Source organism: Oncorhynchus kisutch, linkage group LG11 (genome assembly GCF_002021735.2).
Source record: "Oncorhynchus kisutch isolate 150728-3 linkage group LG11, Okis_V2, whole genome shotgun sequence".
Taxonomy (NCBI): Eukaryota; Metazoa; Chordata; class Actinopteri; order Salmoniformes; family Salmonidae; genus Oncorhynchus; species Oncorhynchus kisutch.
The window spans coordinates 58,464,841-58,586,312 of record NC_034184.2 but is presented as its reverse complement, the minus strand read 5'-3'; the positions used below and the strand labels follow the sequence as shown (position 1 = coordinate 58,586,312).

At 41.6% G+C, this 121,472-nt stretch overlaps 3 protein-coding genes, 1 long non-coding RNA gene and 1 other non-coding gene across 11 annotated transcripts; 3 read left to right on the top strand and 2 right to left on the bottom strand.

Annotated features, from left to right (window-relative positions):
• Window positions 1-6,224: 6,224 nt before the first annotated feature.
• en2a (engrailed homeobox 2a) lies at window positions 6,225-10,281 on the top strand. The gene is made up of 2 exons (XM_020494101.2): window positions 6,225-7,075; window positions 8,868-10,281. Exons 1-2 carry the CDS (start codon window positions 6,592-6,594, stop codon window positions 9,182-9,184), a joined length of 801 nt encoding a protein of 266 aa, XP_020349690.1. The 5' UTR covers window positions 6,225-6,591; the 3' UTR covers window positions 9,185-10,281.
• Window positions 10,282-11,739: 1,458 nt separating this feature from the next.
• LOC109899050 (uncharacterized) lies at window positions 11,740-35,207 on the bottom strand. The gene is made up of 5 exons (XR_002256417.2): window positions 34,988-35,207; window positions 34,144-34,230; window positions 31,541-31,614; window positions 16,981-17,167; window positions 11,740-12,675 (listed from the first exon to the last, which is right to left on the bottom strand). It is a non-coding gene; the product is annotated as an uncharacterized LOC109899050 (long non-coding RNA).
• LOC116376375 (U1 spliceosomal RNA) lies at window positions 21,425-21,586 on the top strand. Its single transcript, XR_004211788.1, has one exon. It is a non-coding gene; the product is annotated as a U1 spliceosomal RNA (small nuclear RNA).
• Window positions 35,208-43,397: 8,190 nt separating the features above from the next.
• Window positions 43,398-96,930, top strand: LOC109899516 (RNA-binding protein 33). Of its 7 annotated transcripts, none has more exons than XM_020494828.2 (19): window positions 43,398-43,591; window positions 44,184-44,259; window positions 49,730-49,778; window positions 50,358-50,428; window positions 50,559-50,805; window positions 52,466-52,573; window positions 61,629-61,809; window positions 62,019-62,239; window positions 73,134-73,374; window positions 77,579-77,640; window positions 81,171-81,306; window positions 82,396-82,775; window positions 83,477-83,767; window positions 84,000-84,311; window positions 85,857-86,519; window positions 88,549-88,716; window positions 90,814-91,014; window positions 91,408-91,496; window positions 91,692-96,930. In XM_020494828.2, the coding sequence occupies exons 1-19, from the start codon at window positions 43,573-43,575 to the stop codon at window positions 91,738-91,740; spliced, it is 3,564 nt and encodes a 1,187-aa protein (XP_020350417.1). In that variant the 5' UTR covers window positions 43,398-43,572; the 3' UTR covers window positions 91,741-96,930. The 7 variants fall into 7 exon arrangements, with proteins under 7 accessions (XP_020350417.1, XP_020350419.1, XP_020350415.1 ...); XM_020494830.2 differs by having other exon boundaries at window positions 73,083-73,374; window positions 82,396-82,763; window positions 83,543-83,767; XM_020494826.2 differs by having other exon boundaries at window positions 73,083-73,374; window positions 82,396-82,763.
• A 6,742-nt stretch (window positions 96,931-103,672) lies between these two features.
• Window positions 103,673-112,332, bottom strand: LOC109899051 (sonic hedgehog protein A-like). The gene is made up of 3 exons (XM_020494102.2): window positions 111,717-112,332; window positions 107,310-107,571; window positions 103,673-105,310 (listed from the first exon to the last, which is right to left on the bottom strand). Exons 1-3 carry the CDS (start codon window positions 112,023-112,025, stop codon window positions 104,616-104,618), a joined length of 1,266 nt encoding a protein of 421 aa, XP_020349691.1. The 5' UTR covers window positions 112,026-112,332; the 3' UTR covers window positions 103,673-104,615.
• Window positions 112,333-121,472: the final 9,140 nt, after the last annotated feature.

The following is a 121,472-nucleotide window of genomic DNA, read 5'->3' as shown; positions in this document are numbered from 1 at the left end:
TATTAAATCTACAAATGATCTCCACCCAAAACCTTCAAGTGGCCATTCGCTAGGCAAGACCTCGACGGTGACACGGTCAGATTAGCTTGAAGAAACATTTATCCTAAAACAAAGGATGGGGATTGGACACCATTAAATCGTAATTACATAGGGTGGAGAATCGAAACTAGATTTTTGGGGAAGCTTCAACTAGGCTATAACCTCGGGTCCCATCACATACACTCAAACTTTGATGAACTTTAAGTTAAAGGTCCAATGCATACGTTTGTATCTCAATATCAAATCATTTCTGGGTAACAATAAAGTACCTGTGATTGTTTTCAATGAAAATGGTTTTAAAAACGAGCTTCTTATAGCAAAGAGCAATTTCTCAAGCAAGAATGTTGCTAGGACTGTCTGTGAGTGGTCTGAGTGGGGAGAGGAAAACTGAAAACTAGCTGTTATTGGTAGAGGCAGGCCAAAACTCCATCCAACCAAATCAGGCTGACATTTAAGGCAGTCTTTTCAAACAGCTCTAACACTAACAGCTCTAACACTACTAACAGAATTTTCACAATTTCACAGTATTTTTCCAACCTCATAGTGTGGAAATATAAAACACAGGGAAATCACGTTTTTGACTCCACTGGGCCTTTAGGAATAGGGAACAATAAAGACAGGGAAGGTTTTGGGCTAGGTTTGATGATGTGTGGATTTGATCTGTACATTGACTGTGATATGACTGTTCTGTTCGTGAGTGACCCATGATGACAAAAAGCAGCTCTCACCGAGACAAAACCACAGAAATTATACAAAATCGTCAAAATGGGGGAGATGTGCTTTCACGTATTGAAAGGGCACATGCAGGAAGCTGGCGGATTTGGGCCGACCCCTGGAGACAGAGCTGATATCTTAGCGACCCCATTCGAAGGGAGGGGCGGTGGCCGGGGTGGGAGAGGGGGGATGCGAATAAGGCACATCTGCAACGGTCTCAGAGCCCTATGATCTGTGAGCTGGCACAGACTGTGCACGGTGTCCATTCACAAATCCTTCCCTGCGCGTCACCTTTTGCAGTGGGGGTTCTCAATCCATGGCAGTGAGTTCTTATGACGTCTCAGAAAAGCCAAAAGAAAAACACAGGACAAATAGGGTTAGGGACTCGAGGACGGTTTGCAGTAGGCCTATACGCATACGCACACGTAGGCCTAGGCTAACCAATGTCTATTTCAAAGGTATCAGTGGGGAAAACGCTTGTACGCGTGTTTGCACAATTGGGTAGGCATATAGCTCATATGAAATGTATCAACACTGAATTTGGATCAAATCAAAGATATTGATAATTTGCAATCATTGATCATTTGGAATCAAAAAGGTTTACGAAAAATCTATCGAACGAACAAAGGGGGCTTATGGTGCAGGGATGAGTACCCTGCCCTGAATTTAGTCAGTGTCACTGGCCGGCTACCACACGGTCACTCATCCCTGCACCTTAGAGGCTGCTGCCCTATGTACATAGACATGGAACACTGGTCACTTTAATAATGGAACACTGGTCACTTTACATATGTATATGTGATGGGATGCATAAACATTATGGACAGTATGTGGATAATATGTTAACATTCTTAAAGTGACCAGTGTTCCATTATTAAACACCGAACTCCGACATTGCTCGTCCAAATATGTCTATATTCTTTAATTCCATTACTTTACTTTTAGATGTGTGTGTATTGTTAGGTATTACTGCACTGTTGGAGCTCGGAACATATGCATTTCGCTACACCAGCAATAACATTTGCTAAACATGTGTATGCGACCAATACAATTTCATTTATATAGAGGGGTGTGCCATAATTGTATGTGACGTAATTGTATGTCACAGGATCTTCCAAAGTGGACAGTCTTGAACAGTCTTGGACTGAAATAAACTAACTGTTACTTCCCTGTTCATGTATAGGCTAGTCTACATTAAACATTTGCTTAACATTTATTAGTCATTTAGCAGGCACACTGCAGGTTTGTATATCGACTGGTTTCGAGGAACATTTGACAGGTTTGGGTTGTATGCATGCATGGCCTTAAGGATGATCAATATTTCCACCTCCCCTGAAGGTGCACATAATTTATAAACGAAAACATACATTTTACATAACCATAACTGAGTTATTGGTTAAAACATTAATAGAAGCAGCATTTCTGTCCAATTTTAACTGAATTGGTTAGGATACGAAATGTGAACGTTCATAATAAACTACGGATGGCATTTTATTTATCGTGTTAATAACCTCTTTAATCAGACTCAATTGATTTTTAACGTGGCTATACTTACAATCATAGGGGAAAGTGGCGTAGAATTATCAGGTTACCATACGCATGAGGGCCTATACCCATAAACTACATAACTGATATTACCATCGTTCTTTGCCAACTATCGCAAGAGGTGTTTTGAAGAGTAAATCCCTAGGAATTCGTTGAAAATGTAGGCCTACTGGCTTTGGGTAAATATCTGATTTCCTTCGTCGCGCCAGTGTCCAGGGAAAAGTAGACCTATAGGGTTGCTGTCAGGGCGAGATGTTTTTTTCTTGGGGATTAGACAGACTGGTGCAGAAGTGCGAATACCCAATACATGTTTAGTAAATCATATAAGGGTATAACGACCGTTGAGGCATTGACCACCAGCTGAATGATACACAATGTGCACAACAACAACAACACATGATAAACAGAATGATGTCACATTCAGGCAGAATAAAAATGTCAATGTAGCACAACCCTTTACGCATCCCACTACGTTTTAAAGGGGGCGTTATTGCCAAACTGACGCAATGGTAAAGCATACATCTAATATAGGCATACCATAGGCTACGAGAGATGAGTTACCATATCCATCGTAAAACTAAATGATATGCACAATGCATAAATGCATAACGAGGGCATATTGCAGTCAGAGATATCGGTAAAGACTGTCCTCAGAAGGTTGTGAATAAATGCAAGTTTATTATCTTGTATTAATAGGCCTATAATGTATGTAAATGTATAATTTATTCACGCATTTAACACAGCAATAAGAGAATATAGGCTATGGATCCACACCAAATTAGTCAAATTCGTTACAAGAATAAACTATAGGCTACAATTGCAAGAAATACAGGCCTACAGCGAAAACAGATTATGGGTCACGAAAAGTTGGAAATTATACAACAATAAGGCATCAAATGTATGTGTATTTGTTCCTTTTAAATTCATCCAAATTTGAGTTCGTTTAACCTAACCTTTAGGTAACATAAACCAAATAACAGGATATCGAGACAACGCGGCCTTCTTAAAACATGAAATTGTGCAGCATAGCCTACAAGGTGCACGCACAGTGGAAGAAAACGTAAGGTATGTTGGCCTCTATGTTAATATTTCAAGAAAAGTCTCTTAACCGGGTGCATGTGACACCACAATAGAAGACGCCTACCAATGAATGGATATACTATGCCATATTGTCCAATATAATCAATAAAAAACAACGTAGCCCTTCAATAGCATATTGACACGTATATGCCATTGCGGTCTATAGGAGCCGGCAAAACTAGAACTCGATTTCCTCAATCTTCTGCAACAAGAAACCCAACATAGAGGCCCATTGAAGCATCCTGTTTATTATTGGCTGTGGTTTGATCTGTATGACTCTTGACTCGAAATCGTGTGATTTCCTCCACGCCAGCCCTTTTTTGCCGTGTCTGGCAACGAGAGACGCGAGAAGCGGGGAGGGGGGGTTAGAGGCCATGCCTCCGTGGTAACGGGTCTGTCTGGCCGCCATTGTTTCCTGCTCATTTATTTGTGCTCTGGATAATCTGGACATCCCTCACAAGTGAGAAACAATCACAGCTTGAGAGTGGCCTATCTAATTACATCCTTTACTCAGAACTTTCACTATCAGCAGGAGATATAAGACGGTCACTGCATGGTGCATGATGGTTGTGCATGGTGCAGGGAGCGCCGCCGCTTTCAACCATGTGGCACTGCTAGAAAAAGAATGACGTATGGAGATCGCTCTATGGTGGAAATGTAGGAATTTATTAACCGCTTTCAAAACCACCAGAGTTAGGCTATTTGTCAAAATGACATAAAAGGAATGTAGCCTATCAGCGGGCTCGGGTGGGGTTGGGGTGATAGGCCTACACAATGTGGAAGAAAACGTTTGTATGCCTGTTCTAAGTTTATTCTCTGTTGAGCTGACAAACATTAATTTTAAACGTACACAAAGTGAAAACAAATAGTAATGCAATAGGTCACACACGAAATAGGGCACAGTCTGCCATATGACTTGGAAAAGCTATTTACCGCAGGACAATACCTAAAAAGATGCAGCCTAATTATAGGGTCTTAGTACACCACAGAGGAACTGTCATTCTAAAAACGCACTATTGCAGAGTTATTCCACCGTTCCCCAGCACTCTTTTGGGGAATGAATAGTCTATAAATGTTCGGATGCACCATTGATAATGACCTACACAAAGTTGATATAGGCAATGCACCCTTTACGTTTTGGGGAAACTGAGTTGAAATTATAGACCAACTTTGTCCTCTTAATTTTGTAATGTCAAACTTTTAACATTTCTATGGCACCTATAGACCTACAAAGAATTCGAAATTAGACACTTCACGATTACCTTGATAAGAATTTACATCGTATATTGCCCACTTGCCCAGGAGAGGTTGAAAAAACAATTCCATAGTTCACAGTTTTTTTTTAACCTAAATTTGACAAATGCTATGTCCTCCTTCACTCGCGCGCTCCAGTCTTTCAGTGATGCCCTTTTACGCAGTGCGTAGCCTACATTACATTTCAGATCAAATAGCAATTTAACTTTGGCGACTATTGCAAGGCACGCCCTGAATCCTGATTTAAGAGAAAATAGTAAAGGAGTTGGTCAGTAAAGTTACTCCCAATTTTTGTCTTTGGCGCGACTATATGTCATGTGCACCGTGAATACAACAGTTTGTTTGCATCACTGATTTATTTTAAAGGGCTACGGACCCATTTTTGCTTCGAACCTCTCGTTTCTAGACATCAGACTATCGAGCGCAACTAACCAAGGACTCAACACTATCTGCACTTTAAATAATTATGGAGGGAACACGAGGAGATGAGAATGAGTTGGAGATTGCATGACTGGCTATGATTGCATGACTAGCTATGAGATTGCATGAATTGTCTATTTACTATGGCGCTTTAGAAACTGGGACGGTCAATGCCCTGTCATTGACATGATGCATGCTAGACGAGTCAGCAATAGCCACATTAAATATCACTCCTCAAAATTAAGAGCTCTATAAAGTAAAAAAGGTACACAACGTCCCAAATAGAAAACGCGCGAGTTAAAAAATAACTTAAAAACCCCAAACATAGTAGCCCACTAGTTCGAATCTGCTTCGATGCGAGCTATAAACTACAGACTCCGGTATCCCCCACCCAATTCTGGTTGCAGAGACTATTCTTAGTAGCCTAGTTGGTTATGAAACAGCTTCGACAACTACTAGGCTATTCATCTGTCTGAAACAAAATAGTTGTATAATGTAGACTCCGGTACCACCCACCCAATTCTGGTTGCAGAGACTATTCTTAGTAGCCTAGTTGGTTAGGACACAGCTTCGACAACTACTAGGCTATTCATCTGTCTGAAACAAAATAGTTGTATAATGTAGACTCCGGTACCACCCACCCAATTCTGGTTGCAGAGACTATTCTTAGTAGCCTAGTTGGTTAGGACACAGCTTCTACAACTACTAGGCTATTCATCTGACTGAAACAAAATAGTTGTATAATGCAAACTTCACACCGCAGGCTATTAACCGACTCTCCATATTTTACCCAATCTTACAATAACATTTCTAGAATGAGTATATGTCAATATCATTCTTCTTAAGAAATGGCGCTTGACCGTTTCCAGATTCTGCATGCATTACGCATGCAATACTCGTGAATTGAAAACAGTAACCTTCAACTACAACACAAAGTCACCAATATAATAGTCAAATCAAACATAAGAGATATTTAGGGTAGGTATTTCGTTTTTATTTCAGAACGCTTTTCCTTTAAAAAGGCGAGGCTGAACGTTTGTCGATTCGCTCACTAGTCACTGTCATGTGGTAAAATATCTCCCAGTCTATTGGTCCAAGGCACGTGTCTAGGATAACTGCTGCAACGTCACTTGGGGGCTCGTATTGAAAATAAGAGCAAAACTCAAGAGTGAATGTGTTTCAGGATCAGTTAGAAGCCTCTTTATTTACCCTTAGTTTAGTCATTGAAGCACTTTTATTGGATAGACTGAAAACGGATAGTACCAAGTTGGATGGCCAAATGACAAATGGTGTCTATCCAGTGCAACAATATAGGATAGCCAAGTTTGGGAATATATGACCAAAACGATGTTTTTGTCTGTGGGCACTATCGCAAAGGGTTGCATGGTGTCCTGCACACTCAACAAGATTTGAGTTTATTTTTTAAACCTTTATTCAAACATTTAAAAAGCTACGCGTGACATAGAAGTGGATTGCGCTCATTTCGGTGCGGGAGAGCAATAAAGGGGTTAAAGAAAGAACATTGGAAAGTGTATCAGTATGGAAGAAAATGATCATAGCAACAGAGATGAGGAACGTCAAGTGTCGGCGGAAGAGTCAAACAGAGCGATACTTCCCCTATTACAAGCGCCGGGAAACATTCAGCAGATCCCGCATCGAGTCACCAATTTCTTCATCGATAATATCTTACGGCCGGACTTTGGGCGGAAAAAAGAAGGCAACACAGAGCAAGAAGAAAATAGTCACGTTACCAGAGAGAACCATAGCCCGGCTGTTCCAAGAACGGAGCAAGTGGGGAGTACTGTGCCAACGGAAGGAACTTCCACTCCTCATCCAGGCGGCGTGGCCAATAAGGCTGAAATAGTGACCGAAGAGCCCCTGAAACCCCGCGGAGAGAATGGAGATCAGTGCCTAAGCTCGGACTCGGATAGTTCTCAAGCCAGCTCAAATGTACCATCCAAACAGCCTATGCTCTGGCCAGCTTGGGTGTACTGCACCAGATACTCAGACAGGCCATCATCAGGTAGGCTACGATTCTTTTCCACTGTCTTTGTATCCTGAAATGCCCCAACCCGTTGTAACACTGACCTCAAACGCCTCGACCGAGTTCTATAAGGAAAGGAGGGCAAACAGTGTTCGCCTCTTTTACGACATGAAAATGGAAAATAGAAGGTTTAACCTTGCAAAATATTCTAAATATGTCCGTGCAAACATAAAAATAACAATAAAAACATTACATACGATATCATTATCCACGGAAGCTATATAGGGAACAATTTCAAAACGAATTAATGCGCTAAAAATAGCATCTTGCACTGGTTTAAAGCTGAAATGTTTAAACGCAGGGGTATTGGAAGTCTACACATTAATGTAGCCTAAGTGTGCGGGATAAATAGCCTAGTAACATGAATGGATGAATGAATCGAATTGTAAATAAATATATATTTCAAAATAGGCTATCAGCCAACAACCTTGTTGAAGTCATTTTGGAATAGCCTCCCACGAATTGTATTTTATTTAAGTGTTTAGATTATAACCCCATAATAAGAATATGCTAGCTTTGGGCTAGATCATAGCCAATTAACTACTAGGTTACTACTACTAGTTTATAGGTTACTATAAACATCTGCGCGCATATAACCAAAGCAATAATCGTCCTCCATAGAATTATTGAATGTCCCAAAAAATATGTTTAACGACTTAATAGCATACTTTTCCTCGATAATTCTGTCGTGCAAATCCGTTGTTTTTGTTTATGCATGAGATTTCGCAATGGAGCTGCCTTGGTCTCTAAATATTTAGCCTATTTAGCACAGAAAACATGAACGTTTCCATCACTATTCTATATAGTACTTATACCAAAAATCGTATTGTACAAAATGTTCTCATGCATTACGTAACGTTCGTTGCATGGAGTGCACTATTATTCGATGGCATCCCCATTGGCTGCCTATCTTAAAACGTTTTACATCGTTTTATCATCTCCAGCGAGCTCCAAATGTATTAAATAGTATTTATTTGATTTGTCGACCAGGCCTACTTACCCAAACAGATGTTACCACTTTTTCATCAAATCGTTTGGGCTGACGATCTTGTAGGCCTAGGACTCAAAACAATTAAGCCCAAATAAAACCATCAATGCTGAGGTCAATGTTTATTTTTACTAAACAAATATTCAAATACAACCAATCGTGCTTACCCACCAAAAGTGTAAACTTGGAATAGTATTTTGCAACAGCCAAAGACCGAATTCAGAAACCTGCTACGATGTATTCCACTAGACATCATCAACAAGCCTATAGGCTATTGCCTCTACTGTATATGAAAGTAGAAAGGCGGTCTTAGAAATCAATTATTTACGAAAAATGTATTTCAGACGGGCATTCCAGTTGTGTTGATATATTTCAGGCCTTCTCAGCAATTCCTCCAATGACCATAACAAACTCCGACATACTCCATCAGTAGCCTATTAGCTCTCTATATCTCTTCCAATGCATGGTTGTAGTCTAAGTAGCCTATAGAAGTGCGGAACTACGGTTTCATTTCTAACTATTTTGACAATTATTGTGTAATATGGATTAGTGTGCGTTGAAATTACCAAATGACACTCAAATTCATATTTTGCATTACGTAGCAAATGGGTTATTTATTGGCCTACCTACAGTGCAATAATTAATACATAAGTAGGGCCTAAATTAACGAATTCATTACTACAGTCGTAGTAACTGGGACACTTACAGCCTAGGCTACACTAAGCTTTCACATTTCATATTATGATTGGTTTTGGCTAATAATATATATATTTTTAAACACAGGACCGAGATCTCGAAAACCAAAGAAGAAAACCGCCAGCAAAGAGGACAAGCGACCAAGGACGGCCTTCACAGCTGAACAGCTTCAAAGACTAAAAACCGAGTTTCAAACGAACCGGTATTTGACCGAACAGAGGAGACAGGCCTTGGCCCAAGAACTCGGTCTTAACGAATCTCAAATCAAAATCTGGTTCCAGAACAAAAGGGCAAAAATCAAGAAGGCCACGGGCGCAAAAAACACCCTAGCCCTGCACCTGATGGCACAGGGACTGTACAATCATGCTACGACGTCAAAAGATGACAAATCAGACAGCGATTGATTTCGAGATACAGATAACAATGCAATAATTTCACAGAATAAAGGGCCAGTGTATAGAATATACCAGCATAAATTGATCAATATATATAGATATTTCTGCAATATCATGTCTATGAAAATATGTTGTAAAAAAATGTATGTTTTCAATCTCTTGTAACGTGTGTCGTTTTTCTTCCAGGAAAAGTACAAATGCTTATTATACGCTTCATTTTATATTGCTATTCATTTTCGATTTTTACATTATAGCGCTTTAAACTGGCACTTGACGTTGAGATCTGTCAGTGAAGTGAAAAACAACCTGCTTAAGTCCAAAGAATATTTTCTGCTGCATCCAGGCAACTGTGAATCTTAATAAATTTGCTGACAAGATATTTTATTTCCATGGTTGTTATGGTTTTATTGGGGTTGAGTTTAGTGTAAAAAGGACATAGCAAGGGTTTTTGAGTGTCAGTGCTGTGCAGACTTAATTGAAAAGTAGATGGATTTTGATACTATTTTTTCGAAAATTCGTATTATCACAGAAGTGATTGGTTAGCAATGTTTTGGTTAGCAGACAGAACACCTAAATTGCTAATACGTAGGATAGCCTAAAGCAAGTTCATTTCCATAAACAATTAGCGTGTTCTGTGTTATATCAATGCACCCGAGGCCTCTATACATAGTTTTTGAAGAGCAATATAAATCATATTTTGTAGCAAAATGTTTTGAATTATTATAATGCTGCCTATAACGCGAGAGACAACTCTGTAGCATAATGACAATGATGACAAAACGTTTCGTGCACTCTTGGCTGAAAGTATTATAGGTCTATTTGATCAAAAGTAGACACAAGGTATCGGAACATATGGTCTATATACATCCCATGGAACTCTTACTCTATATACATTTTTATTTCATATACATATCCATATATATCATTAAACAGGCGAAATCGTTAGTGACTGTATAACAATTGTTGAAAATCTCTTTTATTGTTGTTGAAAAGACTTCATATGTGTATTTATATAGATTATATTGAGAGAAGAAAAAAATCTATCCAATGACCGGTGTTGCTTTAGAGTAGACTTCTGAGGTTTTTACACGGCTTCTTTATCTTGCAATAACTTCTTTTCGTGAATGAAATTGGTTTATGGGGCCTTTGCATGAAAGCTGCAATTTGTTATACTTGGGCAAATAACTGTGTTTATAAACTTTTTTTTTTTTTTGTCGACGAGAGTATGATCGAGCTAAGTTTTAGACTGTATCCATACCAAATTGTGGACTTTTGCCTTTTAATTGTTTTGTTGTGTATCTGGGAAAAGTGTGTGTGAATTAAAACCCACCAAACTGAACACACTTTGCCTTAAAGTTCAAGTGAGAACTTTTTATGAAACAGAACTGTGCCGAATCAGAGAAGCAGTAGCCTATCACTTCAAAATGCAGACTATTGATTCAAGATTATTGCCTTTATGAAAAACTGCTGGTATGACATACAGAATATATTCATCAGCGAATATCTATTATATAGGCCTAGGCTAATATGTTTAAATGAAATTACAACACGGAGTTGTATTATTATACAATGTTATTTTTTATTATTTTATGTTCAAAGTATTCTTTGGTATAATGTACATCATTTGTATCATGTATGTATTCATTGTGTAATTAACTTCCTCCTGAAAAACTGGAAAAGAAAAGTAAATAAACCTCGAAGATAATACACTTAAAACTTCTCTGGCATCATCATTTTTTCTATAATCCAGAGTCCAGGATATCTTAACCATGGAAACAGAATGAATTCATTCTATTTATATGAACGCCTGTGAGACATGGCCATCTCTATGCAAACACAGAAAAATCGGAAAGAAAACGTTGACCCTCCACTGACAAATGGTTAGTGCTATCCGGGATCCTTGTGATGGCCCTACCCTAAACCCTAACCCTAGCCACTATCCTTACATCAAACATTGCCCATAACCTGAACCTATTCCTCACCTGAACCTTAACCCTTACCTAACTGTTCTACATTTCAACTTCAATGGGGTGAGGTCAGAGTTGTTCCAAGGAGTCCATTTGGATGGCGTCATTGTTTTGGCAACACCACTGGGAAAATCACCAATATCATTTGTAGTAACCTTTCGACCAAAAAGGTCAATGACAAAATGCACCAAAAAGCTCAAATCTAAAATATTTACATGATTTGGATTTTGCCACCATTTGTTGCAACTATTACTACCCCGGAGAGGTTAGGTCCAGCCCAGAAGGGTGCATTAGTTTAAGTGGTGAGTACTCCCCTTCCCCAGACCATTGACATTACAGTTATCTTATCAATAAGACTAGATAAATAAAAAGGAGTAATGACACCCCCAAAACAATTAATTTACAATGGCCAACAATAAAATAGCATTATCACAACAAAGCTGGTATAAGGTTGGCTTAAGTTCCAAGTAGGCCTTATAACTGTGATGTTTGCTCATGAAAAATCGTAAAGTGAATTTCCATCCAATAGCTTTACGTTCCCAGGTTTGTGTTGTCATCACACAGGTCAGGTTAGTCCATAAAAAGGTGACAAAAATACAACTTTAAAAACACAGACATCACATTTGAGTATGTCTTCATTTTTATTATGAGAAGGACAATCACAACATTACACAAAATGGCAAATAATATTTTTCTCATCACTTTGACAAAACATTTTTTACAAAATAAAGATGGATCAAATGTATTGGATATAATTTGAGATAAATGTTTCTATGTTTCCATATTCTTCCTCATACTACTCCCAGCCTACGACTGGTTCAACTTGTTCAATCATCACAATAACCAAAACCGCCATTGGACTACTCCTCCATTTGGACTGTTGGGGGATACCTGATTAAGACAATAGATATACTGTGGATATATTTTTTTAAATATATAAAAAAAAAAACATGTTGTACATACTTACAGAGCTTCTATGACTTACCCAAATAACATATAGCCAGCCTGCAACACGTAATACTAAACAGGCTTGCTTAATACTGTTTTGATTTTTTCCCCGTAAACGATACATGGCAGTTGTATGTTTCCATATCTAACAAACTATGTAGAATGTTTATCTGAAGGATTACATTCGGGCATATAATCAGCAAACTGTGATAGGTCATTGTTAACGACATCTTCAATTCAAAGAAACAATAATATGTTATTTACATTGAGGGCTCTCATAATCTGCGTGTGTAGATGGATACCTCCGCTCTACAGATCCGTCAACAACTGAAAATGTTGGCAAAACTTTCAAAACAAAATGCACCAGGCAGTGGTACAAGTGGTGGACGGTGACCATTTCCAGGCATTTAAACCTTTTTTCCCCTCTTTCATTTGTTACAATGATTTATCTGCATTTCCATACTTGTGGCACTAGTTTTTGAACAAAACGCAGAGAGCAGTCAGTGACTGGCATGATGGAAGAAAGGCCAGTGTCTCGCTTGCAGACTGGTCAGTCCTCACTGCTTCTGAAAGGAGTCTGTGGTTCTGTGGCCAGGCGGGAAAGGAGAATGAAGAAAGTGAGACAGAAAGAGGAGGGAGAAGGAAAGAGAGACCAATGAAGGTCGAATCCTCTGTCATGGCTGCAGGTGGCTCATTCCCACCCCACAGTAACCCATTCTCAATAGACAGTACTTTCTCACCCACAAACTCAAACTCACTCCCCCATTTCTTTCTCCCTCTCTCTGTTCCCTCCCTCCCTCCCTCCCTCCCTCCCTCCCTCCCTCCCTCCCTCCCTCCCTCCCTCCCTCCCTCCCTCCCTCCCTCCCTCCCTCCCTCCCTCCCTCCCTCCCTCCATTCTTCTCCTCCCTCCCTCCATTCTTCCTCTCCCTCCATTCTTCTCCTCCCTCCCTCCCTCCGTTATTTCCCTCCCTCCCTCCCTCTCGTCCACACACACACCCACACACTTCTGCAGCTTTTCGATGGGAACCTCCGTCAATTTCCAAAGTTTCAAACCCAACATCAAAACCCCATCACACTTCAAAAACAAAATATCTGCTAAGCCCCAAAACCATTGCTTGTCGTGTGAAGGTTAAATGTAAGCATAGAAAATGTTTTAGAAACCATAACTTTACTGTGTTTGAGAGCTACCTATCCAAATAAAACATTGGTTCCCATTGAGATGAATGGTTAGCTAACTGAGGGAGCACATTACCTTAAGAAACAACTGTATGAACATGCATGTGTGCATTAAAATGCGTACTTCAAAAACAACAATTTTAAAGGAGAGTAAAAGTTCTCCACCAACAGGTAGTTAGGTGGCAGAGAGAGAGAGGCCAAGAAAGAGGAAGCGGGAGATAACAGAAAATAACAGAAAAGTATTACTGTCCCTTGCCTACCTAGGATCCCATCCTGCTATGCCCTCACCCTCCCCTACTGTGTCATTTTACCATAGTTTCTAAATGCTTCCTATAGCTCGAGTGGAATCTGCTTCAAGGTGCCCAGGCTTTGTAGCGGAAACATAATTAAAGTGGTGAAAGATGTAAAAGGTGGAGAATGGGGATGACATCGGGCCAATTTCACACTTGGCACTCGAATGGCCAGGCCCAAGCCAGGACCCTTGCCATGCAACACAGATCAAAGCCCAGTGTCACTGCACCACCGCAAAAAAAAAGAAGGCAAAAGGGCACCTAACTATGCTAATCCCCAGGACAAATATATTTTAATCTGGTTAGAATACAAGTTAATGCCAGAGCTCAGTGACTGGACATTGTGGAGAGAACCCGAGTGGACAGATGCCCCTTGTACCTTTCCAAATGAGGTACTTTTGTCTGGCACTGCTTGACCATAGTCAGGTCCAACTTTCCTTGGGTAACCACCTCAATGCATTATCAAGCTACACATACACACACACACACTGCACAGAGCTGAGGACCGTTTACAAACAGCAACTCCAGCAGTTGTGTCATTGACCCTGTCTGAATCCCCAACAGGGCGCACCTAACATGCAAAGGAAATTAGTATTTTGTGGTCCAGTTTGTCCTCTTTCACATTGAGCCCTTCTCTCTCTCAATAGCACCTTGGTAACCCTTGATCTCTTATGTATGGGACTCAGGGCACTGGGGCCTGTAGAAGTTGACTGGGCAGACAATGAGAAGCGGACGCCTTCTAAGAAGTCGCACAGAAGGCAACTCTCATTTCACACACTGTGTTTGAGTGACCCCTTGGCAAAAGAGACACAGGATTGTTTTCATCGGAATGCTAGAAGTTTTTAGGGAACTTTCCATTTGGCTGTTTTTCTCATGTAGGATATCGAATGACCCTTCCTGGTGTAGGCCACCCTACCCATTCTCTCACTTAGGAAGCATTTTCATCAAAAAAGTTTTTTTTAAATAAAAAAAGAGAAGAAAGATATCCCATGGAATTTAAGAGTCAAGAAACTTGTTAAAACCACTTCCTGGACTAAACTAACCAATGAAATAAGGTTGCTTATTGATTGATTGATGCATACCAGACAATTAATTTCAATTGCTGAACGATTCGATTCACTTGCAAAAGTAAAAACATGCTACGATATTGTTGAGGGACTGGCAGTAGGGCTCAGAGAAAATAGTCAAAAATGAACGTCAATAAAGCATTCGCTCCAATTCCCCACAATTCTTTAATTTTCATGCCCAAACTACTTTTTCCTCCAATGCTGAAAGTACATTCTGAGTCCACATGTGACATAACAACCCAGATAAAATATTTATGTTCAATGTTTATAAATGCTGCAGTGAAATACAATAGCAGTGTAGGTGGTTTTTGATTTATTTCATGCCATGGTTTCTGGTTCCTATTCACATTTCACTTACAGATTATGAAAGGAGGAGTATAGACAGACGAGTATGAAAGGATGTTCATTGCACTGTATGATTTTTCATTACACCTCAGTCAGTTCTACACCTAGTCTATAATTTGGAGTTGACCAATAAACTTTTTTAAGCACAGACTCTTGACACCCCGCGTGTCATGGGCTTCGTTTGGACAGGGAGTCCAATTCAGATCTTTTATTTTTTACTAATTGGTCTTTTGACAAATAAGATCAGCTCTGAAAAAGATCAGATGTGATTGGCCAAAAGACCAAATAGTGGGAAAAAGATCAGAATGGGGCTGCCTGTGTAAACGCAGCCATGATGTAGTTTTCATCACAGAAGCCATCTGAGACCTCCCGATGAACTAAATGCTGAACTCGGCAATAATAGAACAGTGGTTCCCAAACTTTGTTGCTGTGATTTTTAGACATTCAATCTTTTTTAAAGACCCAACAAACAACGTTCCCGAGTAGAAATTGTCCACAGTATGGGGCTGGGTTTGACCCACCATTTTGGGAGCCCTGACAAACATGCCGCAGATCATGAACATAGGAAATGGAGTCAGCACATAATTTGTTCCATACTGAACTGTCATGATCAATCTCTCATGGTGCCAAACCGTGGGATACACAGCGAGAGAAGGTAGGTTTCTCATAGTCAATATTCCGTACCATATTCAAATCCTTAATTTTTAACACCGAACATTGTAATTTTTCTTCTTTATTTATATCCTCAAAACAGATGTATTCTCTTTTGCGTCCCTCAGTGTGTGCGATGTTTGGTGTGGAGTTCTTTTTAAATGCCACTTTAAACGTGTACATGATACTGCAACAAAACAATAAAGTCAGTAATTATAAGTAAGTAGATCTCCGATATAGAATTGTGATGAGGCATACATCTGGGGAAGGGTATACAACAACTTCTAGAGTGTTGAAAGTTTCCAAGAGTACAGTCGCCTCCGTCATTGGGAAATGGAAAAAAATATAGAACTACCCAGACTCTGCCTAGAGCTGTCCGTCCGACTAAATTGAGGAAGTAGGACCTTGGTCAGAGAGGTGACCAAGAACCCAATGAAATCTCTGACAGAACTACAGAGTTCCTTGGCTGAGATGGGAGAACCTGCCAGAAGGACAACAATCTCTACAATACTTCACCAATCTGGGTTTTATGGAAGAGTGGCCAGACGGAAGCCACTCCTGAGAAAAAGGCACATGACAGCACGCCTGGAGTTTGCAAATAGGCACGTGAGACTCTGAATGCATAAGGCAAAAATATTTTGTGTTCTCATGAGACAAAAATGTATACAAAGCACTACGTCTGGAGAAAAACAAAAACACAGCTCATCACCCATCTAACACCATCCCTACCTTGAAGCATGGTGGTGGCAGCATCATCATGCTATTGGGATGCTTTTCAGTGGCAGGGTGTGGGAGACTGGTAACGATAGAGGGCACAATTAATGGAGCCAAATACAGGCAAATCCTTGATGAGAACCTGCTTCAGAGTGCAAACGACCTTAGATCAGGACAATGACCCCAAGCATACAGACAAAGCAATGTTGGAATGGCTTCGGAACAAGAATGCGAAAGTCCTTGAGTGGACCAGCCAAAGCTTAGACTTGAATCTCATTGAAATTCTGTGGAAAGGCTTGAAGATTGCTGTTCACCGCCGCTCCCCATCTAACTTAACAGAGCTTGAGAAAATCTGCATGGAAGAATGGTAGAAAATCCCCAAACCCAGTTGTGCATACCCAAGACGACACAAAGCTGTAATCGCTGCCAAAGGTCCTTCTACAAAGTATTGACTCAGAGAAATGAGCTATTTCTGTATTTCAATACATTTGCAAACAATTGGCATTATGGGGGTATTGTGTGCAGATGTGTGAGAATGTTTTATTTATTGAAGCCATTTTGAATTTCTGAAGGCTCTGTATGTGTCTGTGTTGCTGCGAGAAACAAAGGTAGCCAGACAGGCAGGGCCAAGGGCACATCCTACTCACCTCAGGCCCCCTATGCTGTGTGGGGACCAGGCTGTCACTCACTCTCTATGGTTATGCATCATGGCCAACAGAGACACAGTGAGAGAGCCACCGCTACAGTACATCACACCAACAACATCAGTGCAGAAACCCATCCTCAGCATGACATCTTCTTCGTGGTGCAGAGCACAGCCATCCTCCTCACACGCTGTGAGGGGGGAAAAAACAAAGAAACAAATACATTGTGAACCAATGAGAATGTCATATTTACCAGGGGTGCCTAAAAATAGAACTTTGATTTATATGATCCAACCTAATTTTAACACTATTGCATGACCCAACCTATTTTTTCCTATCTATTGCGTGTAGATTGGATGGCAATGCGCTGTATACTCCATCACACAATTAATTTCCCAGGCAAAATTCAGGTTCGTCAATATATTGTAAAGAACAATCCCAGAATCAGGCTACATCTAAAGTTGCTGGTGCACATGAGCAACAAAATAACATACATGTAATGCGTATAGTGACTTAGAAGCAAACAGATAAGAGTATCGCAAATGGGGTTTGTTATCGTATTCCGTAAAACAGTCATTAGGCATCAATGGGGTATAATCACCACAATGAACCGAAGGTCAAATATATTCACCCATTCGAAGGTTTACCATGTTTCAGACCACTCAATGCCCTCCCTACACCGCAAAAACCCATTCTACTTCTGAGATACAGCACAATTCTGGAATTCAAATGACACAGTGTTCTACGGTGACGCGAAGGATCATCGGAGACATGATACCGCAGAAAAATGGCGCGGCCGTGTTATGTAAGCGGAAAAAGATATGATCATATAACCAAATCTCTGTTTGCACACATCGATTTGGTAGATAACACATAAATCATCTGGAAGACATTTCAATGCTAAACAGAGGAGCTGGTGAAATTGTGCATAAAACCTCGCCTCCATCTCTAGTGCTGATAACAAAAACATATCCAATGGAAGAAGATAAGCCTCACCGCATGATGTACCGGTTACTGTATCCCAGTGAGCAAAACGTCTAAAAAGACATCCTTTTAACTACACAACTGGTTAAAAAGACGTCATTTTGGCTGTAAAACGGGTTAAAAAGACGTCATTTCAACAAGTGTCGTCACAGGGATGACTATCCCTAGTTGCTTCCTAGACAAACGCAAAAAAACAGCCGCCTTAAAAGTCATTTTTCCACAAATAACACTACTCGCTAATCCAGATCAATGTACTTCTGTGCGGTCTGCCACACATTACCATGGCGAGGCGACATCAATTCTATCATTGAGCCTCTGAACGGCCTGCACTGTCAACCATTTCCTGTGGTTACAGTCATTGAGAAAATGGTGGCGGGCTAGGCTACCCATCATCTGTATCAGTAGTATCTTCTACCTGAGCTGTTCTATGCAAACGATTCATTCCCTAAGCACTCACTCACACAATAACTCTCGCCTTTGTACACTACTGTGCTTTAACACAGTTTAAAAGCACCTTAAGACGTATAGAGCGCCCCTAAGCTCGGGTATGGTGAACGGGAAGGGTTATGGTTCAGTGGAGTGTGCCACAGCAGCCACATAGCAGTGGTGGGCGCATCACTCTCTAGTCTCGCTCACTCCATTTTACTGCTAGTCCTGAGTGGCAGGCGAGAGGGCGGGGTGGCAATGGCGGCCATGATGGAAGAATCACTACACCCACCGTTCCACAGGAACAACCACTGCTTCCTGCAGCTGGCTGTATTGCCGGTGAATAGGCGCCAGTCATCACAGACTATGAGAAAATAGTGGTACTACGTGGTAATAACGCTACGAGTGGGTTCTCCTTAAAAGATGTGCATTGTGAAGATTCATGTGTTGCAGAAGATTTTATTTGACGCAAGGCTTAGCAAAAGTCAGCAAACTACGTAGACACGTTTTGTGACCATTTATTAACAGTGACATTACATATTAAATCGAGAAACCATAGTGTAATAACTGAATTATTTGACAATATTTGATCAATTCTGTTCTCATATAGTCAAGTGGGTGGCTAAGCTGAGTCAAAACTGGCAACAGACCAAATGGATATCTCATGAAATGATACAGCAATTCGTGTCCCTCAACACAAAAACAGTAGTACTGTTTTTTAGTCAACTTGTAAGAAATCAATGCAATGCCTCTTTGAGTCTAATAAGATTTTTTTTTCCCCAAAACATTTAAAAAAAAACATTTACCTTCTTATTGCACTGTATTTGTACATAAAGTTACGGGGGGGAAAAAATCACAAATGACTGAATTGTAATAATAGAATACAAATACATTGGGTTACTTTACACATAACCAAAGTAATACATTTATTTATGTATACACACATACACATATATATATAAAAAAAAGATAACTTACTGAAAACTTTTTGAAATTAGATGTCAGAGGAAGTCCAACTGTAAAATACTGAACATCCTGAAAAAAAGCTCCCATGTAGATCATCTGCATGTCTTGGTCCCCAAGTGAGCAGATATAATCTGCCTACAAACCTATTAAATCTAAATGTTTGTTTGCTTCTCAGAACAGTTAGCTCCACATGTTCACGGAAAACGAAATAAATACAAATCAAATGAAACTTCAGAAAAACTTTTGCATTCATGCTAGTGATCCTTTCCAGAAGATTGTATATTATGTGGGTCACATCCACGCCCCCGCTCTTTTTCCCAACCCCTCAACCCCTCCAAATAAAAAACATCCTTTTGGATGACCAGAGTGACTCTTAACCAACTGCATTTAAGGTCAGAGTTCATCATTTCCCCTTGGCAACACCACAGCAACCTGCGACACTGTCTAGACAGGTCATGGTGGCCACCACCCCAGGCCAACCCCCCCTGGCTCTTTCCGGAAGGAGGTGTCAGCAGCAGCCAAGTACAGGGTAAAGAAGGCAGGTCGGATCGTCGCCATCCTCCCTCCACTGATCAAAGCTGACGCTACTCCGTGCCAGGGCCCTGGTCAAAGGGGGCAGGGCCTGGAGATGAACTCTGTGTTTCTCTAATCTGGACGTGTCCAGACCAAATTGTCTCCTTTCACAGCCCAGAATGGACCCTTCCGGTGCTACTGATTACATTAGGGAGGAGAGGCTCTTTTCACAGGGGCCGTCTGCACAAAAGGGGAGCTTCTGTGCCCCTCCGCCATCTGGTCTCCAAAATAAAAGAAAGGGTCCCAGGAAGAGAATAAGCCCAGCGAGCCACGCCTCCCTTTAATTAAAAGGGATGCTATTTGAATAGATGGGATGGCTGGACAGATAAGCAAACATACAGTAAAGCCTCACACATTCAACCCAGAGATTGGGAACCAATCTGCATTTGCAAATAAAGCCAGTGTGTACAGCTCTGTCAGATGGGCTCTAACCATTTTGGAGGATTTATGTAAATATGGATTTTTGCTGCAGAACAGCAGAAAACAACCAAAATCTAAATTCGGCTGTCGAGCACCACTCTCAAGCCATCTGTTAATAACCACACATTTGAATTCCTAATTAATCAAACATTTGAGAATGTATTTGAATTGACAAATAAATTGCTGTAGTGTAGAATGGAATGGGTTAATTATTTTGATGGCAAAATTATACCTGGTTGATCTGAAGGTGATAGTTACCAAAGCTTGTCCTTTCTCAACAATGACAGGCCGATGTCTCTTCTTGGCCAATATTAGGGATTTGAATGGTGTCTCTCTGGACATGGTACAGTATGAGAACAAGAGGATCCAACCGGCCAGTAGTCCTCAAAGAGAGGAGGCCCCTAAACACTTTATCCATTGTATCCCAATTGGAGGAATGGACGGCCATCTTCGAAAAGACACTGGACACAAACTGGTCTCTATGTGTCGTTTCAGAAGCTGAAAATCCTTGCAGATTGCAATTATCTCCAGAGAACTCAAAATCAAGTCTTTGTGGAACATTTTAGAGGATATTGCAATTACATAACTCTCATTATCAGGCATCATAATAAGATTAGGAGAGACCAGGGTTGGAGGTCTCACGGGTTGGTTGACACAGTGCTAATTACTCCCAATCTAAATGGCACTGTGTAAGAACTCATCCACCTGGTCAATTCATGTCATTGAATTCATGTCATGACAAAACATAGAGGTGAGGGGAATGTATATTTTTCATAGGTGAAAGTAAAAAAATGAATTATTGGTGTTTTCTTTGCAAATCTTTGAATTATGGGAGTATCCATGAACAATGTTGTTGAAAGGAGAAAATGGAGAGCTATATTTCAAACCTATTTTCGTCACCCTCGGCACGTCGCCCTGATTAGGATGCTAGTTACCATGTGGTAACTAGCATCTTAATGAGCACATGGAATGTAGGGTTGATTGTCACTATCAACATTGCCCCTGCCAGTACACAATACACCCCAAGCTCTTTTGCGCTTGTGACATTTTATTTAGTATTCATTAGGATCCCCATTAAATACTTACTGTACCTGGCAGACACCTTGATCACGAATGAGGTTCACCTAGGGCGAGTCTCAGCCATTGTACTCCGGCCATGCTGACCCCTGCGAATTCCCCAAATGTGGGAATCTCGACAGTAATTTGTGGTAGTGGGGGACTGCGTCCACGCTCTCCCATGATTGTATTGCTAGGTATTACTTCAAGTATTTCTAGGTATTACTGCACTGTTGGAGCCAGAAACACAACCATTTCGCGGCACCTGCGATAACATCTGAAAATGTGTGTCCTCGAACAATACACTTTGATTTGTTTTGGATTTGAGCTGCTGCCAAGCTACTCTTCCATTTATGAACATTTGAACATCTTGGCCATGTTCTGTTACAATCGCCATCCGGCACAGCCAAAAGAGGACTGGCCACCCCACATAGCCTGGTTGTCTCCTGACCCCTCCTGTCTCAGCCTCCAGTATTTATGCTGCAGTAGTTTATGTGTCAGGGGGCTAGGGTCAGTTTGTTATATCTGGAGTACTTCTCCTGTCCTATCCGGTGTCCTGTGTGAATTTAATAATGCTCTCTCTAATTCTCTCTTTCTTTCTCTCTCTCAGAGGACCTGAGCCCTAGGACCATGCCTCAGGACTACCTGACATGATGACTCCTTGCTGTCCCCAGTCCACCTGGCCGTGCTGCTGCTCCAGTTTCAACTGTTCTGCCTGTGATTATTATTATTTGACCATGCTGGTCTTTTATGAACATTTGAACATCTTGGCCATGTTCTGTTATAATCTCCACCCGGCACAGCCAGAAGAGGACTGGCCACCCCACATAGCCTGGTTCCTCTCTAGGTTTCTTCCTAGGTTTTGGCCTTTCTAGGGAGTTTTTCCTAGCCACCGTGCTTCTACACCTGCATTGTTTGCTGTTTGGGGTTTTAGGCTGGGTTTCTGTACAGCACTTTGAGATATCAGCTGATGTACGAAGGGCTATATAAATACATTTGATTTGATTTGATTCCTGGGGGCCCAAACAGAAATAAAACAATTACATCACAACACAACAACAGCCTACATCATAAGTAAAACAATTATACAATATATTATTACAAATTTACAATATAAAATGTACACTATTACAATGTGTGTATGTAGAGTGCGTGTGTTAGATTGTGTTTGCGTATATGTGTCTCTCTTCACAGTCCGCGTTGTGCCGTGAGGTGCTGTTTTATCCGTTTCTTTAATCTGATTTCACTGCTCGCTTGAGATATCTGATGTGGAAGAGAGTTCCATGTAGTCACGGCTCTATAGTACTGTGTGTTTCTTAGCCTCTGTTCTGGACCTGGGGGGGTGAAGAGACCCCTGGTGGCTTGACTTCTGGGGTATGTATGGGTGTTTGAGCCGTATGTTAGCTGTTGGAACAGACAGATCGGTGCTTTCAACACATCAATACCTCTCACAAAGACAAGTAGTGGTGCAGTCAATCTCTCCTCTACTTTGAGCCAGGAGAGATTGAAATGCATGGTAATGATATCAGCCCTTCATGTACAGTTAAGAGCCAGCCGTGCTGGTCTCCTCTGGGCCAACTGTAATTGCCTATCGGTGTGTCCTTCTTCGTGGCACTTGACCATATAACTGGGTAGTAGTCCATAAAACTGGGGCCTGTAGAACTTGTTTGGTTGATTGTAAGGTAAAAGAGATCCCTTTGTGGCCTTTCTCTCTCCAAAACATTTATTTTGTCACACACCGACAGACATGCACACAAAAAGTTACTCAAAATGTCAGATGTTATTCTAAAGACATAAAATGCTGCATTTTGTGAGGAATATCGTTCGATCAAAGAAAGTTGGCTATTTCTAAGACGTTGTTTGCTATATTGCTTCACTTCCTGTAACAAAATAAATAAGCTACTCGCAATCATAGCGACAACCAACTCCATACTGTGTGACAACCAACCCCACGATGGGGCAGGTGTGTGTTTGATGGCTTATAACTCCATGTTGGAATAAGATATGTGAATAAAATTGGGCCCCATTTCAAACCAAGACATTGGCCTTTCTCCTAATATTGAAAACGGTGATATACTGGTGCTGTCAATAAAAAGTACAGATGCGAGCAGAAAGTGTGACGACCAACCGTTCTCCCCTACACTCTGGATAAGAGCATCTGCTAAATGACCAAAATGTAAATGTCATACCGTAGCAATATTCCGAAGATTTCTTTACATTGTTCAATAATCCTCCAGGCACCAGTGAAACATTCTTAAGGGTGAACATTTTCTGAACAATAAGACTTTGAATCCATGATCGTCAGTTCATCCTGGACTGTAATCACTTTTAATGACTTGTTCCTCCGCAAATGACACTTTAAGGCTAAAGGGCATTGTGATATTGCTGTTGTGATTTCATCTCGATTGTGTGTGTGTGTGTGTGTCTGTCTGTCTGTCTGTCTGGGGGTTAAGGGTGAGGTCTACAGATGGATGTCTGAGACTGACTCAGTTCACTTCGACAGTTTTGGGATGACATGGGTGAGCGTGGCACGAAGAGGGTAGGTGTCTGCAGTCAAGTGGAGTATATGAGCACAGTCCCCATTGTAATTAGCGTTTGTTCCATACGAGTCTTTTCCGTGCAACAAATGACGTTATCGGGTCTTATGGTTCCCCATTACTTCTGGAAACAAACGAATTGAAAACAACTTCCAATCCTACAGAGACCAGCGAATGGCGTTCCAGGGAGGGACTCGAGTCACTGTGTGAAATGAACAAGAACAGACACGACACCTGGCATTTCCCAGCCAAAGTGTGTCGTTGTACACTGCTGAGCACACTGCTGGAACAGCCTGCTTAATTGTGCTAGTTGAAGAGTCTGGTGGAAATGGCAGTCTAACCTACTCCACTTTTGTTTACTCCAGCAACATTCTAAATAAAACCTGGGGCTTTATTGACGAAACGCTTCTGAAAACTGTTTTTCTTCTCGCTATGCACAATTCCTGCTAAAAGTAACCAACAAAAATAGAGACAAAAGCTTTCCAGTAGAAATAAAATGCTTAACGCCATTGCAGCCTGGTGCGATGCGAGCTGCCGATGCATAACGGCTATCCAAAAGACATAGCCTGTGGTTTCCTTGGCACCACTATTTGCCCACAGTCCTGAAGTTAATGAAAGTAAGCAAAGTCTTTAACAATGAGCGCCACGGAAAAACATGCAAAACGCTTAAAAGGGGGGAGAGTAAAGCTACTAGATGGCAAACCAGAGGATCAAATGTGATGTTTTATGAAAATGGGTCAAATAGAGGGAAAAAAGACAAACCCCACATTTGACTCATAAACTTGAGCATTCTACTGATATGCGGTTCCTTATTAATAAATTGGACTTCACCAGACTTTTTTTGTAATATGCACAAGACTTGACATGATCATAAACCCATCATTAATTATGCCCTAGTCACCCAAATATACTGCTCGGTCACAAATGCCATGAAACACTGCATTTTCACCACTAGACATTTGCATACAGCAACTGAGAGTTGACACAAAATATAATTCTGCTCGGAAGATCCCTTTAATATTGATCAACCTTGAATTTTTCATGAAAATTATGTTCACTTGGTGCTCGTATTTGAGCTTCTGTTTGCTTGATAAATAAGGGCTTATGTAACGGCCCCACAGGTGACCAATAGTACAGAGAATGGGATAATATTTTGCTCCTGCTTCTTCCATTTTCAAGTGATTCCTCCAAGTCCAGCCAACTCATTAAAACTTTGTTGAAGTGAGTAATTAGCAAACAGTTTACAGCCGTGCAACCATCCATAAGATGGTGTTGAAGATGAAAGAGGTCAGGTCAAAACAAACTTTACCATTGAGATCAATGAGGGATCCTAGAGGTCATGGCAGTAAGCCCTGCTAAGAGCCTCAGATGACACAAACTGAACACTGAGCACTTTGTAAGTGTCTATAAAAAAAAAGACTGCCACACAAACATGAAAAATATCAATTTCACATTTGGTTTAGCGCTTTACCACCTTCGTGTCACCGACACTCTGAGAGTTGGGCTGTGGAAGACAAAACACAGCTCCTGGATAAGGATTGTGTTATTGCCTATCAATTAGCATCAAAAGGGGATTAACCCACATGGCTGATGGGGTGAGGTGGTGCGGGGGCCCACGCACAGTCACTGAATACCAGGGGTTAAACCTCTGACTTCATTAGGCCTGACCTTTCCACACCATTGTGTGACAGGAGAAAGGACATGGTGCAGTCTGCATTTCCCTTGCTCATTTTGACTTCTGTGGAGTTAAATGTTTAAAACAAGCCAAAGGCATGCTAGCTCGCGCTCAGTGAGATATGAAATCCACCCTAAAGGTCTCCTGACTGATGTGGGTTTCCACGGTTTGCAGCAGGTGGGCATTTACCCTCCGACCCCCACCCTCCCTGTACAATAAAGAATTTCCTCCACCTTTGAGCGAGGTGAGATTGACTAATTAGTCATGGTGCGTCGTAGTCTAGTTATGAGGAACCGGCGGGGTAGACTGGTTCTAACTCTGCTCTGCCTGGCCGTCAATTTACGAAAGGTCACAGTGCTTTAGGAGAGAGAGCAGGTATTCCAGCTGAAGCTAATGAGAGAGACCCTAATTAAAGAAAATATATGAACACACCTGCAGGACGAAAAGTGCCACGCATACGAGGAAGCGCGTAGGAAGGAATACTCCAGGATGGCCGCTAACTTAACTATGCGGGTGATAGGCTATGTACTGTATTTTATTTCCTTTGAGATTTTTTTAATGTAATCTCCAAAAAACTCAGCTGACTCATGGTCAACCAAAAAGTACAAGTAGTACAACCAAATTTGTATAGAGAGAGAGAAACAGTCCATTTCATTCATCTGCAAAACCGACACCTCCAGATAGGAATACAACTCTCTCATCTCCCTGTTTTATTAAAACCTTCCCATTTGTAGTATAAACAAAACAATAATGACGGAATAGCATGAAAGCAACCCATGCCCATCTGTACCATTGGCCAATTTATCCCAAGAACACTAAAGTGTGTGTGTGTGTGGGGGGGTGGGGGGGGGGGTTACCATGGCAGCGACATGGCATAAGTGCGTTGTACTGTATCTTACGACGAAAGTGATGCACTTCGTGTTAAGAAAACAAAATGTGTTTAACATAAGACGCCACCCGAGGACAAAAGTTTCCAGCCAAAAGGTCTCTCTATTTCAATCTGGACAAGGCTAGGGGTCACAGTCACCCACCCCATACAGCTTTTTCTTTACTCTTATGGAGAGTTTTATAGATGAGTACACCCCATTTAAAAGGCAGTGGCTGAAGGATTTGCAGTCAAATGAAAACAGGGGAAATTGCTGGAGCTGTCAGTGTTACACAGCTGAGTGGGAAGGACATGCTGTGTGTGCACATCCTAAAACCAGCAACTGCATCTAGAACAGTGGAACATGGGAAAGCACTTAGCATTCACACAGAGCAGCGCAGTCAACATCTGAAACAAACCATTCACTTATTTACCATTCAAACTAAATAGCGCGTTCGCGACTGCACTTTTAAGCTGATGTTCACTCCATGTTTCCATTGGCAGATATTATTTGTCCCGCTCATCTTTTTCTGTCTAAAGAGACCCTCCCACCCAAATAAAAAGCCGACCCTTCAAATAGAGACCAGTCAAAAGAGGATCTTCGATGACTTCCAAGGCATTCTTGCTATTTCGGATAAACGCACAGCGTCATCATTGTCTTAACCTTGTCCTTTGACTTTTGAGCGACACGTCCATCCTATTGCAGATGACCTCCCAGTAACCAAAGATCTGCCTGTCCCAGACATATAGAGGGGTCATGCAGACAACTTTCAAGACGGCTTGATCAATTCTCTCATTTATTAGTGAGGCGAAAGCGGATCCTCATCAGGTAGGCTTTAATGTCTGGGAAGTTCGCCCAGGATCCTGGTAGACGCGTACCAGACTTGAACGCACGAGTAACGTGAAATGTGTACTATACTGTACAAACATGACACAGTATTATTTGTTATTATTACAACGTCTCCTTAAATGATTTTACATTTTCGCGAAGGCTCCGGCCTTGTAATATCAGAAGAAACATTGTGTGAGAAAGTGTCCTAAATATCAAGACCTTAAAAGTGGGATAGTTCACTCAAATTACAAAAATACATACATTGGTTTCCTTACCATGTAAGCAGTCTATGGACAAGACCACTATACATGCTTTGGTTTTGTTTACTTGACCAATGCTTACTCTTTAGCAATTTTGACAAATATCCCTGATGTGAGTATTTTTGGCATTTGATGTCATCTTAAAGCTAGAATCTTTATTTGAAATAATGTTTTGGTTGGGCCAGGAAAAATGTAACCACCCCAATTCATAAACAGAGCTATGGATGCACGGCTTGACCATCCATGATAGGGCCATTATAGTTTTAACCATGTTTTGAGGCTATACACAGTTTGTTTACATTTACTTTGTTTACAAACATTGGAGTATATTTGGGGTTCTGATGGAGGACAACATCTGAACTAAGCTCATGAGGCATTTACAAATTATATTCTTTAAGAATCAATGGGTATATATACATAAGTCCAGAAATGGATGTAGCAACTAAGGATTCTAGCTTTAAAGTAACTGTATTAATTAAGCTATGCAGTCCATTTGAGTGACTTTGTGATGATTTGGACATAAAACACAGAAAATACTAATATAAGGTCAGGGGACATGTGTCTTTTCTAAATGCATACCCATAGCCCTATAAATGGATAGCCCTTTAGTCAACGGTAAAAACGAAGTTAGTTTACTTATAAATACTGGATTACATTTTACATGTATAGTCATTTAGCAGATGCTCTTATCCAGTGCATACATTTTCATACCGGTCCCCTGTGGGGATTGAACTGACAACCCTGGCGTTGTGAGCGCCATGCTCTACCAAGTGAACTACAAGGGAGCAGAGCATAGGCTAAATGGTAGATTGTTACATTATGTTACGAAATACATTTCCTTATATTGAAACACATACTTTCAACTATCGCAGCTGCCTAGAAATGAATACACACATATTTTTTAACACAGGCAAGCCTGTCGTAACTTACTTCAAACCTCTGAGTATTCATACTAATAACACAGTTTAACACCAAATAAAGTTATAATATTCTTCGGCAGAATTTGCGTTGTTGTACTGTTTGTACAACATGTTACTAAAGCTCAGTCATGCAGTGCCTTGTTTCAAACTTTAGGACCTCTTTACATTTTTGGTTGTTGAGGAAATACTTCAGCCACAACCCCCAATATCAAATTATCTCTAATGCCTGTTATGTCAGCCCTTGTTTTCCAAACCCACATGTGCCCCAGAAATCTCACTGCACAAAACTCAGTGCACAAAACACAACAGTATTGGGCATTGCCTTGTCTCACCCCAAAGGTCAAGATGTTTGAGCGAACAGTGAAAAATCAAGGACTATAGTGCAGACAACCTGACATTAAGCCGAAGCTTGATTCTCCTACACCACCACCAACCCTCAATGCCCCCCACCCCCACCACCACCGCCCTCCACATCCTGACACGCACACAAACCAACAGTCCTCTTTCTACTGTCGTGGCGAGGGAGTAGCATGCCAGCTTAACGTGTCACTGGCAGCCATTCTTGTGTTAGGTGGTATAGAAACACAGGTTGACCTTCGTAAAACTTTTTTTTTTACAGGAAAAACCAAGGCCACCATTCAGAGCGTGAAAGTCAGAGGTACCAGAAACCTACACCCCACAATTAGAAAAAAGTTTGTAGCTACAGTTTTTACTATATGGGAACATGTTAAGTTTACATTATGAAATACTTTCAACCAGACTATTCAAAAGACAGAGAGAAATTTAAATGTAAGGAGATTTACAGGTTAAGGATTCATCTTTGGTATACCATTTTCTCTCACTTTTTGTTTTTTACTTTTAAAAGACCTGATCATGATTTGCTTGTTCAAAAGCATGTTGCCAAATAATATATAGAAAGGTAATTACAAGTAATTCAAAGATAATGCGGGCAACTATAAAACTGCAAACTCAAAGTCTTATAGCTTTAAAGGTTTAGTTGCAAATGTCCACTTCAGGGATTGAGTTCATTTGTTAATTCATTCCTCACGCAACATCCAGTCAGTTATAGTGCAACGATTGATTGAAACATTAAAGTTACCCTTATTGCAAAAGTACACTCATAATATCCGTTTGAGTTTTGCAGTAATGATAAGTCGCAGTAAATATTTCACTGTGTGACAACAAATCACTGCTAAAAGATACAATATTAAAGTACAAAAATTGATGGGTAACCTTTGTTTGAAAAGCAGTCAAATACGATGGGAAATTGCAACAAAAAAAAGAAGATATTGAATTATATGCCAAGTAACGTATCAAAGAATCATTCTATTGTATTTTACAATAATCTAATCAGTTAATATAATATATTGTGGTCTGTATATGTACATGTATATGTGTACATCTAATTTGATTGCAATTTTTCAAGTTCACAATAAATAATAATTTGGTTTGAAAATCTACTAAACACATTTTTTCTTAATATGTGTATTATAGAAACAGCATCTGATAATATTTGATACTAAAGATAACACGATTTGGTACGTTTTTTTAAATGAGGGAATATATAGGTCTGCATGTGTCCTCACTATCTGTATTTATTGGGGTTAAATGCTTATTTTAAGACATTGCAAAACAACGGGATATCCTGTTGTAAATAACCTGAAAACTGAAGAAAAAAAATATATATATATAGTGAAATCTTTTAATCTAATAGTTTTATATTTTAAATATGTTTCACTTAATTTTGAATCATATGATGTTGGATCGCGATCAAATGTAAAATCATATCATTTAACTGTGGAGAACTGTCAACCACAAAACGGACAAATTCATATGATAACATTTGATGCAGATTTTGACAAGAAACTTTTGGGGATAGCCAATTTAAAAAAGTGAATGGTTACCCGTCTCAATGCAATCATCTAAAATCGAACGACCTTGTACGAAGGAGGGGGAAAATAAATAAATAAATAAAGATAAAAAACATAAATCCATGTTCAGGGACCTCTAATATTAGTTCCCTCACTGACAATTTAACATTGTTCAGTTGCATATCGTTTTTTTTTTTTGTAGAAATTGTCCTGGTTCCTAATCATACGCCCTGCCCTGCATTTTCAATTCGCCTGATTCCAGTAGCTACATTACAGCGCAAACTCTTTCCCCTTCGGCTGCACCGTAAAATGGAGGATGCTGGCCTTGAATTTTCGACAGCTAAGACCAGCAAAGAGCACAGCTGTGCAAATAGTCATGATCTTGTGCAGCCATGGGGGAAGAGGTAAGTGGGCCCATATTCTGGCAGACTGCGAGGAGACCCTTTCGAATACAGCAAAGGCTTTGATTCAAAAAATATGCCACACCAATATCAAAGGAAACGCCCTGTTCCCAGAGTGCAGCGTCATTACGTAGTCAGGATAGGAAAAACAACCAGCCGTTTAGAAAGCAGCATTGGCTGGTGTCGCTGTTGTGCAGTGCACTGATAAAAGATTAAACAACCGAATTTAACCTACCGTAATATATTGTATGAGCACAGAGATCCCCCAAAAAGTGTTAAAATAAAATAGAAAAATGGCTTTAAGATGAACCACATTCTCTCTGGGCATTTCCATGATGCTAGAATGTAAATCGTGACTGCGGCCACTAGAGCGAGGAAAGCAAAAGGGAACCGATAACAGAGTAGTAAAACGATTCTGAGATATAAGTCAGTATTTTTTCCCAGCTAAAAGCCTCTGGTGAAAAGTTATCCGATTTCAGATCCACATTTTGTAATTATCTTGTGAAGATATCAACAATCTGAGTTTATTAGAAGTGGTTGCTGAAAATGAATGGACTGCAGAGCTGAATGCAAAGTGCCATTTCTCAGCAACAGATCTGACGATGAAAGCTGCTACTCATTTTCTGTTAATATTAGCCTGTGCAGCAGAGTCATGCTCCCCCAAGGCGATAACACTTGCTCTCTTTACCCAACACCTTATAGCATTCCTAGCGTTACTATTTTCTCCTTGTAACATGCCCAAATGTGCTTTAGCGAACAGGTCAACAATATTCTTACCATCAGCCATGGAACAGTGTCCTCACCACAGACATGGGGTTTATGTACAGGGTTCAAGATGTCATAAGGGCCTTCTGTAAACAAAGACAACAAACATCTTAATATGCTGCTAATGTGAAAAACAAAAAAATAACCCATGCTTGACATAGGATTAAAGACATGAAATTAAGGACAGAGTCCATTTTAAGTGTAACTGAAATGTTTCTAATCATTATAATTGCATAACAACCCATTGTACCCGTCTGCTTTCAGTAGTGTTAGTGAAAAATGTACTTTAATTTTAAAAAATTAAAAATGTATTTTAAATATATGTTGATGAGCATAGCAGGTTTCCCACAGGAAGCCAATTTTGTTACAATGTCATCGTGCACAAATTGTGTGTTTTTTTTAATTTAAACCAGGTCCATTGGACAGTCATGAACATGCTTACAGACAGACCATCACCATGAGCATGGCTTGCAATGTTTTTCTCCCTCTCTAATTGCAATTGGAATATTGTACATGTCAACCATTTCAGGTCAGGTTGGGGACAAACCCAACCTAGGGTTTGAAAACATAATCTTAAACCACTCAAAAACCATTAAAGTAACTGTCCTGTGAAAATCTCACTTTTAAAAGTTCATATTCTGTTAACTCATACCCAAATAACGTTATTGACTCATCCTATACTTGTATGTGGCCAAAGCATACATTGGAGGGGGAAAGAAACACTTCAAAAACGCCACCTCAAACTTGTATCTCAAACAGACAGTTTTAAAAATGCTTGTTATTTCCTCACAGAGGATAGTGAAATGAAATGGCCAATCAGCAGTCTACTCGCATTAATATATTTTATGACAGTATATGCCCACACTATTCTGTCGTTGGGGCACGCCCACGCCATTCAAACACAGAAAAACTGCTTTTTAATAGCCATTTTTTGGAAGGAAAACTTTTTCACTCATATTGTAATTATAGGTCATATTTCATAGAAATCTGGAAACTCGAGACAGTTACTTTAAGACTCAGTGAGGGTGAGGTTGGAAGGCAGATGCACAAATCAAGCGTCAACAGGTGATCATTAAGTGATCTGTCCAGGCCGGTCACTGATAAGACTCACAGATTAAACATCACAGAGCCAGCGATAACTTTTACAGTCAGACTGCACCCTGATGGATGTTTAACAGCACCCAAAGAGGCCTTGCGTCTATTACGATCTCTCTTTAGAGGTCTACTGTACATCATTAACTTGTCATTACAACTCCTTCTGATAATGTGTGGATTTCTACACTTTTTATTTTATTAAAATGTAGGCTAAGAGATCTTGTGTCCATTAACCACATTTGTTACATCAGAATCAGCATCAAAGACATCACTTGCATAAGTTATTATGTCAAACCATAAGGCCATGAGCCACTATGTGCCATGAGCAAAATGCTGATGGCTGTACCTGTAAGATCTCAATGTTCCAGGCTGCCCTGCTCATTTTCTGAACTCTGTCACTCCCCTCTACTGTGACGACGAGGGGCGTAAGACTGAATACTATGGATATTTTTGCTGAAATATAAACAAAACCAGACAGTGGGATAGTCCATATCATGCGTGCATATGAACAACAGGGTTGATGTGGGAAAAAGAGACTAACAGTGCCCAGATTTTTTAAATTATTATCAAAGAAACAAAAAGGGGGTTTAGGTGCAATGAATGCTCACTTTACATTCAGCAGTAACAAATAAATCTATGCTGTCACTGATCTATCACAGATAACCGCACCGTGTTCTACTATTCTGTCCAAGGTTTGTCTCATTACATTCATCAAATAGCCAAAGAATCAATAGGCGATAGAAAATAACAATGCTTTGAGATTTCAGCAGCCGCCATCTTGTCCTGTCAAACCAGAGGCGTGTGGGAGGGTAGCTTCCAAGTCATGTGACTACTGTTTGTTTAGACAGCTACAATGACGAAGCAAAGGTGTCTATTTCACAAACAAAGTAGAATCTCTGACAGAGGCAACAAAAACAAATGAGGATATTCCCACTGAAGAGCACCTTCTTATCTAAAATGTCAAATTCGTAGAAGCTTATTGTGCATGCAATGGAAAAATCTATGAACTATGTAAATGTTTCAGGCTACACAATTTCATTTTTTAAACACAGTCAATTCAAATGGCTTCTTCAATAAAAACTTAACAGTAATTCTAGTGTCCTATACCAAATTCAGTGAATGGCAAGAGATGACAGGAAACCACCTTAGACAGGTACAGAGGACTACAGCTAATACACATAGGCTAATAAACATACTGGCTGACACAAATCACATTTTGGTTAATCTTCAGGGCTATTTTGCCTTACCTGAAGTAACAATTTGTGGGCTATAGGCTATTACATTGATTGTGTAAATAAAGAAAACTGCTACCTGTTACTCGTGTTTTGACACAGTTCCAGCATCCAATTTTCATGACTAAGAGCTCTTTTGGCAATTGGTAGCTTAGAATGTACTTTTTGGGTTATGGGCCATCTCATGTGCTAACCTTGCCTTACCTTAACAGGTAGACGCCAATTTTACAACACCTCAGTAATTTACTTATCATTTACTTGTAATTTACTTTTTCAACCAGAACCAACCTTTCAAATAACTGCTCCATTGAAACGCTCCATTAGGCTTAAACTTCGGGCAAATAGGCTTTTTGTCAGGACGGAAGAAGATGATACCTGCGGGTTAAGAGCACACTAGAAAACTATTTTTTCCACATGCCAACAATGGCGTGGTATTTACCACACGCGCAGTGCGGCTACACTACATCAGTTCAATTTTCTCATGTAGCCTACAATGTTGCTGTAAAAAAATGTCGTAATCCATCAACAAATTACAAATATTTGGGAGTAACATGTATCCAGCGTTCAAGTGCTTGTCGGAACTTTGACATGTTCGACTTGCTAAATGGTTGTAGTCATACACGCGCCACGTTTAACCAGTTAGCATGTCGGACATTTCCGACTTTCCTAGTTCCAACTACCACATGAACTCGGCATAACACACGGTCACTCGTGTAACGTTTAAAAAAGGGCCATCATCCTCTGGCTCTGAAAATGCTGAACAAGTAAGCGGCACTCTCTTGTGAGGTGCTCAAATGGTTAATAGGTATTCACGTGAGCAAAGATGCGTCACCTGCGCAGCTTCACAAAGTAGGCAACAGGGCGAAGAATGAGGGATGCATATTTCCTCAAAAGCAACAATGCTGTTGTCTGTTTGGCAGTGCATAATTCACATCACATAAGGAATGCGTTATATACAGCAATGAAGTCAATTTAACAGCATGTGATGTCTGTTGATTATTTTTTTGTATAAAAACACATTTCCCCTTCTATATCATAACATATTAATTTTAACATCAATGAACGATAGCATTTATTTAGTAAGCTATAAAAAAGTAATCTGTCACGCTCTACAGACGGTTGGTTGTCTTACCTGTAAATAATGAATTGTCTGATGATAAACATTGAAAAAACTTTCAAAGCGTCAGCCTAAATATTGATTTATATTGCAAGGTAATTCAATCGCTAGCGTTGTTGAGTCATTGTAAATTCCCATATTGAATTCATTATTTCTTATCAATTTAGATGGAGACTTAAAACTCCATCTCCAATTTGTTCAGTTTCAGACAGACTCCAGACAGTCTCAAAACAGTTACGTGCCTGTCTGTGTTGCGCGTGCACGACCCGCGCAAAAAAAATGAGCAACACTTCAGACTGACAGCCAAAGAGCCAATGGCATTGTGAATCTGAACCTGGCATCCAATGACAAAGGCCGTAATGATAACCCTCGTGCTCGCATGCTGGGGTTGAAATGAATCATTCAGCTGGGCTAAGTTAAACTGTGTCAAGCTTGAACTTGAAAATAGAATTGGGAGAACTCTCAAAACACTTGACTAGCCCATCTATTGTGAAATAAAGTGCATTGTGGATATGTTAGTGTAGCGCACCTATTCTGGATGAATCCTCAACTGAATTAATGCACAATTTAAGTAATTATTTGAATGTATGTAATGCACATTTTACATGCAATAACTGAGCAAAATGCCAGCAGACAGACAGTTATCAATTCTGTAACATCCTTTCACAGAGGCTACAGTTTATCATGAAATGTAACATTTTTATTCTTGACAATCCCAATAGAGTGCGTCCCAGGACATCTTGACCCTATATGGTAATTGACCATGAAGAAAATTGGTGGAACTTGCTTTAACTCGTAACACATATTCTTGGGGTAGTGGAATAAGTTTAAAATGTTGTATTTAAGCCAAGCAGTTAAATATAGTCAAACTTAAATTTAGTAAAATAATTGGTCTTATTACTTTGATATTGTAGTTTATCAACCTTATTACTTTGGATTGTGGGACAGATATATCACATATTTCATCTCAAATAACTATACTCAGACTAGCCTAGTATACTTTTATACACTCTCCTACTAGAATACCACAGTATGTGCCAACTGCAATAATAGAGTACAAACGACAAGGAGGCATTGTTGAAGTTTAAAATAAATTAAACTACTTTATTTTATCCCAAGTGTTTATCCCTTACTTCAACCATACATCAATTTCTTAATTAATTAATAAAGCTGTTAAAATAAAGTTATTACTGGATAGATACATAGGATAGATAAATAAATAGATAGATAAAGAGAATAACATGTTTTTGCTGAAAAACCAACACGTGAAATTCGAACTCCCGTGTGGAATTCCTTTTTCACGTGTGAAAAACGGTTGAAATTTTGCATCCCCACGCTGTCACATTTATTTCAGATTGAGATAATGTTTTCACATGTGCTCAAATGTGTAATTGAACGGTATCACAGAAATCTTGCATTCCCGTGTCACCACATTTATTTCACATGAGATTATGTTTTCACCTGCGTACTTTCATGCTATCACGTGTTGCTTTTACACGTTGCCGCATGTTATCACATTCTCTTCACATAAGATCACATGTGATCACATGTGAAGTTGGTGTGTTTTTTCTGTAAGGTAAACAACCGATGTTTATTTATTAAGTATAAATGCTTAGGTTTGCCTGTTTGAAACAGGTTCATAGCAAAAGACAAATGTCTTCTTATAGGTCTCTGTTACTTCCACTGGATGGCTCACTCGCTTCCTACAATACTATGGTGTTTTCACAGACTTTAGAAGCTGTTACCGAGTTCACAATTGACCAAAAACAATGACAAGGGAGGTCAGATTCATTGTACTTGGACCCCCCATCTGATACTCCAATCACATGAAACCAACTGAAAACAAAATAGATTATTGCAGTGCCATTATTGCAGTGCCATAACTTTAAGGGGTGCCAGAGCCAAAGGGGGTAACAGAGAAGGAGAGGAAGCTAGACATCCCACTTCATTTTTTCTTGAACAATAAAAATGAATTAAGCAGACCAGATCCAGCTGCTATTACATTGGTGCCTATGGGAGAGCCACCCTGTCAGGCAGACCAGCACTTATACCCCCCCCCCCCCCCCCCCCCCTCCAATCCCCTCCCAATGGTAAATGACCTGAGTAAGACATCTTCATTTAGCTACCATCTTTTGGGTGCTTTTATACATTTTTACATGTTCACCACTACTCATGGTTCCCTGGGAAACAGGGACCAAAACTAAGGTTTATATCCTGTCACACGTAGGCCTACATTACAAGTTGATTGTCATTTTCAGGGGATCAGAGTAGACAGAGTATAGGCTGGACACTATATCCTTTGGATTTTAAAGGTCTTATGTGTGTGTTATTTCACACTCCGAAGTGTTTCTGATAATATCACAACATGCACAAGTAGAATGCTCTGTTATATAGATCATTTCATGTACAGTACCAGTCAAAAGTTTGGACACAACTACTCATTGAAGGGTTTTTCTTTATTTTGAGTATTTTCTACATTGTAGAATAATAGTGAAGACATCAAAACTATGAAATAACACATGTGGAATTATGTAGTAACCAAGAAAGTGTTAAACAAATCAAAATATATTTTATATTTGAGATTCTTCATAGAGACTCTTTGCCTTGATGACAGCTTTGCACACTCTTGGCATTCTCTCAACTAGCTTCAGGAAGTAGTCACCTGGAATGCATTTCAATTAACATGTGTGCCTTGTTGAAAGTTAATTTGTGGAATTTCTTTCCTTCCAATCAATTGTGTTGTGACAAGGTAGGGGTAGTATACAGAAGATAGCCATATGTGGTAAAAGACCAAGTCCATATTATGGCAAGAACAGCTCAAATAAGCAAAGAGAAATGACAGTATATCATTAATTTAAGACATGAAGGTCAGTCAATACGGAACATTTCGAGAACTTTGAATGTTTCTTCAAGTGCGGTCGCAAAAACCATCAGGCGCTATGATGAAACTGTCACTCATAAGGACCGCCACAGGAAAGGAAGACCCAGAGTCACTTCTGCCTTTGAATCTCAAATATAAAATATGTTTTGATTTGTTTACACTTTTTTTGGTTACTACATGATTCTATATGTGTTATTTCATAGTGTTGATGTCTTAACTATTATTCTACAAAGTAGAAAATAGTCCAAATAAAGAAAAACCCTTGAATGAGTAGGTGTGTCCAAACTTTTGACTGGTACTCTACATGTTTCGTTGCAATGCTATAGGGCTTTCTCGGGATAGTTTGCATTGATGTAATAATGATTCATTATTTGCACATACAAATGGCTTACACACAAAAACAAAGAAGACGAGGTTGAGGCTTTGTCAAGTGAATCTACACAAGGCAAATTGACAGATTTGTTGTGGGAAGAACTTTTCTCCGTTAACTGAAAATGATAAATTATTGTCGCCTTTGGCTTTGCACCCTCGCATTGTTATGGAAAACCGCTGGATTTGGAAAAGGGCACAGAATCATTCAGGGCGCCGTAATAGAATGTGACAGCTCCCTTCGGCACTTGCTATTGGAAATAACAAAAAATTCTTGGGAAAGACAATCAGGATCGAGGGATGAGTGTATGCAACCTCTCATCATTTAGTTAGGGGAGTAAAACGTCACACAGCATCTTAAAAGCAGCTGTGTTCAGTTGTTAATATTTCTTAAGATGGTATCCCCATTATGAATATTAATATGCACAGCAATAACGTTGATCATGATTAAAGTACTTATTAGTTATGATGACATGGTTGTTTTGTGTGTAAAATGTATGTTGTGCAAGATAATTGTCTTATTTTCTGAAACATATCTCATCTATAATCTTTTCAATTCATGTTTTTACAGTTGTGCCTTTACCATAATTGGTTACATGTTAGTACTGATAGCTAATGTTGTTCTGTGTTCATTGTACACTGGACACACATTTGGAGTATCCTTGACAAGCCCCAAGGGTTTAATTATTCACTGCTTGAGGATTTCCTTTTGTACTTGCATGCATAAAGGCTTGTCTTTATTTACAGACACTATTGGTGAGATATAGTTTTTTAAAAAGTGTGTCAGAAGGTAAGCCTACCTGCCAAACACCAAAATAAATGGCATGCCATGCTAAGGGAGGCCATTGACAGTCATGGAGAAATAGGGAAAAGGCTGTATGCTTTATCAATACACCACTCCACACGAAAGCAGGAAAACATTCACCAGCTCAACATCTTATCCTCCCAATCCCCACAGTCCATTATAATTCACAGACTGTCTTTCACCAGGAAAGTCCCTTTACGCCTTCTCAAATTAAAAATCTCACGGCTGATCCCCTCCATCGCTCTGGCTTTCAGATATTGACCTTGTGGTGCTACAAAATGGCCTCTTCCTCACTGCGGGACCCCATAATAAGCCAATACAATGAGGCTTCACTTCACTGCTCACCTCTCTTTGGTGTCTCTAGGGGTCTTTGTTGACGTTTGTCAGCCCTAGAGGAATTTGGGGGTTAGACTTTAGCAGTAGCTGGGTCATTCCACGAAAATAGTGACTTTTGCATCTCTTTGATATTTTAAGTAGAAATTGTGCACCAACATTGCATTTTAAAAACATGATATATTAAATGAAGTGCCCTTTAATAAAGACCACGTATATAATTCAATAAATATTATTTTCATATTTATTCATGTTTTTAATTTGAAAAAAGTTTTGCTAAAGTGCCAAAATGTATTATTTTGACATGTCCCTCTGTGCACCCTCTGTCAATTCAAGGAAAATTTTAACCAACTTAACCCCAGATTTTCTGTAAGTTTTCACCATCATTGTAAAGCCCTAGTAATTTTGTTAAGGTCAACCCTGTTAGGTGAACTGAACTCTTGATTGAAAATGGTGAAATTATTCCTTTTTAAATATATTTTTCAAAAGAAACATTGAACATTAATAGTCAAATCACAGTCTAATAAAGGCAAGTGATCTGATTTGATTCATTTTGGCAATTTTCTGGAGCTTGTGGTGGAATACAGAGTGGGACAAGCATAACATGTCAACCCATAGATAGACAGGCTAGAAATGTTTAACAGTGAAACAAATTGTGAAGCTTGCATTCAATTGCCACTCCCTGTTGCACACAACAAACTTCTATTCCCCCTGTCACAAGGGGATTTATGGCTGATTTAAGAGGAAATCGTGGACCCTGTTGCGGTCAACCTTACTATAGTCATGTTTTTACTTAACCTCTTGTGATGGGAAAACTTGTTTTTTTATTAAGATGAACATGTGCTCTTTATGACTAACTAGGTGAAATCCCCCCCAAAATGGACCAAGTTACACTTCTCAAAAGGCACTAAATTGGTGAAACGAACCAGCTACAAAGTATGGCTGAAGAGTCAGACAGACAACTACTTGGATTCCTTCTTCAGAGCTTAATAGACCCCAGAATTTAGAATGGAAACCTTTGTAACGTTAACTGAACAAGGCTTTGGTCCAAAAAAAAAAAAGAAATCTAAGGATGGACTTGAATCACTGCAATAAGATTAACTCAATTTCTGGAATTGCATAATGACTAGACCTCAATGTAAATTGCATGTGTTTATCTAGAGACATCAAGTAAAATACAATCTATTTACATTGGTCATGTTTACACCAGTCAGTTACTGTACTAAATTATTTGGATCTGAGAGTGATTGATAGCCTCAAGTTATTCCCAAGGGACTGAGTCCTTTGTTTCAAGGATACTTCATGTTTTATTCACAATTCCACTCCAGCATCATTGTGACAAAACCCATTATGCTCAAATCATTTCTGTGACATTTCCCCTCTCTTAATTCCTATTGCTGCCAGTGAGACTGATAAACATTGTCTGTTTCCTATCCAAATCACAATCCCAGAGGAAGTCTCTATGCAGTCAGACCACAAATTAAATTGATGCGATGCTTCAATGCAGCACAGCACTAAGCTTGATACAGAAAATAAGACAAGAGCGATGGTGCTACTACATGATTTTGACGAGAAAGCATATTAATCCGTCACAATAATGCAACCAAGCAATAGTGACACCTTATAGCATTGAAAAAAAAAATATTTCAATATGTATGTTGGAAAACTGAAAGGTGCCATATCTTTGCTAGAAAAACAATATTTTTGAAGAATGGGTAATTGGGTTAGTAAAGTATGGTGGGGTAAACAGCCCCCCATAGTAACTGTCCCTCCCCCTTCTGAGGTAAATTGATCTAATATTTTGTAATTTAGAAAAAGTTATATACTTAATATAATTAAGTTAGATCTATAAACATTGTATATACAATTGAAGTCAGAAGTTTACATACACCTTAGCCAAATACATTTAAACTCAGTCCTTCACAATTCCTGACATTTAATCCTAGTAAAAATTCCCTGTCTTAGGTCAGTTAGAATCACCACCTTTATTTTAAGAATGTGAAATTTCAGAATAATAGTACAGAGAATTATTTATTTCAGCTTTTATTTCTTTCATCACATTCCCAGTGGGTCAGAAGTTTACATACACTCAATTAGTATTTTGTAGCATTGCCTTTCAATTGTTAAACTTGGGTCAAACATTTCAGGTAGCCTTCCACAAGCTTCCCACAATAAGTTGGGTGAATTTTGGCCCATTCCTCCTGACATAGCTGGTGTAACCGAGTCAGGTTTGTAAGGCCTTCTTGCTCGCACATGCTTTTTCAGTTCTGCCCACACATTTCATATAGGATTGAGGTCAGGGTTTTGTGATGGCCATTCCAATACCTTGACTTTGTTGTCCTTAAGTTATGTTGCCACAATTTTGGAAGTATGCTTGGGGTCATTGTCCATTTGGAAGACCCATATGCGACCAAGCTTTAACCTGACTGATGTCTTGAGATGTTGCATCAATATATCCACATAATTTTCCTTCCTCATGATGCCATCAATTTTGTGAAGCTCACCAATCCATCCTGCAGCAAAGCACCCCACAACATGATGCTGCCACCCCCGTGCTTCACAGTTGGGATGGTGTTCTTCGACTTGCAAGCCTCCCCCTGTTATATAGATACTTTTGTACCTGTTTCCTCCAGCATCTTCACAAGGCCCTTGTTCTGGGAGTGATTTGTACTTTTTGCAGCAAAGTACGTTCATCTCTAAGTGGCAGAACGCATCTCCTTCCTGAGCGGTATGACGGCTGCATGGTCCCATGGTGTTTATACTTGCATACTATTGTTTGTACAGATGAACATGGTACCTTCAGGCGTTTGGAAATTGCTCCCAAGGATGAACCAGACTTGTGGAGGTCTACAATGTTTTTTCTGAGGTCTTGGATTTCTTTTGATTTTCCCATGATGTCAAGCAAAGAGGCACTGAGTTTGAAGATAGGCCTTGAAATACATCCACACCTCCAATTGACTCAGAGGATGTCAATTAGCCTATCTGAAGCTTCTAAAACCATGACATCATTTTCTGGAATTTTCCAAGCTGTTTAAAGGCACAGTCAACTTAGTGTATGTAAACTTCTGACCCACTGGAATTGTGATACAGTGAATTATACATTAAATAATCTGTCTGTAAACAATTGTTGGAAAAATACTTGTGTCATGCATAAAGTAGATGTCCTAACCGACTTGCCATAACTATAGTTTGTTAACAATAAATTTGTGGACTGGTTTAAAAACGAGTTTTAATGATTCCAACCTAAGTGTATGTAAACTTCCGATTTCAACTGTATATACCATTAGGGGAGCCTGAAGATATATAATACAGTTGTTTAGAGATAACAATTGGTATAAAGCAGTAACATTTAAGGTGAGTGTGTTGGGGGAAATTGCCCCGTTGGGGAAACTTGTCCCCCCAGCAATCCAATGCAAATCAATGAATCCTAAATGAGCATTTTCCAAATCATGTCCAAATCCTCTACAAGTAACTTAATTGAGTTACACAGTATTTTGTTTTGCTACTTTAGGATGATTTGGACATGATTTGGTGCGGAAATTAGAAGAGTGACTTTATAACAAAATCTCATCATAGTGAGAATATTAATAGTGAGATGTGCAATGCCATTTTGTTAAAAAGTTTAAAAAGTGTAAATTGTAGCCACTAATTTCAATTCATAGTTTGTTTGCCTAAGCATTACCATCATCCACGTACCAATTTTTTTCCCAAACTTTTCTTTTTTGTGTCAGTAATTGGACATTGTTGTTAGGGGGGCTAGTTACCACACGTTACCCAAATGACTGATATTGTATAGCTAGTGTATTGTAGGCTATATTTCATGTTTCAGTATCTCCTACTCTAGTTAAGAAAATAAGTATACTTTTACAGTTTCATTCATTATGTATTCACGTAATTAGATATCGTGCATACTTATTGGGTCTCATGAACTGCATAGGTTAACCAAACGATCTAGGATCAGTTTATCCTACACACAAATATTAAATGGATATGTAGTAGGCAAAATAAACTTTCTTCGGATCAGGGCTTAGGAAGGACATGATTCTATCCCAGAATGCATCAGAACATATCCACTCTGTAATGGTTATGTTCAGATTCTCTGCCGATTGTGGTAAACAACGTTAGCTTGATTTAAACACGAAGGAGTAAACATTTCAATGTATTCTTCAATTATATAGAATTTCGCCTACACTGAGGAAACCGGCTTGCGTAATGGCGGACAGCCCCGGAGGTATGGTTACTACAATTATTTCGGTAGAGTTTTGGCTTTCTAGCTAACACGTTTGGTTTGCTAGCCAGACGAGATAGGCCTAAAATGTAGCTAGCTACGATAATTAATCCATAAACACCATAGGCATCATGATACAAGTTCATTCGGTGTTGTATTTAGTTCCAAAGTTTGACTGTGCATGTTACCGTGTTATCTAGTGTGCTGATATTTTTAGCCAACAACCGAGTGGGAAAGGCCACGGTTAGCTACCGTTAGCTAACTAACGTTGCATTGGCTAACGTTAGATTGTTGCTACATTTTCATTGCTTTGAACTATCTAAAACAGCCTAAATATCATTAAAAGCACTAAACAATTGTTGCTTAGTAAACTGTTATAGCTAGTTGACCATTCATTCATTGAAACAGCAGGGGTTGTCAATTGCGATATTTCGTTTCTCTAATTGATTGGCCCGAGTTTTCACATCTGGTTTCCCACATCATCATCATTTGCCAGTTAGAAAGCAAATATGTGCAATGTTTGTGGCCCTCAAGGACTGGGGTTGTAGACCCTGCCATCAAACAAGTTAACAGAGCCTTGTCTTTTTGTTTTCAGATGATGACTTTGAAGATTATGACAAGCCAGGTGCAGAGAGATCACGCAGGAGGAGAGGCGAAGATGATTTAGACAGGTATCTCAGCTGCTTGGTGTAACATACTGTAGCTCTCAAACTCTAGGCGGCATTCTGCCTCCTCCTTACGGTTCTCAGCCATTCACTTCGCCCATGACTGTCTCATGGGGAACTACAATCCCGACACTGTGTTTTAACGTTTAGAAACAGCAAATCAAACTTTATTTGTCACATGCTCTGAATATAACAGGTGAAATGCTTACTTACCAACAATGCAGTTCAAGAAAGAGTTAAGAAAATATTTACCAAATAATCTAAAGTAACACAAAATAACAAGGCTATATACAGGGGGTACCGGTACCGAGTCAATATGCGGGGGTACAGGTTAGTCGAGGTAATTTGTACATGTAGGTAGGGGTAAAGTGACTATGCATAGATAATAAACAGTGAGTAGCAGCAATGTAAAAACAGATGGGGGGGGTCAATGTAAATAGTCCCGGGTGGCCATTTAATTAGTTGTAAAGCAGTCTTATGGCTTGGGAGAAGAAGCTGTCAAGGAGCCTTTTGGTCCTAGACTTGGCGCTCCGGTACCGCCTGCCGTGTGGTAGCAGAGAGAACAGTCTAAGACTTGGGTGACTGGAGTCTTTCACAATTTTTGGTGCTTTTTCCTTTGACACCGCCTAGTATATAGGTCCTGGATGGCAGGAAGCTTGGCCCCAGTGATGTACTGGGCCGTACGCACTACCCTCTGTAGCGTCTTAAGGTCAGTTGCTGAGCAGTTGCCATACCAGGCAATGATGCAACCGGTCAGGATGCTCTCGATGGTGCAGCTGTAGAACTTATGGATGATCAGGGGATCCATGCCAAATCTTTTCCATCTCCTGAGGGAGACTGAAAAGCCCTGTTGTTCATGACTGTCTTGATGTGTCTGGACCATGATAGTTCATCGGTGATATGGACACCAAGGAACTTGAAACTCTCGACCCCCTCCACTACAGCCCCGTTAATGTCAATGGGAGCCTGCTCGACCCCCCTTTTTCTGTAGTCCACGATCTGCTCCTTTGTCTTGTTCACATTGAGGGACAGGTTGTTGTCCTGGCATCACACTGACCTCCCTATAGGCTGTCTCTTCGTTGTTGGTAATCAGGCCTAACACTGTTGTGTCAGCAAACTTAATGATGGTGTTTGAGTTGTGTTTGGCCATGCAGTTGTGGGTGAAAAGGGAGTACAGGAGGCGACTAAGCACGCACCCCAGAGGGGCTCCAGTGTTGAGGATCAGTGTTGCAGACGTGTTGTTGCCTACCCTTACCACCTGGTGGTGGCCTGTCTGGAAGTCCAGGATCCAGTTGCGGAGGGAGGTGTTTAGTTCCATGTTCCTTAGCTTAGTGATGAGCTTTGTGGGCACCTATGGTGTTGAGCTGTAGTCAATGAACAGCATTCTCACGTAGGTTTTCCTTTTGTCCAGGTGGGAAAGGGCAGTGTGGAGTGCGATTGAGATTGCGTCATCTGTTGGGGTGGTATGTAATTTGGAGTGGGTCTAGGGTATCTGAGATGATGCTGTTGTGAGCCATGACCAGCCTTTCAATACCGATGTGGGTGCTACGGGGCGGTAATCATTTAGGCAGGTTACCTTTGCTTCCTTGTGCACAGACTATGGTAGTCTGCTTGAAATATGTAGGTATTATAGACTCGGCCACGGAGTGGTTGAAAATGGCAGTGAAGACACTTGCCAGTTGGTCCACGCATGCTTTGAGTACACGTCCTGGTAAACTAAAGCAGGATGAACCATCTGGCCCCGCTGCTTTGTGAATGTTGACCTTTTTAAAGGTCTCGCTCACATCGGCTGCAGAGAGTGTTATCATACAGCCGTCCGGAACAGCTGGTGCTCTCATGCATGTTTCAGTGTTGCTTGCCTCGAAGCGAGCATAAAGGCATTTAGCTCATCTGGTAGGCTCGCGTCACTGGGCAGCTCGCGACTGGGTTTACCTTTGTAGTCCGTAATAGTTTTCAAGCACTGCCACATCTGACGATCGTCAGAGTGCAGCATCCGCGTCACAGGACTATCTGACCACTTTCGTATTGAGCGAGTCACTGGCACTCCCTGCTTTTGTTTTTGCTTGTAAGCAGGAATCAGGAGGATATAATTATTGTCAGATTTGCCAAATGGAGGGCAAGGGAGAGCTTTGTATCTGCCTCTGTGTGTGGAGTAAAGGTGGTCTAGAGTTTTTCTTTTCTCCCTCTGGTTGCACATATGACATGCTGGTAGAAATGAGGTAAAACGGATTTAAGTTTGCCTGCATTAACTTCTTGCTCCTATTTGAGACGCAGACGTCCCAACTAGATATCAGGAAATGCAAATGTGCTACGCTACATGCTAATAGCACTCGTTAAAACTCAAACGTTCATTAAAATACACATGCAGGGTATCAAATTAAAGCTACACTCGTTGTGAATCCAGGCCACAAGTCAGATTCTTTAAATGCTTTTCGGCGAAAGCATGAGAAGCTATTATCTGATAGCATGTAACACCCCAAAAGACCCACAGGGGACGTAAACAAAATAATTAGCATAGTCGGCGCTACACAAAACGCACAAATAAAATATTATAAAATATAAAACATTCATTACCTTTGACCATCTTCTTTGTTGGCACTCCTAGATGTCCTATAAACATCACTATTGGGTCTTTTTTTCGATTAAATCGGTCCATATATAGCCTAGATATCGATCTATGAAGACTGTGTGATCCAGGAAAAAAGAGTGTTTTATAACGTAACGTAATTATTTTAAATTAAAAAAGTCGACGATAAACTTTCACAAAACACTTCGAAATACCTTTGTAATGCAACTTTAGGTATTAGTAAACGTTAATAAGCGATCAAATTCATCATAAGGCGATGTATTTTCTATAGCTGTGCCTCTGGAAATGATGTCCGGATAAATCTCCACCAAAATATCCGGTCGGAGACCGGAAGAAATGTGATGCCTCGTGTCCGTTTGACAAAGAAACAATTCGTAGGCAAATGACAAGACTGTTGACATCGTGTGGAAGCTGTAGGTACTGCAACCTCTGCTCCATTTAATGTGGTTCACGTTTAACAATGGGTTGAAGTGGCGCACGGATATATTTTCCCATTTTCAGTGATCAGATTTTCCTGCGCTTTTCGATGAAACGCAAGTTCTGTTATAGCCACAGCCGTGATTTAACCAGTTTTATAAACGTCTGAGTGTTTTCTATCCACACATACTAATCATATGCCCTGCATGAGTAGCAGGGCGCTGAAATGTTGCGCGATTTTTAACAGAATGTTCGAAAAAGTAGGGGGTAGGAGTAACAGGTAAGGTCCCCGGCCAGTACGAGCACCACTTATGGATGAGCATTTTCTTGTTTGCTTATGGCCTTACACAGCCCGTTGAGTGCGGTCTTTGTGCCAGCTTCGGTTTGTGGTGGTAAATAGACGGCTACGAATAATATAGATTTGAACTCTCTTGGTAGATAGTGTGGTCTACAGCTTACATAAGATACTCTACCTCAGGCGAGCATTACTTTGAGACTTTAATATTAGACATCGCGCACCAGCTGTTATTGACAAATACACAATCTTACAAGACGTAGCTTCTGTCCTGCCGATGGTTGGAAAATCCCGCCAGCTCTGTTATCCGTGTTGTCGTTCAGCCACGACTCTGTGAAATTGGTAGGATCGTCTTGATCGTTTATCATCCATTTTGTTTTCCAATGATTGCATGTTGGCCAATATAACGGATGGTAGTGGGGGTTTACTCACTCGCCTACGAATTCTTAGAAGGCAGCCCAACCTCCGCTCTCTTTTTCTATGTCTTTTCTTCTCACAAATGACAGAGATTTGGGCCTGTTCCCGAGGAAAGCAGTATTTCCTTCACTTTGGACTCGTTAAAAAAAAAATCTTTGTCCAGTTCGAGGTGATTAATCGCTGTTCTGATGTCCAGAAGTTATTTTTGGTCATACGAGATGGTAGCAGCAACGATATGTACAAAAAAAATAGCACACTTGGTTAGTAGCCCGTAAAACGGCAGCCATCCACTCCTGCGACATTCTCAACTATTAATAATCATTGCTTGCGTTAATGCCCTTATCTTTCATCAGCAAGAAAGAATACTTAAATAAAATGAAATATACACTTACTGTAGCAGTTTTGCACAGATCCATACAGCTATGGGTGCCTCCATCCGATGAAAATACACTTCTATACTTCCCGAGTTACACTTACCCACAGGTGTTCGGAACATGCTAGATAGCTAATTAGCACAGGTGGTCGCCTCCTGTCTTCCTTCTGTTTTCCGTAAACAAGCTTTGTATGATGGAGATATGGCCGTGTGGGAACACTAACCTACATAAGGGACGCCGATGGCATTTCCCGTTTGATTGATGAGGATCTCCATATTCCAAATATACGGTCCCTTACTAGACGTCCGCAAATGTTTTTAAAATAGGCCGACGGCCTCAGGCCATGCCCCTAGATAGCTAATTAGCACAGGTGGTCGCCTCCTGTCTTCCTTCTGTTTTCCGTAAACAAGCTTTGTAAGATGGAGATATGGCCGTGTGGGAACACTAACCCTATAAAAGTGTGTCAATTTAACTTAAAAAAAAAAAAGATTTCCAACAGATATGAAAGATAAGGTCCTTGTGCTTCCAATACCGAACATCAAGCGATGGGTGTTAATATTCAGAACTAGCGTCGGGGCTCTAGACAACACTTCCCCATGCAGAAGTCGCCTTCGTCCAATGAGTCTTATGTTTAATGGAACTGAGAGTCATGATCAAGGGCTAGGTGTAACATGACCGTTTTAAACCTTTTTGCAAGTTTGCATGCTTTTTCCCTTTACTGAACTCAGTTTTGGGTTTGTCCTCTGACATTAGGCTATACTAGTACAGTAGTACTCCAACTGTGAAGCCCATAACTCATGCACAAAATATAGGCCTAAAATAGATTTTAGGCAGAGACTTTCTCTTGCGGAGACTTTGTCACAACGTGTGTTCATGAATAGAGCTTGGCGATTTATATACAAAAAGGATACTGTTGTAATTTAGACTAAACTATTTTCACAACACTAAGAAACAATATGACTATAATGAGCTTATGATCTGAATATGATGTAGGTTTTTATGAGAGAACTTGGTAAGAGAGTATTTGAGGTGGTACATTTTGAAGTGCTTTCTCCTGTTTGGGACCAACTGAACATGACCCAGGAACGATACAGTGACTGCAGCCTATGAGAACAACATTTCTATTGCTACTATACGGGCCTTGCAGAGTCAGGCCTAGTGTAAGTATTGTGGAACATAGGAATCTGCTTATCGTAAACATGCCGTGTAAGAATGTAGCCTATTGCCCGGCCTTGCTCATGAGAATGATAATTTAGGCTTCATTTAAATAATCTTGTCTAGACAAGCTGTAGACATCCGTGGAGAGTAGACCAATACCTAGCTTTGTAAACCGAGGCAGCGTAGCTCCTTTTATCTGGCTAACTTGGTTGATCTCTTCTCTTAAAGTGATCTTGAGAGTGATTTGCTGGAGGAGGATTGGCTGACAGCCAAAAAGGTAAGACAAAGAACTCTCCCTGGCTTCTGTTTGTGATTCATAGATGCCTCTGCCATGCTAACCTATTATGCATGCCGTTATTAATGTAGTCTACCAGCTGTAGGATTGGTGAAATAGCCTAGATCCCATAGACTTCACAGTGACGTGGGATTTTGCAGTAGTCTTTTGAAAGGGGGCTCCAACACAGGGGCGTTTATTGATGTGAACCAGGAGGAAGTACAGTGGGCAAAATAAAGTATCTTAACCTGCCCAGATTGCCTTCACCACATGGGAATAAAGCATACTTTTGGACTGGAGGAGACCCCCCCCCCCCCATGTTTATTTAAACTCACAATTTTATTGTGTATAATTTTATTTATTTTATTGATTCAAATATTGACTTAATCTGTTAGATTAGCAATCCGATTTGAACATGCCCACAGGTTCCTGCACATTCAATCATAATGTAACTTTTGGTTGATATTCGGGGAGTTGTGTTATAGTCGACCTTGCCATTTTAAAGCCTGGGCTTGCAAGGAATAAACAACATGAGCTAAAACATACTGATCCGTTTCTGGCTTGTTTTTCTTGTTTTTTTAGGATCCCTCAGAAGTGTCAGATGAGGAATTGAACGATGACCTTCTACAAAGCGATGAAGAAGATGAAAACATGTAAGTAAATTGTATCCACGTTGTCTGATCATGCTATTTGCGTTTCCATACTTAGTCTTTAGACACTTGATGTGCCAATTTTTGAGCTACAGTGTCATTTGTTTATAATTGTGTTTTTTTTGCCTTTCAGCGGCCAGGGCTTTAGCCTCAATGCTACTCTATGCGAATTTGACCAGCAGGTGAACCCCATAGACTACCCAGAAAAAGGAGATATAGAGGGGGGCTACCAGCAGGAGGGGGGAGAGTACATGGACGAGTACAGCCTGCTCAATGACATGGAGATACCAGACGGCCAAATGGAATACTCAGGAGAACAGGCTGGGGGCGACGGAGTGTTAGACATTCAAATCAATGAGCCTCTAGACGATGAATTTCAAGTGAGTCCTCGTCTCCCCTCTTTCTATTTTACTCCATTACATCTTGAAACGATAACTTAAATTTATTTCCCTGTCTCAGGTTTTAGGGGGCATGTATCAAATATATTCAGGGGACGCTAAAGGGGATGTGCGTTGGATAGGGGTTGAAGGTGTGTGTGTGTGGGGGGGGGGGATTCATTATCACTCTCTGCCAGTTGATTTCTCCTTTTGTTGACAAAGTTGGTGTTGACATCTTGTTTGGCAGTAGGTAGGTAATGCTCTGGGGTCTGTCGGCTGTGACGCCTGGTGCCATTGAGCCCTGTATGTTTGTCTGGCTAAGGCAACTTTGGCAGCGCGTCTTCCTCGCACAATCGGCCGAGGTTAACGCGGGGGGGCTTTTATATCGGGTACTCGACTCTGATAAAGTCGCACGTTGATGGAAAGATTATTGACCTTCCTAAGGACAACATACAGTCCTGAAGTGTGATGAAATGATTGATGCGATTTCCTCTAGTTATTTCCCAAACCCCTAAGACAAGAGTGAAGAGGGGAAAAGATAAGACTAGATCCATGTGACGTCTGTTATAGTCCTATTTCCTAAGGTGTGATGCCTGACAAAAGCATTCACTTTTTTTTTCTTTTTTTTTTACACACTGAAGATAAAACCTTTGATATTCTAAGTAGGGTTGCACGGTTCTACTTCATACTTACTTTGAAAAACCCCAGTGAGTACGCAGAGCACGTTTGTGTGTAATAACTATGTTTACAAGGTCACTCAACTGCCCGGGCTTAAATACTTCTGTTTGCGGTGGTATTCAGATGTAACATGTGGAACAGTTTTAAAGGATTAATTCCTTTCTGTTTCCTTGGGACAGTCTGTCCGTCTATCCTTCTGCTGCAACAGGTATTTGTCTGCAATATTATGTTTTGGATTGGCAGGTTAATGGTGCAGAACACCAAACACTGTCCTGCGACCTACACACTGACCTCATTTGACAGTCATGAATCATCTAGTGGCTTCTCACTGGAAGTATGTTTTGAAATGAGTGTAATTACGTGAGTTGTGACCACATGGTATATCAAGTACACGTTGGAGAGCCAACACTTTTTTTTATTATTAACGGAATTATCATATAACTGGAATCCTGGGTTTCGGCACCGTGAAACTGTAGTCGGCTTCCTGTGTGGGATGTGAACTTATAGAGTGGGCCATTAAAGCAGTAGCTAGCGTGATGATATTTTCACCATCACTGATCCAGAGGTCGTTTCTATCTCCCCCCACATTTCTGTATATCATGTCAAACATTTACATCTCATAGAATTTCAAATGCCGTCAGGAATTGGTAACAAAGCCTTCTCCCACTGTTATGTTAATTCAAGAGGCTCCCCCTTTCTAACCCCCCCATAACAGTTCAATGTTTTCTCCTTTTATGCTCGCTGTTAATATTTTCATTAAAAGGAAATGCGGCAGTATTTTTGGTTCAAGCGTTATTCCTTTCACATTTCCATGGGGATAAAGTTAGGCTAAACCCACACAGGCTGTAATCTCAGGCCAGTGTTAATATCCTGCTAGCATTGATAGTAAATATGAGCCATAATAGGATGGTAGAATGTACAATACATCTATGACACTTAGCCTATTTTGAATATTGACTCTGGATCTCTCTACTTGTTGTTGTAGGCGGATGATTACTCACCAAGCTATGGAGGTGGAGAAAAGCAGGAGGAGCAGGCAGCGCAACAGGAAGCCCCAGAGGAGGAGGAGGTCTCTCAGCTCGCAGACACAGAGGTAGGAACAGAACGGGTCTCCTTCACTCACTGGCTGCGTCCTAAATGGCACCCTCTTCCCTCTATATTCCCTATACAGGACTTTACATTTTAGCCAGTTGTCCTTTGGACAAGTAGGACTTTTTAATATTTTTTAATTCAAACTTGTCCAAAAGCTCAAGTCGCTTGTCCCCCAAAATAATTTGTGGTCTGTAACACCATTTTTACACCATTATATGATGCAAGAAACCACTTTACAAAATAAAATGCGTTACTATCTTTTTTTACCATAGAGAAACAGAAAAATGTAGGTTACACTATTGGATTCTTATTTTCAAACTCGTCTCAAAATAAAACACTGCCCCTTTAAGGCTCTCCTGGAGGGGACTCCCAAAAATATGTCTACAGTTCAAAACGGACTCTGGGTCGACAGATCTGAAATTCATACAACCACTGCACATAAACTCAGCAAATAAAGAAACATCCTCTCACTGTCAAATGTGTTTATTTTAAGCAAACTTAACGTGTAAATATTTATATGAACATAACCAAATTCAACAACTGAGACCTAAACTGAACAAGTTCCACAGACATGTGACTAACAGAAATTGAATAATCTGTCCCTGGACAAAGGGGGAGTCAAAATCAAAAGTAACTGTCAGTATCTGGTGTGGCCACCAGCTGCTTTAAGTACTGCAGTGCATCTCCTCATGGGCTGCACTAGATTTGCCAGTTCTTGCTGTGAGATGTTACCCCACTCTACCACCAAGGCACCTGCAAGTTCCCGGACATTTCTGGGGGGGAATGGCCCTAGCCCTCACCCTCTGATCCAACAGGTCCCAGACGTGCTCAATGGGATTGAGATCCGGGCTCTTCGCTGGCCATGGCAGACCACTGACATTCATGTCTTGCAGGAAATCACTCACAGAACGACAATGCCACCAGCTATACTGCTCATGCTGGAGGGTCATGTCAAGATGACCCTGCGGGTAGGGTACCACATGAGCGAGGAGGATGTCTTCCCTGAAACGCACAGAGTTGAGTTTTCCTGCAATGACAACAAGCTCAGTCCTGTGATGCACCGCCCCAGACCATGACGGACCCTCCACCCCCAAAACGATTCCGCTCCAGAGTACAGGCCTCGGTGTAATGCTCATTTCTTTGACGATAAATGCGAATCTGACCATCACCCCTGGTGAGACACAACCGCGACTCGTCAGTGAAGAGCACTTTTTGCCAGTCCTGCCTGGTCCAGCGACGGTGGGTTTGTGCCCATAGGCAACGTTGTTGCCGGCGATGTCTGGTGAGGACCTCACAGTACAGGCATTGCAATTCATTGCCCTGGCCACATCTGCAGTCCTCATGCCTCCTTGCAGCATGCCTAAGGCACGTTCACGCAGATTAGCAGGGACCCTGGGCATCTTTCTTTTGGTATTTTTCAGAGTCAGTAGAAAGGCTTCTTTAGTGTCCTAAGTTTTCATAACTGTGACCTTAATTGCCTACTGTCTGTAAGCTGTTAGTGTCTTAACTACAGTTCCACAGGTGCATGTTCAGTAATTGTTTATGGTTCATTGAACAAGCATGGAATGGTGTTTAAACCCTTTACAATGAAGATCTATGAAGTTATTTGGATTTTTACGAATTCTTTGAAAGACAGGGTCCTGAAAAAGGGACGTTCCTTTTTTCTGCTGAGTTTATGTGAAAAAATATCAATGCTGCTGATGCAACAGATCAGACCATTGAGCTTCAAATGTTGCTAAAGTTTTATTTATTCATATTATAAGCTCAACAATACACTTATGGCTGTAAGCTTGGCGAATGTTCCAACATGCAATTAGCGGGAACGCACTTATCAAAAGTGCACCGCACGCATGAGTGGTTTCATGTGACAGAGATGAAAATATCTGTTCGAAATTAATAGGAGAGACCTAAAGATGCATCAATTAGTGTTGTTTACTGATATGACAAGGACAATAAAATGTTGATTTGAAAACTAATACGGCATGGGAAAAATGCTAGTTTCAATGGCATATTAAGTGTTTTATAAAATAATTCCCTCAATTTCTATGGTCATATTTTGGCTAGGCTACTTTGAAACAATGTACAGTGCCTTCCAGAAAGTATTCATTCCCCTTGTCTTATCCCACATTTTGTTGTTACAGCTTGGATTAAAAAATAAATGAAACATCCATCTACACACACTACCCCATAATGACACTGAAACATTTTTGTATAATTTACATAAGTATTCACACAAGTCTTTAAGAGCTTTGCACACCTGGATTGTCTAATATTTGCCCATTTTATTATTTTCAAAATTCTTCAATATCTGTCATTGTTTGTTCATTTTCAATCCTTGCCATAGATTTTCATGTAGATTTAAATCAAACTGATAATCGACCACATTCACTGTCTCCTGTAAGCAACTGCAGTGTAGATTTGGTCTTGTGTTTTAGGTTATTGTTCTGCTGAAAGGTGAATTCATTTTCCAGTGTCTGGTGGAAAGCAGACTGAACCAATTTGTTTTGCCTGTGCTTAGCTCTATAACATTTATTTTGTTATCCTGAAATTCCCAAGTCCTTAACAATTACAAGCATACCCCATAACATGATGCAGCCACCACTATGCTTGCAAATATGGCGTGGTACTCCGTTACGTTTGGGGCAGATCCAACAACACGCATAACACTTTGTATTCAGGACAAAAAGTGAATTGCTTTGACACATTTTTAGCAGTATTACTTTAGTACCTTGTTTCAAAGAGGATGCATATTTTGGAAAAATGTTATTATGTATAGGCTTCCTCCTTTTCATACTCTAGCTTAGTGTTGTGGAGTAACTACAATGTTGATCCACCCTCAGTTTTCTCCTATCACAGGCATTAAACTGTTTTAAAGTCACCATTGGTCTCGTGATGAAATCGTTGAGTGGTTTACTTCCTCTCCGGAAGTAAAGGATGCCTGTATCTTAGAAAGGACCCCTGTATCTTTTGTAGTGACTGGGTAATGTTCATTAGGGATAGCGGGACGCCTATCTGCTTGGATTTTCTTCAGATTTTCGCCTGCCTTCTGTTAGTCTCAGACATTCATTATCTTAACAGTTTTAGAAACTTCAAAGTGTTTTCTATCCAATGCTACCAATTATAAACATATCCTGGCTTCTGGGCCTGAGTAACAGGTAGTTTACTTTAAGAACATCAATCAGGTGGAAATTCAGGCCCTATCCCAGGTTTTAGGGATAGGGCCTTGCACTGTGTGCAATACACAGTGAGTCCATGCAATGTATTATGTAAGTTGTTCAGCAAATTGTTACTCCTGAAATTATTACGTCTTGCCATAACAAACGGGTTGAATACTTATTGACTCAAGACATTTCAGCTTTTTATTTGTAATAAAAAAATCCACTTTGGGTTAATGTGTGTCGGCCAGTGACAAAAACATTTTATATTCAGGCTGTAACAACTAAATGTGGAAAAAGTCGAGGGGTGTGAATACTTTCTGAAGAAAGACGTGCTTCATAAACTGGACAGTTTTTTTAAAAAACAATTAAGTTTATTGTTGAATCATTTTCTAAATGCGGACCGCCTCCGCTCAGATTCAAGGTGGGTGATATGTGGTGCGCAACAGGCACTGTCCTTCACTCTCTGGTCTTGTGACCATTTAGATGTTAATTATCCTTCATTATATTTGTCAAACATGATTATTTATGTACATGGAAAAATGTATTTGAATATTATTTCAATGTTTGCATCTCTGATCCAATTATTGGCTTCTCTGATCTAATAATTGTTATATTATGTTTTTAAAATATATAAAAAAAAAAAAAAAAAAAAAATATATATATAAATCTATATTCTTGTCTGACTATTTATTTAATCTTGTACCTGGACAAGCGTTAATGTTGATCCCTGTTATATAATGCACAACTAAGAGACACTGGTCAAAAGTAGTGCACTATATAGGGAATAGGGTGCCACATTTGGGTCACAGGCACTGACCAATAAGTCAAAGCCCCTCTCTCTCCGATGCCTCTTTGGCTGCAATTCTGCTATGGACAATGTATAATTTATGCAAATGTTGTTTGTAGCTTATTCTATACTTTAGACTTACGTCTTTTGTGAAGTACTGTGAAATCTGATAATGTGCCAGATGTTCAAGTAAGACATGGTTGCAGTTTATAGGCCTGCAAGAACACTATCCATATGCTGTACAGGTAACTGCCAAAAAAAGGAACCACCAACATAGTGTCTTAACAGCTCGTTGGGCCAGAACCACTTCAGTGCACCTTGGCATAGATTGTCTGGAATTCTATTGGAGGGATACGATTAGTGATGCATGGTGTATAAAAAAAATAATATATATATATATATATATATATATATATTTTTTTTTTTCCTTTATGCACAGTCAGTTAAGAACACATTCTTAATTTCAATGATGGCCTAGGAACAGTGGGTTAACTGCCTTGTTTAGGGGCAGAACGAAATTTTTACCTTGTCAGCTCGGGGATTAGATCTTGCAACCTTTCGGTTACTAGTCCAACTCCCTAACCACTAGGCTACTTGCCGCCCCGGTACCAAAACGTCATGATACTTTTGACACCAATATATTGTTTTATACCGTAGTACCGTTTCATATGATACTGTCATTTTTCATCCCTACTGATCTAAAGATCCTGCTGGTGCATGTTTATAAATTCAGTTGAATTCAAGCAATAGCCACTAGTCTCTTGTATGCGCAGGGCCATTAATATCCACTTCACTCATGTGCATATCACGTGTGGCAGCTGTTATCAGTCCTGTAATCATTCCTCACTCACCTGCTTCTCTCTGTCTGCTCTTCATGCGCATCTATTCCTCCATCAGCTTTTAAAATATACACTGAACAAAAATATAAACGCAGATTTGACTGAGATCCAGTTCATATAAGGAAATCTGTGGATTAGTCCCTAATTTATGGATTTCACATGACTGGGAATACAGATATGCATCTGGTCATAGGTACCTTTTAAAAATAAGGTTGGGCGTGGATCAGAACCAGTCAGTATCTGGTGTGACCACCATTTGCATCTTGTAATGCCCCACGTCTCCTTCACATAGAGTTGATCCGGCTGTTTTGATTGGCCTGTGAAATGTTGTCCCACTCCTATTCAATGGCTGTGCGAAGTTACTGGATATTGGCAGAAGTGGAACACTGTCGTATACATCGATCCAGAGCATCCTAATCATGCTCATTGGCTAAGTATGCAGGCCGTCGAAGAACTGGGACATTTTCAGCTTCCAGGAATTGTGTACAGATCCTTGTGACATAGGGCTGTGCATTATCATGCTGAGAGGTGATGGCGGCAAATGAATGGCACAATGGTCCTCAGGATCTCCTCACGGTATTTCTGTGCATTCAAATTGCCATCGATAAAATGTAATTGTGTTCGTTGTCCATAGCTTATGCCTGCCCATACCATAACTCCATCACCACCATAGGGAACTCTGTTCACAACATCCTTGAAGAGCACACTTCTCCAGTGGCCATCGAAGGTGAGTGTTTGCCCAATGAAGTCATTTATGACCCCAAACTGCAGTCGTCGAGCACACAGTTGAGCTTCCCTGAGACAGTTTCTGACAGTTTGCATAAATTCTTTGTTTGAAGACCCACAGTTTCATCAGCTGTTCGGGTGGCTAGTCTCAGACGACCCCCCAGGTGAAGAAGCTGGATGTGGAGGTCCTGGGATGGCGTGGTTACTTGTGGTCTGTTGTTGGATGTACTGCCAAATTCTCTAAAAAGATTGTGGTGGCAGCTTATGGTAGAGAAATTAACATTAAATTCTCTGGCACAGCTATGGTGGACATTCCTGCAGTCAGCATGCCAATTGCACGCTCCCTCAACTTGAGACATCTGTGGCATTGTTGTGACAAAACTGCATGTTTTAGAGGGCTTTATATTGTCCCCAGCATAAAGTACACCTGTGTAATGATCATGACGTTTAATCAGCTTCTTGATATGCCACATCTGTCAGATGGATGGATTATCTTTATGCACAACATTTGAGAGAGATGCTTTGTGTGCTTATGAAATCTTTCTGGGATCTTTTATTTTAGCTCATGAAACATGGAACTGACAAGGTTGTTAGATTTGTACATTTGTTACATTGGAGCAGAGCACACAGCCAGCGATGTTGATGCATTGTATCATTTCATCACCTGTTATAAGCAAGAGCAAAGATCAGTCTGAGTAGACTTTGCAAGATCACCTTCATTGCGGCCTCTGAGTGCCAGAGGGAAAAATGGACAGCCATGTTTGCAGCTTTAGAGCAAAGAAAACTAGCATAAACAGTATGACCCATATTACCAGAGATGCCTTTTTTTATTGGGATATGCGTGCATTTAAAATCGTTTCACAAACCATGTCGTGTCCCATTTTTTAAAAACTAATCCCAGGTCGCTGATTATTGGTTTGATAACAAATGACGTTTTTCGGTCATGTTACCTAGCTAGCTAACAACCTGTTAACTTGACAGTAGGTTTGGGCAAATTTCATTGGCACAGGAAGAAAGGAAAAGGGTCTGCTACTCATGATGCGCTTCAAAGGTAGGATTCATATTGGCCTAATGTAAGCCTAAACTATATCAATAATCTATTTATTTCTGGTGCTCCTTAAATTTTGTTCGGTGCCTAACCTTTTAAAAGTTGGGAGGCAGTGTTTGTGGCAGAGCGAGAGAGTGGTGTGAGTTTGAGAGCAAGGGGAGACGGAGGGTGTGTGTCAACTCGAGTAAAGGTTTCATGCCGTTTTTAGTTTTGACCCTTTATTTTACTAGGCAAGTTTCCCCCTAACTGCCACAATGACATGCATGTACAGTGGGGCAAAAAAGTATTTAGTCAGCCACCAATTGTGCAAGTTCTCCCACTTAAAAAGATGAGAGGCCTATAATTTTCATCATAGGTACACTTCAACTATGACAGACAAAATGAGAAAAAAAATCCTGAAAATCACATTGTAGGATTTTTAATAAATTTATTTGCACATTCTGGTGGAAAATAAGCATTTGGTCACCTACAAACAAGCAAGATTTCTGGCTCTCACAGACCTGTAACTTCTTCTTTAAGAGGCTCCTCTGTCCTCCACTCGTTACCTGTATTAATGGCACCTGTTTGAAATTGTTATCAGTATAAAAGACACCTGTCCACAACCTCAAACAGTCACACTCCAAACTCCACTATGGCCAAGACCAAAGAGCTGTCAAAGTACACCAGAAACAAAATGGTAGACCTGCACCAGGCTGGGAAGACTAAATCTGCAATAGGTAAGTAGCTTGGTTTGAAGAAATCAACTGTGGGAGCAATTATTAGAAAATGGAAGACATACAAGACCACTGATAATCTCCCTTGATCTGGGGCTCCACGCAAGATCTCACCCCGTGGGGTCAAAATGATCACAAGAACAGTGAGCAAAAATCTCAGAACCACACGGGGGGACCTAGTGAATGAGCTGCAGAGATCTGGGACCAAAGTAACAAAGCCTACCATCAGTAACACACTACGCCACCAGGGACTCAAATCCTGCAGTGCCAGACGTGTCCCCTTAAGCCAGTACATGTCCAGGCCCGTCCGAAGTTTGCTAGAGAGCATTTGGATGATCCAGAAGAAGATTGGGAGAATGTCAGATGAAACCAAAATATAACTTTTTGGTAAAAACTCAACTTGTCGTGTTTGGAGGACAAAGAATGCTGAGTTGCGTCCAAAGAACACCATACCTACTGTGAAGCATGGGGGTGGAAACATCATGCTTTGGGGCTGTTTTTCTGCAAAGGGACCAGGACGACTGATCCGTGTGAAGGAAGGAAAGAATGAATGGGGCCATGTATCGTGAGATTTTGAGTGAAAACCTCCTTCCATCAGCAAGAGCATTGAAGATGAAACGTGGCTGGGTCTTTCATCATGACAATGATCCCAAACACACCGCCCGGGCAACGAAGGAGTGGCTTCGTAAGAAGTATTTCCAGATCCTGGAGTGGCCTAGCCAGTCTCCAGATCTCAACCCCATAGAAAATCTTTGGAGGGAGTTGAAAGTCCGTGTTACCCAGCAAAAGCCCCAAAACATCACTGCTCTAGAGGAGATCTGCATGGAGGAATGGGCCAAAATACCAGCAACAGTGTGTGAAAACCTTGTGAAGACTTACAGAAAACGTTTGACCTCTGTCATTGCCAACAAAGGGTATATAACAAAGTATTGAGAAACTTTTGTTATTGACCAAATACTTATTTTCCACCATAATTTGCCAATAAATTCATTAAAAATCCTACAATGTGATTTCTCATTTTGTTTGTCATAGTGTAAGTGTACCTATTATGATAAATTACAGGCCTCATCTTTTTAAGTGGGAGAACTTTGACAATTGGTGGCTGACTAAATACTTTTTTGCCCCACTGTATATTAATATGTTCCTTCCTCCCATTCCTCCAGCCAAATCCCAGGTACACCTTTGCAAATATGAGCTATCAGCTCTCTGCAGTATTCTATTATCCACTGAACAAGTTCAATTCAATGTGTTGTATTGAGTAGAAGAGTGAATTTCAGTGACAGGATTTTGTGTAGCACATGTACATGATTGGGCGAGCAGGACGCTAGGCCACATGGTACTGTGATACTACTCTGTATCGTGATACTTGGCCTGGTATTGTATCGTGACAACACTAGATGCAACACCATTCCTCCACGAGAAATTCCATCATTTGATGTTCTGTTGATGGTGGTGGAGAACGCTGAGACGGCCATGGCATATGGTTTACAGTGTTTTCATGCTCATCAACCCATTCAGTAACCACTCCTGTCTTGTGGATAGGGACATCGTCCTCCTTTTGGGGGGGATATGGGTCCAAAATAATGGCCTGCCCAGCATTTGTATACATAAGCCTAAGCATGATGGGATGTTAATTGTTGAATTAACCCAGGAACTACACCTGTGTGGAAGCACCTGCTTTCAATATAACATTGTATCGCTTTTATTTTTTTTAAATTTTTTGTGTTCCATTATTTTGGCAGTTACCTGTATCTGATGGCTAAGATGATCCCTATATTTCTAAAGGCTGAGAATGAAGCAGAGCCAAAGGAAGAAGTGAAGGAGGAGGAAGACGAGGATGAAGAGGAAGACGACGATGGAGAGTCTGGCCGGTTGCGTTTCAAAACGGAGCGTAAAGATGTCACGTCTGGTGTTGTGCGGCTGGCGGATGCGGGAACCAAAAGACGGAACATTCCTGAAACATTAGGTACATTTATGTACAACCTACGACTGTTATATAAACTGTAATATATTTTTGTGCGTTGTTTGGTTGAAGGGCATTTCAAGTTTAACTCCTGTACCTAAACTGTTTGGATCAAAAGAAAATGCTCAAGTGCAGCTTGAGCAAGTCTGACTGAATGGCTTGTATTTGAATGTTCTAATGTTAACCTTGTGGGGATTTGTTTTGCCCTCCAGAGCTGTCTGAAGAGGCCAAAGCAGGCCTGATGGAGTTTGAGGAGAAGGAGCGCCAGAGGAAGCAGGGCCGCTTTGGAGGCCGAGGAGGAGATAGAGGAGGATTCAGAGGTCGAGGATTAAGAGGGAGGTTCCCCGGATTTGGTATGGGAGACTTTGGTGGAGGAAGAGGACGAATGAATGACCTGAGGCTCCCAATGGTGCCTCTACATATGGGCATGCAGGTAAATCTTATTAAAATAATCTGACACAATATAAAAGGATTATCTATCTCTTGATATTCTGTAAAGTCACTTTAAATTATAGAATTGTTTACGATTAGCTTACTTGAGTGTATGTGTGCAAGGCGATTTAAAGCTATGCTTACCAAACATTGTCGCAATGTTTACTTGCAAAACTAATAAGGCACAGCTATGTAGACAATTGTTTTCTTGTTCTCACATGCCATTGTGATGGCATATTGGATTTAGTTTCTCGCAGCCTTTATATTATTAGACATCTCTTGAAGCATATAATCCGTCCATTTAAGATGTTCCTCCATATACAGTTGAAGTCGGAAGTTTACATGCACTTAGGTTGTCATTAAAGGGAGTCATTAAAACTTGTTTTTCAACCACTCCACACAAATTTCTTGTTAACAAACTATATTTTTGGCAAGTCAGTTAGGACATCTACTTTGTGCATGACACAAGTCATTTTTCCAACAATTGTTTATAGACAGATTATTTCACTTATAATTCACTATCACAATTCCAGTTGGTTAGAAGTTCACATATACTAAGTTGACTGTGCCTTTAAACTTCTTGGAAAATTCCAGAAAATGTTGTCATGGCTTTAGGAAGTGTACCTGTGGATGTATTTCAAGGCCTACCTTCAAACTCAGTGCCTCTTTGCTTAACATCATGGGAAAATCAAAAGAAATCAGCGAAGACCTCAGAAAAACAATTGTAGACCTCCGCAAGTCTGGTTCATCCTTGGGAGCAATTTCCAGACACCTGAAGGTACAAAGTTCATCTGTACAAACAATAGTACGCAAGTATAAAGTCCTTCTCTCTTTCTTTCTCTCTCTCGGAGGACCTGAGCCCTAGGACCATGCCCCAGGACTACCTGACATGATGACTCCTTGCTGTCCCCAGTCCACCTGGCCATGCTGCTGTTCCAGTTTCAACTGACCTGAGCCCTAGGACCATGCCCCAGGACTACCTGACATGATGACTCCTTGCTGTCCCCAGTCTACCTGGCCATGCTGCTGCTCCAGTTTCAACTTCCACCTGACTGTGCTGCTGCTCTAGTTTCAACTGTTCTGCCTTATTATTATTCGACCATGCTGGTCATTTATGAACATTGAACATCTTGACCATGTTCTGTTATAATCTCCACCCGGCACAGCCAGAAGAGGACTGGCCACCCCACATAGCCTGGTTCCTCTCTAGGTTTCTTCCTAGGTATTGGCCTTTCTAGGGAGTTTTTCCTAGCCACTGTGCTTCTCCACCTGCATTGCTTGCTGTTTGGGGTTTTAGGCTGGGTTTCTGTACAGCACTTTGAGATATCAGCTGATGTACGAAGGGCTATATAAATAAATTTGATTTGATTTGATTTGATATAAACACCATGGGACCACGCAGCCATCATACCGCTCAGGAAGGAGACGCGTTCTGTCTCCTAGAGATGAACGTACCTTGGTGCGAACAGTGCAAATCAGTCCCAGAACAACAGCAAAGGACCTTGTGAAGATGCTGGAGGAAACAGGTACAAAAGTATCTATATCCACAGTAAAAACGAGTCCTATGTCGACATAACCTGAAAGGCAGCTCAGCAAGGAAGAAGCCAGTGCTCCAAAACCGCCATAAAAAAGCCAGACTACGGTTTGCAACTGCACATGGGGACAAAGATTGTACTTTTTGGAGAAATGTCCTCTGGTCTGATGAAACAAAAATAGAACTGTTTGGCCATAATGACCAAAATTATGTGTGGAGGAAAAAGGGGGATGCTTGCAAGCAGAAGAACACCTTCGCAACCGTGAAGCACGGGGTGGCAGCATCATGTTGTGGGGGGGCTTTGCTGCAGGATGGACTGGTACACTTCACAAAATAGATGGCATCATGGAGGAAGGACAATTATGTGGATATATTGATGCATCATCTCAAGACATCAGTCCGGAAGTTAAAGCTTGGTCGCAAATGGGTCTCACAAATGGACAATGACCCCAAGCATACTTCCAAAGTTGTGGCAAAATGGCTTAAGGACAACAAAATCAAGGTATTGGAGTGGCCATCACAAAGCCCTAACCTCAATCCTGTAGAAAATTTGTCGGCAGAACTGAAAAAGCGTTTGCGAGCAAGGAAGCCTGCTAACCTGACTCGGTTACACCAGCTCTGTCAGGAGGAATTGGCCAAAATTCACCCAACTTTTTGTGGAAGGCTACCCAAAACCTTTGACCCAAGTTAAACAATTTAAAGGCAATGCTACCAAATACTAATTGTGTGTATCTAAACGTGTGACCCACTGGGAATGTAATGAAATAAATAAAAGCTGAAATAAATCATTATCTCTAATATTATTCTGACATTTCACATTCTTGAAGTGGTGATCCTAACTGGCCTAAAATTGAATTTTTACTAGGATTAAATGTCAGGAATTGTGAAAAAACTGAGTTTAAATGTATTTTGCTATGGTGTATGTAACTTCCGACTTCAACTGTATGCAACGCCTTGGAAGGTTGAAGGTCACTTGTTGAACGTGGAAGGAGGGATAGCTCGGTTTGATGTTTTGAACGTTATGTTTTGAAAATTATTCGAATGAAAAAGTTTGGTTACTTGTTCCCTTTTTGGGGGGGGATCCTGCAACTCAGTTAGCCTCAGTTGCTGTGACCACTATATCTGTCCAGGGATCCTGCCTACCAAAAGTTAGAATGAAGAGCTGCTTGGCGTAGTAGCTAGCCTAGCTGTTAACTAGCTAGCAAGGTTTATTTTACAGCTTGAACACAGCCCGTGATGTAGTTATTCCTTGGGGCTAGGACTGCTATAGTTGGCATCAATATTTGACATGTTTTTATACAGTATATTATATATACATCACATGCAACTCGTAATTAGACTGGAATTAGCCTAACATTATCTGACTCAATAAAGATCTACAAGATGCAATAAAATATACAAGCTAGCATTAGGCAATGAGTTGACGTTGACTAGCAAGAATTGGTATGAAAATGGTCTGTCAAAGGCAGATATTTAATTAACATTGTACAATGAATGGATTTACAAACGAGGCATTAAGCATTACAAGGCATTATTCTAAGCATATAGATCCTAAGATTACAGAACAGGACAAAGTATGAATAAAGAGATGCTTTCTCGGCCAGGGGCCTGCAAGCCTAGGGATTGAGAATTGATCATACAACCTTCCTCCATGGTTTTGAAACAGGATGAGGGAACAGAGGCATTTAAATCCTTTTTTTATTTTTTATATAAGAAATTCACCTTTTATTTAACCAGGTAGGCCAAGTTCTCATTTACAACTGTGACCTGGCCAAGATAAAGCAAAGCAGTGCAACAAAACAACAAGTTACACAAACATACAGAAAAGAAACAGAAAAATCTATGTACAGTGTGTGCAAATGTAGAGAGGTAGGCAATAAATAGGCCCTAGAGGTGAAAATAATTACAATTTAGCATTAATACTGAGTGATAGATGTGCTGATGATGATGTGCAAGTAGAGATACTGGGGTGCAAAAGGGTAAGTAATAATATGGGGATGTGCTATTTACAGATTGGCTTTGTACAGGTACAGTGATCGGTAAGCTGCTCAGACAGCTGATACTTAAAGTTAGTGAGGGAGATAAGACTCCAGCTTCAGAGATTTTTGCAATTTGTTCCAGTCATTGGCAGCAGAGAACTGGAAGGAAAGGCAGCCAAAGTAAGTGTTGGCTTTGGGGATGACCAGTGCAATGTACCTTTTGGGGTGTTGCTATGGTGACCAGTGAGCTGAAATAAGGCGGGGCTTTACCTAGTTAAGACTTATAGATGACCTGGAGCCAGTGGGTTTGGCGACGGATATGTAGTGCGGGCCAGCCAATGAGAGCATACAGGTCGCAGTGGTGGGTAGAATATGGGGCTTTGGTGATTAAAACGGATGCCACTGTGATAGACGACATCCAGTTTGCTGAGTAGAGTGTTGGGGGCTATTTTGTAAATGACATCGCCAAATTCAAGGATCGGTAGGATAGTCAGTTTTACAAGGCTATGTTTGGCGGCATGAGTGAAGGAGGCTTTGTTGTGAAATAGGAAGCCGATTCTAGATTTAATTTTGGATTGGAGATGCTTAATGTGAGTCTGGAAGAAGAGTTTACAGTCTAACCAGACACCTAGGTATTTGTTGTTGTCCACATATTCTAGGTCAGAACCGTCCAGAGTAGTGATGCTAGTCGGGCGGGAGGGTGCAGGCAGCAATCGGTTGAAGAGCATGCGCTTAGTTTTACTAGCATGTAAAAGCGGTTGGAGGCCATGGAAGGAGAGTTGTGTGGCGTTGACACTCGTTTGTAGCTTTGTTAGTACAGTGTCCAAAGAAGGGCCAGATGTATACAGAATGGTGTCGTCTGTGTAGAGGTTGATCAGAGAATCACCAGCAACAAGAGCGACATCATTGATATATACAGAGAAAAGAGTCGGCCTGAGAATTGAGCCCCGTGGCACCCCCATAGACTGCCAGAGGTCTGGCACACAGAACTCTGTCTGAGAAGTAGTTGGTGAACCAGGCGAGGCAGTCATTTTAGAAGCCAAGGCTATTGAGTCTGCTGAAAAAAATGTGGCAATTGACAGAGTTGAAAGCTTTGGCCAGGTCGATGAAGACGGCTGCACAATACTGCTCACCTTGTCTTCTCCGGACAAGCTTTTTTCCGGATGCCCCAAAGAATCGGAAAGGGAATTCATCAGAGAAAATTACTTTACCCCAGTCCTCAGCAGTTCAATCCCTGCAGAATATCCGTTTGTCCCTGATGTTTTTCCTGGAGAGAATTGGCTTCTTTGCTGCACTTCTTGACACCAGGCCATCCTCAAAGTCTTTGCCTCACTCACACCTGCCTGCTGCCATTCCTGAGCTGCTGTTCCTGAGCAAGCTCTGTACTGGTGGTGCCCCGATCCCGCAGCTGAATCAACTTTAGGAGACGATCCTGGCGCTTGCTGGACTTTCTTGGACGCCCTGAAGCCACCTTCACAACAATTGAACCACTCTCCTTGGACTTCTTGATGATCTGATAAATGGTTTATTTAGGTGCAATATTACTGGCAGCAATATCCTTGCCTGTGAAGCCCTTTTTGTGCAAAGCAATGATGACGGCACATGTTTCCTTGCAGGTAACCATGCTTGACAGAGGAAGAACAATGATTCCAAGCACCCTCCCTTTGAAGCTTCCAGTCTGTTATTCAAACTCAATCAGCATGACAGAGTGATCTCCAGCCTTGTCCTCGTCAACACTCACACCTGTGTTAACGAGAGAATCACTGACATGATGTCAGCTGGTCCTTTTGTGGCAGGGCCGAATTTTTTTTTGGGGGGGGGATTTAGTTCATTTGCATGGCAAAGAGGGACTTTGCAATTAATTGCAATTCATCTGATCACTCTTCATAACATTCTGGAGTATATGCAAATTGCCATCATACAAACCGAGGCAGCAGACTTTGTGAAAATTAATATTTGTGTCATTCTCAACTTTTGGCCACGACTGTATATTGGTTCCCAACTTCCCTGAAAAGTTGCGTATCGCGGGGACTATTCGATGCAAATGCAGAACGCCACATGATGTTTTTGTGCCTGTCAAAGGCAGTCAAGTCTGGGGTGAACCAAGGGCTATATCTGTTCTTAGTTCTCCAATTTTTGAGTGGGTCATGCTTATTTAAGATGGAGAGGAAAGCACTTTTGAAGAGCAACCAGGCATCCTCTACTGACGGAATGAGGTCAATATCCTTCCAGGATACCCGGGCCAGGTCGATTAGAAAGGCCTGCTCGTTGAAGTGTTTTAGGGAGCTTTTGACAGGTGGTCGTTTGACCGCGGACCCAGTACGCACGCAGGCAATGCGGCAGTGATCGCTGAGATCCTGGTTGAAGACAGTAGAGGTGTATTTAGAGGGTAGTTTGGTCAGATTGATATCTAAGAGGGTGCCCATGGTTACGGATTTAGGGTTGTACCTGGTAGGTTCTTTGATTTGTGTGAGATTGAGGGCATCTTGCTTAGATTGTAGGACGGCCGGGGGTGTTAAGCATGTCCCAGTTTAGGTCACTTAACAGTGCGAACTTCCCTCAAACTGGGGGCTTGTTTCAGGAAAGGTGTATTTTTAACAGTAGAAGCTCGAATATTTTGGGCACAGACCTGGATAGTATGACGGAACTCTGCAGTAGATTGCAACTCTGTCCCCTTTGGAAATTCTATGTTGCGAAATGTTATAGTTAGGGATGGAAATTTCAGGAATTTTGGTGGCCTTCCTAAGCCAGGATTCAGACACGGCTAGGACATCTGGGTTGGTGGAGTGTGCTAAAGCAGTGAATTAAACAAGCTTGGGGAGGAGGCTTCTGATGTTAACATGCATGAAACCAATGCTTTTACGGTTACAGTCAACAAGTGAGAGCGCCTGGGGAATGGGAGTGATGCTGGGGGCTGCAGGGCCTGGGTTAACCTCTACATCACCAGAGGAACAAAGGAGGAGTAGGATAAGAGTGCAGCTAAAGGCTAAAAGAACTGGTCGTCTAGTGCGTTCGGAACAGGGAGTAAAAGTGGCAAGTTTCTGGGCGTGGAAGAATAGATTCAAGTCATAATGTACAGACAAGGGTATGGTAGGATGTGAGTACAGTGGAGGTAAGCCTAGGCATTGAGTGACGATGAGAGAGGTTTTGTCTCTAGAGGCACCATTTAAGCCAGGTGCTTTTTTCGCGAATGTGCTTGTTAAAACATCAACCATTTGGCGAAGTAGGCTGTGATTCAATGATAAATTAACAGGCACCGCATCGATTATATGCAACGCAGGACAAGCTAGATAAACTAGTAATATCATCAACCATGTGTAGTTAACTATTGATTATGTTCAGATTGTTTTTTATAAGATAAGTTTAATTCTAGCTAGCACCTTACCGTGGCTCCTTGCTGCACTCACGTAACAGGTAAGCCTGCCACGCAGTCTCCTCGTGGAGTGCAAAGTAATCGGCCATAATCGGTGTCCAAAAATGCAGATTACCGATTTGTTATGAACTTGAAATTGGCCCTAATTAATCGGCCATTCCGATTAATCGGTCAACCTCTAATATGTAGTAATGAAAGACTAAAATTGCTGTTTTGAATTTGGTCAAGTTTAGTGTGGGACAGGTGGAAACTATTATCCATAAATAATGATAAGCCAGCAGGTATAGAAAACCTTAATGGGAAACTATTGAGAATGGTGGCTGACTTTATTCCCACCCCTATTTGCTACAGTGCCTTGCAAAAGTATTCATCCCCTTTGGCGTTTGTCCTATTTTGTTGCATTATAACCTGTAATATACATTTATTTTTATTTGGATGTCATGTAAAGGACATGCACAAAATAGTCCAAATTGGTGAAGTGAAATTTAAAAAATTGTTTCAAAAACAGAAATGTGGTATGTGCATATGTATTCACCCCCTTTGCTATAAAGCCCCTAAATAAGATATGGGCAACAATTTACCTTCAGAAGTCACATAAATTAAGTCCACCTGTGTGCAATCTAACTAATTAAGTGTCACATGATCTCAGTGTATATATACATCTGTTCTGTAAGGCCCCACTGAAGGGCCCAACCCTGGTTTATGGATTAACATTTAAATGTCTTGGAATGGCCTAATCAAAGCCCAGAACTCAATCCAATTGATAATCTGTGGTATGATTTAAAGATTTCTGTACACCAGCGGAACCCATCCAACTTGAAGGAGCTGGAGCAGTTTTGCCTTGAAGAATGGGCAGAAATCCCAGTGGCTAGATGTGCCAAGCTTATAGTGCGTACCCCAAGAGACCTGCAGCTGTAAGTGCTGCAAAAGGTGGCTCTACATAGGATTGACTTTGGGGCTGGTGAATAGTTAAGCATGTTCAAGTATTCTGTTCTTTTGTCTTATTTCTTGTTTGTTTTCCACAAAAATATTTAGCATCTTCAAAGTGGTAGGCATGTTGTGGAAATCAAATGATACAATCCCCCAAAAAATCTATTTTAATTCTAGGTTGTAAGGCAACAAAATAAGAACAATGCCAAGGAGGGTGAATACTTTTGCAAGCCACTGTATATATTTAACCAACGCCTAAAGGAGTGTGTCCACAGGTGTGGAATGAAGCTAAAGTAATTCCACTACCTAAAAATAGTAAAGCATCCATTGCTGGTTCTAACAGCTGCACAATCAGTTTGCTATCAGTTCTTAGTAAATTGATGGAGAGAATTGTGTTTGCCCAAATAAGTTAACTACTGACTTTCAGCATGCATATAGGGCACTCAACAGTACTGCACTGACTCAGATGACTGATTTGGTTAAAATAAATGGTTAATAACAAGATAGTTGGAGCTGTATTGTTAGATTTCAGTGCAGCCTTTGATGTTATTGATCATAAATGGTTAGTGACAACTAAACTCACTTGCTATGGCTATACATTGCCTGCCATCACATGGTTAGAGAGTTATTTATCCAATAGAACCCGGATTTTGTTCTTCAATGGAAGCTTCTCTAATATCAGATATGTACAGTGCGTTGTCCCTCTGGGCACTTCCCTTTAGCCATTAATCTTCTCTATTTTTACAAATGGTTTTATACAAAGCTATACTGGAAAAAAAGTATAAATGCCACATGTAATGTGTTGGTTTCACGAGATTAAATAAAATAAATGTTCCATACACTCACAACACGCTTATTTATCTCAAATTTTGTGCAGAAATTTGTTTACATCCCTGTTGGTGAGCATTTCTCGTTTGCCAAGATAATCCACCTGACAAGTGTGGCATATCAAAAAGCTGATTTAAAGAGCATTATCATTACACAGGTGCACCATGTGTTGGGGACAATAAAAGGCCATTCTAAAATGTGTAGTTTTGTCACAACTCAATGCCACAGATGTCTCACGCCTTTGAGGGAGCTTGCAATTGGCATTCTGACTGCAGGATTGTCCAACACACCTGTTTCCAGAGAATTTTATGTTAATTTCTCAACTATAAACCCCCTCCAACTGCGTTTTTAGAGAATTTGGCAGTAAGTCCAACCAGCCTCATAACCGCAGACCACGTTTAACCACACCATCCCAGGACTTCCACATCCGGCTTCTTCACCTGTGGGATCGTCTGAGACCAGCCACCCGGACAGCTGATGAAACTGGGTTTGCACAACCAAATAATTTCTGCACAAACTTTCACAAACCGTACCAGGGGGTCTTGACCTGACAGCAGTTTGGCGTTGTAACGGACTTCAGTGGGCAAATGCTCAACTTCGATGGCCGCTGATGAATCCCGGTTTCAACTGTAAACATCAGTATGGCGTCGTGTGGGTGAGAGGTTTGCTGATGTCAATGTTATGAACAGAACCTCACTGCCACCATGGGGCAATGGTATGGGCAGGCATAAGCTACGGAAAACAAACACATTTGTATTTTATCAATGACAATTTGAATGCAAAGATACCGTGATGAGATCCTGATGCCCATTATCATGCCATTCATCCAACTCCATCACCTCATGTTTGTTTGATAATGTATAGCCCCATGTGGCAAGGATATGTACACTTCCGGGAAGCCAAAAATGTCCCAGTTCTTCCATGGCCTGCATACTCACCAGACATGTCACCCGTCGAGCATGTTTGGGATGCTCTGGATCGACGTGTACGACAGAATTCTCTAATTACGGCCAATATCCAGCAACTTTGCATCGGCATTGAAGGGTGGATTAGGATTAAATCCATAGATTAGGGCCTAATGAATTTATTTCAATATAACTGTAAATTTAACTTATGTAACTCAGTAAAATCTTTGAAATTGATGCATATTGCGTTTATTTTTGTTCAGTGTAGGACTATGTATGAGAGTATGGATTATTCCATACTCTACATGTCAGCACCCAATGCCAGTGAACTCACTGACATTATTAATAAGGAATTAATCAGTATCACAATGGGTGATTTTAATAATAAATACATCTAAAACTAAAAGCATTGTATTTGGTTCAAAACATTCTAAGACTTAAATCTCAATTGGAGTTGTACATAAAGGGAGTGACCATTGAGGAAGTTAAACTTCTTTGTAGAACATTGGATGGTCAGTTATCATGGGCAAGTCATATTGACAAAGGTTTTGTAAAGATGAGGGGGTATATCTGTTATTTTTTACACATTAACTGTTTGCTGTTCAGGCTCTGGTCTTGTTCAATCTTGATTACTGTCTGGTAATATGGTCAATTGCAGCAAAGAAAGACCTAGCAAAGCTGCAGCTGGCTCAAAACAGAGCCGCATGCCTTGCCCTTAACTGCACATAGAGAACTAACATCAACAGTGTTTCCTGGTTGAGATATTAACTGCTTCTCTTTTAGTTATGAGAAATATTAGTGACACGATTTTCTGCATAATCAAATAACTTTCAGCTCAGACACCCATACATACCCCACAAGACATGCCACCAGGGGTTTCTTCACAGTCCCCAAGTCCAAAACAAAATCATGGCAACACGCGGTTTTAGACAGAGCCTTGATCACATGGAGCTCCCATCTCTAATTACTCATGCAAAATTACCTTTAAAAAAAAAGATTACAAAATAACTTGTGGATTGAGGGGGACTGTGAGGGGACACACTAACACATGATTTTATTTGTACTGTTTGGATTATTATTTTTGTTGCATTGTTTGTACAAAACATTAGGAACAACTTCCTAATATTGAGTTTCACCCACTTTTGCCATCAGAACATTTTAAATTTGTTGTGGCATGGCCTCTACAAGGTGTCAAGCATTCTACAGGGATGCTGGCACATGTTGACTCAATGCGTCCCACAGTTGTCAAGTTGGCTGGATTCTCCCTCTCCATCACTCCCGTTACCTCCAATTAGCGGTCTCCCTCGAGAATGACTCCCCCTCACCCACGTCATCATCTTCAGCAGCACCATCGTCAGGGTGGCCCTCGAGGGCCCTCCTTCCAGGAGCACAGCGGCGGCCCGTTGGCCCTACAGCCCCTCCTCCCCCTGCACATGGCCCAACGCGGGGCACCAGTCAGGCCCCAGACGGACCCACCACACCGCATGATGAATCCCCCTCCCTCACACAACCACCAACAGCAGCAGCAGCCCAAGAACATCCACATCAACCCCCATTTCAGGGGCCCTGCATCCTCCCCTGCACAAGGTAGGTCTGTACTTTGGGCTGCTCCGCATGTTTGCAGGGCCAAATAGCACCCCATTCCCTAGATAATGCACTACTGTTGGCCCTGGTCAGTGTAGTGCTTTATATAGGGAATTAAGGTGCTATTTGATACGCACACCTGGTCCCCTTTTCATTGGCTTCTGACTTATTGTAATGATAGTGCCTCTTCTGTTGAATGTTGTGAGTATTTGCAACTTAGGTGAAGGCATAAGATGCAATTCTGTTGGCAGTTATCAGTGCACTGCTTTGAAAAGTGTCATGTTTGGGTTGAATGACATGTGGACACTTCTCAAAGCCAGTAATAGGTTTGTTGTTTTTTTGGCAGCATCTCCATTCCTCAATCTGTTGGACTGCCATTGAAGTGTATGTGTGTGTGTGTGTGTGTGTGGAGGGGGACAGGATAACGGGAGTGTTTTTAAAGATGTAGGCAAATGTCCCTGAACCCATACAGTGCATTTAGACCCCTTGACTTTTTATACATTTTGTTACGTTAAAGCCTTATTCTAAAATGGATTAAATCCCCCCCCCCCCCCATCAATCTACACACAATACCTCATAATGACAAATAAAAATCAATTTTACATAAGTATTCAGACACTTTACTCAGTACTTTGTTGAAGCACCTTTGGCAGTGATTACAGCCCCGTTCTCTAGTTCCTTTTTGCCTCTGTCCAGATGTGTACATAGAGATTTTTCCCAAAACCGCTCCTGCTTTATCTTGGCTGTGTGCTTAGGGTCATAATCCTGTTGGAAGGTGAACCGTCATCCCAGTCTAAGGTCCTAACCTACTCCAGAGCGCTTTTCATCAAGGATCTCTTTCTACTTTCCCTTGATCCCGACGAGTCTCTCAGTCACCTGCCGCTTTAAAACATCCCTACAGCATGATGCTGCCACCACCATGCTTCACCGTAGGGATGGTACCAAGTTTCCTCCAGACGTGACGCTTGTCATTCAGGCCAAAGAGTTCAATCTTGGTTTCATCAGACCAGATAATCTTGTTTCTCATTGTCTGTGAGTCCTTTAGGCGCCTTTATGGCAGGCTATCATGTGCCTTTTAATGAGGCCTGGCTTCCGTCTGGCCACTCTACCATAAAGGCCTGACTGAGTGCTGCAGAGATGGTTGTTCTTCTGGATGGTTCTCCCATCTCCACAGAGGAACTCTGGAGCTCTTTCAGTGACCATCAGGTTCTTGGTCACCTCCCTGATCAAGTCCCTTCTCCCCCAGTTGCTCAGTTTCTCTGGGCGGCCAGCTCTGGGAAGTGTCTTTGTGGTTCCAAGCCACTTTCATTTATGAATGGTGATGGCCATTGTGTTCTTGGGGACCTTCAATGCTGAAGACATTTTTTTGGTACCCTTCCCCAATCCTGTCTCGGGGGCTCATGGCTTGGTTTTTGTTCTGACATGCACTGTCAACTGTGGGACCTTATATAGACAGGCGTGTGCCTTTCCAAATCATGTCCAATCAATTGAATTTACCACAAGTGGACTTTGATCATCCTTGCAATGTATCTACAACAATGGGAACAAGATTCTCAATTTCGAGACTCATAGCAAAGGGTCTGAATACTTATGTAATTTAGTTATTTCTGTTTTTTAGGTTTAATGCATTTGCTAAAATTTATGAACCTGTTTTCCCTTTGTCGTTATTGTGTGTAGATTGATGAGGGGATTTTTTTAAACCTCTTATCCCTTAAGCGCGAATCCTGCTCAAATCGCGTTAGCGGGATTGATTTTTTTGCAAAATTCAAACTACAGAAATATCAATATTCAACCTTCACTAAAATTTATGTGTAATACATCAAAATAAAGCTTAACTTCTTGTTAATCTAGGAACTACCGCTCCCGGATCTGGGAGAATTGTCATCAACTGACACAAATTACCATAACGCAACAGACAAAAAATATTACTAGAAAATATTCATATTCATGAAATCACAAGTGAAATATATTGAAACACAGCTTAGCCTTTTGTTAATCACCCTGTCATCTCAGATTTTGAAATTATGCTTTACAGCCAAAGCAAGACAAGCATTTGTGTAAGTTTATCGATAGCCTAACATAGCATTATGCCTAGCTAGCAGCAGGCATCTTGGTCACGAATCAGAAAAGCAATCGAATTAAATCGTTTACCTTTGAGCTTTGGATGTTTTCACTCACGAGACTCCCAGTTAGATAGCAAATGTTCCTTTTTTCCATAAAGATTATTTTTGTAGCCGAAATAGCTCCGTTCTTCACGTTTGGCTGAGAAATCAACCAGATATTGAGGTCACGACAACGCAGAAAAATATTCAAAAATAGATCCATAATATCGACAGAAACATGGCAAACGTTTTTTATAATCAATACTCAAGGTGTTTTTCAAATATCTATTCGATAATATATCAACCGGGTCAGTTGGCTTCTTAGTAGGAGCGAGAGAAACGATGGCCGCATTTGTCTATTACGCACATATCACTCTGAGAGACACCAGCTGACCACTGACGCAATGTTGTCGCTCACGCTCATTTTTCAAAATAAAATCCTGAAACTATGTCTTGTGACACTAGACACATTAGGGAAGCCATTGAAAAAGGAATCTGGTGGATATCCCTTTCACTGCTCAATAGGGACGCATGGGAACGCAGAGGTTTCTAAATAAGAGTCACTTCAGTTCTGTTATACTCACAGACAATATTTTTACAGTTTTGGAAACTTTAGTGTTTTCTATCCTAAGCTGTCAATTATATGCATATTCTATCTGGTCCTGAAAAATAGCCCGTTTACTTTCAAAACGTTATTTTTCCAAAAATGAAAATAGTGCCCCCTAGTTTCAAGAGGTTAATCCAGCTGCTGTGTCAGATTTCCAAAAGGCTTTATGGCGAAATCAAAACATGCGATTATCTTAGGACAGGGCCCCGCATACGAACACATGAAAATCATTTTTCAACCAGGCAGGTGCGACACAAAAGTCAGAATTAGCCATATAATAAATGCCTTACCTTTGAAGATCTTTTTGCTATCTCAAATGTCTGTGACACAGTGAATGGTCATTTTGTTCGATAAATTCCTTCTTTATATCCCCAAAATGTCCATTTATTTGACACGTTTTATTCAGAAATACACCGGCTCCAACATGACTACAAAGTATCTAATAAATTAAATGTAAACTTAGTCCAAACATTTCAAACAACGTTCCTAATCCCAACCTCCGATATCCTAAAATGTAAATAAACGATCAAATTTAAGACGGAATAAAAACAATGTGAAGCGCGCTCCAGTTCACGCACAACAAAAGACTAAAGCCCTTCAGAGTGACACCTACAAAGAACAGCCCTACTTCTTCATTTCTCAAAAGAAAAACATTGAACAATTTCTAAAGACTGTTGACATCTAGTGGAAGCCATAGGAACTGCAATCTGGGCCCCCAGGTCTCCCATAGAAAACCATTGGAAAACAGTGACCTCAATTTTTTTTCCCCCTGGATGGATTGTGCTCAGGGTTTTGCCTGCCAAATCGGTTCTGTTATACTCAGACATTATTCTAACAGTTGTAGAAACTTCAGAGTGTTTTCTACCCAAATCTACTAATTATATGCATATCCTAGCTTCTGGGCCTGAGTAGCAGGCAGTTTACTTTGGGCACGCTTTTCATCCGGAAGTGAAAATACTTCCCCCTATCCATTTTAGAATAAGGCTGTAATCTAACAAAAGGGGACAGGGTCTGAATACTTTCCAAATGCTCTGTATATACAACGTACTGTCCTTTACAATAGCTGCAGTTAAATTAATCCCCATTGCCAGTTACAACAAACTGATTATGAATTGAAGGTGCATGTAATATTTTCTGAAGTCAAAAAGCCTAGCTAATACTGTATGATGAAGTGGCCTCAGAGCCAAATCTACCTTAACCTGTGGTCCTTTAAGAGAACTACAACCGCATACTTTTACTATGTTCATTCTTTAATTCCTTTTTGCCTCTGTCCAGATGGGTAAAAGTGGGAGCCCATTTTGGAGGTGAAATATAAAAACAGTTCTCAGACGAACGCTAGATCCATATTCGGTGCGATGTGTGAGTCTTAAAACGTGCCTATGTAACAGCTCACAAAGGGGTGTCTAATGGACTGCCTCTTTCTCCCCACACTCGTTCTCTCTGCCTATTCCCATTTCTTTCTCGACCCCCAATCTTCTACATATTTCTCTGTCTGCAGTGCCCTTGCTGCCTCCTGCCCAGAGCCAGCCCAGACCTGCTGTGGGTCCTCAGAGGTTCCCTGTGAGTAGCAGCTGCTCCCCCGTCTCCGTTAACAGTGTGAACCTTTTTGTGAGAGAAATGTCATTATGGCAATTAGATGCCCACTCGGGTCCAAATACTGTTAGAGCGAATCTGTAAACTCTGATACCAAGTCTGTCTGCACAACTGGTAATGGTTGATAGGGGCTTTAGGCAGTGGCTATGGTGGCAGGCTTAGTTTAGTTTGCACTCTTCATGGATGCGCTAGGGCTCAGACTCTGAGGTTGGCATCATAATGAAATCCTGAAATCAGGGCTGCCTCCCAAATTGAACCTTATTCCCTACATAGTGCACTCCATCTGACCAGAGCCCAATGGGCATAGGGTACCATTTGGCACGCAGCCCGGGATAAACCCTACCACCGCCAGTGAAAATACCACTTTTTATTCGCCAGTGAAAATACCACCTTTTAGGACAAGTTTGTCCCAAAGCAGAACAGTCCTTTTAGAAGGCAGTTTGAATGGGTAAAACATGCCCAACACAGTTTTTGTTTCATACTCAGGCTAAAAAGATAGTCAGGTAGTCAAAGAAAGGAATATGGAGTCATTGAAGAGCCTCAGAGTAAACTAGAGCCCATTACAGAGATAACAGGAAAGGGATGCTTTTTTAAAGTGATTACAAACATTGTGGGGGAAGTGGATTGGCTAGGCAGCCAAATATGACTCAAATTACTCTCAGATACATCCCAAATGGCACCCTATTCCCTACATAGTGCACTACATTTGGTCAGGGCCCATAGTGCTCTGGTCAGAAGTAGTGCACTATGTAGGGTATAGGGTGCCATTTGGGATGCCGACTCAGTTCTCCCAGCTAATGATGCCCAGGCATCAGGTGGAGCTGGTGCTGACTGACACCTTCCCGGGAAGAGTGTTTTATATGGATTTATGCAAATCAGCTTAAACATTTGAAAATGGTTGCGTCCAATTGCATTTGGCATAAGGTTTACAAATGAGCCAGGGTCTCGCGTTAGTCTGTTATTTGGAAATTGCCTACATTTTATTCAGTCTTCCTCGTCTCCTCTCCATTTCAATTTTCCACTGCCAGTTTCCATCAGTCTGTGATGGCGGTGGACATTGATAGCAGAGAGAGTGCTTCAGTGTGTGTAGCAGCTGTTTTACACTTTTGTCAGAGTTTGAGGGAGAGGCTAAGCTGACGCCAAGCATAGTGTTGGCTTCCCCAGCTGTCAATCACTTTTAGGCTGCTGTTGCCACAGACGTGATTTGAAATACATGTGACAAAAAGACCTGCAATATCCATGTACTGGACTGGGCACCAGATTACAGATGATTATCCTATATTATCAAATGTAATTGTTCAAGGAGGTGGCGGAGATCATGAGATTATGCCCCTGTAATAATCTGTACTATCGTTATATGAACAATATCGTTAACCAGGGGTTCCAATTAAGAGCTCATTAGGGTGCTATAATGATGAAAAAACTGCTAGTCAGTAATATATTTTTATGTTTGTAATTTGCATGTAGTTGAAATGGTATCCATTATATCAAGTGCTTGGTGGTGCCGTACCATATATTAATTTAGCACTTGCTGGCCGCCACTTCTAAATCGTTGTAGCCACTCCAATAAAAACATTTGAATAAAAAATTGCTATGGTAAAACTAAAACCAGATATAAAGTATATAGAAAAGATAAAGGAGCTATATATCTTTGAGAACTAATGATCGGCAATAAAAACTATTCAGAGAATATCAAATAAAAATGTCATGACATGAGGGCCCCCATTGATTTTGTTATGTTTTAGTCACTCGGATAACATAAAACGCAATAAGCCATAGCCAAATTTGTAGAATTGCAGGAAATTTACTTTAAAGCAGCCAAAGAGGATAGCCTTTAAAATCTTTGGTCGGAGACCACGCAATTGGCCATGCCCACTATCACACCTCCTCATGCTAACTTTGCCACCGCTGCTGAAAAAAATCTTGGGGGAAACACTGTGGTGAAGTATCATTATATTTAGCCATTTTATTTCAAATATGAATACATTGTAATATCATCAGGTTAGATATGGAAAACATGAAAGTAGCCTTGGTTCCACATTGTCCAAGCTACAAAGAACTTTAAACGATGACATAGAAGTCCCATCGGGAACATTTTCTGTCCGACGGTAGAGGCACTTATCTAACATGTCTTTCAGACTCATTGGTCAACAGTACCATTGTCCTTAGAAAGGTGAAATCCCTCCCTCATCAGTGGCAACAATATGCAATTTATACAAAACACTATGTCCAAAGAGGGAACAACCAAAAGAAATGTCACTTCTAATCCTCTTCGTTTCCATTTCTCATTGAATGGTTTGACATTTGGCCCGGTCCATTGTATGACATTTGTCTTAGCTAGCCCTCTTCTCTTTCCGAGGGGGATATCTGCAGCATCAGTTACACATTGAGCACCTCTCAGCCTGTTTATCGAGGATTAACACTCAGAGGATGAGCCGCGTTATCAAATTCATACAAATTTCCAGAGGTATTATGTATACACCCGAGCCTCCATTGTGTATACCGGACTGACCTTTGCAACAGAGCTTTAACGTCCAAACTAACAATGTGATCCGCTCCCTCTCCTCCTCTGCTTCGTTAAGCCCCGTTGATTAACTTTCTGTTAAGCAACTTTGGCGACTTTCTCCAGTCCAGCATTCAAAAACACCCCTCGATCCCTCTCTAAATGCTGTCAGTCTACCGGCGAATCAGGATGGATTAAGCTTAGATAGCATCTTAAGTCATTTATAAAGCGGCAAGGAGGGAGGGAGGTCTAAGCACCGCATTTGTGGAAGTGCCACATGTTGAGTTGAAGGTTAATTTTTCAACAGAGACTGATGTTTAAGAGGATAAAGGAGAGACGGGCTGTAAGGGGGGCTTCTTATTCCAAGGAGGGATTAGGGGATCGTTATCTGCTGCTTTTCCTTGAAGGTAGATTAGACGCAGCATGGTGGGGGGGATTGTGTGCTGTGTGGAAAGCTGTTGTACATACAAAATGGGTGGCTGGAACAAAGAAATTAGCACTGATTTAACCCAAGCCCAAAATGCTTTGCCATCCTTGTTCCCGGAACGCGAGCAGGTCACGTCAACAAAGTTTATATGTTGGCGTTAGTGCAGGTTTACAATAGCGATCCTGTAATTCACATTGTTTCATACGATATTTTACAATATTGGGACCTTTTCTCAAATGGCCGTTTTTCTGACCAAAATGGCAGATTCTGTCATGTTGCTATGATCCAATGACTACTCTAGTGAGTTATAGAGGTTTATTCTCAATGGTATTTTCTCTGAATATTTGTGTGCACAAATATACATTTCACGCAAGTCAACATCGTGCCTAATGAGAATAATCCTGGCCATTACATTTTGAGCACTCACTCCCTTTCTAGTATAATATTATTACCTGAAATGTCCATTTTTGGGGGGAGGGGGGGGTTAATTAGTTTGTGATTACAGTGGTTCCCAATGTGGAATTAAATGCATGAGCGTTTTTGTGTGCTCCTCTCCCCACATCACAGCGACCAGGGGACTTCCAGCAACAGCACGTGCCGGGTAATTTCGGCCAGCCGCCCCAGAGGCCCCCCCATCACATGGAGCCCTGGAGGAACCAGCCTCCCCCCACCCCCCAGGACAGAGAGCCCTTCTTTATCGGGGGTGAGACCACAGCCATGTGTCCCAAACGGCACCTTATTCCCTTTTTAGCGCACTATTTTTTTGTTGTCCCAAATGGCACCCTATTCCTACATGGTGCACTAATTTGGACCAGGGAGCTCTGGTCAGAAGTAGTGCACCACATAAGGAACAGGGTGCCATTTGGGACGTAGCCCTCCTTACCTAATCCCACACACTCAACTCACCACCCCCCCCATGCCTTCTTCCCTACCTTTAAGGGGTTATGTCTTCTCTCTTAGCATATCTAACCCTTCTGGGCATTAACCCCTAGCAGTACACCTACAGGGTACACTGCAAGGGTAATTGCAGAGTTCCATTAACTCAATTAATGTTATGTGCTCATGCATGCATTCGAAATGAGTCGGGGCTCCTAATGTACATGCGTATCATTTACTGCTTATGTGGAATGAGAATACCATCAAATATTTGTGTCGTGTTCTGTTAAAATAAATGTAAGCCTATGTATTGGCAGTCGCTGTCTTTTTTATTTCACATTTAACCAGATAGGCTAGTTGAGAACAAGTTCTCATTTGCAACTGCGACCTGGCCAAGATAAAGCATAGCAGTGTGAACAGACAACAGAGTTACACATGGAGTAAACAATTAACAAGTCAATAACACAGTAGGAAAAAAGAGTATATACATTGTGTGCAAAAGGCATGAGGTAGGCGAGTAATTACAATTTTGCAGATTAACACTGGAGTGATAAATGATCAGATGGTCATGTACAGGTAGAGATATTGGTGTGCAAAAGAGCAGAAAAGTAAATAAATATAAACAGTATGGGGATGAGATAGGTAAAATTGGGTGGGCTATTTACCGATAGACTATGTACAGCTGCAGCGATCGGTTAGCTGCTCAGATAGCAGATGTTTGAAGTTGGTGATGGAGATAAAAGTCTCCAACTTCAGCAATTTTTGCAATTCGTTCCAGTCACAGGCAGCAGAGAACTGGAACGAAAGGCGGCCAAATGAGGTGTTGATGTATTGAAAGTGAGTGGAGATGCGGCAAACAACTTGAAGTCTCAGTTGTGGTTCTTTCCCCCCTCCTATTTCCCCTCCTGTTCTATAGAGCCAGGGCGGTTCCCAGGGCAGCAGCTGCTCATGTTCGATCACCAGAACCCCGGCTTGCTCATGAACAGTAATAACCACCAGCTCTCCAGCCAGGGCCACATGGCCTTCAACCAGCCAAGCCCAGGGGGGTTCAACCAGCCAGGCCAGGGTCCAGGGGGCCAGCTAGGGATGTTCCAGAGAGAGCCACCCAGACCTAACCTGCCTCCCCAGGGCCACCCCCAAAGCCACCAGGGCATGGCCAGCCTGACTGGGCACAGCGGACCCACTAACACCAGGCTCTTCATGGGCCACCGTCAGCCCGGCTTCCCCCAGCAGCAGGGGACTCCCGGGCCGTTCCCCTCACAGCAGCTCCAGTTTGGGATGCAGGTACGGATGAGAGTAAGTGAATCTACTACCAATTAACATGTGTGGTGGTGACCTGCACTCTGCCTGTGCAAGAGGCGTGCGGAATGATTTAAGCGTTGGTCCACAAATGGGAATGTTATCTATTTGTTAATTTGTTTAGTATTTACTCTGCATGGAAGGGAATCTGTTCAGTTTGTATTGTAAACTCTGGCTTTTTCCAAGCTTCTTCACTATCCGTAATTATTCTGTACCTGTTGAGATGCATGTCAAATGTGAAATACAGGCCTTTTCTTATTTTATAAACCAATCGTGTATTTCACCCAGTTTTCTCTGGATTATTAAAATGTTGGAAACCCGAGTAATGATCTCATAAATAAGTCAAGCTCGTTGAATATTCCCTGTTAGTGAAGCAGTCATAAAAACTGTTCGTATTTCTGAGACCTCCCTCCCATGTGGTATGTATGGTGAGCCACAGACAAGAGTGCCCTCTAGTGTACGACTCGTAGTTCTACCTCGGTTACCGCGGCTATATGAGGACACCGATTGGAGGTTAATCAAATGCATGTAACACTTTCTCCTTGAAGAAGCTTGAATCGTGTGCATATGACAATTCAGAACTGTGGCTTTTTCCCATGTTCAAATGATTTGTCAAAACCGTACGTCTTAAGACCATGTCAAAGTTAAACTCACTCATTCTGCCCACTGTCTTTTTTTTGTTTTTAAATTAAAACTAGGGCTTGATGCAGCACGGCCTTCTCCACTCGCAGCTCCAGCATCATGACTTGCCTCTATCCCATCAGCAGCAACATCAGCAGCACCACAGACAGGACGTGTCTCAGCGGCCTATCCAGCACCACTCTCACCCCCATCCCAACGAGCAGCGGCAAGGCCCCATGATGCATCGCGGCGGGCAGGGCCAGCCCCCCTTCCACCAGCAGCAGCACGGCAGCCCCAGACAGATGCACCCTAGCGGGCCCCGCCCCCAGAACTTCCAGCAGCGTAACGCCCCCATCAGGCCGAGGATGGTGAGGAGCCTCGTTTTAGTTTTTTCCTTTTCGTTTCAGAATTGTGAAATGATTGTGCTTACAATTGGTCATAGGACTGTTTGGGTTTATGGCAAGTTCCAAACGATTTTTGAATGAATTGACATGCTTTACTTTCAATCAAAAACCCAAACGGGCACAAAAAGAAAATCACATTGGTTATATAGGCTACGCATATCAAGCAAATGTCAATACAAATCATCCCTTTCCACAGAGCCCCCCTGCCCCCAAACTCATTCCCCAGCGCAACAGCAACCTCCGCGAGCTCCCCGTAGCACCTGGCAACCAAAACGCGAACAACGTCCGCCCGTCCTCTGCGCCAAACGCCTCCAACGTCAGGCCCGTTGCCAGGGCAATGCAAGGAGGGGCGCGACCGGGCCTGAACCCTCGGCCGGTACCCGGCGGTGGCAGAGGAAGAGCCCAGCCTGCTGCTGCCAACAAGGCTGCAGCACAGCTACCTGGGCCACTTGAAAGAACGGTGGTTCGCAGGGATTCCACAAGCACTCTGCCAAACACAGCAGTACAGGTCAGTTCTGCACCACATGTAAATGGCACCCTATTCCCTATATAATGTAATAAAGCTCTGGGCAAAAGTAGTGTACTATGTAGGAAATAAGATGCCATTTCAGATGCACCTAAAAGGAGTGTCTAAATTAAACAGTGTTGTGGCTAAAACGGGAAAACAACTTGAAACGGCTGGGATTTCCATGTGCGACTCATTTGCAATATAGAAAGAATTTAGAAAATGGGCTTTAGGTTTTAATCATTCTCTGTTATCACATATTCAAGGCATGGAGCTAATTTGAGAATGCTTTATTATTTTGACAGACGTGTGCCTGTAAAATTCAGTAACCTGAGATAAGCCGAGCGAAGCCCGCCGTGATCCTAAGTGGGGTCGTTCTATTTATTTAATGGCCCAATCATAAGGTTAGAAATGAGATGAGACTCGTTCACAGAGGAGTCCATTATAAAAGGAATCAATACCATCGTAGTGTATTTCTCTGGGGTATCGCTTTTCATTGCTACTGTGAATGTCACACCAATTTAGACGGTTCCAATGGTAAACACTGTAACTCTGTGGTGCGTCTCAAATGGCACCCTATTCCCTATAGTGCACTGCTTTAAACGAGCGCTGGTCAGAGGTAGTGCACTATAATGGGAATAGTGTGAGGTAGGGCTGGGAATTGCCAGGGACCTCACAATACGATTATGTATTGCTATTATCACGATTCTATGTATTCACTGAGTGTGCAAAACATTAGGAACACCTGCTCTTTCCATGACAGAATGATCAGATGAAAGTTATGATCCCTTATTGATGTCACCTGTTAAATCCACTTCAGTCAGTGTTGATGAAGGGGAGGTGATCGGTTAAAGATGCATTTTTTTAAATCCTTGAGACATGGATTGTGTGCCATTCAGAGGGTGAATGGGCAAGACAAAGATCTAAGTGCCTTTTGAACGGGGTATGGTAGTAGGTGCCAGGCGTACCGGTTTGAGTGTGTCAAGAACTGAAACGCTGCTGGGTTTTTCCTCGCTCAACAGTTTCCTGTGTGTGTCAAGAATAGACCACCACCCAAAGGACATCCAACCAACTTGACACAACTGTGGGAAGCACTGGAGTCAACATGGGCCAGCATCCTTATAGAATGCTTTTGACACCGTGTAGAGTCCATGCCCCAATGAATTGAGGCTGTTCTGAGTGCAAAAGGGTGCTGCAGAGGGACGAGAGAGAACCAGTTTTGATCAATCGTGGAAATAAAAGTGCTGAAAGCAAAATGGGCTCTTTAAAAAGAGAAAGCTATGAAGGAAAAACACTGGTGTTTTGGTGCAGGTACAGCAAGCTAGCGCAGAAATAATAATGCAAAATTGTCATAAAGATACACTATATCTGCAAAAATAATATCCTGATATGAAACTATCGATTTCTTTCCCCATCACTAGTCTGAGGGCCCATTGGACTCTGGTTAAAAGTAGTGCACTATATAGAGAATAGGGTTCCATTGGGGAAGCAAGCCCGTGTTACTAGCACATTGTGAGTTTGTGTCTTTGATGTTTCTCATATTGTTAGGATCCGGACGAGGACGAGGAGACGCGGCAGTACCGTCTGAAGATCGAGGAGCAGAAGCGTCTCCGGGAAGAGATCCTGAAGAGGAAGGAGATGAGGAGGCAGATGCAGGCCAGCGTCCGCAAGAAGGAGCTACTGGAACGCATCAACGGCCAGGGTGACCCACAACAACAACAGCTGCAACACCACCAACAACAAATGCAGCGTCCGTTTCCTCCTAAACTGCAACAGCCCCAGCAAGGCACTTCTGCTTTCCCTCCCAGCGGCACCCCACAGACGCCCACCGCACTCCGCCAGAACGTCAAGACCCACCTGACCAAGGGTGAGCAAGCACCTGCTCCAGGCTGGCAGGGCGTCCAGCAGGGGAGCAACACTGGCCCCGGGTGCCCTGGTCCCAACCCTCACCAGCAGGCCCAGTGGCAACAGCAACATGGGCAGCAGAGGAGGAACGTTACCCAGCTGAACCCTATCAGACCAGGTGGGGCCCCTCCCATGGGGAACATGCCCATTCAGGGAGTCCCGATGGCGGGTCTGGGTTCCGGCCAGGCCCAGTCTCTGGGGCCTAAATCAGGGGTGAAGAGAACTGTGATGCAACGAGCCAACAGTGGAGACGGAGCGGGGCCACAAGTTCCACAGAAAGTAAGAGTGGTCAAGCTTCTAGGAGGGGTGAGTTCCTGGTTTGGCGATTTACTTTTGGACTGACAGACATAGGGTTGCAAAATTCCGGGAGAATTCCGGAATCCGGAGGGAATAAACAGGAAATCCTGGGAATTTGGAGATAATGTACCGGAATTTTGCAATCCTAAATAAACAGCATCTTTGTTTCGTTTTGCCTTTGTCCTGCGGTTCGTTCGGTACCCTCTATTGTTTCCTTGAAAGTGAATTCAAGAATTTCCAGATACTTTTAAAGGTCACCCACTCACTAGGACCATATGTTTTGTAACCTATTCAGAATGCCATAGGGCTCTCATTTTGGCAAGATGTATGCATAAAGTGTCCCATTTCCTTTGTTTTTGTGGTGGTATTGAAGATGAGGCGCTTCCACACCCATCTTAGCTATAAAATGCTAATAGGAACCAGTCATTAATGTGAACTGTCTGGCATTTCTCTGACATCTATTAAATGTAATTGGTGTTTGAGACACCACTGCTCTTAAAGGTTGGTGTCTGTCCTTTTTGAAGGCATACCCATATTGTTTTTAAAAGATCTAGACGTCGGGAACTTGTGCAAAACAGGCAAGACGGTTATGAGCCAACTCAGTCCAGATTCAGAAATCCCTCCTTTGTCAGCGTTGGATCATTTTATTCTCGTTGGTTCAAATCACTACTGCCGCCTTAATTATGAATTAATCACGGTTGTAAATTGGAAAAGGCTTTGTGTATAAACATTCGTATCTGTCGTTGATGAGGCAGTTGTGAGATGTGATGTATTTTGGAGTAAGCTGCTTTGCTCACATCCCAGAGGATAAGGATGTAAAGGCTGCATCGCAGGCTCTCTCTCTCTCTCTCTCTCCCTCTCTCTCTCTTTCTCTCTGCTGCCCTAAATGAAGATAACGGAGTGTCAGCCACGTTAATAGAAACCTGTTCCTAGCTATCTGAACTGCCGCATCTCCGAGGGAGAGAGAGGAAGCCCATAGCTGTGCTGAAAAAGCAGATTCTCCAGATGCTCTCTCCTCCGCCACACATTGTTCCGCTGTCATCGGCAGCCTGACAATGTTATCTCGCTCCCTCCCCTCCCTCTCTCCAGCAGCCGCCTCTCAGGTGTGTGAGCCATAGAAACGTCAACCCACGACTCGCGTCAATTAATCTTCCCTTTAGCAGGGCGGCTCTGCACCATAATACCTGTGTAAGAAAGAGTCGCCACTTTTGAGGGAATTGGATTTGTATAGCTTAGGCAGTGCAGATAAGGGGGGGGGGGGTTTAATCAGGCAGAATAGGGCCCTACAATGCAACATGCGCTACAAAAGCCAGGGGGGTGGGGAGGAGACGGGGTGGGTTAAAGGGACGGGGAACATGCGAAGCCGGTGTCACTCGGGTGTAATGCAGCTTAGCATCTGATGGGTGCAATCAGCAGCTGTAGATTTCTATAGGAGGATTAATCCATTTACTGTGGGATGACTGCAGGAGACCGGTCAAAGTCAGATAGCACTGCGGTCTTTCTCTCTCTCCCTCGTATTGATCTGTCACATTAAGAGGAGGAGGAGAGAAGAGACAGCCTTCATCTCTTTCCGCGTGTGGGTGTGCATGTGTGTTGCCTGTACGGCCCTAGCTATCTGTAACTATTTAATAACGAGAGCGTAACCATGTTGCATCTATTCTCAGCAGGAGGCCCACAGTGCTCCGCCTCAAAGCTAATGTCTTCATGGGTATTGTGGTGTGAGAACAGGAAAGCTAGATTGGCTTCAGATATTGCTGAAGGGCGCATTTCAACAGGACCTTTTTCAACCGTTTTGATGTTCGATTTGATGCCTGGAATCCGTGATCGGTCTTGTGTTCTCTGCGTCGCCAGGCCCTTGGATCCAATCAAAGGACTCCATCCAGACCACACTGTGTAACAGTTAAAACCGAGAAATGAGTAGAAAGTCTGTTGGCACTCTATGGCCTGCGATAGTGCACTATGTTGGCACCCTATTCCATACAAAGTGCCCCCCCCCCCCTGCAGTCTATTTACTTTCCCTGTACTGTGTGAACTCTAGGGAGGAGATGTGAGTGGTGCCAGCGCCCCAATCCAGCAGCAGGCCGCCAGGCCAGTCCCCCAGCTCCGCCAGGGCCCAGTGAGGAAGGTAACCCTGGCCAGCCCCCCCGGAGGACTGCCCATACAGGGCCTGGTCACACAGGGGGGCAGAGGGGGCATGGGCAACAGGGTAGGTTGTTATATCTACTCACACCTATCACCATTACGAGCACTACACACACAAAAACTGTGTTTGTGTCCCAAATGGCACCTTATTCCCTACATAGCCATTTGAGGTGCCATTTGGGAAGGGACCGGTGGACTCTAATCAGGGCCGAGCTAACATGGGTTACTTACCAGGGCCTGAAACTGTGTTTTTGGTCCACCAGCCAGTTCTGTCATATTAAGGGCAGGTGTATTTTTGACAGGAGCGCTACCTAGAATTTTCATCTTTTAAATATAGATGTAAGAAAATCATATCTTAATACATTGCTATTCGCTATGTTTTTCATGCCTCTGGCGTTCCCCTGCCGTTTGTTAGTAGCTGTACCATTTGGAGCAGGTCTGGTAATAACTTAAGACAGGACAGTATGCCAGGTGTAGTGATGTTGACAAGCTGAGAGTCGGCGTGACATGACTGCTACACGGGGTCCCCTGGCCTCTCTGTACGCTTGTCACCAGCCCGCCGTCTCGGCGGACGGGACGGACGCTCTTGGCTCGGGAAAGGCAGCCACCATGACAGGGAAAGGCAGCCACCATGACGCCTGGTTGGCTGGCTCTCTCCTTCTTTGTACTCTGGGGTCGCTCCCCCTTTCTGCCGCGGTGGCTGGCGAATGAACACACCACTCCCTCCCTCGCTCTCGTATGAAGATACAACAGATGCGCGCAGGCAGCATTCATGTTTTGACGTTGACACTATGTAGAAATATAATAAGTCAATCAAGCAAAGGCACCAGCCTGGAGATGTTTATGAGAAAATGGAGGAGAAAAAATTGCAGGTTTTTGAATTTTCACTCATGCTGAAAAACAGTCGACCCTGGTAGATGCTTCTACACCTGCATTGCTTGCTGTTTGGGGTTTTAGGCTGGGTTTCTGTACAGCACTTTGAGATATCAGCTGATGTACGAAGGGCTATATAAATACATTTGATTTGATTTTGATTTAGATGTAAGACTGCTAAAGGGTGTAAATGTACAGTGTGTTCACTTTTTCCACATTTTGTTACGTTTTGTTACGTTTCAGCCTTATCCTAAAATTTATTAAATAGTTTTTTCCTCATTAATCTACACACAATACCCCATAATGACATAGCGAAATCATGTTTTAGACATTTTTGCTCCTTTATAAAAAAGAAAAACTGAAATATTCAGACCCTTTGCTATGAGACTTGAAGTTGAGCTCAGGTGCATCTTGTTTCCATTGATCATTCTTGATGTTTCTACAACTTGGTTGGAGTCCACCTGTGGTAAATTCAATTGATTGGATATGATTGTCTATATAAGGTCCCATAGTTGACAGTGCATGTTAGAGAAAAAACAAGCCATGAGGTCGAAGGAATTGTCCGTAGACCTCCGAGAAAGGATTGTGTCAAGGCACAGATCTGGGGAAGGGTACCAAGTCATTTCTGCAGCATTGAATGTCTCCAAGACCACAGTGGCCACCATCATTCTTAAATGGACGAAGTTTGGAACCACCAAGACTCTTCCTAGAGCTGCCCGCCTGGACTAACTGAGCAATCTGGGAGAAGGGCCTTGGTCAGGGAGGTGACCAAGAACCCGATGATCGTCACTCTGACAGGGCCCTGACTTGAACCCAATCAAATATCTCTGGAAAAACCTGGAAATAGCTGTGCAAAGACACTCCTGTCCTACCTGACAGCGCTTGAGAGGATATGCAGAGAAGAATACAGGTGTGCCAAGCTTGTAGCATCATACCCAAGATGCTTGAGGCTGTAATCGCTGAGTAAAGGGTCTGAATACTTATGTAAATGTGATATTTCATTTTTATTCTTTGTAAATTTGCTTTCTAAACTGTTTTTGCTCTGTCATTATGTGGTATTGTGTGTGTAGATTGTTTTTATTCCTCAGTGTAATCCATTTTAGAATAAGTAATGTAATTGTGGAAAAAGTCCAGGGGTCTGAATACTTACTGAATGCACTGTAGATATCACGCATCTCGTTGCCACTCGGCTGAATGTGGAATTAAAACAACATACCTGCATAAGAGGTTCAAGCCGTTTCCTCTCTCTTTCCCCCCTCCCCCTTTCTTTCCTCCCTGCCTGGTGCAGGTGGTTGTCCCAGGGTGTGGCAGAGCCAGCGGGGCCGCGGGAGGGACGGGTCAGCTGGGCCGGGGGCGCCTGATTCCTACCAGACAGAGCCAGAGAGGGGCAGAGGACAGCCAGGCCTGCACTGTGTCCATAGACGGCCTCTCCACATCCACCACCGACGCGCAGCTCCGGAACTTGCTCAACTCAATCGGCCCCATCCAGGTAGGCATTCTTTTCTTGTGTCCATCTGTGTTTGCATCTGAAAAGGCAACCCTAGAGTGCTCTACTTTAAATAAAAAATTATATATATATTTTTGAAGTAGAGCACTCTCGGGTGCCATTTGGGAAGCTTACCCTACTCTCCCTCCATGCTTCTCTGCTCCACCGGTAGAACGTCTTCTATGCTCCCTCTCATATTGGTGGACTCTTAACTAATGTGGATCCGATTGTGGTCTGCTAGCACCCTCTAGCTACAGAATGTAATATAACCACACCTGCCTCCCCCATCCACCCCTGCTCCCTCTTGTGGATGAGAGAAGCTTACGACAGAGGTAGCAGCAACTGCTCTGTTCTAAACACGCCTGCTCTCCCCCTGTTCTGCTTATGCTGCCGCAGATGTTCAAAATGCTGCCCCAGCAGAGGAAAGCCATTGCCAAATTTCACAATCCCCAGCATGCCTTGAGTTTCCAAGTCAGCTTCAACAGGTAAATAAACCACTTTGTTTCACTCTCTCTTTTTAAAACCCACGATCCTCTGTCACTACTCTGAAAATGTAGTCATCACCCCCCCCCCCCCCCCCCCCCCCCCCTCCCAAAATGTATCATTATGAAAAGAGCTTACACCTAACACCAAATTAGAACGCTTACTCATCGATGCATCTTTCTTTTGGAACCATACAGGCATATGATAGATTTGTCCCATATTGATGTGTCACTGATTGATGTCTGAAGCCGCGCGGTAGAGGGTGGCGGCGAGTGCCCAGTGCAGGACGTCACGTCTGACGTTCATGTGGCTTGGAGGTTCCGGTGTACAGATCCTTCAGCTATATGTAACAACAGCTCTATGGAACACACAGAACCTACACAGCACCCTCATCCTCCTCACAACAAGCACCCCCGACCTCCTTGCCTGCTGACGGATCTACTGAGGAAAACTTCAACACAAAGCAGCATGTTTTGCTCATGTTTGAATTTCCGTAAAGGGGGAGCTTCAATGCCGGTTTCATATGACAAATATGTTTATGGTCACTGGTCTGGACACTTGGACAGACGTGACTAGAGGGAAGATGCTGGATAGTCTGTGATTTTTCAAACTTTGACAGAAGGAATTTGAGATGAGTAAAAGGTTTGTGCATCGGGCACTAACGACAACAAGAAGTAGTGGTTGACACTGGATAATGGTTGCTCCCCACCCTCAGCTCAGTTGTGAACACCATCTATATCAACGATTAGGGAAAAGAGTTTAGGAGATTTAACTTGTACCTGGAGATTTTACACATTTTCTGAACAGGTCTTTTTGATTCGAGGCAAGCTGCTGATGTAGGTCTTGACTGAAAGAAACGGGTGTAGAATAGGTGCGAAGCTTACCACTACATATTTTCCTTTCTGGCAGTGCCATTTTCCTTCTACAAATGGCAGCATTTCATAATTATTGTGGATTGGATTTGATGGGTTGACTCTTTGGGTAGAGCCCTTCCTCAAGTAGTGTTTCATTCCTGAGTAAATGGCACAGCCTAGTGGAGAATTTAAGCCATTTAAAAAATATTATCTGGTTTGAGGGTATGATTATGGGGATTCAAACTTGACCTTGCATCAGGTAACCATTCCAAGGATTTTTATTAAAATAGAATTTAGATTGATTAGCCATGCAAATATAGGACGTTCTTAACCTATTCCTAACAGAATTTCACAGTTCTGTTAAAGAAAGCCCTTTTGACTGGCCACCATGTCTTCACCTTCACTTCTGGAGGAATACTAGACTGGATGACATGGATAAATAGTGTGTATTTGTTAGGTTTTCTCTACATTTTAAGGTCATTGACGTTACGCGGAACGACTGGTTTAATTGTCCTTATGATGCTAGTGTGTCCATTTTGACCGTTTAGCGTTACTTGATCATTGGAAAAATGTGTACTTTAATAGGGAGCTGTTAGTTTTGTCTTTTAACTGGGTAAACATGAATAGGGTGTCTACGCTTGTGTGGTCTCGGAATCCGTTTTAGACTTTATTGACATTTTGGATGCACTCAACTTTAGTTTTGTGAATTGTTGGCATATTCTGATTTCATTGGTACATGTCAGGTTTAGTGGGTGTGTTCGCTCCATAGTAAATCGTCATTACAGTTCCATTTTAAAGTTTATCAGTGTTTCCCTTAGAATTTGTTTTAGCAGTGGTGGCAACTGTCACAGAAGGTGGGTGGGGGGTCAGGCAAGGATCATAAAGGGGTTTATCTGGTGTTCGTGTTGGAGGGGCGTGGTAATTGGTGTGGTCAGCCCGTTGGCGCAGCTTAATTCGATCCAGAATTGTCGGCGGAGAGACAAATTTTCTGTTTCTCAGCAAAATTTCCTGCAATTCTATGTATCGCTTTTTGCCATGGCTGTGTTATGCTCACACATTATAACAAACACAATGGGTACCCCAATCGGGGCCCCTGGTTATGTGCCCGGTCAGTAATCCAGCCAGGCTAAAAATACTTCATAGGACGAATCAAAAATTTACAATATTAACTGTCTAGCGTTTCTTTTTTTTTCTTCGATTTCTAGTTCTCAAAGATGATAATTTAAATATATTATTTAATAATATAATTTCTAAGTACTTTGTCTGGTTTTTGTCATTTAAGTTTACACAAAACATTTACCCATTCCACTTCTTTATATATATATTTGGTGTGGCGGCAACAATTTAGCAGCACCGGTGCGCCGCTGTGAAATGAATACAGGGGAAACACTGGGTTTGATTGTCATGCTACATTGGTATAATGATTCAAATGCTGAGTATGGTTGGTAGTTTTATAGTCTTGTCAACAAAATCTTTTACAGATTGATTGGGGGGGGACTTTGAGGCGTCCAATTTTTGCAGGGTACAATTTTTACATTGCATCAGATGTCTTTTAGTTGCCATAAATTTAGATTCTGTATTGGATTGCTGAAATGATTATTATTGGCCAATACGTTCCGAAGATTTTTGATATGGGTAATTTAGAAACCGTTGGAAGTTTAGTTTTGTTTCTGATCATATAGAACTCTAACCTGAGCTAGAACTCTTACTTTCATTTAATAGTAAACTTTAGTTTGACTCAATAGTACAACAAGGATACTGGTTTGTGGTTTTTGCATTAGGCCACAATTCAGAGTGTTGTAGCAGTCTTGCCAATCTATGTTTTTGTTTAGAATTTTGATTAGAACACCAAACCACAAAAGGAAATGTCATAATTGTAAATTAGTTTTTTTAAGTAAAAAAAACAAACTCATTCTATACTGAGTGCATTCATACATACATCATATTTTTTTAATAATTATTTGTTAATGGTGGATTGCAGGTTTACTGAAACCTGGTGCAACAAATGCATATTTGTGTCAAAGTACCTTTCAGTATTGCTGGATCAAGGCTCGGTTAGGTTTTTATTTTGCTTCCAAAAGTGACCAACCTCCTATAATAAGAGATCAGAATAAAACAGTTGTGGTATAATTTCATTATTTAGTATAATTTAGCGCAGTACCTGTTCCATTTGGGAAGGTGTGGGGGCAACCATTGTCAGTGTATTAGTAGTCATGAACATAACATCAAACAATTATAACTGTCACTGAATGTTTCACTTTTCCAAACTTTTTGAGTTCTCATTATGTGCTTTGTTGTATCAAGTTAACCTTTTTTATTTTTATAAATATATATATCTAGATATAGATGTGTGTGTGTGTGTGTGTCCAGACTTTCATTATTCTACAAGTGTTTAATTTGTATGGAGAACAAAAACTTGAGAGCCTGGACCCTGTTTCTGTTTGTCGATATTTGAATACGTTTTAAAGGGAAAATAAAATATGGCCTATATATACCATGAAAATATGGTTATGTGAAGCCGATTGAACTATTCTAGCCCACAACTTTGTGTGTCTGATGTCTATTTGTCGTTACGGTGAGGTAGCTCAATTCGGATGCCAGCTGTCCTTCATTGTAATCAAATCTTTTTCTTACGGTATTTGGTTAGTTTTTATCCTCCCTGGTTATTGTCTCTTCCAGTATACTGACTCCCCTCCCTGTGCTGTTTTACCAAATCCTTGAACAATTTCCTGTTGCACAATTCAACTTAGGAACTAGGTGTATCAGTAAGATTAGGTAACTTGTGGTTTTGAATGTAGGCTACATCGTTCCATTACATGCTAATTGGGTACAATCTGCCATTATTTCTGGCAATGAATCTTCATTTTATTTTTTGTGAAGTATCTTTATTCAAAGTATATGAGTGTATATATTCATAGTTTACATTTAATTACCCCCATCCTCCCCAACACACAGCACTGATAATTCATTATTTGAGATGCCATAGTATTAGCTGTCAGCATAAGGAGCAGAGGATGGCGCATGTGTTACCTAGCGGTTTCCTATACTCCTTGTAAGTCGTAAAGGGCAACATGTTACAATTGAGTGCAATTTAAAAGTTTTTTTTTGTTGTTTTTTTGGTCACATCCCGTTTTGGGCTTTCTCTGACTACTGACTGAGGTTTTATTTTGTTAGATGTTTGAACTGGCCGCTTCTTTGCACGTTGTTCAATGTTTTTTTTTTTTTGTGCTGAATTTAAATTTGAATCCTATGGATTTGAAAAAGTATTGGCAATGCCATTTTAAGTCGCATTAGTAAAATACATGAATGTTATGTCTTGTAACAGAGAACCAGGTTCATATTGGACCTATTTTTGTACCTTGTTTCTAAGGTGTTTATTGCCGTTGTACTTACGTGTACTGTATGATGAACGTTGTGCTTTTTGTGTCATCAGGTTTGGAGCACTCCACTTTAGCTGTTTTAATGTTGATGATTTTTTGGGGAAGCTGTATTAATTTAGGTTTTAAACAGGATGCTACATCTACTGATTTGACTGATCTGCTCACATCGAATTGTTTGCTATTGCTTATTTTATTTTAAATGTCAATGGTTTTCTAAGATGCAACTACTGGACATGCTGCTTAAAATGTTATTGTGGCCGTTGGGTTGAAGAAGTGCCTGATGTTTAAAAGATCTCCGAACTTTGAAACTACTAACGTTTCTTTTTCTTCACTTAGGTTTATTGGATGGGCTCCAGAAGCGCATAGTTTTTTGTTGTTGTTGCAGGACCACGGCTGAATATCCATAGTTGACTCCTTTCCTCTTTTCTTTTCTTTTTTAGGTGTGATCCCGTGGACTGGCACCTTGCCTCAATGCTAACACGGTTTGGTTGTTTGCAGGTCCTGTGAGAACACGATTGACTACTTTTTCCTCTTGATAATTCAGTTGATTTTGCAGCATGGTTTTTGGCCTCATACCCCATTGGTCGGACTTACTCTTCTTCCATCAACCCCTTTTCCTGTAACCCTATCCTCCGAACCTCCAAGGTTGGCATTGACTCAGTTGAGGTGTGTTGTTGTAATTGTGGTTGTTGCTGCTCTTAACCCTCTGTATCAAGCAGGGGCCCTGTCTGGATTACCTTTGTTTGTTAGCCCAATGGATGGAGGTTAACATCTCTGTGACGACACCCGGGTTCACAGATCAGACACGCTTAAAGCCACACGCTTCCACTCCACCCAAGTCATGCCAGCTATGCTCGGCATTCAAATGTTTGGTTGGATCATAAAAAAGACACCACTGATTTGTTATACCGTGGACGGTGTGATATTGTCACTGAAAAAACTGACTTGAATTGTTGAAAATATACCAAAATGTATGTTTCACATTTGTGTTGAAAGAAGTGTTGATCAATCAAGATTGTACAAACCAACATTGATCAAGAATTTCAGTGTTTGTCTGTGAAATGTTTGCTTGAGGTGCCTTTGTAAACTGAGATGCAACATGTTGAAATATGCTATTATTTTTACAAAATATACAAGATACAATGTGCATTGTTGAATAATTAAGTGATTCCATACCTAAATAAACACCTATGTATTTTGTATTTTAGTTTTCTTGAATTAACTTTGAAAATAAAGAAGTGCGATTGATTTAAAAAAAAAAAATATGTTTCACCTTTATTTAACCAGGTGAAATATCGCAGTGCGATTGACGCCTAGTATGATGCGCTAACTATAGGTAGAAACAAATTATGCTCAAGTCATTCTTACGATAATAAAAGTATGCCTATGTACAGTTGAAGTCAGAAGTTTACATACACCTTAGCCAAATACATTTAAACTCCGTTTTTCCGAGTAAAAATTCCCTGTCTTTGGTCAGTTAGGATCACCACTTTATTTTAAGAATGTGAAATGTCAGAATAATAGTCAAGAATTATTTCGGCTTTTATTTCTTTCATCACATTCTGAGTGGGTCAGAAGTTTACATACACTCAATTAGTGTTTGGTAGAATTGCCTTTTAAATGGTTTAACTTGGGTCAAGTGTTTCGGGTAGCCTTCCACAATACGTTGGGTGAATTTTGGCCTGTTCCTCCTGACAGAGCTTGTGTAACTGAGTCAGGATTGCTCGCACACACTTTTTCAGTTCTGCCCACACATTTCCTATAGGATTGAGGTCAGGGCTTTGTGATGGACACTCCAATACCTTGACTTTGTTGTCCTAAATCCATTTGCCACAACTTTGGAAGTATGCTTGGGGTCATTGTCCATATGGAAGACCCATTTGCGACCAAGCTTTAACTTCCTGACTGATGTCTTGAGATGTTGCTTCAATATATCCACATAATTGTCCTTCCTCACGGAAGTACGTTCATCTCTAGGAAACAGAACGCGTCTCCTTCCTGAGCGGTATGACGGCTGCGTGGTCCCGTGGTATTTATACTTGCGTACTATTGTTTGTACAGATGAATGTGGTACCTTCAGGTGTTTGGAAATTGCTCCCAGTGATGAACCAGACTTGTGGAGGTCTACAAAAAAAATCCTGAGGTCTTGGCTGATTTCTTTTGATTTTCACATGATGTCAAGCGAAGAGGCACTGAGTTTGAAGGTCGGCCTTGACATACATCCACAGGTACTCCTCCAAATGACTCAAATGATGTCATTTAGCCCATCAGAAGCTTCTAAAGCCATGACATTTTCTGGAATTTTCCAAGCTGTTTCAAGGCACAGTTAACTTAGTGTATGTAAATTTCTGACCCACTGGAATTGTGATACAGTGAATTATAAGTGTAATAATCTGTCTAAACAATTGTTGGAAAAATGACTTGTCATGTACAAAGTAGTTGTCCTAACCGACTTGCAAAAACTAGTTTGTTAACAAGAAATTTGTGGAGTGGTTGAAAAATGGGTTTAAATGACTCCAACCTAAGTGTATGTAAACTTCTGACTTCAACTTTAAATTCCTTTGAACATTTGGAGTTATGTACTCATGTACTCGCTTTTTCCATCTTACTACCAACCATTTACAGTGTTGCAGACACACCTCAGGGTTGTTGGTGACAGCAGATGCAATACATCAAACGTTTACACAAAATAAATTATGCAAACTTCCATTTTCAACGTGACCCCCCTAAGAAACCAAGTTGTGTTTTCCAAAAATGCCAGATGACTGCTCATGTTTGCAAATGTCCCCGATTGTTGAAATGGTTGTTCAAACTGCAGCAGTCAAACATGAGGCCCCCACAGGGATTAGCGAGAGCTTTATTTACCTGCTCTGCGGAATGCTTTCTCTCACCCGCTTTTGTATCTGCCAGAGACCCAAGGTCAACGCTCTGGAGGAGACGTGCGGCTTTGTCTCTCCCAAGTTTCCACCTCACAATATCAACAACAATACACAATGTAGGTGACTCTGGAGAAGGAAGTGGAATTCCTAGTCGTGTTGCAACAGTGTTCAGACTTCAGAAACCTTGTAGTGGCCCTACCTTTTTTTGAGACTGGGGGGGGGCATTTACTCTGTACTTCTAGTCTTCCTTTGCTCTTACACTCTGCTCAGTGTAAGATGTAGAGAGCTACTCAGTAGTACAGCATTAAACATTGACCAGACATGGCTCTATAGACCTTTTTTATCACAGTTCATTCATGTAATGGGTTAATAATCCTACCACAATTTATTCAAGAGAGTGAAGCCTAAGTCTTAGTATTTGTGATCGGTCGGCCTCTGAAAGTCATCATTCCTTGTTTACCTTTCGAACAACATTTTGTATGAAGGGGTATACATAAAACCGTTGAATGTTGCAGTATCATTCATAACACGTGAATTCAACATCAAAAAGAGTATCCAAAATTAAAGTCCAACTCGATTCATCCATTTTACAGCTGAACTGTGTGTTCTTAGTGTCACAGTACCCAACCTTCTGAGAAACTATTCACGCAGCATGTTGGGAGAAGCACAAGGTCAGCCTTAAGGGCATTACCCTTCTAACAGTTTTGAGGGTTAAATGAATTGCTAAAGGCCACAATGGCTGTAGGGGAGGGCACCAGCACTGGGTGTGTATCTTTTAAATTCACAAAACAAAAAAATTAACATACAAACATGTCAAAGATTTTGGTGACCTTACAGTTCATATAAGGAAATCAGTCAATTGAAATAAATGAATTAGGCCCTAATCTATGGATGTCACATGACTGGGAATATAGTCACAGATACCGTAAAAAAAAAAAAAAAAAAAAAGGAAGGGGCATGGATCAGAAAACCAGTCAGTATATTGTGTGACCACCATTTGCCTCATGCAGCGCGACACATTTCCTTCGCATAGAGTTGATCAGGCTGTTGATTGTGGCCTGTGGAGTTTACCCCTCTTCAGCGAAGTTGCTGGATATTAACGGGAACTAGAACACGCTGTCGTACACGTAGATCCAGAGCATCCCAAACATACTCAATGGTGACAAGTATGGTGAGTATGCAGGCCATGAAAGAACTTGACATTTTCAGCTTCCAGGAATTGTGAACAGATCCTTGTGACATGGGGCCGTTCATTATCAGGGCTGAAACATGAGGTGATGGCGGCGGATGAATGGCACGATAATAGGCGTCAGGATCTCGTCACAATATCTTTGTGCATATCAATTGCCATCAATAAAATACAAGTGTGTTCATTGTCCGTAGCTTATGCATGCAGATGAGCTTCCCTGAGATGGTTTCTGACAGTTTTTGCTGAAGTTCTTCAGTTGTGCAAACCCACAGTTTCATCAGCTGTCCGGGTGGCTGGTCTCAGATGATCCCGTAGGTGAAGAAGCCGGATGTGGCGGTCCTGGGCTGGCGTGGTTACACGTGGTCTGCTGTTGTGAGGCCAGTTGGACATACTCCATACGTTGGAGGTGGCTTATGGTAGAGAAATGTACAATCAATTCTCTGGCAACTTCTTGTGGACATTCCTGCAGTCAGTATGCCAATTACACGCTCCCTCAAAACTTGACATCTGTGGTATTGTGTTGTGTGACAAAACTGCACATTTTAGAGTGTTCCTTTATTGTCTCCAGCACAAGGTACACTTGTGTAATGATCATGCTGTTTAATCAGCATCTTGATATGCCATACCTGTCAGGTGGATGGATTATCTTTGCAAAGTAGAAATGCTCACTAACAGGGATGTGAACACATTTGTGCACAAAATCGGAGCTAAATAGCTTTTTGTGTGTATGACATTTTTTGAGATTCTTTCATATCAAGTCATGAAACATTGGACCAACACTTTACATGTTGTGTTTATATTTTTGTTCAGTGTAAATATTTAAATATATAAGCTAGCTGTGCTTGATTGAGCTTGCCTGGCCCAATGGAAGAGTCCCAAAAGTGAAACCCCACCTGACCGTCTGGCACTTCAGGCAGGCTCATGGGAAAGCTCACAGTATTTGAAAGATTTTAAAGACTATTGAACTGGATGCCTGGATGCCACCTGAGCCATTGTTCGCCATTGAAATGTGGTGATAAGCAATCCTAACTGAGACCTGAAGACTTGTACTAGATCCACAAACTAATGCTTAGCCCTAGACTTTACCTGCCATTGTGGTGAGCAGAAGACCCAGGCTTTAATCCACCCAGCCAGTAACACCAATAACCATTTGGCTTACTCCCACCAGATTTTTCTACTAACATAACCTTTTGTATTAGAATAAAAACTGAGTTTTATTTTGAAGACCACTTATGAATGAATAAATGTGTTATGAATGTTGTATGAATGCTGCTGCAACATACATAAAGGTGTTATAAATGCCTTAAGCATACCCCCTTCATGTAAAGTGTTAACTACCTTTTACCTGGGGTGTGTATTTGATGAATACAGTCCATTCGGAAAGTATTCAGACCCCTTGACTTTTTCCACATTTTGTTATGTTACAGCCTTATTCTAAAATTGATTACATTTAGTGCTGGGCCATTCAAAGACTGAAGCCACTCCTGCGTTGTCTTGTCTGTGTGCTTAGGGTCGTTGTCTTGTTGGAAGGGAAACCTTTGCCCCAGTCTGAGGTACTGAGAGCTCTGGAGCAGGTTTTCATCAAGGATCTTGCTCTACTTTGCACTGTTCCATCTTTCCTGCCATACTGACCAGTCTCCCAGTCCCTGCCGCTTAAAAATATCACCACAGCATGATGCTGCCACCAACATGCTTCACCGTAGGGATGGTGCCAGTTTTTCTTTAGGTGTGACGCTTGGTATTCAGGCCAAGGAGTTCAATCTTGGTTTCATCAGATCAGAGAGTCTTGTTTTTAATGGTCTGAGAGTCTTTAGGTGCCTTTTGGCAAACTCCAAGTGGGCTGTCATGTTCCTTTTACTGAGGAGTGGCTTACATCTGGCCCTCTACCATAAAGGCCTGATTGGTGGAGTGCTGCAGAGATGGTTGTCCTTCTGGAAGGTTCTCCCATCTCCACAGAGTAACTCTGGAGCTCTGTCAGAGCGACCATCCCTGACCAAGGCCAGTCTCCCCCGATTGCTCAGTTTGGCCAGGCAGCCAGCTCTAGGAAGAGTCTTGGTGGTTCCAAAATTCTTCCATTTAAGAATGATGGAGGCCATTGTGTTCTTGGGGACCTTCTATGCTGCAGAAATGTTTTGGTAATCTTCCCAAGAGCTGTGCCTCAACACAATCCTGTCTCGGAGCTCTACAGACAATTCCTTTGTCCTCATGGCTTGGTTTTTGCTCTGACATGCATTGTCAATTGTGGGACCTTATATAGACAGGTGTGTGCCTTTCCAAATCACATCCAATCATTTGAATTTACCACAGGTGGACTCCAATCAAGTTGTGGAAACATCTCAAGGATAATAAATAGAAACAGGATGCACCTGAGCTCAATTTTTTCGATTCTCATAGCAAAGGATCTGAACACGTATGTAAATACGGTATTTCTGTTTTTAATTTGTAATACATTTTCTGAAATAAAAATAACCGTTTTTGCTTTGTCATTATGGGGTATTGTGTGTAGATTGATGAGTGAATTTTTTTTTTAAATAAATTTTAGAACAAGGCTGTAATGTAACAAAATGTGGGAAAAGTCAAAAGGTCTGAATGCACTGTATGTCAAATAAATGTAATATTTTATGTGTCCAATACCATTGCACCACTTTCCCAGCTAGAGCATTTTACAGAACAAGACCAAACATTTAGTATCAGCAATCTCATCAAAAGTATAGTCTTCTGGGACATCCTACCAATTCACCAAAAGTTGTGTTCCTATTATTGCTGCTGGTCCATTTTGGCTAGTCACTTCTTAATTGGAAGATTAAAGAATGTTCAGACAATTGCACTCTAGATAGAACCTAAGTCATGGGTGTTGATGCTTGTGTCCTCTTGCTCTGTCGCCTGAGTAAGGAAACATGTTAAGTGCCTCAACCACATGGTGTCGCACTTCTACATGTTAACAGATTGACTTGATGCCGCCGTTTTCACTTTGTTGATTTAAAATCATATAGATTTGATGTGTGTCGATAATCGAATGGGTCATGATGACCAGAACACAGACGTTCAATAGATTTAGGCCGACAAGTACCCTAGCGGGTAAGAGAGCTGGGCCAATAACCGAAAGGTTTATGGTACGAATCCCCGTGTCGATCAGGTGAAAACTGTCGATGTGCCCTTGAGGCACGCAAGGCACATCACTCTGGTAAATAGCATCTGCTGAATTACTCAAATGTAAATATAAGCTTAATCATTTTACATCTTATCTTTCAGTTGTATGACCATAATGTGTGAAGTAGATACATACCGTACTCCATGCGTTGGTGGGCATGCATCCACAAGGACTTGGAATACTGCGCCATTGTTTTAGCGCAACAGTCGCTGTTCCTTGAATGGACAGGCAATTGTGTATTAGGCATTTGTGTATTTATGTGGCAGTGAACTCTTCATTGAGCAAATATTTGATTTAACTACGTTTCCTGTAAATGGAATTGCTCACAGAGTCTCCAAGCAGGTTTAGGGCTAACAAACACGGTTCTGTCTCTAAGTTTTTCAGAAGTTATTTGCGAAAGGCTAACCTCGTTAAATTTGACGTAGGGTCTCTACATTTCACAAGCAGACATTAGGCAGTTCAAAGCAGAGCGGAATTCCTGCAATATTATCTCGATACGTTAAACTTCACATTTAATTTATTCATAGCTAAACACCAAACTTTTGAGTAAAAAACGCGCTTAACTCACATTTTAGACACATGCATTGGTGTCAAAGGGAGACTTGCGCCAAAGTTATGCAATTGAAACAACAGTTCGAATTTTTATTTTGGTAGTCTATGTTCCCCTATGGACCAAGAATGTCAATTTCCAAGAGATATTAGAAAAAGTCATGTAACAACTGCAGGTTTGAATATTTTCTTTATCTCATTTTGTAATAAACATATAAATAATAAACTCTAGACATTTTTGACACATCGCCCTGTTATGAAAGTTAACTGGAACGCTATAAACTATCCAAACTGTGCATATGCCGCATGTAATTTCTATAAAACTATTTCCCTATTACAAAATATGAAAGGAAAAATACATTTTAGTAAATTTACAGGAGTTACTTATTCATTTATTCAACGAAACGTTTTTTTTTCTATAGGCTACTACTTATACTGTTACTGAATTGTCAGAATGTGCATTTCACATTTTCTCAAAGAAATAGAAAAAAGAAATACAACAAAAGCAGAGGAAATATACATGAGGCAGAATATCTGTCCCACTCTGACAACTTAAACGAAACGTTTCCAACATAATAGAATTCTTAATAAACAAAACAGTACAAGATTTCCAAGTCGTTTCCCAACTATTTAAATTAAAATATATTCTCGTATCTTACACTATTTCAAATAACGAAATGTGATTCGGTAACGATCTGTCAAAATCTAATTTACAATTCTGTGTATAAAAATATAATTTATGGACCCCCACGAAGTTTGTTTATCCCCAAAATATAACAGTCAGTTGCACATGATATGCACAGAACATTGCAACCTGTCAAGAAGTTTGCTGCTTTTTACACGGTCTTCTTTTTCTTTGCGGTTTACTTGAGATATACAAAAATAGATTCTGCACAATTAGCTGGTCACACAGTTTTAGAATCCATCCGTGTGATACCAGTTAGTACACATGAGAATAAATTATTAAAAGAAAACTTTCAAGGCTCCATTCATTCTTTGAAAGGGACACATGTAAAAGTCACTGAAATAAATATCCCAACTCCGCTGGGGCCTGTCTTTTTCATTCTACTATTGTTTATTGTTCTACATTAGTCTCATTTTGATTTTCCATATGAGGTTTCAACTTGAGTTTATTGACATCCCCAGTGGGTGAAGCGCGTGGCTATCCAAGAGCCACGTTCCTAATTGATATAGAATCTTGGAGTACCAGTGCACTCCGTCCTCGTGTAAGGTGGCGTTGGGCATGGAGTAGTCTTTCGGGGATAGCAACGAGGACAGCCAGTAGCTCATTCTGACAGGTGCAAACGCCAGGTGCGCTAGATTGTGGTCTTCAATTACCGCGTAACATGACGCAAGCACCTGATCTACCACGATGGTTCCTTGAACCGTCACAGGCGCAAATGACCCCTCGTGCTCCTCCGTGTAAATCCGTTCCACGGTGACCGACTTCAGTTGGTTATGCAAATCATCAAAGACGACCACCTTTTGTCCAGGTTTGACTTTGCTCGCAAATACTGCTGACATGCTGTGGAGATCATCCGTTGAGTTGTTGACCACAAAGAGCATATGTGCAGCAGTAAGGATGATTTTCTGGGCTGGTTCTTTAGTCTCTAGCACATAAAACACTCTTCTGGTTGCAGAGTCCTGGTCCACGAACATGACGAAGTCGCTATATGCGAGGTTCCCATCACTGTTGGCTGCCAACACTTTGTCGCCAACTCTGAGGTCTTTCACTGCCTTCCTGCTTCCATCTTCGAGAGTTACCGAAGCGGTGCCTGGGAAACAGCCTCCTGATTTGGCAGCAACTGAGTTTTCTGTTGAAACAGAAGAGATTATATTAGTGATTGTGAATATATATCCATCAATTATTTGATTTACCCACGAGAGCAGGGCGAGCTGAGCTCAGCACTGTGGAATATGTATATAGCATGGGCCTGGCAATGAATGAACCACTGTCACATAAGCCTATTGTTTCTATCCATACTTTATATAGGATAGAGGACTGAAAAGTGTGATTTTAGACGTATTTATCAATATCCTATATGTTACATTACTACCCCCCCCCCCCCCCCCCCCCCCCCCCCCTGCTTCTTGTTGCATTAGATGAGAAAACCGAAAGCCCTGGGTCTGCTGACGTTAATTAAAAACCAATAAGGAGCGGTCATTGTCATTCTAAATCAGCTTGTGGACCGAGCCATTCTTGGAAAAGAACACTTGCGCCTTTCCCAGCTTCTCTTCCCATATTTGCTCAGGTGCAGAAACCTCCATGTGACAATTCACACACATAGCCTAGTACTCTCAGAAAAAAAACATGAGCGCCGCAAAGACTATTTACCCAGTGGAGCCACTTTTCCAAGCCTCTCAAGATGCAGATTTGAATTTAAATGAGGGCCAAGACTCTAAATGCTTGCAGTCGACCAACATCAATGCCCCTTCTTTTTACCACCTCTCCCCCGCTTTGTTGTCAATCTTGATGGCAATAATTCGGGCCTTTGGAGGACTCTTTACATTCCTATCTCCAGGATCACACTGTTAGTAAGCACACACATCCACAGAATAGAACCGACCCCGCTCTGAATTTCTGGATCTAATCTTATTTTAAGATTCCGTGGCATGAAATAAGGTGACAATTGAAAACTAGATTTGCCCCAAACGAATTCAACATTCGTAAGTCTAAATCCCTTTGGTAAAAGTCACATGACCCCCAATGACACGGAATATATGATGTCAAAACGAGTGTGTTGAATTTTAAATAGGTGTTCCATTAAATTCAAAACGCAAAGGTGCTCTTCGGGAAGAATAGGGCTAAGTCGATTTCCATATGTTTTTTTTTTTTTAGGAAACTCAAGAGATGACATTAACCCAAAAGATTTGCCTGAAGTACTTTGGTAAAATGTATATACATTTTGGATGGCCAACACGGATCCAAACATAGGCCTAGAATTGATTGATTCGTCCGAAAAAAACTCATACAAATCTACACATCTACAGCTGTAATTTATTTAGTTAACTCGAATAGTCTTCTCTTGACGTGCAATGATTTTGGAGTCAATAGCCTATCAGTTAGCTTTACAGGGCACACAATTAAAGTATAGGTCATGGCATTTTATGAGTGTGGGAATAGATTTTGTGAAGTATAAGGTCGTGGTTCCATCTAAGAGACGGTGTAGGGCAATCAAAAGATCATTAAAAAAAAGGTCTGGTAGGGTCTGTGCATTAAACATGAACAGGAACTGACCCATACACAACACAACTACTATGAAGATGGAGTAGGCCTACTTATTTGAAATCTAAATAGGCCTATAAATCGAGAAGAAATATAACGGATAGGCCTCAAATGAAAGGACAAGAGATCACGGTATAACACGTGAATAGCAAGAGGACACAGAACTCTGAAGGTTGGAGGAAGCATCAAATAATATCCTAGAAACGTTTTTTTATATATATTTTTTTTTTAATAGAAACGTTGTTTATTTCTATCCAATAATCTATGTTGATTAATTGTCTAGCTGGAGTGGCATATTGGTTAAAAAACAAACAGTTTTATAATCAATAACTTTATTCGTTCATCGGTGAGGAATAGGCCTTTATACAACGTCCATGCAACTTCCTTTGTGGGTTTTGATGTAGGCTAATGTCAGTAACTGGAATTTAGACAAGTTAAATGTGCGAGTTTAAATCGGACATAATAATGTTTTGATGGAGAGGGCAGGGGGAGGGGGGCTATATTCCCTGTCATTACCACCTTTTCCATTCACATTCGTTTTTAATGTCGTTGATGGTGACGAACGGCTTCTTAACTTGACACCCTACCTGCTTTGACAGAACAGTGGATGTGGGCCTTGGACTCGTAGTAGACCCAGTCGAATCCAGCCTCCACTGCAAGTCTGGACAGCGTGCCGTATTTGCTCTTGTCTCTATCGGAGGTCGTGATATCCACTGCCCTTCCCTCGTAGTGTAGGGACTCTTCGAAATGGTGCCCATCCTCGTCCCAGCCCTCGGTGACGCGGAGCTTGACCCCTGGCCACTGATTCATGACAGAGATAGCCAGGGAATTCAGCTTGTCTTTACATCTCTGGGGAAAGGAAAATGGACCAGTTGTCTATTAAGATATATCAAATTCACGTATCATGCTCACTAGATGCTAATACACTTTCATGTGTATCAGGCCTGGGTATTAAGCCTCATAACCTTAATTCGATGCCTGAAGGTATGGGCGATTTTGTAGATGCGTGGTTCGAGGCCAAAACCACCGTCCTATAGAGTTGCTATGTTCCTTCATTTCAAGGTCTTCAATGGTCTTTCCAAAGTACAAATCATTAAATAGTTAACATTTAATTATATCTGGTAAACCTGAATATCTCCAAGATTCCACCACACTAAACGTCAACTGAGATTCAATCAATACCGTCCATCGTGATGTTCGATGGAGTGATATAGCCTATGTGAGGGGATATACGTCTACTCACAATGTGACTGGTTTGTTTGAATTACCTAAGCTCGAATGTTCTGTGTGAAGAGCAGCGTCAGAGGGGCACATCTCAGATAGAGAAGCTTGTGATGAAAAATTGATAAGGCATTGCATTCGCTTCACTGGCCTAAAATATATAGATTTGGTCCTTGGACAGGTGCGACCGCTCAATGGCCTATGTGTACTCTCTCCCACGATGATATAAGATGTGATAGACTCAAATAAAACGAAATGCTGGACTGAATTACATATCTAAAACGCATTAGAATGGGAAAATGTATCACTTAATGAAACCAAGAATCTTTAGTAGGCTAAAATGTGTGTTTTCTTGGAATAAATAATTGATATTGAGGATCATCTTCAGAAATAACTGAGTTATAAAATAGTTCCCTGTAATCGGAACGTTGCACTTCCTAACCTAACCTTGTGAGATGCTTGGCCATCTCCAAGACAACCCTTCTCAACACTTAACAAATAGGGCCTATGGAAAATATAACATCACAAAAAGCGTATTTTCACCGCAACCAGAGGGAAAGTTGAATTATTCTTGTCGCCACAGTTCTTGGGACGTGACAGGACTACTCAACCGGAGGTTGACAGACAGACACACACACACACACAGAGACACACACACACACAGAGACACACACACACACGGAGACACACACACACAGAGACACACACACACAGAGACACACACACACAGAGACACACACACACACACACACACACACACACACACACACACACACACACACACACACACACACACAGAGAGAGAGAGAGAGAGACACACACACAGAGACACACACACAGACAGAGACACACACACACAGAGACACACACACACATAGACACACACAGACACACATAGACACACACAGACAGAGACACACACACAGACAGAGACACACACACAGACAGACAGACACACACACACACACACACACACACACACACACACACACACACACACACACACACACACACACACACACACACACACACACACACACACACAGAGAGGGACACACACACAGAGAGACACACACACACAGAGACACACACACACAGAGACCCACACACACACACACACACACACAATCCTTTTCCGTTTGTAGGCAACGATCCCCAAGACATGCTGGTCATAAGGTTAGTCTACCAGTGGTATCTCAATTAGCCTAACCGGTCTTTCTTGCGAGAGGTTAAAAAACAACAACATTATACTGGCACTTGTAGCATGCAGTAGGTGACAAAAAAACATTCTGAGTACGATAGCCGGAGTCAAGAGCCGTGAAGACTAAACTATTTATTAATTCATTGGGTCGTGTGCCGCAAATCAAGCCAAATTATGTTCAGCCACCGTGAAGCCCAGCAGGATCCCTCAGCGGCGCTTTGTGCTCAGACTAAAGTTGTTCAACAAGCCTAGCCCGCAGCCTGCCTCTTAATCTTCCCACAAATGAAATGGTTAGAGGAAACACTTATCAGTTACCTGTCAGTGCAAACAACCCACTGCTCCATCTCAATATCGCCTCGTTTGCGTGGCAATATTCCGTTCACATTAAGCTGTGCTTGCTACAGACGACCATTGTGATGTTTTTATTTGCGACAGACTCTTCGGGGGCTGCGCGCTAAAAAAAAAATGTCTGTAAAGCGAGGACGTCATTAACTTTCCTCGAAACGAACTTGTCTTTGTAGTTGATGGGACTGCTTGGTTAACCCGTTCACTCAAAATGAGTTGGCGCAGCCCGGGGCATCAAGCTTTTATAGTCATCACTTTAACTGGAGTTTTATATACATTTAGGAAACCACAACAGACACACGTTTAATCTCAGTTGAAATGACAGTTTGATTAAACAACAGTGAGACTATTCCAGGAATCGATCGTCTATAATAGCCTATAACTTTCAGTGCGCCTGTGCACCCACAGAGCGTCCGCGCGGTCCCCACGACAGCCCACTGGATTGACCTTTACGCACAACAACCATCCAACATAGAAGATGGCAAACATATTCTAGATGCTAACCATTAGCTCTTCATATTATTCAGATATTACGTTGGTTTATCTCTAACTCGTGCTGTTGTTGCAGGTGCGTCTATACATTAAGGCTACGAAGTGCGCCACTAAACAGCAAATAAATACTGGGCACGATATACTTAATACGTGTTTTGTCTGAACTTTGTTTATGCTTCCTCTTCCCATTGACCAAAGGTCATGCGTTCAAATGCTCCCGCCTATGTTAATGAGCCTCCTTTGCCTTGCCTGGTTGATGTAATGCAAACACGTCCTTTCTTTGAATTATAGTCTAGCACAAAACAGAAAGCAATGAGCTTATTTTGTCACTCACAATGAAATAATGTTTTTTTAATGGTTTTGCGCATTTGTTTATGCGGTCATAACAGAATAAAACCCCCAATACATCCTCTACTCTATTCAGATCGATAAAGAAGGCAGGTAAATGGAGGTAAAAGCGCATGGTGTGTCCAAAAAGCAGAGTCCTCGGCACAATTCCCTGTTCAACCACAGCTTAAACGGGTAGTGGTCGATGGCTACAGACAGAATATAAGGTTGAATCTCACTCTAGCCTCCATTTAAAGTGTGATAACGTATATATTGAAGGAAGGGAAGGGAGCGTTTAAGAGAGATGTTGAGACTGCACGCAGGGTGAATATTTAATCAGAGCTCGTGCCCATGTCGCTGTAGACGGTCCATGGAGTCCGGCTCGCGCACCTCTATCACACTACTTCAGGCTCAGTCGCATTTTAAGGTGTCCGGACTGAAGTAATTCGGTTATTATTAAAATAGCAGCACAGCAAGTGCGGCATAAGCGTAATAAACACCCAATTTAGGCCAAACAGTAGCTGGAAATCAAGTAACCTTATGGGCGCGAGACATGCTATCCAGACTGTGCATTTCTGACCCATATTTTTATGGACAATGCATGCAAGCTAGCCACCCAGAATCTTATGAAGACATCACAGACTAGCATTCGGCTAATGGAAATCTGATTTACAGAAATTACAAAGCTTATTTGCCACTTAGCCTTTGCAAAGCAAATGCATTACGCAAGGCGCAGTCGGTGCGCCTTGCTATATCATTGCACTAATTGGCCGCGTCCCACCCATTTATGAAGTGGTAACAGTGTTCAGAACATTCTCAAAGAAATGTCAGTCTTCATGCGCGGATAAACACTATACTGCGAAAGGGTGAATACCATTATGCAAGAATATATCTGAATGCGCCAACCATGCATAAACAACACCGCTGTTATAGTCATAGATGCCAGATCAGATGACTGAAATTAAGATTTAAGACAAGATGTAATCTAAATCTTAACTGTGCAATAGGTGAATATCCTATTGATATATAGTAAGCTAATGCATAACACAGCCTGTGCGCGTCTGTACAAGACAAGGCCTTGATACAAATATAGATATGAGGAGAGAGAACCACATAAATATTTCAAATAAACTGCCACAATCATGAAGGCCGGGTGTTTTACCGAAATGCCACTAGGCCTATGTCATGTCTCTGGTTTGATTATGAAAGCCTTACCCATGCAGGACCTAATCAAAAGTGCAAAGCTCTGAGATTGAAACGGAACCTTTTCACACATCTGCTTTAAAAAGCACAGACCTGAGACCTAAATATGTCCTTATTTGTGCAGCGCAATCTTCATCCTTATGCGAAAGGTTGTTTTAGACAGTGTGCTAGAAGATGCACGGCATTAAACATGTATTCGTTTTACCTGAGTCATGAGCCTGTCCGCACCGGTGTTCTCTTCATCCTTGAAGATAATGTCAGTATTGTAATTGGGAGTCAGTTCTTTAAATCGCTCGGAGTTCCGTGTGATCTTCCCTTCATATCTGCCACTGGCCCCCAGGGTCTTCTCCGCGACGTTTGGGATGAACTGCTTGTACGCAAGAGGTGTCAGCTTCTTCGGATGTTTTCTCCTCCCGTAGCCCCTGCCCGGTCCACAACCCATCCCAGAGGACACCAAGGACAAGGAGATCAACCCGACCAGAACGATTCTTGTCAACAGCAGCATTTCGTCCATAAAATCTAAATTACTCGGAGCCTCTCAGTATGTTGTCAACCGGCGGCGGTTTCTATGTCTCTCCTGCCTCTCGCTCCGCTTGCTTCCACAATGTCCTTGTCTCCTCTTCTAGTTCGTCTGTAGGCTACCGGTGCCCCCCCCCGATCACTACCGTGGCAGGTGCGGAAATGAACGCCTCTTTAAAATAATAACGGAACACATCGAAGGAAAGACGTTGCTGCGTGGGTAAAAAGTGAGAAAATTAGCCACGGAATCTCTGCGTAGTCGAGCTACAGCCGCTTGTGCGAGCAGACCGCTTTTACTGCTATGTATTATAGCACCGATCTTTGGCAGGGAGGGACCTGATTGGTTCGCCCAGACAAACCCTTCTGATGTTATCCAACAAAGAGTAAAACAATCTTTAAAGATTTTTTTTCCACCTGAATGGTGGGTTATAGGGGAGGGGCTGTACTCCATGGGAAAACATCAATTACACTTTTTTTTTTCTCTTCCTCTGTTCCTAAAACTAACCAATTGATGAAAACCCACCTAGTAGCCTATAGGCCTGTGTTGTTATGCTATTTGACTTAGTGTGGGTGATTCGAATGTTGTGTCTAGAATTATTAGATCAACTTTGGTACACGTTGACTCCCCACTTGCGGGAAATAGCTTGAAAATCCGTGCGCGCGCACGGGTGCGCATGTCTCTGACTGACTGGGTGTTCCTCCCTGTGTAAGAGTGAGTCTATGTTAGAGTGTCTGGGTGGAAAGACTGCCACGAATAAGCCAGAAGTTGTCAAGAAGTTGTACAATTGGTACCAACCAATAAACCTTTTTAAAACAGCTATTACGAAATATAATTTAGGCTAAACTAATGTATGCACACATGTCCAACTATGCCGTTTGACTCGGGCACGAAACCCCTCATTTCAGTTGAAGCATTTTAGACCCGTTTTCAGTCAGAACAGAAAGTAGCAGGACACATTCCGTTTCAGTCTGCTATTGCATAGAAAGAGAACATCCTATGCTAAGTGAAAAACCTTGCGTTTATTTTCTTGCATACAAATAAATCAAGCATATCAATGCGCATGACACTGGCATAGGCCGTGGAGCACACATATGCTATGTGGATGCATGTCACGTTTTAGAGCCACCATCCACATTTTCTTCAGATAAAGCGTTGCATGGAAGCAGGCTTTTTTTTAAATGGACAAAACTGGCAAATTAGGTCTAACTCAAATTCAAATTTTATGTTAATGATACATGCGTAATGCGCGCTGTACATGAGCCTATCCAAAATTCGCCAAATGATAATTATTGAAACGACACTGCAATACCATGTGCAAACACCAATTATAAGAGTAGCCAACACTTTTCTGTTACTTTGTGTAACACCTTTTAATACAAATGTTGAATTACATTTTCTTTATTGTTACAATAGGCCTAAAAGTATGTTGTATGGAAGCATAGGCCTATAGGCCTATATGTTCAGATGTTCAGCCTTGGAACTACGGGAATACCTTAGCACTAAACATTTAAAAACACATTTTTAACTTTTAAACAACTTTTAATATTCAGTCTCTTTCTAAACTAATAATATCCAGACCTATTATGGAATATAATTATGTTTAGGCCTATCTTAATAAATTCACCCCAAAATGCACATCATCCTCAAAATATGGATAAAACCAGATCAGCACAAAAAGGTGTCCTGGTTTGAATGGTGTTTTTGGGGGAAGAGACTTGGGGTGTTCTGAGGTTGTTATATCCCAGGCCTCTCCTTCCTCCACATCCTGGGCCACTGGTTATTGGAAATGGCTTGTCAAGTGTACACAAACACGCTGCTGTCTGTTTGGGCCAGGGATCAGACCACAAAGCTTGTCCCCCAAAGTCCACTTCATTGACAGATTAAGCCATGGTAACCACTGTTTTCACTGGTCCATAGCAGCAGACGAGGTATGTGCGTTAATTGTCTTACTTTCTCTTGTCTTCACACGTTTGCAGGACCGCTCTCAAAGATGGTGTCTGTTTGTCTTGGGAAGACATATTAACGCTCTGCCTCTGCTCCTCGATGGTCAGGCCTTTGTTAGCAGGCCCCATTGCAGATAACGATTTGTTTTTGCTTCTGGTGATGACCAAAACTCAATGTATGCATAGAATGTTCATCAGTATCGAATTGATGCTGCATGGCAGATCATAGCTGAGCTTCACAAAGAGATTGTGACCTGTTAAGATTGCTTTCATCAATATTTCCTGGGTTTATCGAAGTAAACTCCTTGTCTAGGACTTGGCAATGAGTGAACCACTCTGGTCTGACACAATATGAAACATTAGCAGAGGCCTTGAAGATATTTCCACAGTGAATGACCATTGTAGAAGCGATAGTGGTCCTGTGTGGCTCAGTTGGTAGAGCATGGCGCTTGTAATGCCAGGGTTGTGGGTTTGATTCCCACGGGGGACCAGTTCGAAAATGTATGCAGTTGCTACTGTAAGTCGCTCTGGAAAAGCACATATTGTAAATTGTAGTATTTCTCTGCTCTGATACTGTATATGCATATTACTACATAAAGTATCACAGAAAAAATCTGCGGCTCGGTTGACTAAAAGTCTAATGGGAGGAGCTTTGTACGTAATCACAAAACCCTTTGTTCAGTAAGGAGGTGTTGATTTGGGTCAAGCAAACAATGGATTACTTAGCATTTGGAGATGATTCTTAAAAATGGCTACAAGTAAAAAATAACGTATCCTGGGTGAATTATTGGTTAACATTGGTATTCCATATCATAGTGATCATGCAGAAATATGAATAGTTATGATTAACCTATCTTTGTATGTGGCACGAGAGCGGGGGAGATCCTGCCTCCACAGGAGAGATGGGTTAGGTCTGACTTAAACCTGCCCTGGCTGACCTCCAGCACTGCCAACCCTGTGTCTTTGGCTCATGCCAGCTTAGGGCAGGTGATGTTAGGGCAGATGATGCTACATCTCACTTAATGTGCACAGGAACACGATGAAGCCCTTGCCAAAAGATGACCAGTTAAGCTAGCAGAGCGTCAGGCCAAACCGAGAGTCCCCCTCTGTTCAGAGTACAAGAAAAATAACTTGATTATCTACGTATAGCTGTGCACACACCCTTGAAATGCCTCTATGTTCTTTGTTTCCAGAGTGACAGGAGAATCTCAGTTGTCTCGGCAGTAGGCACATTTCAGCAGCCGTCAACATGGAAGTCCTGAGTAAACACAGGGAGGACTAGCCTACAGCTGCAGGAGACGTTCCAGAACCAAGGGCAGTGTTAAAGCTGAGGTCACAGGCAGTGAACAGGAGTTCAGGTATCACTACTCTGAGATGTAGACCCAGACAGACATGCCAGTGATGCCACCCAGGTGCCTCAAAATCACAGGGACTGCCGCGCAGTGTGGTGGGGACTGGTGAGGCAGGTGGAGCCCTCACCCTCAGACTCCACCAACCCACCACCACATCCGCCCTGGTGGCTGACGCCATAATGTCTTGTACCAACGAACCAACTGGGTACATTACCTCAATCACACGAGGAGAAGAGAAAAAGGCCTCCCTGTAAATTGGTAACTAAATGTGTGAAATGTAAAAATGGTAAGCAATGTAAATAATGCAGACTGGAGGCCATGAATAATGCAACCTGTACAGACGACTAGGAGGCTGTGCTGCTGCCTGGGCTCCGAGGGAACCAACCAGTCCACTGGAAGCACAGCTGACAATAAGAACACAGCCCAGCCAAGCATCTCTTCTCCAGCATTGACACAGCCATAGCTTCCGGGGTGAAGTTTCCCCTAGGTACAGATCTAGGATCAGCTTCCCCTCCCCAATCCTTACCTATTAGTGGGGGATATGCAAAACTGACCCAAGATCAGCATTTATGGGCAACTTCACCCTACTCTGAGGCCCTGAACAGAGGGTGGGGCGACATGTAGCCTCGTGGTTAGAGTGTTGGACTAGTAACCGAAAGGTTGCTTGATCAAATCCCCGAGCTGACAAGGTAAAAATCTGTTGTTCTGCCCCTGAACAAGGCAGTTAACCCACTGTTCCTAGGCTGTCATTGAAAATAAGAATTTGTTCTTAATTGACTTCCCTAGTTAAATAAAATGGTGGGGGAGAGGACGTGCGATATCTGGATTATCTGAACACTGGGAGCAGAATCTCAACAGCATAATGTTTATACAGTGGTAGAGACTAGTCCATTTAGAGAAAGCACTCATAAATAGTAGAACATATTCACCAGGGACAGCAGAGCAGTAGGAGAGAGCCATGCTAACTGCTACCAGGAGTGACACAGCAACAATAAGAGTTGTTTGATGAAATCATTAAAGGGGGATTGAGGGCATTATGAATTGCGTAGTGCCGCTGAGCCTGTTGCATGTGATGGATAATCCACGGTGAGATGGATGACTCATCATTTCTCTCCATGGCCATCTCCATACATCTCCCTTCCAGGTGACTATGGATATGTCCTATGTAGCAACCTATTCTCTACATAGTGCATTACTTTTGACCAGATCCCTGGTCAAAAATATTGCACTATATAGGGAATGGAGTGCCATTTGGGATGCAGGCTACACCACCTTCGCAACCCTTTTTTTCTGCCATGTGATTGGGGCCATATTCCATAGGCCTCGATTGAAAACACCCATCCACCTCAGCCATACCGAAATAAAGCACTCATTGGTTGTTTGAGCATGTTCCCCTCACCAGTTTGAGCCGGCATGGAGGATCTCGATTTGCCTCTGATCTGAAAAAGCTAAACAGCTGGCTAATTTTGCACAACACAGTGTTAACCAAGCATGTGGCGAGGTAGAATGAAAGGGGCTGAACAGAGCTTTTGCTGGTCTAAGTCCTTCCATGACTGTTCTAAGTCCTCCTTCTGTCTGAGGTTTTGATGGATTAACGCTGCAGAGTGATCACGCACACACACACACCCTGTGCCAGCTAGTTCTCTTTTTTGGTTCGGTAAAAGGAGGTTCCTTTATTCGACCCAATAGAAAACCATCACCAAGGACAAGGTTGATCGTTTCAAATGGCAGGTGTCCCGATTCAGGGCTTGAGGGCTTTCATCCTGGCCCGAACCTTTGACAATCTGCAATAGATGAAACTGGCACACTTACGCCAGTTATCCCACAACCTTTCCCCAGGTGGAACAATCTTCCTATCTTTGAATCACTTCAGACGGTACAATCCCGCTTTTTAGAGGACATTGGTCGTGATTTGTATTGAAAGGATTGATATGTCCTGAAGGCATTTCATTTGGAGTTACAACGGAGATTGCGCAACAACAGTACCTGGGATTGTAGCTCTCGGTGTGTCACAGAGTCTGTAAAGATGTTTTATTTGCTCCCTGCAGCCGCTCCCAATACTTAAACATTAAGCGCCAAGGCTAGACAGGCAAAACCACTTTGAACTACGGAGAGGGTGAACCCAACGCGCAGGGGAGGGGTGGTGGGGCATGGTTAGAACATCCAGGCCTTAACTGGGATAATGCTTGATTAGGAGAGAGTCTCATGCCACTTCTGTTGACATATCACATTCCGTGTGTAACATCGGTCCTATTTCCTTCCCTGGTAGTCACACAAATGCCAAATTATAGATTGTTTGAGAGGATGGGCTAAATAGATCCTGTGTTTCTGTGATACGAGTGGTTTGTCACCCATATGGGTTTAAATGTACTGAAATCATACCTAGAAACAAAGGGCAACAACACAGTGACTCATGTGCATGAAATCAAGGCCCTCTTCTGTTGTGAAACTATAATGGCCAATTCAGCAACAGACAACAAACAAATGATAATTGCGTTGGCGTGACAAATCTGGATATGCAAGGTCAATGTTTATGGTGGGAAAACTCTGCTTCGGCATGATCTGATCAATCTGCTTTTTTTTGTTTTTTAGAAACCTGAGGACACAGATACTATCTGTGTAATGATCCCGAGTCCTTCAAGTGTGTGCCATTTCACCTCAGGCCTATCAAATAGAGTCTATAAATTAACCCAAGAGCCTTGCAAACGCCAATGTAGCTTAATTATGCCACAGGAACAGGCTACTGCGCTTCCTCATGCCAACCACACTAACCACGCCAGTATCTGCTCTTTCCCATCTAAGTGAATGATTTCTGTCCTTGGAGCAACAATGCATCAGATTCTCACTTCGTTGGTTCTTTGTCAGAAGTAAGCTTGGAGGAAATGTTGTCCTGGATTGATTCCAAAGTACTGCTCATGCTCTCTGAAGATACAGTCGGTGCCTATTTCCTAATTGATTATGATATTAACCAAAGGTAAAGTAACCATTAACTTCATGAGTCACAGGCTGCATATTTGTAACGTCTGCTTAGACATCATAAAACAAACGAGTCAAAAGTAGACAACTACCTCATACCATTGCAACGGACATAGGCACAGTTCAGTCTACCTAACCAGCTAGCGACTTTGATGATAATTTCTCTTCATGGACATCACACCAGGAGTGAGAGTCGTCTACAGAGTTCACAATCGACCTCCAAAACGTCAAAACCGTCAAACTGACTTACTCCTGGGAAGAACTGTGAGTTCTCTGAGTGTGCGTGTGGTTTGTGAGCGTGTGCGCTTAGACTAGCTTTCAGAAAAACAGCAAAACAGAAGCTAATGGGGCGAGTGACTGATAGCGGAGTGGGTTATGTCAATAGAGTGTGGCAGGCAGGCAGACAGGTAGTGGGGCTTAGACTGAGATTGCATTCCAAATGGCACCCTGTTCACTATATAGCGCACTACTTTTGACCAGAGCCCTTTAGGTCAAAAGTAGCGTGCTATGTAGGGGATAGGGTGCCATTTGGGAAGCATGCTGAGAGACCAGCCCAGCGTGGAGGAGACTGGAGAACCAAGGTGAGGAGAGCAGAGTTGTGAGCGGCGTCGAAGGGATATGTCAAACGGCGCTCTGGAGGATGAGCCTGGATAGTAGCGAGCTGATTAGACATCGGCCGGCGCTGCACCTCTGAGTCACACCTTCTTAGTGACCCCCTGCCAGTCATTCCTCACCCCCCCCTCACCACTCCACCTCACCCCCTCACCTCTCTTCCTCACCCCCCCTCACCATCTCCCAGAATAATATAATCTCCCTTGCAAACAAGACACCTTAACAAAGGCTCAGTCTTATCACTTCTGTTGTTGTCGTGTCTGTGTGTTGTTGCCGTGTTGTTGTGTCTCTCCAAATCGCACCCTATTCCCTATGTTGTGCACTACTTTTGACGCGCGCTGGTCAAAAGTAGTGCACTATAATGGGAATAGTGGAGAGGTAAGGCTGGGAATTGCCAGGGACAGGCTCTGGTCAGAAGTAGTGAACCCAAAAGGGAATAGGGTGCAATTTGGGATGCGCACGGTGTGTTAGCATGGAGATCAAGCTCAGACCTTCATGCTCACCTTCCCTTTCCCAGACTTTCAGCCCTGAAGCCTCGTCGACACTTCAAACAACACATGACTACTTTGACAATAACCAATCAGGCCCCTGTTAAAAATATGTTTTTTTTTTTCAGGTCCACAAACTGATTTCAGGGAAGAGGACATACTCAAATCGACGCTATTGCTGGAATGACAGACAGACAGATAGATAGACAGACAGATGGACTTGCCCCAGCTCTTCTAGGTGTGTCCTTCACATTGCAAGTCCACACCTCACATACCACACCGATAATACCACCCCTACGAAAGGAGCCGAGAAAATCTGCCTCTGTCCCTTTCTCTGCCGCTCCATCTCTATCTGTTTCTCTCCTCTGGGGGCCTCTCTCTCACTCGCTCTGTCTGTGAATTATAGTGCTGTTAGTAGAGATATAAAATTGGCGTGTTAGATTAGTGCCCGGGATAAACTGCTGTGGAGTAGACAAAGCCCAGCTACAGCGGCTCCAACCTAAAGAGCATGGCTATCGATCGCAAGCTGCCGCCATTGATCGTCCATTCCCTTCTGTGATGTAATCACGTTGTCCTCGTTATCTGTCTCACCAGACAGTGTCTGACTCCAATTCTCTGGTACTCTCCTAAATGGCACCCTATTTCCTATGTAGTGCGCTACTTTTGACTTTTTTTAGACTTGCCCTATAGGCCCTAGTCGAAAGTAATGCACTATAAAGGGAATAGGGTGCCATTTGTGATGTTGACTCTGAGTCCTCTTCCTCTACCTCCAAGTGAAACCATACCAATTCTTTGACACTCAAGCCTGCTGGGATCATAGTCCAAAGAGCAAGAAGGAGTCCCTCCTTCCTTCCTGACGACTAAAGTCTGGCAGTAAACTCAGTAAGCTGCTACTAATCCTGTGGCGGCTGGAAAACAAGACCACACTGAAAAAAATGAAATACATTTCAAAGGTTCAAAAAACAAATGTGAACATTGTTTCAGAAGTTTAGAATATGTGTGTAAATCCCAGCTAACAACAAACTTTAGAGAACGTTCCCTTAAGAGTCTCATTAGGTCATTACATAACGTTTTCATATGGATGTTCCTGTGGAGTGCAATGATTGTTTCCAGCTTTTGAATGCAGCTTTTTCCCGTGAATACATACCGTGAATGCAGTGTTAACCGTGAATGGAGTCTCCGCGACCATGGGAACATTGCCTTTAATTGTCTATCGCGCTACAAAGCGGATCTTCAGCACTACAGATTGAATAGGGCTCTTAATGTAAAACAGAACTGACCCAGAACATGGTTACCGTGTTCTCAGACTCTTCAATATTAATGTTCTAGACATGTTTCATGGGAACGTTGCAAGAACATTCCTGTGTCCAAATAACATTTAAAACATTGGACCTTCTGTCATGGTCCGCTGGAGGTTTTTGTCTAGTTCCCAGCTTGTTCCAGGGACGTCCCTTAAATTTTTTTTTGAAACATTTGGTGTAACGTTGATGGAATGTTCTCCTCACCCTCATAAAACTGGACACATTCATGTTCTTGCAAGGTCCCATGAAACACGTTTAGAACATTAATATTGGATGTCATTGAGAACATAATAACCATGTTCTGGGTAAGTTATGTTTGACATTAAGTGAGCGTGTCCCTAACTCTTAACGCTAAAACATGGTAAAAACAAAGCTTCTCAAGAGGTTTTTGCAAACAGATATAGAATTTTCCCATAACCAACAGAAGACGGGACCCTCAAACATCCGTGGAACGTTGCGGGTCACATAACAAAAACGTTCTCTCTTCCTAGAATTGTTAGCTGGGAGACATGTTTTAACACATCACGTAGATCTAGGAGTTCCAAACATCAATACATTTCAGGCAGTTGTCATAAAGACGTACTTCGCGATCAAGCCAATAAAGGACACAACCGCCAGCGCTATAAATCTTAAATGATTCTACAAATCAGACATACAGTCAATTGGAATAGTGAGATGGTGAAGCATGGTGTGTATACTACTCTGGGAGAAACAGTAGTGTGCTCTGCGACTGACAGGAACAGCGGAAGTTGTGCTTATCTCAGGTCTC

Bases quoted from the DNA above. Each gene is read 5' to 3' on its own strand.
- en2a (XM_020494101.2), top strand. From the start codon at position 6,592: ATGGAAGAAAATGATCATAGCAACAGAGATGAGGAACGTCAAGTGTCG. The intron at 7,076-8,867 runs GTAGGCTACGAT...TTTTAAACACAG, and splicing joins CTCAGACAGGCCATCATCAG to GACCGAGATCTCGAAAACCA.
- LOC109899516 (XM_020494825.2), top strand. The intron at 86,520-88,548 runs GTGAGTTCCTGG...TGTGAACTCTAG, and splicing joins TGGTCAAGCTTCTAGGAGGG to GGAGGAGATGTGAGTGGTGC. The intron at 91,497-91,691 runs GTAAATAAACCA...GGAACCATACAG, and splicing joins TTCCAAGTCAGCTTCAACAG to GCATATGATAGATTTGTCCC.
- LOC109899051 (XM_020494102.2), bottom strand. From the start codon at position 112,025: ATGGACGAAATGCTGCTGTTGACAAGAATCGTTCTGGTCGGGTTGATC. The intron at 107,572-111,716 runs GTAAAACGAATA...TCCTTTCCCCAG, and splicing joins CGGACAGGCTCATGACTCAG to AGATGTAAAGACAAGCTGAA. The intron at 105,311-107,309 runs GTAGGGTGTCAA...CTGTTTCAACAG, and splicing joins CCACTGTTCTGTCAAAGCAG to AAAACTCAGTTGCTGCCAAA.